At 34.5% G+C, this 118,190-nt stretch overlaps 2 protein-coding genes across 4 annotated transcripts; one reads left to right on the forward strand and one right to left on the reverse strand.

Moving 5' to 3' along the window:
- Window positions 1–2,272: 2,272 nt before the first annotated feature.
- LOC149422612 (alanine aminotransferase 1-like) lies at window positions 2,273–98,087 on the reverse strand. 2 transcript variants are annotated; one of them, XM_089633404.1, is made up of 10 exons: window positions 17,464–17,702; window positions 17,155–17,244; window positions 13,959–14,056; window positions 7,978–8,168; window positions 5,783–5,985; window positions 5,184–5,312; window positions 3,539–3,745; window positions 3,219–3,362; window positions 2,556–2,670; window positions 2,273–2,423 (listed from the first exon to the last, which is right to left on the reverse strand). In XM_089633404.1, the coding sequence occupies exons 1-10, from the start codon at window positions 17,590–17,592 to the stop codon at window positions 2,275–2,277; spliced, it is 1,455 nt and encodes a 484-aa protein (XP_089489530.1). In that variant the 5' UTR covers window positions 17,593–17,702; the 3' UTR covers window positions 2,273–2,274. The 2 variants fall into 2 exon arrangements, with proteins under 2 accessions (XP_089489530.1, XP_089489531.1); XM_089633405.1 differs by lacking the exons at window positions 17,155–17,244; window positions 17,464–17,702 and adding an exon at window positions 97,953–98,087.
- Window positions 20,291–48,105, forward strand: LOC149422613 (alanine aminotransferase 1-like). 2 transcript variants are annotated; one of them, XM_089633875.1, is made up of 10 exons: window positions 20,291–20,482; window positions 33,642–33,731; window positions 34,340–34,440; window positions 35,509–35,699; window positions 36,316–36,518; window positions 38,928–39,056; window positions 41,156–41,362; window positions 43,262–43,405; window positions 44,622–44,736; window positions 47,922–48,105. In XM_089633875.1, exons 1-10 carry the CDS (start codon window positions 20,351–20,353, stop codon window positions 48,068–48,070), a joined length of 1,461 nt encoding a protein of 486 aa, XP_089490001.1. In that variant the 5' UTR covers window positions 20,291–20,350; the 3' UTR covers window positions 48,071–48,105. The 2 variants fall into 2 exon arrangements, with proteins under 2 accessions (XP_089490001.1, XP_089490000.1); XM_089633874.1 differs by lacking the exon at window positions 20,291–20,482 and adding an exon at window positions 25,469–25,926.
- Window positions 98,088–118,190: the final 20,103 nt, after the last annotated feature.

The raw sequence follows: 118,190 nt of genomic DNA on the forward strand, positions 1-118,190 counted from the left end.
ATTATCACAATGAATATGAACTCACTTAATGTTGCAAATGTTATAACATTTTGAAACTTGCTTCGCATAAGAATAAGAATTTTCTGACTACGGAATTAATAAGAATTTGAATTTATTTTAGTGAGTTAATAATTGACAGTCTCAATATCAGTTCAATATTCTATGTTGTTAAGTTCCAGTGCTAAAATTATTTATGAGTAGACTAAAATGATTAAATGTATTCCTTCTGCAGCATTTCGGATTTGTGAAGAATTATGACATTTGTATTGAAGTATTGTTAAAAAATTTATTGATATTTGACAATTATTATTATAACTATGATGCATACTTATAAAGCGATTTGTGAATATATAACCAAGATCCTTGATATGGATGCTAACGATAGGCAAGCAAATAAAAAAAAACTATGTTTGAAATGATATTTTTTTGTTACAAGTTATTTATAAAATATTTTCTATTTTTGGGATTAAATAATGTTTTATTAAAGTTTTTTTCAGTGTTGTTGAGGCAAACAAAAGTTGAGATAAATATTTATTGTAAAATAGCATATAAACTATTAAATTTCACTTTTCTTCTCGTTCTAAAATCTCAATAGTGATTACAATATGTATTACAGTAGTTTGTGTCTTATTTTGATGTATTAGTTATATAAACGGCTTGAAATAGATTGCCATACGTCTATAGTTTTATTTAAATGTTATGTATCTAGTTTTAATAGAATTCGAAAATTGTTTTATAAGTGTAAATAAAAAAAATGTGATTGAATAAAAGTGTAGGATGTACGGATTATCAAAATAAATGAGAAGAAAACTATTATTATACAATATCATAAATGTTGGTAATTTTTTAAAAAGAGACAAATATTTTTTTATTGGGATTAAGGTGTAGGCTTAAATTGTAAATATGCTTATATGAAATATTTCTGCAAGACGAGTCTTTTAGAGTTTAGAATATAAAATTACATATTCAGTTTATTCTGATTCAAATTTAAGTAAATTTCATGTGATTACTACATTCCAAATTAGTCCTTTTTTAAATTTCTCAATTTTAAGCATTTGGACTTCGCCATTTGATTTATTTATTATAACATATATTTCCTTGTAGAGATAAACAGGGGAAATAACTTAGGTCATTCCATTTACTAAGATTCCAAACAATTATGTAAGTAAAGAAAATTCCAAGAATGCTAATAAATTACAACACAAGTTATACACATGTCGTTTATGTCAGTTTAAACTCTAGAAATGCACAGTTTATGGATAAAACATAACTTGAATACACAATGTTTTATTTTCATGTCTTTTAGCTTTTGATTGACAATGTGATTGATGCTAAATATGATTTCAACAAATATTTCTTATAATTGACACGAAATCAGAAGATGAAAATATAATTAGACGACTACCTGTAAAAATTGAAATTAAATAATATATCATGTGACACCGTCCAATTAAAATACCAATAATTCATAATGAAGTGTTTAGGTGTAGGAAATAATTTTAAATTGTCAATATTGCAGTTTGTTTAGATTCTATACTGGAGGATAAAAATGCTTGACAATGTATGAAGGTTATTGATTCAATTGTTCTGTAATTCCCCTTGTAAGATACAGCCGCAGCTAAATCTACGTTAGTTTTCTACATTTCAACATTCAAGCTAAAGCAAAATGTACTTATGGAGTTTACCAATGTTTTCAAAATAAGCATATCATTGGACTTTTTAATTGCGTAGCATGAGAACAATGATGAATAAGGTTTATTTTTGCACGCCTTTCTCAGGATTGTTTATTGAGTGTCAATTTTTGCCACATTATTTAGATGAACAAATTATATTAGAAAAAATTTAGTGGCTCTAATTGAAATTCAATGGCTTGAATATTCCAATTGCAGTAGTTTTGTATTCACTTGGATTGTATTAATTATTTAATTTAAAATATTGCTTTCTGCAGGGTTCAGGGTTGCAAATGTTGGTTTGATGTTTGCGATGTATTGTTTTGTAATAAAATACACATATTTATTAGAGACCATTATTTTATTGCTCAGGTTTCCGACCCCTGTAGAGAAATTACACAATCTTAGATTGATCAAAACTTGAGCATTTGTACAGTACAGGTAGAAATATACTTTACTAATATTTTATATGAATGAGGGAACAAATTGTCTATGTTTTCCATATATAAATAAAATTACCTACGATTTGTTTATTTATATGAAGTTTTTATTACGTCTCTTAAATTATAAAACACACATATTTTAAAAAGTACCTGCTATTAAATTATCTGTATTGTTTCATGAATTCATCGTTGAATTTGGAAAACTTTTGTACCATCTCCTTCAGTTTGTCAGCCTGCGGTAGAATAGTGGTGCGGAAGTGATATGTACCAGGCTTCTGACCAAACCCATTGCCCGGGATTACGCAAACACCTATAAAATATAATGTTTCATCTTATCAAAAACAAAAATAACATTATATTTCTGTTTTAAATTAGTTAATTATTGTGGTATTGTTTTCTAACCCTCAACTAGATTGAACAAAATATAATTTGGAATACAAACCAGCCTTCTCCAGCAACTCAAAGGCGTAAAAAGTATCAGCTGGCATCCCTTTCTTGCTGGCAGCTTCAATGGCCTTGGGGGGTAATCTTATTTGGGGAAAAGCATACAAAGCACCCTGGAAATTCATAAAATTGTTACGTGAATTTTAGTAGACAATATTTCACTGCCTTTTATTAACACTTATAACATTGGCTGTTTCAACTCAATGTATTCCACCCCCGGCATGTTATGACACAATGTCTGTGTTTCAATGAAACATAATTATATATATATAGCATATTTTATATATGCAACATGCATATACATATTTAACTTGATCTATGCCGCTGTCACATAAATGATACATCAGCGGCTATATATCGATGGCCTAGCGCACACGTGTTAATTGCAGTTTGAAGTAAAAACAATTACTTGTTTTGAAAAGCATTTATTGAGATTACTTATTTTGTACTTATTTCATCTAGAATGGACAAAAAGTGAAATTCAAATTAATTTATTTTTTTACGTGTTGTAATTTACTAGGAGTAAACTTATAAATTGAATTTTCAAAAAACATGTGCGCAGGGCTATCGATATATAGCCGTTGATGTATCACTTATGTAACTGTCGCATAGATCAAGTTAAATAGTTTCAAATTATTATTGCTTATTCATGCAAACACACCTGAACAGGGTTGCAGGTGATTCCGTCAAATTTATTAAAAGAATCAGCGATTAGTTTTGCCCGGAAACTCAAAGAACTGAGAAGATTGGATTTTTCACTGGCGTACAGGGCATAAGAAGGGTCTCCTTTCTTTGGTGGGTCAACCTATGGAAAACAAACAAAATGTGAGAACAATTTTAGGTTAATCTATCTTAACCTAACCTCAAAATCAAAAAACAAATAAGGTCCTGCTGCGGAGAGCTTTATAATATTAGATATAGTAATAACTTTATAATACGAGCTATGGTTAGATATTTTTATTATAGATATTTTAAACCTACCGCACAATCGATGACAGTTTGTCCGATGACATTAGGACACAGCATGATGGAGATGGCCTTCAGTAGGGTTTCTCTAACTTGAGGGCAGAAATTGACAAGCTCCACATAACCCCCTCGCAGTCCACATTCACCCATCATACCCTTGGAGGCAGACATGAAGCTAGCCAGCTCTAGAGTGTTGTAAGGTGCTCCAAGTTCCATCATAACCTGTATGTACAATTCATCAATAATGTTCAATCAAACAAAAAGTTGAGCTTTGCCAACTGTGCTAAAAACTCGGGCAAAAGTGGCAATGTCAGATAGGTACATCCATAGAAAATAGACACAAAGGGAGATATTATGGTACGGAAGAGTGCCGATTGTCGCCGAGCTACAACCAAACTGCATGGACTATCAAAGCGGCATAGCCAATAAAAAAATGAATTCAGTGTGTCCGTAGAAACAAATGCGGAATGTCGCTGTTCATAGACACAAGAATTGCAGTATAATGGGAGTAACAATCTTGGAGACAAACTTTTGAGTGCACCGTTTCATACCAATATGTAATGGTTTTTGGCCCATCTTCCTCGTTTCTATTATCTCTGGGGTAGGGCCTGTACGATACTGAGTGGAAAAGAGTAATGTTTGGAAGTACCTAACTATTAAGATCTGGTCACTAAACGTAGCTAAAGATATTTCAAGAAAAATTTCGATTGGTGCTCGATTATCGTAGCAATACTGAGAGAGTATCTTCCACACTTAATATTTGTTGCCATCCTGTGATTCCTCTGTTCTCTTCATTTAAAAATCAATATTGCTTGTATGGTTCTCTGACACCGAATTAAATTAAGTTCGTTGCTTTCCCATGGATCGCGGTTTGTTGCTCGAGGTTCGTTGAAAAAATAATTTCATCGAACGGTTTACAGATTCAGCTCAGATGTTTGACTCGCAATAGCATACAAGCAAAAGATTGAAAACATTAACGTAACCATAAATTTAATTCTAATTATTCTTTTAACCGCTGTTAACGCACACGTATGATATTTGGAATGTCAAGACATATGTGGCTGTCACATAGTGAGTGATTGACCGGCACTTAGGAAATATTTTTTTGCAGAATGGATAGGTAAATAATTCTTCTGCCAGTTATTCCACCTCCTACTTCTTTCTAATGATTGATTAAAAACATTTTGTAGGCCTCCGTGGTCACGACTAGCAAGCCGCAGGTCGCGGGTTAAAATCCTGGCAAGGTAAATTTTATTTGATTAATTTGTGTTATTTCACAAATCACTAATTAAAAAAAATAATATATTTGCAGCACATTCCAGAATGGAAGATACTCTCAGTATCGCCCTGGTGTAAGACAACCATTCAGAAATGAAATTTTGCTTGAAATAGCTTTGGCTGCGTTTGGTGACCAGCTCTTAATAGACAGGTACTTTAACACCTTCCTCCTCCCCATCTCCTTCCCTTCACCACCACCCCCAATCGGGATGCCATAGTTTCACTAGCTCTAGACGGTTGAGAGCAGTTAAGACTCTTGTGCGGTTTCTGGTAGATTTCTGACCAGATTAGTTTAGCGGTATTTGGGTTAAAAAGAACCCTTAAATTAGAAAGACAAAGTGTGTATAGATAAATTGTAATGTGTAATTAGCACTTTGCTTACCTTTTTGAAGGAATGGAAGTGAGATCCTTCAGCATAAATGTTTCCTTGGTATACTTCATCTGCTAGTATGAGAAGTTTCTCCTTATAGGCAAACTTAATCACATTTTCCACATTTTTTCTGGAGAGAACCTTAAAAAAGAACCCGTAAAAATTATTATTTTTTTTAATATCATTCATCTATTTTAAAACATCTTTAAAAATTAAAAAAATATATTATTGTGTTTTTCAATTTGATTCAAGATCTTCCTACAGAGGAAATGATGTCAAGAACCTAACCTAACCTAACCTAACCTAACCCAACCTCGACAACTGCCAAACGGGTAGGACCAATATTTATTTCATATAATAACTGCTGTAATGTCATCCGATTTCAGAGAAATGCATTTATACCCGCATGTGAGTATATAATTGCCACCAAAAGTTGATAGATTTCATTGTCATTGATAACGAGTCTATATGCCGAAGTTCGGCTCGATGGGATACTGGAAAGTGGATTAATTTCCGCTTCCAAGATTTGCATTAATTTAAAAAAGAGAGAAGAGAATGAACATTTTCTTTTCCAATACCTATTTAAATGTATATTTTTTTAGTTTAATTACCTGTCCTGTAGGATTGCCCGGGTTAATGACTACAAGAGCTCTGGGATTGCACTTCTTCCTAGCTTCACTGACAGCCCTTTCCATCTCTGAAATTTCTAAGCCCCAGTTGCTTGATTCATCCAGGTAATACCTTATCTGAACCAATCCAAATTCTGCTAATATTGAACCATATAATGGGTATTCCGGCACTGGTGAAAGAATACCTGAAAGAAAAATTTTGAGACATTGAGTAGATTAGCAGCAAAAAACTATTCGGCATCTTGTTTTAGACGCTCCGGGGTGTTTATCAAACTTTTTCTTTGGATTAGATAAAAATGCAAGGCAACGGGAAGTAATTATAAAATATTAAAACTTTGTTAAGGTTCGAAACGATTTCAGCACAAACGCGCCTTCGTCAGAACAGATTCTGATATAATATCTAATTGAGCATAAAACCATTGTAGATTTTATGAGTTCCAGAGACTGCAGTGGGCTGGACATGTTGAAAGAATGCCAGATGACAGGATACTAAAAATAAAATCCAAATAAATGGATAAAACTGTTTATGAAAGTTGATGATTTACGCTTTCAATTTTTGTAAGAAATGAACATATTTTTTTTATTTGTAAAATTTTTGAATGCAAACATTTAAAAAATGGCTAACCTTTCGTTTTTTATTCTTGCAAACACTTCATTATAATGGCTGATAACAAGAAACAAAACACACATACATTTTATTCATCAAATGTATCACAAACCCTGTGAAGTATGGTAATAAGTTGAATATTTAAGCGTTAGATGGCGCTAGTCATAAAGCTTACTCCAGAGTCCAACAGATGTCGCTAGAGTGTTGCAATTGCCTGTGGGATGTTATTAACAGGCAACAAGCTTCTCGAACCAGAGAATTACCAACCCTCGGGTAATGAACAGTGTAACTAAATCCAGACCTATTTATTGTAATGTAAATAAACACAATTATAAGTAGAACCTTTAACTTTTTAACAAAGAGTTCCCAACCCCTAAATCTGCTAAGTAAGACTAAGCTTAGAAAGGGTTTGCTCTTGGAGCAAGAATACCTTGTCGAATTTAAGGTTTCAAAGACCCAATTATGTCTAATTATGTTTAAAAGGGAACAAAATGACGACCTGGTCTTCAACATAAGTAATCTTCCAGACATGCTTTCCCTTTTTAGTGTAACTCTAAGTTACCAGCTCAGACACGGGGGCTTCATCGAAGACATAGTCAAGTTAGCCTCTTTGAGACTGGGCTTGCTGTACAGGACCTGCAGATTCTTTATTAGTACACAAATGCTGACCCTGTACAAATTGCAGTACGCCCCACTGTTGAATTTGGCAGCCACCTATGTCTGGATCCTCAGAATATCTGAAACACCCTTGATTTTGTGCTGAAACGAGTGATATGATAGATTCCCCTATCTTAACAAACGGATTGGAATCTTTAGAGTGCAGGCATCAGGTAGGTATGGTATCATTGTTATACCGGTATTACAATGAAAGATGCTCTGAGGAACTAGCATCATTGATTTTTTCGACACCGTTGCATAGTAAGGCATCATGCCAAACTCGCACCCAACATATGTACACGGTTGACATTTAAACGGGGCATTTCTATGACACCGTTGACAATAGAACAAGTTATTTCTACGAATCGTTCTTGAGTTCAACAGTTCGGCTGTGGAACGATTTGCCGTTCTCTGTGTTTCCTCCCTACCACATCATGGGTTTTATCGAGACCCATGTTCACTCTTTCCTTTCCTCAAAAAGACCAACCACACAGAATCCCCAAAGACCAATCAATAGGCCCTGAGGGAAATTATTTTCCTCAGCTCCGTCTGTGTGGAGTTAATGTGAAAAAAATAATAAAATACACATTTCTGTCACATCACTTTTTTTGTCATTTAATACACAAATAAATAAAAATTTCAAGAATTTTCCACAAATTGCTTTCAGAACCTTGGTTTGCATAGAGGTGTACATTTTAATTATTCTGTGGTGTGCTTTTAGATTTGAATATGAAGCGTGGTATTTTCTTTTTCTAACACAGTTTAGATTATATTTCTCACCATGACAGTAAGGGAGACAAAACGATTTCCATGAGACCATACAAGCTGTTACCATAAAGCGATAATGGGAATAAAGGAAGACAAAGGTGAGGGAATGGAGTATCACATGATCACATTTTGAATTTTACTCTACCTGGCTTCATCCCATCTACTTCGCAGACCAGCAGATTGAGAACGGCTTTGATAGCCTCGGACGCTCCGGAAGTTAATATGATGTTTTCCCATTGACAAGGAAATCCATCTCGGTTGGAGATGTATTCAGCCACATGTCTTCTTATGACCTCCATCCCGAAAGATTCTGAATATGCACCGATGGATCCACCACTAAAATAAAATTATAAAAATTCTTCATTTTGTATAAGTAACTACAGTGGTGTCTCACACAACGAACTTAATTCGTTCCAGGAGCAAGTTCGTTATGCGAAAAGTTCGTTATGTGAAACGCGTTTTCCCATAACAATACATGTTAAAAAAAATAATTCGTTCTGTAGCATAAAATATGGTAAGATGACATAAAAAAAAGATAAATTTTTTGTTATTATTTTTATTTAGATACATCTAAAAACATAATGAAAAAAACACACATTTTTTAATTTTAAGAAATAATCGAATCTTGCACATCTTCATCCATTTTCCGCCGATGGTGCGCAAAAGAGAAATCACCTTCCTGCTTTTTTTAGAACCCATCATATAAAAAAAATGTTGAGTTTATCTTAAAAGGACGACTGCCGTGATACGTGTGCGATTTAATTCGTAATGAAGAACGATTGCTGCGATACGTGCGTAAGTTCAGCGTACTACGCAGTGACTAACGAGTAGAGGTGTGCCTAATATAACGTTAACAGGTATGGATAACATAGTATCTTCAAATAATGGCATACCTGTTACTCTAGTACCGCATAACATAGTATTGAATAACTTCCCGTTATTTTATAAGTCGACTAGTCGACCGTTCTGACATGGAACGGTTGACTTGTAAAATAACTGAATAACTAAATAATTCGAATAACGAATAACGAACGGAACGGAATAACAAAATTATGAAATAATGTTAACTTCTTGGAACTTGGAAGTTCCAAGTTCTAAGAAGGTAAGAACGTAATTTGGGTAATTCCCGATCACCGAAGATATACGAAGTATTGTTTGATAATTATATGGTATATTTGCGGCAAGTTCAAGAATGGTAGATAGGTACTTTCAGTATCGCCATGTTACTTGAATAATGCAATATTTTAAATAACTACAAAATAGTTGTTCATTGTTTCGCCGTTGAGATTGAGATTACGATCCTTGGCTACGAATTCGGAAGTCGCGGGTTCAAATTACGGCGTGCGCAAGTAAATTTTATTTGATAAATTTGTATAATTTCACAATATTTATTAGTTTTAAATAATTCGTTAGTACCTATATGGTATATTTGCAGCACGTTCAAGAATAGAAGATAGGTACTTTCAGTATCGCCATGTTACGTGAAAAATGCAATATTTTAAATAACTACAAAAAGTTGTTAATTTTTTAATAGCTAAATCCTAAAAATATGTGATAAAAATATATGATTAAATATCGTTGGATTCATTGCCTAGATATCAATTTAATCAGTTTTGTGTGTCTCCATATTCAAATTCGGCGATAAGATATTTTTAATGTGGAATGAAATTTTTTCGCGCAGGAATGTCAAGCAATCAAAGAGAATATTTTTTATTTCTGTAATCGCTCCAGTGGTAAAAATATATATTTTCTATTTGAGGTATTTATTCAAAATTAATTCAACAATTTTATGTACTTCATAATGTATATGCAACCTAACTGTCACTAGAAAAGTGCAAAGCAATAAAAATCATCAAATTATAAACATTATTCATTTTATGCTCCTCTCCTGCCCTAATATGAATATAACATTTCATTATCGACTCAGCCGCTCGGCCCCAGCAACGAATAACGATGCCGTTCGTTATTACGTATCTACAAGCTTATCCAAATTCTTGGAATACTATGTTATTAAATAACAGGTATGATACTATGTTATTGGGTTGGGGTGTTATTTGTTATATTAGGTATCGGAAAAGAACCGTTATTCACACCTCTACTAACGAGTCTAACGACTGCCTGCGCGGGAGGATGCAATTAATCGGCAGTGATCGTAGAAGATCGGGCGACTTCGTTGTGTGAAGCGAAGTTCGTTGTGTGAAGCGAAGTTCGTTGTATGAATCGTGAAATGAACGAAAAGGAAGTTCGTTGTGTGCAGCATTCGCTGTGCGAGGCGTTCGTTGTGTGAGGCACCACTGTATATAACAATGAATACTTCTTTATTTGTCCTCTTTAGACTTGAAAGCAATTGGACCGATTTCGCTGAAAATTTCAAAAATTGTTCTTGTTGGTGTCAGGAGTATTTAGAAAGTGGTTTGAATAGTAGAAGAAGTCGGGGACGCCCGAGGAAGACATGCATAATCTCTGCACTGGAATGAGATATGGATTTGAATAAAAGTTGATATAATGTAGTTTTTTAATAGTAATAATGTGGTACACATAAGTGAATGGTAGACAGAAGTCCAGGACACCCAAGGAAGACATGGCACGATCAAATTAATCAAATACTTAGGATGGGTTGTTTCATAGAAATTGAATCATTCATCAAATTTTAACATTATTTTTCTGGTTTTGTGTAAGTCCTATTCAAGTTCTGTAATTATATAACTATACTGTTTGTATTACTTTCAATAATATTTATCTAAACTCTAAAATTGACATTTTTTCAGATTCACTGCCCAAATTCAAATGTGGCATCATGTCAATAATTTAAACTGTTCAATGCGCATACATATAGACACACACACACACACACACCCTTATACAATAGACACACACCTATATATTACACACGTCACCTGGTAATTAAGTAATAAAAATACCACCTAACAGACATTACACAGAAACATATCATAGGTACCCAACATGAAATATCTTATTCCTGTATATTGTTTCATCTCTATAAATCATGTACTGTTTGTTTCTATAATATAAAATAAAATAAAATAAGCCAGTAGTTATTAGATGACAGATGACAGAACTGAAATAAAAACAGAACTTGAAAAGATCTTTCAAAGAACTTGAAATATAACATTGAAATTTGAAGAATTGATCAAATTTTCTGAAACAACGCGTCTTTAAGTGTGGTAAAATGTGACGTATGTGATGAAGAAAGAAACGGTGTAAGGAGAATGTATAACATGAAAGTGGAAGTTAAAAGAAGTCGAGGACGCCCAATGCAGAAATGGCACCACCAAAGATATCTTTGGGCACCACCAAGTGCTACTTTTAAAAAGTAAGCTTTTACAATTGTTGTGATAACATTATTGTCACCTTAAAAATGCACTCAGTTTTCAGTTACTCTAGAATTCACAAACTCAAGCAACACCGGGTACAAGTCAGCTAGTGTCATATAATTGTAGGCATATACCAATAATAATGACTTTTATTATTCTCAATATTTACTTGTGTAGAAAAATAATAATGATCATTATTATTTATTTTCAAAAATCCATTGATTTTTTTTCTACACAAAAATATTTTTGTTAAATATATCCTTAGAATATTTATTTTTTCATACTAACAATTCAACTTTTTAACCTGTAAACTACCTTAAAACGTTATAATTTTGGAAAAAACATTTTTTCTTTTTTACTTCTACCACCATGTAGAATCAGCTCCCAAAGTTTGCGCACTTACCCCCGGACACCCTGTACAGAGCAATAAAATAACAAATATATATAAATGCACATTCTATAATGTGTTTTCTCATTCAAGATGTTTCAATATTTTTTTAATTGTAAATACCGCACAAGAGCATAAATACTCAACTGCTTTCTACCGCTTGGAGCCAGTGAGACTATAGCATCCCCAATTGAGGTATGTTGAGAGGCTGAAGAATGTGAGGAGGGGAAGGAGATGAGAAGGCGGAAGGTGTGGAAGTAGCTGGCTATTTAGATCTGGGCACTAAACACAGCTATAGCCGTTTAAGGCAACGTTTCAATTTTTAAAAGTGGTCCTGCACCAAGGCGATACTGATAGTATCTTCCACTCTGGAACGTGCTGCAAATACACCTTAAATAAGTGATTAAATGTGAAATAAATCGCAACCTCCTAATTGCTAGTCGAGAGCCTTGTCCCTCAAACACGGAGGCTGTCAAAAAAAATAAAGAAAGCGTAAAGTTTTATAAAGATAATCAATTTTAATATAAAATGACAATGTTTTTTTGTTGTTGTATTTCTTTGGCATTAACTATGTAACATTTTGTATTTCTACTTTCGTGGTACCAGAATACCGATGGAACGCAGAAAAACACTTTGTCTACAATACAATACAAATAAAAGGGTATAGATTCACTTAGTCCCTAGGTACGTAACTACCCATCAGCTCTAGCCGAAATGCACGATCACTGAGCTCAGAAAAACGGTTTAATTTCCATTAGTCTGTTGGTATAAACGTTCATACATATCAGCTACTGGAAATATCTAATATTCAAACTAAATATAAAAACCGTTACATTAGTGTGATGTTTGATAATAAGTTGGGTTTTCAAGCGATAGATGGCACCAGTCAGAAAGCTTACTCCAGAGTCCGACAGATGTCGGTAGAGTGTAGCAATTGCTTGTGGGATATTATTGCCAGACAACAAGCTTCTAAAAAGAGAGAATTACCAACCCTCGGGTAATGAACAGTGTAGCTAAAACCAGACTTATTTATTGTAACGTAAATAAACGCTATTATAGTAAAGAACCTTTTACTTTATCAAAGAGTTCCCTACACAGAAATCTGCAAGTAAGCAGAGATATAACACATTAGAAAATTAACCTTACTGGGAATATTAAAAAGTTTCCATGTTTTCACCTTCATTGCCATATGCAGTGTAAATTGTATATTTTTCTTAAATAGCTAACACTTAAAATTTAGAAAACATATTTACAATAGATGTTAGGATTGGATTTGGAGGTTGCAATTTTTATTTGGGATTTTATTTATGGTTCAGTAATGAGTCAATATTACCATTTCACTTGAAAGAGGATCCTTGCAAATATGGGCCCCGGTTAGATCATAAAAGCGTACACATTCTTCCTAAGAGCTGTATGTAAGTCCTTTTTGGGAGATTAAAAAATGGATAATAACTAAGGACTTTGGGAGGTAGGTAGGCAGTTGACATTGCTGGTCAATCTATACGAACCGAATACTTAAAGATATATATTAATTTTAATTATGAAATTATTTTTAATCCTAAAATTCACAACATATTTGTAAAACACCGTATTCTTAAAATACCAAGCCATTAGATAAATAATCTTATTTTAAGAATTGGAAATATTATGTTCTTATGATAATCTTAAAGTAAGAATTAGAAGTATTTTTTTTATTTTTTATTTAGGAGAAAAAACAGATACAGATATCAATTGACAAGAATATACAAAACATCAACTAGAGAATTCACCTGCATCCAAACTATTTCTCACGAATTGACAAATTACTTATTTTTATAATTCGCCACAGGCTTAGAGGGCAACACACGGACATCCGGCCATTCGAACGGCGAACATCTCATATTACAGTGATGGTATGTCGTGGAAAATTTCCTTAGATATAGGGAAAAAACTTTTAGTGAAAAGCACAAAATGTTGGGTACTATATATTAAAATCTGGGGAATTTTTTGGAAGAAATCTAGGAAAAAATGGATATATTATTACTGAATTACGTCATGCCCATCTTTTGCCATCGAGATCATGCTCGGTGAGCCGATCCGTTGCGTACATTCAAACACGTCTCGTACTGACAGCTGTTAAATAAAACTCTCCAAGAAAAACAAAATGATAATGTGTAAGTATTTCCCTCACCACCTAGGATTCTTGCTGAAGAGTCTCCATCTTCTATCTTCATGTCACCTGTTCCTGTTCTTCATTTTACTTTACTTAACTTCACTTTATTTTGGTAATATTTATATATTTTTTAATACCTGCATCAACTGTAAAGCGCCCCTGAGGTGATAACTCACAAAAACGGCGCTATAAAAATTGTCCAATATTTATTTATTATTTATTTATTTGTAGAAATATTGTAAAGCACTCACTTGCAGCCATCAAGGAGTATTCTAGCTTTTCTTTTCATGTCTTCTGGGAAATTGGGATCCTTGAGAAGTAGCTCAGGAAAAGCCACCAGCGCGATAACCTGACACAAAAATTGTTTAAACCCTTAAATTTTATCCAAAACCACAAGTTGACAAACATTGACAAACTTTGACCTTTTATTTTGAGGTTTAGAACGGCCCTCCCCAGTAGCGACTAAATTAATTTAAGAGTATTGCGCAATATTTGATTAATATCAAAGATTTTAGCTATATATCGTCAAATAATACCACCCTTCAGTTTCTGTGTTCAAATTGGACAATATTATGCAGAAACTATCCAACCCACACTTTACAAAAAAAATGACTTTTTGATTTATCCCATACATATATGTTTATCTTTAATCAGTAAAACATATAATAAATTGTAAGTCGTTAAGTCAGCAGCCAAACAAATGTACAAACTGCGCGTCATAACACCTTTCAAAATTCTGACAAGGAGCGAACTCTGAGCAATTCATTAACTACCGTAAAGCCGGAGATCATAAAAAAAGTACGGTTATATTCTAATATAGTTTCATTGTGCAAAAACATTCCTGCTCTAATAAAAAAAGATTTTTCGTTGTACCGAGAAATGAAGCTGATCCGATATTTATTTATTAAACGCCGTAAAAGGCTTTTACAATAATGTGATACATGAGATTATAAGTACACAGTGGTACATAGGCGAATATTAGTATTACATTTAAGAACACAACAATATGTATACAAAATGACATTGAATGTGATACAGCTGAAATTTCCTTAATGCATAGAATGCTACAATAATAGAAAGCACTTCATTTAAACAGGATAAAATATACAGAAAAGGTTACTTGCCAACAGATATAATCTAGCAAAATATTATAATAGCGCAAATAGTAGTGAGTTTATTGTTACAATCAAATTTATCTCCACTTGGCCACTAAGGCCGGCGGGTATGGCAAAGTAGCTTCAACAATTCAGGGCTGTCAGAGACTTGACAATTAAAAATAACATTTTTCATTAAAATAATACATCCGTTAGCCAACACTATAAGACATCTTAAGCAAGCAGTTTATATAGATGCTATACATATACATTTCACATATATGTATATATGCGGAATGTATATGTATAAGAACACCATACATATGTTACACATAAAGAAGAACATGTCAGTATGATGCAGTACAAACAGAATTTAACATTTCACAAACATATCAGTTACATTCACAACCAAGTATTTTTGCCTTGATGCAAGACGGTGAGGTTTTGAAAATATCAAAAAGGTCTGTATACGTGTTGGCAGTGCGGTGAAAACGCGCCAACGGTAAATGATACAAATAGTTAGTGCTATGATTGTCACTGTGGAAAAGGTGGTGGAGTCGAGTTGATTTAACAGGGACACGAAAATTTATAACACTTAACATTCTAGGGCAGTCTATGAGATTGTTCAGTAATTTAAAAAGTATAAGAATGTAATGTAAATAAGAAATATTGTAAAGTTGTTGATATATACTGACAACACTGTAGGTATTTGACATTACGAATAAAGGACCTAAAAATCCCTGGACCGTGCAATTCGAGAACAATTTGAAGCCGCGGTGTTGGTTGGAAGTTCTTTGAAAATGCCAAAAACTACATAAATTTTTTTAATTACGTATTCCATTCCCAGTCTCATCAAATCCAAACATCATTAGCTGTTATAACTGCACAAAACACACAAAAAGACAATAATAATAATTCATTATCCACTTTGCATACACATCTAGTTAAAAAGTTAGTCATACAAGATGGCTGCCAAGTAATCTACCTTCCCCCTAGATTTGGCTTCAATGCCATTCATACAAAATCGCACTAATGCTTTGTCCTGGGCTCTTTAGGTCCATGTTCCGAAACATCAAATGTCATACAGTTTCGTAAAAATATTCATAAATTGGTAATTTTTAAATACCAACCTAAATATGCATTGGCAGTCCGTATTTACTTTATGGTACTGGATTGGCTTATTGAGACTATGGAGGAATATGACGATAAAAGATTCTTCTTTTTTAAACTTCGGTTTTATAATACATATTGTTATTTTATGTTTATATTTTTCATATATCTTACGACTTAATTATTTTCCTATTTTCAGTCTTACTGGTTTGCAACAAACATGAATAATTGTATGCATATACGAATGTACAATGTACACACTTACTTGATATTTGAAACTTTGCTTTATTTACAATATCTGGTGTTATTATTTGGATTTGATGTTAATCTTAGTATAGGCATTTGTTTTTTTTTTTGTATTTAGTTATTATTATATTTTTATTTATCCATGTATTATGTTACACTTACATGCATACATTTGCAATTTCCTCTGTGAAATCCCGATAGGGAGTTGATGAATAGTAAATAAATAAAAGGGGAAAGTGCAATTTTAGAAAAAGTTTGACAAAAAATATGGTAGGAATTTGTTTGGAAAAGGACAACCAAAAAATATGTGATTTTAGGATAGGGACTTGACGAATGTACTGTATTTTTAACGAGAAAGAAAGAATCAAACGGTAGTGTTTATTTATCAAAAGGTAAATTAGGAATAGGGAAAAAGAAGCCTATAGGTAGGTACCTTGCAAATGATTTTTGTTTCATTTGGAAGTTCTGGTGGTTTCTGTAAAATCTAATGTACATCTAATAAGCACCGTTCCTCAACACGAACTGTTTTTTTTGACAATATTTCATGTATTTAACTTGGGGATGATAATTTACACTCGTTTACGGAATTTTCACGATATTAATTGTCATTAGAAGCGAAGATAACAAGCACTTTCAAAGAATATCCGAACATAAAACAAAATTTCAATTTCGTTGTTCTTCTTTTTTATAATTCTCTTTCTTGCTTTCTACCAAGTAAGACTTTTAGGAATGGAACCAAAACAAGTGAAATTCAATTTAGGTAGGAACTGGAGTGTGGAATAATCACCAAAATGTTTCAATATTAAACACCCCAAGGCCATAAAGCGTACCTACAAGATAATACCGGAAATACGACATTAAAGAAGAATCCAATATTCATTATAGATAATTCTTAAAAGTTTCCAATTTGTGGTTGGGTTGTATTAATAATTGAATTGAAGCATAGTTGTCTCATTTAAAAGGATTTATTTTAATATTATTATAATTTATAAAATACCTGTCTGATGAAAGTCATGGGCATTTGTCCCATCGCGTGACCGTCTCCAATTGATGTCTTAATCACTTCATTAAATGGCTTTATTTTTCCCTAAAAGTTAAAATATTTATATTTTTAATTAACCAAAATTTGTTTGACCTACAATATTAACTATGTAAGTGAAGTCTTCTGGTATGAATATTGCACGTTAATAAAATAAATATAGTTTTAGCATGAATTAAGAAAATTTGAAGATTTCAAAATTTTATACATATTAGGCAACAAGTTTTTTTTTTCACAAATTTATATAATATTTCACAGTTTACTAACATTACGCAATGATAATTCCTTCTCAATTTCTTTCGCCCTGATAGTCAACGGACCTAAAACTGCATATTCCATGCTTTTAAGGTTTGGATTCAAATTATCCATGGAAATACAACGTTTTTCTGAACTCATGGCTCTGAACAGGAATTTTGTAAATTTAAAAAAAGTTCCGTAGTTTTTCTACTCTGTACCACCCTCTTTGATCGAATGACGAATATCTCACGAGCGTTTAACAAGAGGCACTATAATACACATTCATGAGCCTATGCAACATACACATGATTTATAAGCTATTTGCTCCTTGAAATAACCGTCATCTTGGTTGGACAAGGTTCTAAGTTCTAATGTACATTTGACATCAAAATCACCTTTTTTTTTGCTCGATTGTGAACCAAAATATTTTTCATCGTCATCCCTTGTTGTATTTTCGGAGATGCTTGTATGACGAAGTTCTAACATCAAGCTTTAAAAATTTCCATTTATTTTATGAGTTTCTAACTTCACCTTGAACCCTTTGAAATCACCATTTGGAAATTGACAGATGATCAATGTTACGAGACGCATTTTAGTTTGTCACTTTGGTTGAATAGGTTTCAAACTTCGCCTTACCGTGTTCTGATATGTCAAAGTTCACAAAGAAGAATTCCCATAATCTATTAAAAGGTTTCTGATTTTGAGGTTCAATCTTTGGCAAACTATTTTAGTTTAACATAAAGGGAATTATTTTAATAAATATGTAGTAAGAACTATATTCTATATGGCGTTAGGGGAATGTAGTAAGAAATATATTCTATATGGCGTTATGGGGATGGAGTAAGAACTATATTATATATGGCGTTATGGGAATGCAGTAAGAACTATATTATATATGGCGTTAGAAAAATGTAGTAAGATCTATATTCTATATGGCGTTAGGGGAATGTAGTAAGAAATATATTATATATGGCGTTATGGGAATGGAGTAAGAAATATATTCTATATGGCGTTATGGGAATGCAGTAAGAACTATATTATATATTGCGTTAGGGGAATGTAGTAAGATCTATATTCTATATGGCGTTAGGGGAATGTAGTAAGAACTATATTCTATATGGCCTTGAGGGAATGTAGTAAGAACTATGCTCTATATGGCGTTAGGGGAATGTAGTAAGGACTATATTCTATATGGCGTTAGGGGAATGTAGTAAGAATTATATTCTATATAGCGTTAGGGGAATGTAGTAAGAACTATATTCTATATGGCGTTAGGGGAATGTAGTAATAACTTTATGGGTGAATGATTGTGCCCTAGTTGGGTGCATATGGTTGCGTATGTTATGCACGTTTAGGTGTGTTCTGAAATGGTAATACGTCCTATTTGAATATTTTCCTTTAAAATATGTTAATCTGAAATACTTTAGACAAGATTCAACCACAAAATCAGAAATCGGTTTATAGACAATGAGAAATCGTCCTTTCAAACTTTGATACCTTATGTCCCAGAACAAAATTGAAGTTAGAACCCTGTTCATCCTAAGTTACAGTATGTTTACTGCACATAGTAACAAAATAACAATATTATGCACAGGAAAACGAAAAAGATTATAATTTCTTAGTATAAATGTGAAGGTATATAATGTTTTAATCTTTGTGAAAGGACCAATAAATCACTTCGCCTTTGCACGACTAATGATTTAGTTTTATGACCTCCAGGTGGTTCCATTTATTATATTGTTTCATCTTATTATGCAGTTTACCAGAAGGGCAAATTGAGATAGTATTTCTTCAATATGAATCCAGGTAGCAACACAAGCAACTCTACATAAAAAATACTCTGTTCTTGTTTAATTTCAGCAGTGTCAGAGTGATGGATGCAATCACTATAATATTTGCAGTTACAATAAGTACAGTCAGTCAAAGGTTTTACACTTTTCAATGTAGTTTTCTAGCACATTTTGGAGGCTTATCACAGGGGCCTTACTAAAAACACTGGTGTTTTTAGTTAAGCTTGGTTTCGATAATGCCATAATCACAATTATTAGTGACACGAAGCTTTATTGCGTACAATACAGCCGTTTAAGAGATATTTGGGCAAATGAAAATTCCAATTTTTATTAGCGTTAATCTAAAAATTATGTTTTTTAGATACGCCCCTGTGATCCTAAACCCCCGATTTAAAAGTCACGGGTCGTCACTGTGTGCAATACTTGTCAGCAGCGTCGATGTGTTTTATGAACAGACAATTGATTTAATAATTAACAAGAAAACGCTTGTTAAGATATATAATGGAAAGGGGGAAAACGCTTGCAAATTACGGAAATAAGAAAATGTTTGTTAATTAAGGTAAATAACAATTTATTATCAATCCATTTCAATCCAAAACACACGGTTAATTCCCATTACCAATCACCCGTCCGCGCATTCGCCGGTCTGTCTTCCATCTCTCTCACATACATCGAAGGTATTAATAGGTCTATCAATGGTTGAATTCATTACAATACTCACACAGATGTAAAACTTAAATACAACGTGTTTCATTTAGACTTTAAAAAAATAAGGATTATTCCACAATTCTGTGATCGTGTTGAAGTCGGTTACACGATAACTCAATATATAAAGCGATGAAAAAAACTAACCTCTGTTACTTATTTAACCTGTTTTTTATTTCATCACTTTTCATGACTACCTATATCACCTTTTAAAAGAGCATTGAATTGCCACTTTGCTGAGTCACGTTGAAGTCGATAAAATAAAATATGTTTTGATATTTGTTATCTCAATGATAAGCCCGCGAGTAACATTTAACACTCCCGCCATGTCAATAGCGCGGGCATCAGATCGAATAATTCCCTTGTCTTAGGCAAACGCGGGAAAGTGTCCGAGAGCCATTGACGTAAAGAGATCGATCGCCATGACACCAAAAAAACAATGTATTTCCATTGACAACATAAATCCTAACCTCAGATGTGTGGCGAATCTTGGATCGGTCTGGAGCGGTCCCATCGCACTCAGAGCTGACGCAATTGGAAAAGAATTATCCGAAGTAAGTACCTAGTATTTTCTTTATATGAAAAAGTGGAATATAGGTATTATATGTTTGGAGGGAGTGAGATCAATTGGAGAGCTACCGCAGAATATCATTTCTTTGTATGGGATCTGTCACTTTGACAGATGACAGCCGCGTATTTACGGCGCTCCGTAAATTGTTCTGACCTCTTCTTGGAGGTCGCATAATTTTCGAATATAGCCTGGCTTGCAGATCACAGCTCATACCGTCGCCACGCCCACACTTATAAAAAATCATCTGTTTAGGTGTGACAGGTCTGTATGGGATTTTATGGCGAGCATTATGTAGCAATATAAAACGCTTTGAACTTATGGCGTAATCTGTCACCCCCTTAACTATCTTTTATGCTGCATTTAAATGAAGTTGATTGTAACTGTAAGAGACTCGTAACTCGGTTGCTAACATATATAATTTGTATTTATTTTGTGTGTTTTCAGATTTACTTGTATCTCTTAAAGAAAATCATTATATTTACATAATCTATTATACAATTACTATGTATAACTACACGGGACGTGTGGGATTGCACTAACTACCTAAAATCCTGAAACAAAAATTATTATTTTTATTATTAATATTTTATACTGAGTTAACATCTGATAATATATAATATATTACGTGGATCTATCTTTTTAGTATTGCTTGGTAATTTATAAATAACAACTATCACAAAGCACTCTTTTCAGGGTGAAATGCCTGAAACCAAAAAAAAATAACAACTATTTGGCTGTTATCAGCTTATATCATGCTTTATAATACTAGCGTCGATCCCGTGAAAAATAACGGATAGTCAGAAGTCTCGACAAATCAGTTCCAATTGTTAAAACTGTAAGTAATCAAAATAATCTTTTATTATATACAGGTAATTTATCGCTAGTCAGAATTCTCCAAACATACGAAGAATTGAGTTTTTATTTGAAAAAAAAACTATTTATTCGTATTCATGTATATCTACGTATTTACGGTAGCACACTTAAAAAAAATATTTTAATATTTTAAAGCATGAATAAAATAATTAAATTTGCGCTATTTATGAACGCATAGATTATGACTTATGTTCCTTTACCCTAAACGCATGTTTTCTGGCTGCTATCTTTATGTATACTTGCAAGATTATATCCGAATTAAATTGCAATCTAGATAGTGTCTAGGAATAAATATATGAATTTTAATTTAAATTTAAACGTGTTATTTAATGGTTTTGTTTGATTATAAGACACATTTATATGGTTACTCTTGTATCACTGTTATATTATGTTATAAAATATGTAATTTATTATTTATTTATTTATTGGATAATTTGTACAGCGCCGCTTTTGTGAGATATCACCTCAGGGGCGCTTTACAGTTGATGCAGGTATTACAAAAAATATAAATATTACAAAAATAAAGTGAAGTTAAGTTAAGTAAAATGAAGTACAGAAACAGATGACACGAAGATAGAAGATGGAGACTCTACAGCAAGAATCCTAGGTGGTGAGGAAACTGGTCCAGCTGCTGCAGCGAAAGAGTCCACCGCGTCCACCAACAGTGCCAGCACGAGGTTCGTCATCCGTCCAGGTATGTGTCAGATGCAGCACCGCTATGACTTTCGACGAATATAGAAAATGGAGAATCTGCAGCAAGAATCTTTGGTGGTGAAGAAACTGGACAAGCTGCTGCAGCGAGAGAGTCCACCGCATCCACCAACAGTGCCAGCACGAGGTTCGTCATCCGTGCAGGTGTGTGTCTGCTGCTAATAAAGCGCTGATACCTCACATAGATAAGAGACCCTGGCAGCACTGCTGTGACGTTCGGCAAGTCCATCATTCATCGATTCACTCTTCCTGTTCAATATCCCTGTTGGTATTGGCGTATATACCCTTGACCGGTCAGTGGCTAAGTTGTCATCGCGTCTGGTTCCCCATCCAGGCGTGTGTTTTGTCTTTTTTTTATAATAAAAAATAAGTAAGCTTAGTTACTACAAACTTAATGCTTTATAATAATTACCGAGTATTATTGCCATGGAAAGTATTATCTATGTTATTGTAAATAGTTAAGATAAGCAAAATACACACCTGCAGTATGAAATGGTGATGGTATTATTTTGACGCCAAGAAATGTTAATCTATACTTAAACAAGTAATAGGATGAGAGATAAATTGTTGATTATGTAAAAACGATAAGTACCTACTCACACACGTGTTTATAGATACAGCGAGCTTTATTTAGAATTTTATATAAAATCAATTTACAATTGGGTGTTCGAAGTGAAACCGTGTTGAAGTCGGTCTAATAAAATGTATATTGGTGTGCCGAAAATTGTTTTATTTCAATACTATTAAAAATACAGTATGTGAATATGATAATTCTCGGGACTAAAAGCCTCGTGGTAAGCGTTCAAAAGTAGATAATAAAAAATGCGAAAATGGTGAAAATATTTAATAAAACACGACTCCTTAGAATACGAATGCTTTAGTTACATTTAAATATACACTGTGTATTTTTTCATGCTTTTAACATGTTTAATAACTGAACAAAACATGTTTTTAATAATTTTCGGAGCTTACTTTGCGATTTTTTTCTATCAAAGGAATTTCATATAATTAACGTTTGGGCATAACATATGTATTATCTATCTTATTACCTTCACGTGATAAGGAATTTATTTTATTTAAAAACATCACTTTAAAACGCAATTAAAAAATAATATATTTAAAAAACCTTGCTTTTTCCGATAGCATGAAACTAAATTCACAAAATGGCATCATTAATGGATTAAAACTGTCAAAAATAATAGTAAATATGTGGAATTATACTAATATAACAGTAAATTGGACATTAGAATCGAAATTATGAGCAAAAATGTGATTTGAATCACAAATGAAAACTGTCACATTACTAATATTGCCGGAAATACGCGCCCGTCTGCCAAAATACAATATTGAAATTTTTTATTAGTAATAATTCACAATAAAAATTGTGCAGTCTTTATCCAATGTGTATCAAAATCATCTTTTAACGATTGTGAAGAGATTTTTTATTCATAAGCCTTGGATCTTCCAGAATGCGACTTTTACATATTGCTCAATAAAATTTAGCCTTCAGGCCAGTTCCCACAGTTCGTATTTTCAAAGTTAGCGTAGTTTCACACATTTGCACATTCGACCCTACAATAAAACAATTCCTTGGCCTGGTATTTTTATAAAGATATTGTCTTGTTTGTGTATAATTTATGATTTAAGAATTCGCGACATTTTACTTCAAGCGGCGGCAGCTTTCAAATAGAGTTGTTCGCTCTCTATTTTATGATGACCCTAGTTAAACCATTATGCCTAAAAATATTTTCCAATATCTTTCCCACCCCTGTCCCATAGTAATAAAAACCCCAAATAAAGTTTCATCTCCCTTAAAATAATTCCTTTAAAATATTTGTATTGTTTAAGTCACGTTTGTATCATTTAGGATAGTTAAGTGCATTATTTTTTATGTTTAAGAATGTTGTTTTCCGACGAGCGGGTGGAACATCTTTATTTTTGTAATATGTCCTTCAAGAATTTAGTTTAAATACAGATACCTCCCAGAAAAAGGACAGTATTCATATAACTGGTAGGTACAGGCGTACCTACACAGGAGAGTATTGCTATAACTGGTAGGTACAGGCGTACCTACGCAGGAGCTAGTGTTGAAATAACTGGTAGGTACATGCGTACCTACGCAGTCAGTCGTGAGATAATTACTAGGTTTATGTAAACCTAGGGAAAACTGAAGAATAAAGGAAACTAGACCTTCATTTCTTTCAGTTTAAGTTTGAGCAGAGGAAAATAAGATCCTCTGCAATTATATTGTGATTTAATAAATTTATTTGTCAAGAAGAAGAAGTGTTTTCCTGCATTCCATCTGACGGCGTGTTCTCGTACCACGATAGCAGAAACACGCCTATTGTTTATGTAAGTATATGTTTATCAGTGTTACCAACTGATACAATACTCATCTAATTGAAAATAGAAAATTAAGTAAGTACTTGGCGGCTCGTGACTTTTGGGTGTACTAGAGTGCTGATATTACAAAAATTGCATTATTGATGTTGTTGTAGCTAAAAACGATTTTTTTTTGAAAATTCCTTTTTTTGTATTAAGATTTTCAGGAAATTTTGATTTCCTGAATATCTTCATACAAAAGAATTTTCAACTGCAACAACATCAACCATGCCATTTTTGTAATATTAGCACTCATGTACACCTAAAAGTCACGAGCCGCCACCACAAATTTTCTGCGATAAATATATATATGTAGGCTACGTATACATAATATTTAACGCAGAAAATATGTCAAAAATATGAAACATTTTAAAGTTATTTAATTTTGAAACGTCAAACTTTATAAATAATTATAAAATATATATCTTGGAACGTCCAACTTTATAAATAATTTAAAAAATAAATATATATCTTGAAACGACGAAATGCACAAAATACTAGGCGGCGGCACAACACGCGGCGACCCTGTTTCCAAGAGGAGAAAGCAGGGGAACCACGTGTTTCTTTTGTGATTCTTTTCTTCAGCTGTTTTCAAAGTTGCTTGCTCAAAATACACATATGTGTTGTTAGGTACTCATAACCAGAATTAAAGAAAAATGATTTTTATTTATGTTTTAGGGTAGTGCATATTTCGTTGTTAAAAATATTATTGATACGTTTGTTAATTAAATAACTATTTATTGATTTACACTTCATTCCCTGGTCAGTATTATGAATTTTAACCTTGTCACACCACGAGAATGTTTCTAATTCAGGAAAAATGGCGCCACGCCAGAACAAAACATCAGCTAAAAGTTTGTTCTTTAGTTAACTACAAAGCAACATCAAGCTCAGAAGTGCTCCATTACTCTAATACTATATTCATATTATCATTATACTTGTGATTACATATCACAATGTAAACATGTTTTCTTAAAAAAAACATCACTCACTGTACAGTGACTCCCAGGAACGCATATAGGCCAACAGAAAAACTTGTAAATGTAAATCGTCTTCTGTAATCATTTAGTATATATTTAAATCTACGTCTACGATTTACTGTTTGTGATAGTGCTTACTACAAGGAGAATTTGAAACTTAAGTGGAGGTCACTTTTATTAATCTGTTTGTATATTCAATTGCTAAATTGGCGAACTTGTTATCTCAATGATAAGCCCGCGAGTGATATTCAACGCTCCCGCCATTTCTATGGCACGGGCATCTGATCGAATAATTCTCCTATCTTTGGCAAACGCGGGAAAGTGTTCGACAGCGATTGACGTGAAGAGATCAATCGCCATGACACCAAAAAGACAATGTATTACCATGGACAATATAAATCCTCACCTCAAAAGTGTGGAGTATATGGTTCGCGGTCCCATCACCCTCAGAGCAGATGCCATTGCAAAGGAATTATCCGAAGTAAGTACCTAGTACCTACCTTGTATTATAAATGAGTTTTAATTATAATAAATTGTCTCTTATGCTGTAGGTAGTGAAAAGAAGTAGGTTGTATCTTGTATCTTAATAATAATTATTGTATGTACGAGACTCGAAACTCGGTTGCTAACAAATATTATCACGATCAGCGATTCCCAACCTTTTTACATCTGCGGACCGGTTGACGACTAAGATTCGTACTGGTTTTACTAGTACAGTAATGATTTTTTTTTAAATATAGTAATTTGATAAAATAAAAATGAAATCCTGACCTTTCTCCTCCCCCAATTTCACACCCCCACTATCACTCCCCCCCCTCCACCACACGAACCGCCCTTAGACCCTCAATCTCTCTCAACTTTCCCTCAACACCCCCCCCCCCTTGGGACTGTTAATACTGATGATAATTTTTAATAAATCCCTCCCCTCCCCCCTCCCAACAACCCGCCCCCTCAATCACACTTGCCTTTTTTAGTGTTTATTTGCTAGTTGTGAATCGTTAACTATTTGAGTGGATCATTATCTCTAGCGCTCGAATCATCCGCAGACCGGCACCGGTCTGCGGAAAGGTGGTTGGGAAACACTGATCACGATAACCTCTACATTTTGTACTGAGATAACATCTGATAATACTTAAAATATTCTGTGGATGCGTCTTTTTATTCTTTCTTGCTAATTTACTAATAACAACTATTTAGTTGTTATCAGCTTATACATATTATGCTTCATAATAATCACAGATAGTCTGAATTCTCGACAAATCAGTTCCAATTTTAGAAATTATTTTATGTAGAAATCACACAATCAATTCCAATTTTGAAAATGACACTCAAATTCAAAGTAAATCCGAGCTCTAGATTTTTTTGAACAGGAGTTACAGACAGATATAATAGTCCCAAAGAGAGGTCGTACGTGACGTCAACGTTCTAGTATTTTCTATTTTTTTCGTTTTCCTACACAACTTGTGAGGAGAAAGAGGACGATCGTCGATGACGTGCGTACGAGTTCTCTCTGAGACTACTATTGACGTAGTGGCAGCCGAAATTAGTATTTTTTTAAATATTTTTATATTGAAATACGTAAAATTAATCGAAATTTGCTCGTTCATAGATGGCACTAATTAAATTATTTTAGGAAAAACCACTTTTTTTGCAAATTTTGCTTCAAACTATTTAGACGTTTTTTTGTTTGCCCCTTTATACACGGTTGAATGATAAATGTTTTTTCGGTATAAAAACTGAATAATTTCAAGAAAGGCTTAAAAATATAATATTGTACCAGTGATTCAATCCATTTTTTTATTTGTTTGCCTTTCTTCAATGAATTGAGTTTTTATAAGTACAACTCAATTTATTCATATTCCGTATGTACATGCGAAAACAAATAATTCATCTTAATATTTGGTTCTGTTGGCTGTATGCATATTTTCAAGAATTTAATCGAATTAAATTACATTCTAGATAGTGTCTTGGATAATTTTTTTTTACTTTTATTTTATGTTTTAAGTAATTTTTTTTAACTATTTTATTGACATCACCATACGCCATAGCATTACATCATTAAATATATAAAAGCCCTTGTGATCGTATTGGCATATAGTATAACCTTGACCGGTCAGTCGTCGAGGCGTCGTCGTGAGTTTTTCACTTTCTTTTTAAAAATAAAAATAGAAAAAGTGTAAGTATAACTAAGTAAGCAAGTTTACTATAAGCTTTTTAATAATTACCGAGCGTTATTGCCATAGTAACAATAACATACGTTACTGTAAACATTTACTGATAAGCAAAATATACACCTAAAGCATGCAATGAACAATTGTTTTGACGTCAAGAAATGTAGATCTATATTTAAACAAGTTTAATAAGATCAGAGATAATAGGATTATTTATGTAGAAACGATAAGATTTTAACAATTTAACTCTGTTCCTGATTGCAACAATAACATTTGGCTGTCATCAGTTGTTTTGTTTTGCTCTATCTAAAATTAATTTTTTACCATTCTTTTTTGTTTTCTGGCAAAAAAAAAGTGTAGTGTGTTGTGCCTTGAGGTTTCTTCTCCCTCCTGATCTTCCAGGAGTCACTTTTCGCTGCTGATTTCCAGATATTTATAAACTTTTTTACTTCTGTCATTTTTCATACTATTATTGTAGTTGTTTACTGTTGTGAATAATGGAGGAAGATTTCCCTCCTGGAGCCCCTACAAAGCCCCCAGATCCCTCTCCAGACCCCCCAGACGGGGAAAATGTAGAAATTTCTGACAGTGATTCTGTCATCTTGACTTCTACCAAAAAAAGGAAATTTACTCCTTCTTCCCCAATAAAACTTGACTTGCCTTCGACTTCACTGTCCCCACCAGCACTTTCTCAACTTCCTCCAACAAACTTTTATTCTCCTCATTCCCGTGGCCCATTCATAGCATACGCCCAAAAAACTGAGCAAGGAAAAACCATCCACCCTCTTGAATTTGGCCAATTCCTATCAAATAGCAAGAATCTTTCAATCAAACCTGGAGGTGTAAAAGCCGAGGGTCGCTTCCGAATCTCCGTCGAATTCCTCTCAGGGCCAGCTGCCAACAGTTTCATCAAAAATATCTTCATTTCATCTAATTCAAAGTTCAAGGCATATATCCCTACTTTTAATGTCACTCGCATGGGCCTGGTCAGAGGTATCTCGACCGATCTGTCCATCGAAGAAATTCTGTCTTCACTTTCAACCCCCCAACATATTGGCAATCCCATAAAAGCCAGGAGGCTAAATTACAAGGACTCCTCTGAGGGTATAATTACCTGGAAGCCCTCCCAATCTGTTGTTATCACCTTTGAAGGTCAATCTCTTCCCTCCCATATATATTTATTCTTCAACTCATTACCAGTTGAAATGTATACATATCCCACCACTCAATGTTTCAATTGCTGCCGTTTTGGTCATACCAAAGCTGCATGCAGATCTCAACCCAGATGTTTTAAATGTGGAGAAAACCACGCAGCTGACCAATGTCCTTCTTTCTCCTCACCTAAATGTTTTAACTGCTCAGGCTCACATACAGCTATCAACACATCTTGCCCAGAACAATCTCGCCAAAAAAATATTAAAATTTCAATGGCCTCTCAGAACTTGTCTTTTCTGCAGGCTTCTAAATTATTCCCGCCTGTCAAAAAATCATTTGCTGAGGCTTTATCCAGCAACTCCTCATCCAACCCTCTTCCCTCCACTACAACAACTTCTTCTCGTTCAACTAAATTCACATACAAAAACGCTATCTCTAAACCGGCTCCTGGATACGATCAGCAACAACACAACTCACTGCTCTTAAATCCCAATGGTTCACCTCTTTCAAATGCCACAAATGGGTGTGCAAATAATTATAATCCGTCCTCAATGAACTCTCTTAAACTTTCTGAAAAACTCTCCCAAGACAATTCTTCATTTATCCAAACTCTTATTATGCTTCTAATTGACCTTATTTCTTCTCAAACTAATCTACCGTCCAACGCTGCTACTATTATTTCCACATTAAAATCATTTATTCAAAATGGCTCTTCAGGATGTCAGAATACTTCAGTGGAATAGCCGAAGTGCTATTTCTAACAAATCTGATCTCCTTAACCTATTAAATTCCAACTTTATTTCTTTGGCTGCTATCTCGGAGACTTGGTTTACTCCATCCACCCACTTTAATGTGGGAGGGTATTCCTGTCTCCGCGACGATCGCCCGGAAGGTTCGGGCGGCGGTGCTGCCCTTTTTATTAAAAAATCCATATCATTTTCCCCAATAAATAATATCAAACCCCCCAATGCTGACTTCCAAATGGTTGCAGCTAAAATAAAGGACACATCCTTTATTTCAGTCTATCTTCCCCCAACAGCCCACTTCAATAAACAAACTTGGTTGCAAATTGTAAGTCAACTAAGCCCTCCTTTCTTTATATTAGGCGATTTTAATGCCCATTCCCCCGTCTGGGGTTCTGCTTTCTCCGACCAAGATGGTCGAAGTGTGATGGATTTCCTAGATCAATCCAACCTTTTCCTTTTGAATGACGGATCTCCTACTAGGATCTCACGCCCCAGCACAAACCCCAGTGCAGTGGATCTCTCGATATGTTCTACTAGTCTGGCTTCTCTCTCCTCGTGGGTGGTGTCCCCCGACCCTTGCTCCAGTGATCATTTCCCGATCATCATTACTTATCAAACTTCTTTCCAATCGGACAAGTCTCATATTTCGACAAAGATTAAAACGAAACACACCAAATGGGATGAATTTAACTCTCATATGGACAAGTTCCTACTAAATTCACCCGCCACCGATATATTTTCCGTCAAAGATGATTATAATAACTTCAAATCAATGCTCATAACTGCAATAAATAAATCAAATCCTCCCCCTAAAACTAAATCTCTCAAAAAACTCCCTCCAACTCCCTGGTGGGATGAGGAATGTTCCAAAGTAGTAAGAATTCGGAAAGCTAAATCTCTTTCCTATCGTTACAATATGACTATGGAGAACTATCTTATATACAAAAACGCTGAATCCAATGCCAAAAGGGTATTGAGGTCAAAAAAAAGATCCGGGTGGTACAACTTTTGCAGTTCAGTATCTCCGAACACTCCAATTTCGGAAGTTTGGTCTATGATCCGAAGATTTCGATCCTCCTTCAGTTCACCATCTCCTCGAGCGTCCCATTCTAAATGGATAGATGAATTCTTGGACAAAATTGCCCCCCCTTCTGTTCCTAACTTAGATGAAATAACGCCCATCTATAATACTCCCATGTCTAATCATTGGCTAGACTCTCCATTCACCTTAATTGAGCTAAAAAATTGTTTATCAACAGTCATGGACTCATCTCCAGGCAGAGATGGTATACCTCATAGCATAATCAAAAATAGTAATGATAATGTTCTAAACCACTTCTTAAGCATCTTAAATAAAATCTTCCAGACTGGTATAATGCCTGATGACTGGAGTTCTCAAATAATCATCCCTATTTTAAAAACAAACAAATCTCCAAATTTTGGATCCAACTACAGGCCAATCGCTCTTTCATCCACCCTCAGTAAACTTTATGAAAAATTAATTAAAAACCGATTAGAATTTTTTGTCGAGAGTAAACAGCTTCTCTCTCCATCTCAATTTGGATTTAGGAAAAAAAATCCACTCAGGATAACCTTGCCATCATCAGCACTGATATTAATTTATCAATTTCTAAACAGGAAGTTTGTCTTGCCGTCTTTATAGATATAGAAGGCGCCTTTGACAATGTTTCCATCCCAATCCTGAAAAAAAAACTTCTAGGCCTTGGCCTTCCCCCCATGTTTGTCCAATCAATTATTAATCTATTTCTAGATAGAAAAATTTTCATTGAACTTCCAGATATTTCTCCTCAAAGTAGGTCTATTTGGAAGGGTTTACCACAAGGCGATGTATTGTCCCCCTTACTGTATAATATATACACATATGATATGCATGTCACTATTCCCCCACAAATAAAAATTATCGAGTTCGCAGATGACATAGCTTTCTTCTTATCATCCAAAATCATCCCTCTCGCCGTCAAATATCTTAACGAAGCCATGAATGCCCTTTGCACATGGCTCACGTTACATGGTCTTGAACTTTCAATCCAAAAGACTCAGTGTGTCACCTTCTCAAACCGCCATAAAAACCCCCCCGTTCAAATTTTATTTAAAAATTCTCCAATCTCCAACGCTTCTGAAGTAAAATTTTTGGGAGTAACATTTGATAGGAAACTTAAACGGTCTTCCCATATTAATAATTTAGTTACTAAATGCGAAAAAAATTTAAATATCATCAGATCATTATCTGGCGTTTGGTGGGGAGCTCACCCTACTTGCATTAAGTTGCTTTACAATGCACTTATTCGAAGCCATCTCGACTATGCCTGCCCACTTTTTAGTACCGCCTCAAAAAATGTACTTAATAAATTAGACAAAATTCAATCTAAATCTTTGCGAATAATAACTGGAGCGATGCAATCGTCACCCATCAATTCCCTTCAAGTAGAATGTTCTGATCCTCCTCTTTATTTAAGGCGTCAACTATTTGCTGACAAATTTGTTCTTAAATGTTTAAATTCTAAATGTCATCAGGTTATCCCCAGCGTCTCGTTGTTCATTGACTCAAACCATTCATCTACAATCAGAGCTTCAACTAAACCTATTCCTGACATCTGTAAAAATTTTAAGTCTCTCTCAGAGCTCCACATCATCCAAAATGATCTACTTCCCTTATACAAACTAAAATATAGTCACGTCACCCTATCCCTTACAATATTAGAAGGGATCGGAATCTTTAAAAGTCATTCCAATCTCCCGGCCCGAACTGTCAATAATATGTTCAATGACATTATTTTATCTAAATGGCCCAACTTTTCTCTTTTATTTACTGATGGATCCAAATCTCCCGACTCTCCTAACTGTGGTATAGGTATTAACGTTTACCACAATAATTCTAATGATAGAATATTTCATTCAATTTCAAATCAATTTTCAATATTTTCAGCTGAGTGCATTGCAATAATAGAATCTCTCAAATATATAATCAAAAATAATTTTGAACATTCCCTCGTTCTCTCTGACTCTCTCAGTTCCCTCCAAAAACTTAAATCCAGTCCTCTTCTTCATCCTGATGATCATTTTGTATGCCTTATTCGAGAGATGATAGCATCCATTCAAAGCTCTGGTAAATCTGTAACTCTGATTTGGATTCCTGGACATGTTGGTATCATGGGTAATGATATTGCGGATGCCTTGGCAAAACAAGGAGCGTCCAACCCTGTTGTTACCCTCGTAAACCACATTCCCTTATCTGACATTTTTTCCATCATCAAAGAAAGATCCCGCAATGTTTGGTCAGAGTATTGGCACATTGCTAGTCAATCCAAGGGAGCCTGCTATGCCTCAATACAAAGGACTATTCCATCAAAACCGTGGTTTCAGCAATTCCCTCATTTTTCCAAAAAAGAAATTTCTTCACTCATTCGAATGAGGATCGGTCATTGTTCCGTTCCTTCCCATCTTTTTAAAATTCACGTCCTTGACTCCCCAGATTGTACATTCTGTGGTCTAGAAGTGGGAACTTTAGATCACATATTTTTTGGTTGTCCCTCTCTAAACAAATATCCTCTCTTCTATCAAGCCTTAACTAAAATTGCCTCCCCTCCATTCAACATTTCATCTCTTTTAAGTCTGAACTCGACTCCAATTTTCATTATAATTTTGAAATTTGCCTATTTAAATAAAATTAATATTTAAATTCAACTTTCAATACACCTTTCTCAATAATTTTAAATGATGGCCAAGAACACCCTTGAAGGGTGAAAGCCAGAAATAATGGAAAAAAAAAAACTCTGTTCCTAGGTGCTGTATGTACTGAGGAACGCTGGAAAACATAATCAATAATGCTGGAATGATCTTAATTTGTTGGTTGTAAAACCATAACGTTGTTAATTTGTGAAATATATAAAAAATATATGACAATAATGCTTATCGTCATATATTTTTACTGTCATGGTTTAGTTGTTTGATCACTCATCATCCAGTTGTTATCGAGAATGCGATGTTCGATCATATGACTAGGCCTAACAGGTGTGATTTGAAAATCAGGGGTGATAAAGTAAAAATTTTCAAATATTTCAAATGTTCCTTTTGAAAAGAAAACTTTATTTGTTTTTTTTCAGGGGCAGGCAAAGCCCTTCAATGAAGTGATCAGAGCCCACTTTGGAGACAGTCATGCCCTGGGACAGGTACCCATCACATTTGTACGACAGGTGAGATATTTTTTTTAACTTGAAATAATGTGGAATAAGCAATAATATCACTGACGTCTGAACTTATTTTTTGAAATTTACTGTAAAACTCCCTAGCTGAAAATGCAGAATGTAGGCAGAACACGCGTAGAAAATTATATTATTTTATTAATTAAATAAACAACTATGAACTACTAGTGCTTAGAATTTTTTTTGAATTATGTAGTATGTAGGTACTTAGTGCAAAAGAATCATAAGTGCGAAAAAATTAAAATATCCGCTTGATTCACATCTTTGCCACGTAAAAACATCACATCTACTTAAACTAATATATATTATTTTGTTATTTGGCTAAGTTTTAGCATTCACTAGAAATTCTAAATATTTTTAAATATATCCAAAACACTATTCTCAATTTTCAAATTTTTTTAATCACATCATCTAAAATTCACTGCCTACTTACCGGCTTGACCATTACCTCCGCCTTTTATCTCAATTTGATGGATTATTCGTTTAGAAATTATTTTCGTTTATTTATTGTTGAAGTTCAATATAAATTTGAATTACTTTGACCTTCCAGTAATAAAATGAATTTAATTGCCACATAATTGGATTTATCACCATTCCAGGTCCTCGCCTTGGTAACTTACCCAGAACTTCTTCTTGTGAAGGGTGATCACTTTCCAGAAGATGTGAAGCAAAAAGCACGTAGCATTCTCAGTAACTGCAAGTAGGTACCAAAAAGAATAAATGTTTAAATTAAATTAGGGTAGTTACGTACTCTTGTGTAACATTTCCCATCGTCTTTTGAAATTGAAAAATCTTGAACTATTATGGTCAGAAGTACAAATGTTTGCTATCGGCCCTCCGAGCTCAAGTGCAGAAATAGAGTTTGTGACAAATATCTGTATCAGCAAAAACATATTTTTATTGAACTTTTTAAAATTTTGAGCAGCAGTCATTGAAAATGAATCAGATATAAAGCTGTAGTTAAGGTCAACTTTAAAATTACCCACTGTTTTGCACCCTCCCCCTTTATCGAGATGAAAATATTAAAGGTTTCAACGATAATTTCAATTTTAAACAGTTATTCGCTATTTTGGGCAGTTTAAGGAGATTCTATTTTTTTGTTCTGGCAACGCTGCCTCCATGGTCGTATCGCTGATGATTTTATTTTGTTTTACTAATGTTTGCAACACACAAAAACTTAATATAAAATATACGAAGAAATTATAAATACTAAATTATTTTACAGCGCCTTTTTATTTTATTTTTGAGGTGAGATCTCACGAAAACGACGCTATATAAATTAGCAAATATTAAATACCACCCGTCCAACAACGGTGTAAGTACAAACATAAATGTAAATATTAAAAAACGTACGTAAAACAACAAAAATAAATAATAACAAGAACAAAAAACAAGAGACAATAAAGTTTGAGTCTTCAAGTCATTTTAAGTCAAATTTCTGAGGGATTCGCTAAATATGTCCGGGATCTTGCTACTACAGTGGATTTCATATATTCAAGAAATTTGCGAAAGAGATTACGAGAAGATTAAGTTGACTCTTTGGAAAGATATATGAAAAGTTTCGATGTTTCTAAGTAGATGGTTTTTGATATTGATTTTGATTGTGGCCATGAGGGAAGATATTTGTGCTTATGGTCTTGGCGTTCATTTGATGTTTCTAATTTTAAATATTATAGTCGGTAGTGTGTACAATCCGATTCTATAGGATACTGTCCGAGTTAATCCTTTTGATAAAAAATCATTTTAATATTACTATAAATCTTAACAGAGGAGGCTCCGTTGGGTCATACACGGAAATCCCCGGGATAGAGAGCATCAGACGCCACGTGGCGACATTTATCCAGGAGCGAGACGGCTTCCCGAGCCACTGGTCAAACATCATCCTGACTGCAGGAGCATCCAGTGCTATCAAATCCGTGCTGAAGCTGTTTGTCTGTGACGTTGATGGAAAAAGGCCAGGTATTGAATGAGAAATCTAATAAAATTCTTTGGAACCCTTCAACATTACCGATATAACATATTATATCTAATTTAGTTTTCAAGTACTCCCTTCGTCATGTATATCAATAGTTCCCAAATTGTTTTAAATTGCATAGATCATTCCATCATATTCTACCACTTTTTGATTTAATCCATCTTTTACCCTTCAAGGTGTTCTTGGTCATCAATTGATGGAGCACGGGAAGGCGAATTTTGCACCTGAGTTAAAACTGGCAGTGGTAGTATTTGATCTTTGACAACAATTGGTACAATTATTTGAAAATTTATATTGTTTTCTTTATCTTTTTTGTTCAATTATTAAGAAGTTATTGTTACTAAACAATAATTTGAAAGAACATTTAGGTCTCATATGACTTGTTTCACATAAAATGGAAAAAAAAGATTTCGATAAATAAAAAAAAACAAACATTATTAAAGATCAAACAATTGTACTGACAAAGAAACCATTTTTTTCGAAACATGTCGATTATTTTGATTAAATAGATGTGTATTCAAAGTTGATCAGTTTCATTAAGTTAAAATGACACCACAAATTAATTTGCGATTATTAAAGAAGTATTTAATTTGTTAACAGGTTGTATGATTCCTATTCCACAATACCCACTCTATTCGGCTACACTAGCGGAGTTCAACATTGCCCAAGTAGAATACTATCTCGATGAATCCAAGAACTGGGGACTTACTCTATCGGAGTTGGAAAGATCTCTAACAGAAGCAAGGAAGACTTGTAATCCCAGGGCACTCGCCATCATCAACCCTGGAAATCCCACTGGACAGGTACCAATTATTATACAGGATGTAATTGGACGCACCATGCATCCGACAAGCTTGAACCTGTCATAACATCTACACCAACACACATCCTGTCACAGTTGTTACACCCTCTATACAATTAACGTTCACTAATTGAAGGAATGTTTATTGTGAGATGGATGCATATTTAATATTTTTGTTCAGACCTTGTATTATAATATATTTGGTTGAGTCAGACTTTTGAATTTTGTTATATTGGCATAGAGGGCTCGGGGCCAAGAAGGCCCCTTTCTCGTTCTCAATGAATTTATATTAATGGTTGTTGAAAAATATGTATTTAAGATTTGTTTTAATAATTATTTGCAAGCCTGCAATATGGGAGATTAATCTTGAATGATCTGTTTGATTTTCTTATGTTTGGTATGTACTTTTTCATCGTACCTGTTTAGGCAATTTATAGACGCGTTTTCATGGGTGAGAATTCCCGCATAAAATGTTTCCGCGAAACTTAAGATATGTTTTTAAGGAAGAGGGATTTCAAAGTATCGGTGGAGGTGGAAAACCATTATCCATTTGGGGGCTCCCAGGGCTATGCGTATGACTTTATTTTGAAATGCTTGGAGTTTTTTTGCAGTGGACAGCTCGCGGCGTGCATAATAATATGAGTTAGAGTCTGCTAGAGAAGTGCGAACAAGTTAGCATAAAGACATATTTGAGGAATGTAAAAACCCGAATAAATATTGATACAAAACACTTTACTTTACCCTTTGGACTGCTTAATCATATTTTGATAAAATCTTGAATTGGAAACTGTCTCGTGCACGAAGAAAAATGAGTACGGCTTTTTTTATCAAGATACTGTTAAAAATGTGTAAGCATGACTATTTCTGAACACGTGTTCATTCAGGTGGCCATGTCCGAATAAATATACTGGACGAGCTTCGGAAATATGTCACCAGGTGACTGTTTGGCGGTTTTCTCTTTTATAGATTTTTTCAAATTTTACCAGAGCTTAGCGTTATCTCTTTCTAAATCTGTTCATATTTTGTCTGACCATCATAGACAAGGAGATATAGCGACTTTTACGAGGACGTGTAATTTTGTTACAGATATAGCACGAAGTGACCCAAGTGGTTAAAAAGACAATTCATACTGTTTTTTTTAGTCCTCTTCACTAGGTTTTCCTGAGATGTGGTGGACTAGGTTTGGATTAAATACTAAGTTTGATGTATTTTATATTGCGGATCAGGATATTGTCCATTAATTAGTACGATCGCATGTTGGGATCAAATTGCCCTTTTAAAAAGCTGTGCAAGCGACCCCCACATTTTTTTTCACTGACATGGACCCCCAGAAAGCCGATATCGACCCCTGGGGGGGACCATATAAACCACTTTGGGAATCTCTGGTCTAAACGCAGCATAAGATAGTGATCGGGAACAGAGACTCATGCGGTCCAAAATGGATGATTTCTTGATATAGCCCTCGGCGTTACCATCCTTTCTGCAGGGGGTGAAGTCTGAGTATTAGTGCAAGTACTAACGGCCACCAGGCCGCACTCCCTCATCTAGAGAAATCTCTCTGGACACGAGGGAGTACCCTTCCAGGTAAGGATTCCAGTTAGCCGAGCCAAATAGAAGTGAAAAATTCTCAGAGTACGGGTACAGGGAGAAAACTGACTGATAAAAATTATTGCTAATTTATAAAGAATCTTTTAAAATTATTCATAATCCTATTTTAAACGGGATCGCAAACCTATAACGAATTAATTGATAGGTTTCCTAAAAAACTTTTATAAAGCGCGAATGTGTTATCGCGATGTCGGAAAACATGTTCTAAAAAATCCTAATATTTTCGCATTTCGTCATTGCATATTTTCAGGACAAATGCAGGTCCATGAACACGTCTTCCGATATATTATGAATTTACTAAAAGTTTAAAAGGAAACGTCCTGTAGTCCCGATTTGGGTTTTAATCCATCAGCAATACTCATTTTTCTTCGTGTGACCCGGAAATTTTTTGAGGATTTGGCGAATAAACCCTGACATTTTTAAAGCCGACTGGCTCTCATCTTCGATATGAATACGAAGTAATTCATCTATACCCATCATAATATTTAAAATAAAATAATACATGACATCACACTATAATATAAACATGACTTCATACTATAATATATAATACATGACTTCACAATATAATATATAATACATGACTTCACACTATAATATATACATGACCTCACACTATAATATTTAATACATGACTTCACACTATAATATATACATGACTTCGTACTAAAATATATAATACATGACTTCACACTATAATATATACATTACTTCACACTATAATATATAAAACAGGACATCACAATATAATATATACAACTAATTTTTTTAAATTTTGTTGTTATGCTTACTCTTTCCCCAGGTACTTACCAAAGAGAATATCCAGGAAATAATCAAATTCGCCTATAAGGAGAATCTTTTTATTCTGGCTGACGAGGTGTACCAACATAATGTCTTTGCGGAAGGATCAGAGTTCCACTCTTTCAAAAAGGTTATGACATATTTTTGTACATCTTATTAGGTAAAAAATAAAATAAATAGTATTCATGATATCAAAGTATTTATGTATTTTAAGAAAAACATTTAATGTTTTATGGGTATAAAACTTTATACTTCACCTATCCATAAAATATTTTGATTTGCTATATATCTATAAGCAATATATAAAAATTGTTTCTATGGATATAGCATAATACCCATTAATGTACAACTAGCTTTTAAAGAGCTGGTTCATTTCTAATATCGCACTTTACAAAAAGGTCCCATTACAAGCGTAATTACATTAATATATTACTAATCAATAATTCGTTAAATAGCTTGTAGCCATAAAGAATGAAATAAAATAACGATATGTTCTTAGCTTACTGCAGAAATAATAAAAAATCTTTGATTAGAACCTTATTGGCTCAACTGAACCCTTTTTGCTGGGCAGTTTTTTCGCCGGTAGAACTTTTTTGTTAGGTCTACTTTTATGTTTTTACTCTCGTCCAGGCCGTTGCCCGGTGGAACAGCGCGCCACTAGATGGAGAGATTTCTCAATGATGTGCACGATACGTTGTTATTACTCTTATGTATTCCTTTTATATGGCAGACAGAATATAATGCTAAAATAAACAATATTTATTTATTATAAACAATAATCATTAGGCTGAAACAGCTACATAAATTGAGAAATCTTCAAAGAAAACTCGCAGCCTTCCGATTGCTGGTCGGTTGCACTGATTAGTGTAGGTTTTAGAATATATAATAATTTGTTACCCTTTGTGCTTTGCATAAAAACCTTGTTTTGTAAAAGTTTATTTTTTTTTCCTATTATTTCTGGCTTTCACCCTTCAAGGGTGTTCTTGGCCATCATTTAAAATTATGGAGAAATGAAAGGTGAATTAAAACATTAGTTTTATTTAAAAAGGCAAATTTTAAAATTATAATGAAAATTGGAGTCAAGTTCAGACTTAGAAGTGATGAGATTTTGAATGGAGGGGAGGCAATTTTAGATAAGGCTTGGTAGAAGAGAGGATATTTGTTTAGAGAGGGATAACCAAAAAAATATGTGATCTAAAGTTCCCACTTCTCGACCACAGAATGTACAAACTGGGGAGTCAAGGACGTGAATTTTAAAAAGGTGGGCAGGGACAGAACAATGTCCGATCCTCATTCGAATAAGTGAAGAAATTTATTTTTTGGAAAAATGGGGGAACTTTTGAAACCACGGTTTTGATGGGATAGTCTTTTGTATTGAGGCATAGCAGGCTCCCTTGTGCCAATACTCTGCCCAAACATTGCGGAATCTATCTTTGATGTTGGAAAAAATGTCAGAGATGGTAATGTGGTTTACGAGGGTAAAAACAGGGTTGGACGCTTCTTGTTTTGCCAAGGCATCCGCAATATCATTACCCATGATACCAACATGGTACGGTTCCAGGAATCCAAATCAGAGTTACAGTTTTTCCAGAGCTTTGAATGGAGGCTATCATCACTCGAATAAGGCATTCAAAGTGATCATCAGGATGAAGAAGGGGACTGGATTTAAGTCTTTGGAGGGAACTGAAAGGTGTCAGAGAGAACGAGGAAATGTTCAAAATTATTTTTTGTATTTTTTTTATTTCTATTTTTTTATTATTTTTATTTTTTATTATTTTTTTTTTTTTGTATTTATTAATTTTATTTTAGTAATTTGTACATTTAAGTTTACGAATTACTAATTTATTTGTTACATATAAATGTGCTATATTTTTTCTTTTTTGATGTGGCTCCTACACAACATGAACTTTCCAATTGGGGCAGACTTTAGGTTTTCCGGCAGCGCATTATAGTATTTCATCCCTTTATATAGTATACTGTTCTGAGTATTTGCCTTGTCCTTTTTCGGTAGCCTGATTTAATTGCACGTCCTTGTTTTATATTTGTGTATGTCCTTGTTGTATACAATTTTATTTGAAAAATATTTGGTTAGCAGGTTGTTTACTATTTTGTGTACAAATATCATCTTGTTCAAGGTTTTGATTATATATTTGAGAGATTCTATTATTGCAATGCACTCGGCTGAAAAGTTTATCTAAAAATATTTATATTTATTTATTTGTTTTGCAGGTCATGATGGAGTTAGGAGATCCTTACAATACCATGGAGCTTGCCAGCTTCATGTCCTGCTCCAAGGGCTACATGGGCGAGTGTGGCATTCGCGGGGGATATGTGGAGCTCATCAACCTCTGCCCCGAGGTGAAGGCCGTCTTCATGAAGGCCATCTCGGCGGCCCTGTGCCCCACTGCCCTGGGGCAGGCGGTCATGGACTGTATTGTAAGTTAATTACCTAAACTCAGTGGCGTACACAGATTTTTTTAAAATCAGGGTAGGCCGTCAGAAAAATATCGAATTAATCAATATTATAAAAAACTTACCACAGATGTGGTAAGTGTTCGATAAGAATGACTAAGCTGCTGGTTTTAGCGGATGTTTTGTAAACTGCTGGTTTATGTAAAATTTCCATGTTTTGTCAACCGCATTTTACGAGCATAAACGAAAACTAATATAATATATTGATTATGTCGTAGGTTAATAAGGTGAGGTATCAACAGATAGAATTGATTGCTACATTTGTGATTTGGACAGTAGCAAATGAGTCGTTCCTTGAATAAGCATCGCACACACATTTTTTTTTTTTTTTTTACATTAACTCCACACAGGAGGCCCTGAAGAAAATAATTTCCCTCAGGGCCTATGTCATCTTTGGGGATGCTGTGTGGAGGGTCTTTTTGTGGAGAGGAAGGAGTGAACATGGGTCTTGAAGAGTCCCATGTTGTAGGAGGGAGGAAACACAGAGGCCGGCAGTTCGTTCCACAGCCGAGCTGTTGAACTTAAGAACGAATCGTAGAAGCGACCCGTTCTCATGTGACAAATGTCAACCGTGTACAAATGTTGGGCGCGCGTTTGGCGTGTATCCCGACTACGCACCGGTGCCGAAGGGATCAATGACGCATGGACATTTCTTGATGTCAAACGAAGACGCGTAATAATATGTATATATAAGTATGTATATCTAAATAAACACTTTTAATTTTTCTAACCTGTAACAAAAAATGATCGTTTTTATATTATGATGACACCATGACCATGGTGTCCAGAAACAAGATCTAAATTTTCTACGCCTATTGAAAATCCATGCAACATGTCAAGTACTCCAGAATTTTAATAACTAAATTAATTTAAAAAATTAAAACTCAGATAATATTATACACTTTGAATATCCTACTCTAATCAAGTATCATTTTTAAGTAAAGCTCTATCTGAATTTCGTCTTACCTTATTTCAATGCAATTCAAATGAAATGGGTTGCTAAGAACAACTTTGAAGTTAGGGCCGCAGTAAGGGATGCTGCCGCCTGTGTGCGAAAACCAAAAATGCCACCGCATATACATATAATAATATGTAATATACATTCAAAGTTTTAAATATAAAAAAGGTGTTATATATAAAAAAAAATGTGCAAGAGTCATAGAAATAAAATCACAATGACACGATTCTGTTTTCCAAGGTGTTAAATATGGATTAAGATAAATGATATTCACAACCTACATGGAAAATAACAACAGCAGCAATTGAAGAGAAAAGTGACTGTTAATTTTAAAGATTAAAAACTAGCAATCTTTTTTCACGCATCTTCCAGAAGGCATATTGATATCTCGATGCAACTGTATTTTTCAAAATTTATTCTTTGAGTGATCACACACAATTTGCAGGTGCGATGTTGCTTACTGACTGTCCTGAATTATTACAGAATTGCATTGAAAGTACCTACGCGACACGTGCAATCTTTTTTTGGAAAATTTAAAAAAAAAAAAAATCGAATCAAAATGCTTACCTTTTAAGATTGTGTTCAACATATAATAACATTCTCTCTGAAGGAGATATAGTCAATTGTGAAACAAATAAAAACATAAAATCTCCATTAAAAATGTATTATAAATATAATATAATATGTAATGGTGACTTACGTGATAAGATATATTATGGAGTATCTCTAGATGTAATTATATGTATTTAATACCCGTATACTGTTTAATTGTTAATACATAACTGAAAATCTATAATTGGTTTCTCAGTTAAGTAAATTGCTCACGTGTAAACCAAACACCTTTTGAATTTTTGATTTACCGGAAAAAAATTAACAAATAATTGTTATTTTTTAATGTATTTCAGGCAGCACCACCAAAGAAGGGAGACCTTTCGTATGAGCTCTTTGCCAAAGAAAGAGATGGTGTCCTTCAGCCCCTCAAAGAGAAAGCGAGAATCATCTCAGAAACTTTCAACTCCATCCCTGGAATCTCTTGCAATCCTGTTCAAGTGAGTAGATATTTACAGATAAATTTATGTACAAGTTATTGAATCTACGGAAAACTTCAAATAACTACCTCACATACTCTCAATACCGAGAGAATAATCAGTAACTATATTTTTTTTACTAAAAAATATTCAAATATATACCTTGACGTCAGTAGTTTCTGTTTCAACCGCAGCCAATTTTTTCGTCATTTTGGACTATTTTTCATCTTTTTGCTCTGCAACAGGAATTGAACCGACAACCGTCCAAAGGTCATATACGTAAATAGTTAAGGTCTGTTAATATTGAAATATATTATATGTATTTTACACATATACATATGTATACAATATATTTGGAAACTCGTAGTACAAGCGGGAAATTGTGAATCTACGTCACTTCAGAAAATCTAAAAAATATAATAATCGATCTGAGCTTTTAGTTTTTTTTTTTAAATTTTTTTTTCAGTAATTAAGCGATAAAAATACATTTGAAGCCTGGTCTAGCTTCGGCGCTTTATAAAATACAGCTGATATCAGCCCCGTAGCAACCAATTTTGAGATCACTGAGGCGTATGCGTGGTAAAACCATGTAAGATCTTGTGAGAGATTTGGAGATCCGCAAAGAATGCAAGGCTGATGTGATCGTAATGAATAAGAATACGAAAGGAACGCTCAGATTGTTTGGGCATGCAGAGCGAATGATCGAAGAAAGGAGTGTAAGGAGAATATATTACGCAAATGTGAATGGTAGCAGAAGTCAGGGACGCCCGAGGAAGACATGGCATGATCAAGTGAATCAGATACCTGAGTCGGGCCATGCAAAGAGTCAGAATAATAGAAGAGTATGTATAAGACGAAGTATGAATGTGAATGAGGCAAGAAGTGTGTGCCAAGACCAAGTTATTTGGCGGTCCGTCCTCTCTGCCTACTCCTGCGGAGAGACGGCGTGATGATTTGTTAGTTAGTTAACGACCTTTTTTTTTCAAATTTGACCTAAAAAATCGAACTTGGATTTCAATTTACTCGAAAACGAAAGCTCAAATCAAAATAAGTTATACCACAAAATCGACTCCAAACGTGATGGGAATTGACCTGTTTCCCGTTTGTACTACAAATTTCCGGACTCCGCGAATAGAACAATATGTATTTTTTAAATACGAAAAACAATCACTAGAGTTCTACAAATTAAGCACAGTAACCATTAATATATATTTTTAAATGTGTGTGTTGTTTTCAGGGTGCCATGTATGCTTTCCCCCAATTGATTTTGCCCCCCAAGGCGGTCGCAGCAGCAGAGAAGAAAGGAATGCACCCCGATTCATTCTATGCTACTGAGCTGCTTGAGAAAACTGGTTGGTTTAATTCAAATTCTGTGTGTTTAGAACATATGTTCCGACTTCTAAACATTTGTTCAAGCGATTGTTATTTTCAGTTCTCACCTATCCGACGAACAATGATTAATCGCTTACTGGCTTTTCATTCAAGGGTTGCCCATTTACACTAACCACTATCGTCAACTTAATGGGTCCTGTTTTTTTATGATAATACTACATCAATTGAGTTGTGTGGGAGGCCAAAGCGAATGGAAAAGGGAAGATTGGAAGGTTGGAAAGTACCTGACTATTAAAATCTCGTCGCCAAACTAAGCATAAACCATTTAAAGAAACGTTTCGTGGTCTTTCATCGTGCTTTCGCTGGGAGAATCATAATTATTTATTTATTTCTTCACGTTCTCCATGAAACGGTTATGCAACAATATACTATGGACAAGATTACAAGTTTGAAGTACATGCAGGTATAAAAATGTTATAAAAGTTTTAAGTATTTCGTGACCTGCGTCAAAATATTGCTGCACTGACTGTAAGTGACGTTGAAAATGTCGATGATCAATACAGAATAATAATAATATTGAAGAACCGTTTTATGAAGAACATGAATAAATAAATAAATTACTATTTATCAGCAGTGGTAAGAGCCTGGTGAAAGACTATGAAATCTTGCTTGAAATGGCTTAAGCTGTGTTTGGTGACCGGATCTGAATATTCAGGTACTTCACAAATTAATTAAGTAGATATCTATAATGCCACTAAATAAAACTCAGGAAATGCTGCAAAAGATACTACAGGGTTTTCCAATAAGATGTGTTATTTTGATATTCAATCGTAAAAGATCAATGGTTTCATTGCTTGTGTGGCACGTAGCGCCGTCTTGTTGAAATTAAACGTTGTCCAAATCAATACCATCTAATTCCGGCTATAAAAAATCATTAATCATCTCTCGATAGCGCAATCCATTCACCGTAACTGTTGCTCCAGCCTCATTTTTGAAAAAGTAAGGTCCAATGACTCCGCCGGAACATAAACCGCACCAAACAGTCACACGTTGAGGAAAGAGAGGCTTTTCAACAATAACTCTTGGGTTTTCCGAGCCACAGATGCGACGATTTTGCTTGTTTACGAAGCCACCGAGGTGAAAATTGGCCTCATCAATCAAGATGATTTGCATTTGATTCACTCAAGTGAATTTTAATAATTTCAATGCGTTGTTGAAGCGTTTATCGTTCCATTTTTATTAATGGCGTAGTTTCTACTTGTCAAATGTCAAAAATGACAGCTTCAAAAGTAATATCTACCTAAATAGCGGGCTATTAAAAATAACACATTTTATTGGAAAACCCTGTGTACGGGACCAAGTTAGTGAAGCCCGCACAAATACAGAAAATTCAATAGGGCACCGGCACACATTGACACCTTGATCTGAGAGTTTTTGCAGGGGCAGTAGGAAAATATTAAATTAAACAAGTATTACTTTCCGAGTACTTTCAGATGAGAAGTGACTGTTTGTAACAGTTACTTCTCTATTTATTGGACAAAATTATACATTAAATTTCACACATGTTCAATGAGAGTAATTAGCGATCACCCTTATCTCTTCACTGTGTTGAAAAAAACAAAAACATTAGTTTTTAAATGTATGGTGGCGCCGAAAATCCATTAATATTAACTGTAGCAGTCGCACATTAAGGATGTGGGATAATATTATAGTATCATATTTATTTTGACGCAGATATCTAAATGGTTTTATCAAAAATATTAAGGACATCGTAAAAACTTGAGATCTTGTTATCTCATAATGACTTTGGCTCTGTACGTCCGATATACTCTGTATGTACTTAGATTGTTTGTGCACGTCGGGATTTGAACCCATAACCTCTGGATGAGTAGACGTGTATATTAACTGCTCGGGTCGTTAAACCATATAAGATAAACATTTGCGTTGGTAGAACGATTCATTATTTTTATAACGTTAGCATTACTGCTTCATTATGTTCAATTCCTGTAGTATAATTTTCTTTTCACTACATTATTATATCCTGTGTCAATATAATATTATGTAGCTTGACTCAAATTAATTGCTAATAACCTAATACACGCTACTTCCGCCATGTGTGGAACCACCGTGTTCTCCTTGAGAGTTTTAAAGAGGATACTGTGTTTTTACTTATGACTGCAGAATACCAATCTCAGCATAGGTTCTCCTAGTGAGTTGTTCTCAAAACACTACTACTGACCTATTTACATACAGATACTGATTATTAACATTTTCTGTAATACTGCATGAAGAATTTTTAATTTTTATGTGACACGTCACAAGAGCGCCCTTGTCTGTACTTTGTAAAGGCAGAGAAGGTCTGTCGCCACCCGGTTGGGCAGCGTTGTGAGGCGGCTTAAGGTAGGGGCTATAAGGATTTATTATTTATTGCCGGTAGCTCGTTCCATATAAAAGCTGTCTTACACAAAAACGAGTCGAAGAAGCGGCCCGATCTCATGAAGTCAACTTCATCTGTGACAAAGACTCGCGCACGTGCACCGGTGCACCGGGGATCAATGCTGCTAGCTCCCTAGAGCAGGCAATAAAAATCCCTTCAAAATATTCGTAATCCGGTTAAAAACGGGATTACAGGTCGTTACCTGATAAAACTAAACTTTTAGTAAATTCCTCATATATCGGAACACGTGTTCATGCACCTGCATTTGCCTTGATAATATATAATAACGAATATTACGATGTTTTTAGTCACGGGTTTCGACGTCGTGATTCCACTTTTACTAAATGTTTAATAGGGAACCTATCAACTCGTTAAAGGCCTGCAATCCCGTTTTTAATCTGATTACGAATAATTTTAAAAGATTCTTAATAAATTATTAATACTCATTTTTCTCCATGTGGAACTTATTATCAATGTAACAGTAATCACCTGTAAAACGTACGTAGGAGAAACAAATTATTATAAGCAAATTATTCGCATGAAATATCAACACAAACTGAAAAAATCTTCCGCGAAATAATAATTGCTTCCTACGCGCGACGGTTCCCTACAGTTCCCGTCAACGGCATTAAGAGTTTTTTTTCCATTTGTATGGTTATTTCATACGAATAATGATTGCTTATAATAATTTTTCATCCGTTGTGCTGTGCAAAAAACCTTGCAACATTAGTTCATCATTAAAAATGATTCAAAATAAATTTGTTTCAGGAATATGTGTGGTGCCGGGAAGCGGGTTTGGCCAGAAACCAGGGACTTACCATTTCCGCACCAATATTCTAATGAAGAATGAGATTATCGTGGATATGTTCAGAAAGTTTACCAAATACCATAAAGAATTTCTAGAAGAGTATAAATAAAAAAGTAGTCCAATAACTTTGTAATTTTTTTATTCATTTTTTTTTAAATATATTTATAAGCGTTCAAAATAAAAAGATTATTAAAAGATAGTGTTATTATATACATACATGATTACATTTAATGGGCGTAAGCGATAATTGTGAAAATATTTAATAAAGCAAGACTTACATAAAATAGAGCGAAAATCTTCCTTTATCTGTGATAGTTAGCATTTAAAGAAACACTGTAGTTTTTTCATACCTATAACAATGTTAACTAACAGAACCCGATATTGTTCTTAATAATTACTTTTTTAACTCGGCATCTAAATAGAAATTATCTTTTAAAAATATATTTTTGAGTTTTAAAGCTAAAAGTGCTAAAAGGGAATTATTGTATAAATTGTCGGTAGAATTTTTTTAATAAATTTAAAGGAAGATAAAATAAATTAAAAAATCTTTGTTAGTGTTTAAACAATAAAGTAGTAGCAGATAAAGCATTTATAAATATTTTTTTCCAAAAAAATAAACGGAAAATAGCATAGATTTTATGGGGGCACATCTTTAAATAAAGATATGGATACATAGTTATAAAAATGAAATGTTGCTACGTTTTATAGATAATTTGAATTATTACTCGGTTATCAAGTATGTTATTTTTTGTTGCGTTGCACAAAAAGTGTTGTTGCATTGGGATTAGGTGGTAACAATGTGTTAAGTTTTAGACAGGTAATAATATTGTTAAAACTAGCTTAAGTGTACCCGAAATTGCTCGAGGTTTTGAATGATTTGGAGTAAAGTTTTTAAGTTGTGAATTCTAGGATAAACATCGACTTTTCTCTTCTATCTACAAATATATTATGCATTTATTAAATAAAAAAATCTTCCGGAAGAAATTCTCTAAATGATAGTGAAAATCCTATTAAAATCCGTTTTGTAGTTTAGAAAAACTAAGCGCACAAACAGACAGACGCGGATAGCGACTATATTTTATACTACAGGTGGGGCAAATGTACAATGTTCTTTTGCTGCAAATTTTTTTATGATAAACTTTGGTACTGCTTGTGAAATTTGTTTTTTTTCCGGTAAACCGATTTATGTCTTGTTGATTTGTTTTCTGGGTTTGTTTACTTTGCAAATTTCAAAACCGAATTAATATTTGGCGCCATTTGCAAAAGTTATAGCGTTTTCCAATAGGGTGATTACTTTTGCTCCACCTTGTACTTAGATAAGAGATAATACGCTTCACAACAGCGTGGCAGTTTAAATAATTAAATGTTATGAATGAGATTTTCATCAATGTAAGATGGTTCTAAAATATGAATATGATGTCGGTTCATAATACATATTTTACAAGTGTATAATACACAACAAAGTGCATGATATAGAAAAGAAAAGAGAGGAACAAGTAGTATTTACATTGTGGTTAAATATAGAAAGAATACGAAAATATATACAATAGCTCCAATGTGATGCACCTAAATAATAATAATATTATGCTAGATAAAAATATCATAGGTTGAGCTTGTATTAAATATATCGATATTTGAGGTGAATTTGCTTCCAAGTGTATGAAGGCGAGAAATATGCGCTTGTATGTGGTAGTTAGTCCCGGAATGATTGCTGCAAAATTAAATTAATAATTAGTTGAAATACAAAAAAATGTTATTAAATATAACAAAAAAAATTATCGAAACAAAATATTAATATCATAGTTCTCCTACTGTCTGGCAAAAGGGAATGCTTTAAAAGAGAATGATGGTGCACAGAGAAAAAATGATCCTCTTAAAAAAGTGACAGCGTGCGAACTTCCTAATAAAATATTAGTCATTCAGAATATATTGTGAACACGTGTTGTTTTCCTAATATATATCATGACGGAATGCAACAACATTAGTATGGCAGCATCAATATCAGTATTTGTATGAAAACGTGTTCCGCCGTCCTCACAAAACATTTGCTTTTGATTGTTACTTTGTTGGGAACTCTTTTTATTGAGGTTTAATGGCGTGTTGTGCAGGAACCGCGTCCGGGACGGTTTCTCAAAAATATGGTCTCTCGTTAAGAGAGTGACTTTGTCAAAAAATAACTGCATGTCAAATGGCCAGTCCAGTTGCAGGGTCAGCAAATATCTTCCATAAACAAATCCTCCAAGGATCAAATTAAAATAATCGCGATGATTCGTCGTTCTTCAGAAAGTGCCCTGGCGTGCAAAGAATGGCAATCCCGAAAACGGAATATCCGAAAAACGGAAATAATTATAATGATTTAGGACGGAATAAGAATAAATTATTAGCCATCAAATGTTTTACATATATACTTTTGCTATAATATGTTTTTTTATCGTCATCATATATTATAGGCTAACCAACTAACCATCACGCCGTTTCCCGGCAGGGGTAGGCAGAGAGGATGGAAAGCCAAACAACTCGGTCTTGGCAGATGCTTCTTGTCTCATTCACATTCATACATCGTCGCATACATACTCTTCTATTATTCTAACTCTTGACATGGCCCGACTTGAGTATCTGATTCACTTGGTCGTGCCATGTCTTCCTCGGGACACTTCGTTCCCGACTTCTCCCACCAATCGCATTTGCATCATATATCCTCCTTACATTCCATTCTTTGCTCAATCGCTCTACATGTCCAAACCATCTACGCGTCCCTTTCTTAATCTTACACATTACGCTTATATCATCCTTGCACTCTTTCCGGATCACAACATTTCTCACACGATCATACATGGTTTTACCACACATACGCCTCATGGATCATTTCAACAGCATTCAATCTACTTTTATCCTTTCTTTGCCAGTTCCATTCCTAACGTCCATACATCAGGGTAGGTACCAGCACTCCATTGTGGACTGCTAACTTCGCTTCTTTGGACAATATTTTTGTTAGCGCCAACTTTAGTCATCTTTTAATGGAGTTACCTGCATTTACCCTTCTTTCAATATCTCTGTCAGCCTTCCCATCTCTCGTAAACATATTTCTTAAATACACAAACTCATCCACCTGCTCCAAGTATTCCTTATTCACAACTATATTGCACACTGTATTCGTACTCTCTCTTTCACACACCATTACTTTAAACTTACTTACATTCATCACTATAGGGAAATCGATAAAACATACTTAAATTGACCTTGTATTAAAATTATGGAAAATTATTGCTTTCTCTGTACCACTCAATCTTTCGCATCCTCATCTCCTTCCCTTCCCTACTCTCTTAATAGGGTATGACTTAATCCCACAGGCTCTGGACAGTTAAGAGTAGTTGGGACGCTTGTGCGGTATTCGAATAAAGAAGTTTTCCGATTGGTGCAACGTTTCCTCAAGAACGAATACACTGATTGGTGCAAATGCTGAACCATCAAGATACAAAATGTATCAAAGTATTTTTTTTCCATTTTTATGACTAAACATATGTTTAAGATAGTAACATTATCAAATTCCCCCCATCCCTAGAAAGTAATTACATAGCATCTCAAAGAGTTCTTTATGTGAAACTTTGTAGCGATTCGTGTTTCATTGTGGGGATTTTTAGTCCCGGCTCTTTGAGTAATACAACAGTAAACTTAATAAAGCTCCACAACATACAACATGCATTATTTTCAAGTAAGAACAAAAGAACAAAACGCCATTATTTTTCGCCCAACGTAATACGACATTATGAAAATTCGGCGTAATCCGAGTGACTGGGAAATGTTCCTAGCAGTTTCGTAATTTTTTTGAAAATGGCATATAATACCCGTTGACACCAGACGTGTTATGAAATAACATAACACTTTTTTCATTATTTATATAAGTAGAAAAATAGGATTGGATTTATTAAGAAATAGTATGACTTTTGTATTGTATTATGCACACCAACGACCATAATGATTTGTTTTTGGGGTGTTATGCCGTGTTGCGCTACCTCCTTCTTTAGATTACACATCTGCCCTGTTGATGGACACTGCAATGCTTTCCGAAACTTTGGCTAAAGAAGGAGCAGCACAGCATAATACCCCAAAAACAAATCACTACAATATGAATATCTCAAATCATACCACACTAACGACCAAAAGTCAACTCAAAGTTTGAATAATTAATCGAATTTCTAGTTAATTTTCAACTTACGTGAAAGTTCTACTTAATTTCTGTTATTATTTAGGTTCCGTGAAATAACTGATCTATAATGATATAATATAAGAACTCGAATGGAGCTTTCACAGAACTTGAATTTTAATTTTGAAATTCGATGAATTGTTCAAATTCTGTGAAACAACTGTCGAAACATTAACGCATACCTTATCTTTAATTTTAGATATACATATTCTGTTTATTGTTACGAATTGTAACGGACGTACTGCTCCGGGCTCGGCCGCGGTCGCCCCATATTAAAATTTGATATTTGCCCTGTTGTTAAATTGAAGAATGTAAAATGCTGATGTGTGAAAAGATAAATTGTTATAACCCTCTGTTTTTAAAATGATGTCAAATGTTTTTGTGATCTTATAATAAATGAACGTCGGAGCTTGGCTAGAGGTATACGGGCAGAGAAGTATTGTGAGAGCTGGTAAAATCATAATTTAATTCGGGCACGATTGTTAGAACCGTGCCAAAACGTAGTGGAAAGCCGTGCCGTGCGCCATGCGCCGTCATAGCGTCACAAATGACCGGTGGTACGCCGTCATTACGTCCCACGGGCACGGTTCCGAGGATCGTGCCCAAACAAAGGAAGGCCGTAGTCACGTTCGACCACGGCCCGAAACTACCGGCCGAGCGGCGGTAGACGGCTCGGCGGGGCGCCGCGTGAGCGTCGCAAACACGGCTCACGGATTCCAGGAATCAAAGAGAAAGTGGGCCCGTGTGCGCGTCGTGCACCCGCTGGCGGCTATAAAACGGGCAACAGGCCCTCAAAACTTCAGATCTCCAGAAACCACCACCAGCTCTACAACTCTCTGCTCTGCCCTCTACCTCGCTCCGACTTCTGCCTCTGCTCGCCTTCTTTCACTCTGACCCCCGCCTCACCCTGGACCACGGACTTGCCTACCCCTTCGGACCAGACTCGGAATCAGCTCAAGAACAAGCGACAAGCGATCGGACCAGCTCTACAGCGGCTACAGAGACGGCCCCGTTCTACCCCTCCACGCCACTGAAGGAAGACATCTCACGCCTCCACAGATTGGGATCACCGGCCCCCTTACAGTCTTATGTGTCACACAATTACGTCTGATACACGAATCATCAGAGCACTGATATGAGATACGGGTTTGAGTTTATGTCAATTCTTATATTTTAAGAGACATAATATGGTATTTTAAATATGACATGCAAAAAGTTAAATTTACATTAAACACAGGAGCAAAACTTACCGTAACAAAATGGAACACCACGTTTGTTGACGCAACTTTATCATTGTCCTTCAATTTTCCCATCCCACTTTTAACTACAAGTACTTATCATTATCTGGGTATACCCAAATGCTTGTGTGACATTTTACAACAATAGAAGTAAATGTTAAAGCAGTTTATTGATGGAGCCTGTTTGATGAACGTCTATTTGTAATCAGTGTTGTTATTGATATCAACTCAGGGTAGAAGGCCTGTCCAGTGAACATATTCGGTTCCCTCAGTGTCTTTCGTATCCAACCTGGATGTCATGGAAGATTGTGCTTGAAATAAATCATCTCCTTTGAGTGAAACCAACCATCAACATCTTTGAAGAACACCAAAGGGGTAAGTTAGATTTCTTCCTTACTCCATTTTCACTATCTATAACCATAGTTGTGTCAACTTCAAAGTTCACAATTAAGATTTTACAGTCCACTCTTGATTTGCCTATTGCGATCACAACGTTCGTTCGGCTTCATTTACAATATATTCAAAGATAATTCAGTCGCGATCTTTGGGCATCGTCATAAACATGTGCTACGACACTCCAAGCAATCCGTTTATGGTTTAATTTCCTAATAATTTTTGTAGACAATTTTGATTGTGTAATAATTGTTAAAAAATAAAATAAAAAACTATTAAATACTTGAAGGTAGGTAGGTAGGTACTAAGTAGATGAGTTTGTACATTTGGGAAGCATTTTTACAAGATATGGCAATGCTGATAAGCATAATGAACGGATAGAAAATGAACTCCATATGAAGGACTGAACGCGGCTGACCCCAGTAAAAAAATGTCCAAAGATGCGAAGATAGTGGTCCACAATGGAGTGGTGAATTTCTTATGTGGGGACCCTATAAGTGGGTATCACTGTTGTGCGTAATAATTTTACCTGAAATTCACGGCTAGTATGTGGGGCCGTTGATTTGATACTCGTAAATGCAAGACAAACATATCAGGGGAAAAGCTACAATATTTTACTCTCAAACCTCCAAAACGAATAAAATATTTACTTTAATTATTATATTTTTTATGTCGAAACAGCATACGAATCCCAACTGCTCCCTAATGTCTGGAACCATGAGACTATGACAACCCCGATTGGGGTATGTTGTGAGGCTGAACGAAATGTGGAAGGGAAGGAAATGAGGTAGAGGAAGGTGGGGAAGTATTTACCTAGATATGGTAACCAAGCATGGCTAATGCCATTTTATGCAATGATTCAATTTTGAATTGTGATGTTTCGTTCTGCCTCAAATACGGGTATCTAGATCTAAACAATACAAATTAATCAAATAAAATTTACTTGCAAACGCCGGGATTTCAGCCTTTTATTTCCAGATTCGCAGTCAAGAACCTAAACCCTTGACCGCAGAGGCCATCTTGTTCCGCCGTCTTTATAAATAACAAATAAATAAAACTCTTTTGGCTGTGAAACAAAGGGAACTCAGATAGAAGCATGATTAAAATCTTCCACAACAAAGTAAGAAAAGTATTATCTTTGGGAGCTGTAAGAAAAACATTTTCTTTGTTTTATATTGCTCATTTTGTATCGTGGGTGAAATAATGGCAACATTATTTAAAACTCATGGCATTCATTTTACTATACTAAATATTTAACTTCCAGAGGTTATTAATTTAAAATCAAAACAATGCGGCAAGTTTGTCGGAGGATCTGTAATGAAAGGAAAGGACAATTATTTATAAAGGGTCTAACAGGAAGTACTCGAAGAATTTTAAACAGCGATTTGCGAACATATTTGGAGTAAAAAAATACGTGTCATTCTTTTCAATTTTTTAAAACATTAAATACTAAAAAATATATACTATTCCATCACGTCACTACTGAGCAGTCGGGCTCATCCTAGCAGGTCACGTGATATGCACTCCGTCTCGTTCCAGCTCGCTAACAGAGGAGAAAGAACGCGTATCACTTGGTCCCGTCACGACGCATAAAAGTGTGATCAGTTTAGAGATTTTGTTTATTAAATTTTTTTATTATTCGAAACCGCGCAAGAGTCCTAAATGCTCCCAACCGCCTGTAACCAGTGAGGCAAAGGCATCCCCAATTTAGTTTGTTGTTAGGCTGAAAGTAGTAGGGGGGGGGGGAGGAGATGTGGAAGAGGAAGGTATCTTGCTATTCAGATCTGGTCACCAATCACGGTTAAAACCGTTTCAAGCAACATTTCAATTCTGAATAGCGGTCTTACACAAGGGCGATACTGAGAGTATATTCCATTCTGGAATGTGCCGAAAATATACTTTGTATTATTTTTAATTAATAATTTGTGAAATTACACAAATTTATCCAATAAAATTTACGCTGGGATTTGAACCCGCAACCTTCGGCTTGCTAGTAGAGAGCCTTACCTCTCACCAATGTTTTTAAATGAAAAAAATATATGTAAATCCTTCGTGTACAGTGTACATGCTGTTACACTCTGTGTACGTTCACAGGACACATGTTATATTATATTTTACATGTGGGCGTGGTCTAGATGATATACAGTGATCTGCTAGCCGAACGATATTTGAAAATGACGCGTCAGTGGTCACGCGGCTGTCAGCTGTCAATGTGACAGATCCCGTAAAAAAAATCCGTGCACTATCTCTCCCTCTCCACTTCCTCTCACCCCTTAGTTTAGTGAGAGAGAGGAATAGTACAGCTTCCGTGTGAGACTAGAACATATATAATCTATATAAGCCAGCCACCTCTTTATCCCGACTGATTGAGGTTATCCTACTACGAGCTTTCAAGTTGGGATAATCAATATTACGGTACCTACCAAAATAAAATTTGAAAAAAGAAATGTATAATTCTTTATGTAAAATTAAAAAAAAAATATTTAAGGTTTATAATTAAGTAGGTAAGTAATTAAGTTCCTACTTACAAATCTTATGATTTCTGTGGAAATTTTATTTCCAATTAATTAAATAAGAGAACTAATAGCATTTAATATTATAGAATAAAATTTTATAGGTATCAATACAACACTCATTTGTGTTCTCTGTGCGTAAGCATTATTATTTAATGTAAAACAGTTGAATCCCGAAAATAAATACTGCCTTTAATGTTTCGGCATTTGATGCCTTTTTTCAATAAGTCATCGCTGCCATAACGAATACTTCATTATTTTTCTACGTGAGGTTACTTAATGTTCCTTGCGAGCCTTTCAATTTTCCTCATAGCGAGTTGTGGTTTGGGCGGACGTAAAGCGTAAAAGCCCTCCCCACCGGAGATTTAGACCGATAGACGATAATAATATTATTATGTTATATTTTATTTCCAAAGTTGTGTCCATAGGGCGTTGATGATAAATCCAAAAAATGTCAATGCCATTATCGTTGATGTCAGTTAAAGGTTAACAAATAAGCGTTGGAAAATAACGACGGCGCGCGCGTCTCCTATAAAAAAAACTGATTTGTCAACTGTCAGTTAATAGTTAAACAAATCAATGTCATGTCACAGCTGACCATTCGCAACAAATGATAACTTTCGCTCATACGCAAAAATTCTGCAGTTTAATTTCGATCACCCTACTGCACGACGAGCTTCAAAAGTATAGAAATCCGAATAGGTCGCCAAAATGAATTAGATATGAGTTTAATGTTCAAACAATACACACAATATAACACTGCCTAACAGGAAAATTGTGTCAGACTTGGTTGTGTTACTCAGAGTCATTAACAACTTAATTGACAGTCCCGCCATCGTTGTCACTATTAAATTCCTTGTGCCGACTAAGAATACAAGACAAAATATAATATTCTTCTGCAATACATACACAACAAACTATCAAACACACTCACTGACCAATAGGATGCATGATCTGCGCAACAATTATGGGGGGTATTATTGATTGACTTCATTTATAGAACTAAACGGAATCTATAATACCAGCACTTTGTTGAATCCTACAATTTAGAATAGCGTTAGTGTTGTAGTTTTAGTGATTTGTCTTATATGTCTAGTCTCTATAATATTTTATTCTACTGTTACATCTAATAATATTAATTTATATTCGTTTGCTTTAATTTTTTTTTTGTATAATTTTCAATAACTTACTACATATATTCTGTATTTAAAATGCATGTAAAAGCTCAGCTGGGCGTAAAACCTATTAAAATAAAATTCCATAGACATATATGATATGTTCATATACCACAGTTGAAGATTCCTTAGTTACACTTGCTCCATGCAGTTTTTGTGTGGTATTTATATAAAATTACGAAAAGGCAGCTAGGTAGATTTTAAAGTAAAGACCTGCTTAGGCAAGACGCGTGCTCAGTAGAATGATTTAGTGGCTAATACGTATGTGGCCAAAACGGTAACTTACTACTTACCATTAAAACGTACTGTTCACATGCGGACAGGGTCTTCAAATTTACTAAACGGTTTAGTTGCCACCCCACTTAACACTGCCATCATGTGAACGCTATAAGTTAACAAAAACTACATACTAATATCATTCAACGTTAATTTAGCGGTTATTTTCAACGTCTAGTTATTTTTAGAGTCAGCACCAGATCTAACATCCTTTAATAACTCTATCGAGAGACTTCAAGATCGTAAATAAACCCATACATCTAAAAGCAGTACATCCCGTTTCATCATAGAATACTTTACTAGTTGGAATTATACCAACGATTTTTTTTTATTTCGTCAGAAAACATTTTGATCCACATTTTCTTTTATTCCTGTTTTCTTTTCAAGATTTCGCACAGGTCCCCTGTGATTCATATTATAGATACGTTTGAAGATTTTCAATCACTAAATACATCGTGCCTTTGAAAAATTAATTTTATTTTTGTAAAAGTAAAATAAAAGCACAGCATTAAACATTTGAAGACCTTCCAACATTCAACGTGCTTTTGATTTTTTTTTAAATACGCTTAATGCTTTTTGTTCATCTTCCGTTCATGATCAGAGAGTTAATATTTTGAAAATAACAAATAATTATTACTATCGAAACCTTTGACCTTAAATGTTGAAACGTAAAATTAATATTTTTAATGTACACTACTGTGCAGAAAAAAATCACAATGGCTGCGCCACAAACCGTAATGAACTTTACTTTTCTGCGCCGAGTTTCTGGTTTTTGTTGATTCGGTAGTGATACCGTCGCAGTGGGACGACGGGCTTAGTTTACGAGAGCCTTTTTAATATTAAGAGGGCGACTAGATACTTACTCCCTCAATCACGTTTTGTAAAGTTATAAGTACCTATTAACTCCTTCAATCACTTTGGGAAACGTGAAAGGTAAGTACCTATTTACTCCCTCCATCATTTTGTGAGACGTGAAAGGTACATAATAATTCCCTCAATCATTTTGTAAGATGTGAAAGGTACAAAATAATTCCCTCAATCATTTTGTGAGACGTGCAAGGTACATAATAATTCCCTCAATCATTTTGTGTGACATGAAAGTACATAACAATTCCCTCAAACATTTTGTCTGACATGAAAGGTATATAATAATTCTCTCAATCATTTCGTAAGATGTGAAAGGTACAAAATAATTCCCTCAATCATTTTGTGAGACGTGAAAGGTACATACCAATTCCCTCAATCACTTCGCGAGACGTGAAATTTATCATAAATTGACTAACGATCCTCTACCCATCAGTTTGACATTTTAACATTGCCGTTAAAGTTTAAAAGTGACAACATAGTTCACGAATAGCGTTTTTCATTCTTACATTTCGTTATTATCTCTCTTATTTGTGAATCCCCTTTTCTGTGCTGCATTCTGTAGATAAAATCATTTCCTAACGTCGGTGTTGGTGGTCTCCTTTACGGCTGAAAATAAATGAAAAATATAAAGCTGGAAGTTATTTGATGGTGAAACCGTTATTAGCCCCACGAGGCCAGTTTGTGCAAAGTGCTCCTAGCGACAGGGTAGAAAAGCACTTTTAACATCCAGATTATAACCACAGCGATCTCGGGAGCGACCCTGTTGTAGATGAAGTTGTTTTTAAAAGAAAAATCGTTTTACAAAAAAACCTTCAATTGCTTATCTTCGTCATTTACCCAAAAAGTGATTAGTAATATCCACGGTATAAATATGCCATACACAATAATTACATGTCACAGAATACAAGCATAATCAAACGGTAGTAATAATGTAAACAAAAACAACAATTAACTGTGGCATTAGATCACAAAATGACGACAGAAAGTATAAAATTTATACAAGCTCTAGAAGGAGATACAAGTACATATAAAATATTATAAACAGGAATGAGTACACAGACTTAGGTTTAATTAATATCGATTAAAAATATATGATTGTATAGTCTTTTTGTATTTATCTTCTGTGCAATTAAACAGCTCCGCTACATCTGCGTTCAGTCCAGGAATCGTTTAAACAAAATTTTAGAACGAGTAGCTTTTGTAGGTATATGAAAATCAATGTGGTTAATTAAATCAAGGCTGTCTACACTACCTTTTAAAATTTTGAACATAATTATATATGTGTATATAGGAATACTTAATTAATATTATAATAGGGAGAAAGAAGAAAACTTCCAGCTTAGACTCTTGCTTGTAGGTAAGTAGGCACCTAGTTTTTTAAGGGTTCTCTAACCTATAAGTAATGCTTGTAGAATAAAGCTATGCGATTAAAAATGTAAGCTTTGAACATTAAGCTTTTCGAACGATGAGCTTTGAGACTGAGCTTTGATATTTGAGTTTAAATTTATTAACACTAAGCTTTGACCTTTGAGCTTTGCTATCGGAAATTTATAATATTAAAAAAAAGTTCAACAATTGAAAGTATAGTTATATTAATCTCGGATTTGACATTGATATATTATATTGGCATATTTGACCTTTTGAAGGTTTTTTTAGACTACCAAACGAAGTACTTAACTCCAGCCTTACCAGATTTTCAATTAAATTAATTCAAGTCAATTTAGTCTTGCTTACATTTCCAGTAGAGAAGATAAGTGAAAGCTTATAGAGATATTGTTAATCATTAGTTATTTCAAGCTTAGAATACATTTATTTTAAAACATAGTTAGCATAATTATTCACACTTTATGTTTCATTATGTTATTACTGTTAATGAATCCATCTGGGAAATCTTAATTATTTAAGTGATTAACATAATTTTATGTATGAAACCACCGCCAAAAATAACTTACTATCTTTCTTATGAATTGTTAATGTAATTTCGACTCTATTGCAGACCTCACTACTAAAATTATCAGGCTTCAGATTTTAATCGTAAAAAAACCACATTTAATTAAATAATTTTGGTTGGTAACTGGCAACCTGAATTCATAGTTTTTCTGTTCTGAAGGGTGCCTACTGGTCACTTACCCGTCCCTTTAATAGTTAGGCATCTTTCTTTTAGAATTCTGGTTAAATTATTCGTTTTCTTGTTAAAAACGGGACTGGAAAATATTTAACAAATTACATAAGATGCTATCAGTAAAGCACGAATATGTTATGAGGAAGTCTGAAAACATGTTCTTAAAAATAATAATATTTTCGCATCTTGTCCATTATATTTACAGATATATTCTGAATGACTAATATTTTTACAGGAAACAGTCGTGCAGTCACATTTTTAAGAGTACCTTGATAAAAAAACGCCATATTCATTTTTTTCCGTGTACCACTACAGTAAGCAGAATTTTTTGTTATGTCGTGGTAGAGGACCTACACGTAATACCAACTCAGCCAGTCAAACAGTCCTTTCCATCTTTAACTGGACACATGCCACCGACTTAACTAAACGTACTTTTGCCGCTGTTTTAAGGTAAGGACATACTGGGCGCATGTATGTTACGTACGAAATGCTTTAAGGCGAAGCTTAATGCTAAATCACTATTTTGATTAATTTTTATAACGAATTTGTGTACATTATGAATACCAAAAAAATGCTTTAGTTAAATTGAAAGTTTTCCTATCGTTTCGCTTGAGTAGAATACAAATAAAATAATAAATTACTCAATAAAAAATATAAATGTAAACTTCTAATAAAAATTAACGAGTAAAGGAAACAACTTTAAAAAAATGCAGTATTATATCTAAGATTATCTGTGATAGTTTCAATTGATTAACTTTTTTGCTTTATTATAAAATTATTTACAAAATAATTTCAATTTGTGCTTGAAATCGAACGTTTCTAAACATCGTTTGTCAAGCGATTTTAATGCCTATTACCTACAATATAAGGTATACCAAGAATGTACACATTTTTGGTCCTCTTAATACATCTGGACAACTTCCAATCCATATATTTTCCATGAATAGATAACAAACTAGCTAACAACTATACTTCATTCAGACATCCTCTCATACATACTATTCCATTATTCTTGTCATGGCCCGACTCCGCCATGTTTAGATTGTAATGTTTTTAAACCGTCTACCCTCCCTTCCTAACGAACTAATCTTTTGTTACGTTTGATTTGCAACTTCTCGCGGTTTATCAACCCTTCAATCTTAACGAATTAATATGTCACGTTGTGTCATTTTTTGTTTCGACAGTGATTAATTCATTGAAGGATCTTTTTAATTGGTTGTGGTAACTTTGGTTCTTTTTAGATGAGGCGTGTTACATTCTGTATGGTTTGAAAATAAGACAATGACCGACTACCCTGATTTTAACTACCTTTTCCTACCTTGTTTGCTCGCCCAAACGTTTCCGGTTGCTGCAGTCGATAATGTGCTAATATAATGAGACAATTAATTACAAGTACATGAAATTCGCTATAGACAATTCAATTCAAGATGCACAAAATTCTAAGTTAATGATTTGACTATGGATTGTTAGTTTTGTGAGTTATTTCTATGAGTAGGTATTTTAGGGAATAGCTAGAGACAAAACATGTGTTGCTTTCGATTGGTCTCCGTCCAAATCCCATCCATCAACGTGACCAGCTCGAAAGCAGCCAAATTGATGGTCCAATCCCAACACCTCCAGAAATTAATTGAATATCGCTCAGCGACAGATGAAATAATGACATGTTTTGCCTCCTGCCGGAGGGTGATGAAGGTGGGATGTGGGTCCTTGTTGGTAAATGATGATGTTGATGATGATGATGATTGAAGAAGATTCGTCTTATACCGTTAGGTATAAGGAGCTGCTCCGGTCCGGTGGCATGATAGCCTGGTGTCAGGAACCATTTGGGTCACGTGGGTAGCGCGAGGTTTAGGTCGCGTCAACCTCCCCCAAATCGATGATGAGTTAAGCTTCGCCAGTATGCCGAAAGTTAGGAGTCCACTCTACTAACCTCAAACATAAACATATACTGAAGTGGTTTGCATCAGCAACGTCAGGAGTTCGGGAGTCCCGTGAACACCCCTCTGGTTTACGCTCGTAAGAATAATGATGAATTCAGCTTCAGTTTGTTCGACTTCGCCTCTGCAGTCACGCTACTCCAAATAGCTCCTGGCTCCAGTCTATACAGCTTCTCGTTCCAGTAGAGGTAATGACACATATTTATCATATGTACAATACAGAACATACTTCAAGTCTTTCGTCCACACTCAAAATAGTCATTTCAATATTTAATTTGAATGAGGGCGTCCATCCGACATAACGAATGTTTCCGAGACGGGAGATTTTACCCCACTTCAAAGTCATGGTCATTCGCTCTATCGTTTGTTACCCTCCGTTCGCTTCAAACATAAAAAAATGGTAGAAAATGATATCCTCGACTTCCGGCGCTAAGGATCAGGGATACTGGAATCATCAGGTCGTGAATCTGAAATCATCCGATCTCCGTCAGCTCAAACGGTTTCAGTCGGAGTCAATTTCCAACCTAATTCTGGATGACTTCTCCTCCTATAGTGGGGTAAGTGTTTATTGAATTTGACAGGAAGGACGTCAGAAATTGCCAAAACAACTTCATATTCGTCACGATCCCTTCGTTCTGTCAGCGAGAAAATCCTCCTCATACGCCAGACAAGAATAGCATAGCCCTTATCCGCTTTGTTCCTTCGTCCACCAAGCCAACTCAAGTAGGAAAGCCCATTAGCAATCTTCGTTCCCTTCGATTTGAACTCCGTGAAAGCATCCTCTCACCAGCTGAAAATACTCGAAACAGGGGTCTATTCAGGGTGACTATCTAAGGCTGGTCCCTCAACACCTTCGACCGAAACCGATGCTTTTACGGGAATAACTCAACCACACCTGAGCAGGGGAAAAGCCGGCGCTGCTCTACTGAAATAGACTTTATCTCGGTATCCAGGGTTATCGACTTTGCTAACACAAAAGTCCCTATTAGGCAAGCCAATCACAAATTTCGTTCCCTTCGCTTTTGTCGCTTTGATAGGACAGCCTGCGGAAAATTCGTACACTTCGTCCCCGCCAAACTTATGAAAAATGAAAATCTCACTTGATAGAATAGGAATGCCAGACAGATGCATTCTCTCGGCGGCTAGCTTCAATCCGCTGCGTTATCCCGATTCAAAAATGCATGAAAATTATATGCTAACAGAGAAACCCCTGTAATAACTACAATACACCGTAGCCTTCACAAAGTTCGTAAAACGGACTTGGAAGTAGGTATTAGTGGTACGTAGGTATACGCACGTGGCTCTAATAGTTGAAATAATGGTGCGCTCGCGGCACACGGCTAAGTGAGAGTGATGTTTGAATAAGTTATATTTAATTAAATATATTCTATGAATTCCGTGAAGAATAAGTTGAATTCCCAAGGAGGATACGATAACTCATTGTCAAATAACAGGCATTGAAGCATATAATTAACCGTTCCATTCGTTACCACTCCGCCTATAGGTATCTGATTGTTTCGACTAATAACCGTTCGCCGAATTATAAAAACATCGCATAATTACAATGGTTTATATTTTATAAATTTTGACGCTAAATATAACTACTGGAGAGTTATTAAATCATTTTAAATTGCAGAAAAAATTGTCTAACTTATAAATAATGTCTATTGTTGAATGATCTAAAGCGTTTTTTTTTGAATAACCACTCTTCGTCCCTTTTGTAATAGCCAAGACCCGGTCGGCTTCAATGCAATAGGTGATTTATGGCCTCCTTTGCTAACGGGTCCGGACTATTGTCGCAAGTTCTTCCGTTCAATATTTTAACATAATTACCTATAGTACTCAAGTTAAATACCCCTACTTCAAAATACAATTGAATTATTTGGTTTACATTATGGAAATAAGTGTTAATAATTAGATTATAATAGACTTACCGATACATCTTAGTGTCAACAATCCAAATAATTATAAATAAACAAACACAGTCACATGCAGTAAAATACTCATGCTGTTAGAAAACCACACCTTCTACACTAAATGACTTTAGCCGTGTTCGCGTCCCGACGATTAATTCTTGTTGACGCGCTTCCTAGTTTTTACTGACTCGACTATCTTAAAACGCTGACCGATCCTGATTATTCCTGACCGTCTCTCGGACCTTGAAACTCTGACCCCCTTGACTCTATTTGATCGTCTCCCAACGCTTTCAAACTGACTATCTTGAACCGCTTTTTTCACCCTCGACTATCGACTTCCTTCTCCCGTTCTTCAACGCTAACTGTCTCGACCGTCTCCCCGCGCTTTCAAATCCAGACCCCCTTCCCAAACCAACCCCGCCTTTCGCCATATGCGATTTCTAATTTATGTCTCCTGAATTCTCGAAATTTCGTGTATCCAAGGACAGAAACGCACTAAAAGACCCCATCAATTATGAGCTCTAGAACCCGTCACATTAATTTAAATCGTTTCAAAACCAATAAATTGTTACTTCTCAAGTAAACTGTCCAATTCTTTGTTCAAAGAATGAAACTTGACCCTTCCAGTCCAGTGGCGTGTTGGCCCACCAGCATTTTAGCTCGGCTTACAATTATCAACACGGTCTAGGATGTATTAAATAATTATGATGTAATAGTTTTATTTTTAAATCTTCTTGCGAGATTTTAATTTAACTAGGCAAATTCCAAACTCGTCCTGTTAAAATGTCATTTACCTCGCTATTCATAATTATAATTCATCCAAATCCTTAGAAAAGTTACGTAACTATATTTAACGGCGTATTTCATACTTAGAAAGTCACTTAGTAGCATTGCTCAACCTAGTTGAATTGTTTCTTATTGATCTTGTTAGGTTTTTTTTTCTATCCGCCCCCTATACTGGCAAATCTGCTACTGCACTGGACTAAATCTGAGAATTTTAGCACCACCCCGGAGGTCTCTGACGATACAGTGCATGTTCCTATTTTTTTCTCTAGTACCATAATAAATCTAAGCACTTGTTTTAAAATCAGTTGTCCAACATCTGGTAATTCCCTATGTCGTGAGACCAACTGAAAATTTCTTTCCCACCATAATAAATCAATAATAAAAAAAATTATCCCAGGGCGAGTCCATCACAAGATTTATACTGAAATATTATGTCGTATTAAAAAAAATACTCAATCGGTCACATAAGAATATCTGTATTTGAGGGCAATATCGGTATCGGCAGCGAACATTCGAATTTTCAGCGATTTTTTTTTCTTAATTTCGGATTTTGAAAAATAAAAATTTCCCTAATATTCCAAAAATAATTATAAATTCTCTGAAATTTGCCTGATAATTACCGGATCGGCAATATTCCAAATCCGTGGCCACCCTGTTTTACTATAGAAGGCGAAGAAATATTTAAATATAATACAATGCTCGGAAATTCATTATTAACTCCAATAAAAATATTTTACTGGAAGACTAATACTAAAAAAGAGAAAATGCACAATCCAATCATTCGATCGGGTATAAAATATATTTTCCACTTGAAGCTTAAAGGTATTTTTAATACTCGAGGCATCGCTAACTTTGTAATAACTTGTATTGAAACTTTAATGTTTGGAAAGCCAGCAGATTTTATCGTCCAGTAATAAATTCTTTCAGTTCCGCTAGTAATAATATATGAAACATTGTTGTTGAACATTGAATGTCTCTTATGAGACTAATAAACAGAGGAGCGTAACAACAAAAGCCACTTTGCCAATAAACAATATCGTAAAAATAATATGAAAATCATAAAAGGTGTTATGTTCAAATTGTCTTTCACCTTTAGAGAAGACTCGAGAAATTCAACAGAAAAGCAATTTTTTGATTGTCTTTCTGCAAACAAACACCGCGCAAACTTATTCTTATGATTACTTGGTTGAAAATTGTTTGACTTGTTCGACATGAGTTGTGCACAACGCAATTTGGTACTTAAAATAAAAATGCATTGGATTATAAAATCCCTCAAGTTTCCGAGCTTTTAATGCTACGAGAGCGAATAAAAATTGGTGGTTTTCATTTTCCAATTTCTTTTATGGAAACTACCATCCCAACATGTCATCCATAATTAAGCAGCCACCTCTGGTCTGGAGCCCCAAAATACTTAATACCCTTGACCAGAAACCCTTGTGCAGAAACGGGCGGTCCGTTTGATAGAATTCCCTATCTTAACCAAAGGGATTGCAATCTTGATAGCACAGGGGCAAGGTGTGAATGCTGTCCTTATTCTACCGGTATTTTAATTTAAGATGCTCCGAGGAACTAGCATCACTACGAGTCAGGCAACACGCCAAACGCGCGCCCAACATCTCAGCTATCAAATGAGAACGGATCGTTTCTACAACTCTTTCTTGAGATTAACAGCTCGGCTGTGAAACGATCTCCTTCCTCCCCCCTTCAATTCTTACACTCTCTGAAAAGACCCTCCACTCAGCATCCGCAGAGATGACATCTGAATCAGATTAGAAATGTTTCGCGTATTTCATATTTTCCAAAACAACTTTAATGTACATACCGTGTTTAATTCAGGGAACCATGAGAGCTATATTGCCCCCCGTTTGCGCGGTGTCGTGAAGGGAGGCAATTTATACATAGGGTTAAAGTTCACACCATTTAACATGAGCCCTCGACGTGATTTTACTACTAAACTGTGCTTTAATAAAGTTGTCCAGTGATAATCAGGTACTCCGTTACATTACATTGAGTATACAAGAAGCTAATAAGATATTTATAAGCACATAAGTTACAATTGGTGATTTAATATTATAAGGGTAACAAACTGTCTGTAGTCATATTACTTAATCCATTAAAATCCCTAGAATTTATGAAAAATTAATTGAATATTTCCTTTACCCAAAAAACACAAAATTTCCTAGAAGAAAAAATGCGATGCACTACGTAGTAATTTAAAATCATGTGTTTTTGGTTTGAAAATTTGGTCGCCTAGAAATGTTTCAGATGCTTTAATTAAATATTGCGAGTAGAATACATCCTGGCCTTTGAAATAATCGAGTATTTTTTAGATAAGTCTTTTTATAAGCCCAGAAAAAAATAATGTATAGGCCTATGAAAACTGATTTAAGGTTCAAAATCTCCTACTTACGAACCCATTTTCGGTTATGGTTTTATTGTATAAAGTGGCAAATTAAGTTATTTATAAAATTATCGAAAAACATTTAAATATTTGTGCCTGAACATCCACAAAATAAAATAAAAGGCAATTTTTGGCCATGTTTTTTTCTTGCATAAATCAAAACAGGCGGATGGTGTGAAGCGGGAATTTAAGCCTTATCGCCATCCACGTAAGGTGTGTTATTGATAGCGGCTCGATTCAACATATTACATGACGTAGTGCATCGCCTTAAATACTGAATGGTTTAAATGGAAACTGATGTCGCCACTGATTTAGTACCTTTTGGTTCTACCCTATTTATCACATGCCCCGTCTCTCTTACAATGCCTGAATATATTGGTTAATTCTGAAAAAAAAATTGACAGTATTTTTTACTATTTGGACAAGATTTAGTACATTTTTTAACATTATTTCGACTGTTTGAACAAATATTTTGCCAATTTTTTTTGTCATTTGTTGGTTTTTTGTTTGAGAAAAAGTTTATTTTCGTTCATGGATATTTATGGATTTTTGTTGATATTTCTGCATATTAGTGGATATTTGTGAACAATATTTTACCAATTTTTTTCAGTTACTTGTCGAATTTTTGCACGTTTTATGATATTTGTAGAGTTTCGTGGAGATTCGTGGATATTTGCGGATGTTTTTGGATCTTCACGGATATTTTTTATGCATTCGAAAAATATTTTGTCTATTTACTTTAGGATGGTTATTTTCCATAATTGTGATCAAATCGTCCAATACATAAGATATATTAGAGAAAGTATGTAAATATTTTTTTTTATAAAAAATGTTCCATTATCTAATAATAATATTTGACTAGTTATTTGTTTGTAAAAGATTTTTACAAAGACGTTTCTCTAGATATCATTCTTCTAAGATATAATTTCTTTTACATCTGAGCGGACCTGTCAGCCAAACGGTATAATACGTCTTGATCCATCGCAACATTCGTCAATTGCCAAGAAAAATATGCCTCAAAGGTTCACGTAACGAAATTCCCTAATGTACTCGTGAAATCAACACTTGAATGCTCGGAGAGCTGGAAGGGGGGCAGCCAGCGGCTAGGCGCACATAAGGACGGCCAAATTACGGCGCCAAAAACAGGTAAAAGCATCGTCTTTAAAATATTGTTCTATCATAAATACCTTTGAAACATTATCTATAAACCAGTTCAAAATGAACCACAAGAATTTATTTTGTAAACGCAACCCATTAGTTCTCGTTCCCAGTCCAAATATTGCTTAGTTGACCTGATTACGCTCGTCCTATTTTAAAATCAGAAAGTTTTCAACATGATATTGAAGCGTCAGGTATATACTTTAATCTGCATTTATTTAACATAATATGGATATAATATGTATTTTATGAATCACTATTTTTGTCAAAAATATATGTTGAAATGTTTATTTTTGCTATAGTTTTAAAAAAAGTTCCACCGAATTCCTCGACATTTACTTAATAGTTCGAAAAAAAATCTTGTAAGTAATATAAAAATGTTAAATTATACCCTCCTTTTCCCCTCTTTGTTAAATCAAGCGCATTCTTTTCAGGCAGTCTTGGAGACCTCATCGACTCTAAAGGAAATGAAGATTAAGAGAAAAAACGACATATTTATGATGTTAAAAAATGATCAATTTTAAAAGTTATCGTCGTTTAACAGTTGAATCATAATGTATGTTATGCATGTGTTCATCTCAATAATTCAAAATACAGAAATAATTAACTTTTCTTAGGTACTCCTCCTTACAAGTATTTCTGATCAGAATATCAAATAAAAATATTTTTGGCTTCGTAAATAAATCATTCGGCTTTGTGTGCGGCGTAAAGCGAGATAAAGGCGAGATTAAATGCACTGGAAAGAAGGTCAGCCAGATGAATGTCGGGCAGGACGATATAATATATTATGACGCCATGAGAAATGGGGAGTAAGAAAGGGCCGAAATGCCGAAGTGCCGGTAGACAATAGTAAAGTGGACAACTTAACGAAAGCATATCAAGACGTATGGTTTGTTTGTGAGCGGATTTTTTAACGAATTTAGCTACGTTCCTTGAGATGCCGGAAAAGAGTTGGTGAAGTGTCTCTCATAAATATAAAACTAAAGAAAATATGCCTTAATACAACCATACGTAGCGGTCCGTTTGATAGATTCTCTTATCACCAATGGATTGTAATATTTAGAGCACAGGCGTCCGGCGGGATTGTTGTCCTTGTTCTGCCGGTATTTCAATGGAATATGCTTCTAGGAATCAGTGCCTTTGATCCTCTTGGTACCGATGTACAGTCAGGAAACACGCCAATCAACATTTGTTCGCAGTTTAACAATTGTTCACTTGAGAACGGGCCATTTCTACTAATCGTTTTTGAGTTCAACAGCTTGGTTGTGGTATGATTTGCCGGTCTCTGTGTTCCTCCTTCATGTACACCATGTCACTTTAGGACCTAGGTTCACCAGCTTCTCCAAAGATGACATGGGCCCTTAGGTAACTTATTTTCCAGAGGGCCTCCTGTGAGGAGTTAAATCAAACAAATTGTAGTTTGTAGTTCGGATAAGTTAGCCGAGTTTTCTACTTATTTCGAATATTTATTAATTATAATGGATAGTTATCGAGAGGATGGTAAACTACCCCCCTAAGTAGAGTGGTAAGTGAAAGTATTTGTTCGTTCTCGCTTCTCCCTAAGTTCCCAAGAGGAGAAGTCAATCTTTAACCAATTTACGAAGAATTGGAATTTTCATAGCGGTTATTTCAATATGTTTATTACTTAAGTAAAAATATTTACCCCGTGGATCAGTCAGTCCGTATCCTAGCTATGTACGACATTCCTCGCTCAAATGTAAGCCAAATAAATCAGCCGCTCAATTATTGATAAGCCTCAGAACAGTTACAATTTAGATTCCGTAGCATTAGCAGTAATACATGTCACATTCCATATTCCACATTTACGTAAATAATTGCATACATCCAGCTCACTCAAATTTACGTTAATTGTCTCATTTTATCAGTATGAACAATCAAATGTAGAATGTTGTTGTTATTAATTGATAACCAATCTAAAATAGTCTGGTAAGTATTGAAGAACCACAAACAAAAAACTTCGTGCAAAATTGTAGAAATTGTTGATTTGTTTGTAGACTTTTTTTAAGGATGTATATGAAGCCGATGTTCCTAATAAAAAACATTCCAAATTTCGAGTCGGATATAAATTTACAATTATCTCAAATTCATATTGTGATTAAAGACATCGCAGTATGTGACTGGATCCTAAAACTTGCTCAGGGCCAGATAAAATTCTCCCATATTCCATAAAAACTGTGCAGATAGTGTCGTTGTGAAAAATCACCTTAACGGCTATAAAAACTGTGAAAAAAGAAGATAGGCTTTGCTGTTGTCGGTTGAAATTTCTAAAATTGAATGTAAAAAGATTACGACCACAATTTATTAATATTTAAAAAATGATCGTCTGTAATCAATTTAAAGTTTTTAGTGTTGTTTCGTACGTGAAGGTGAAGTATCAAGCTAAACCCTTCCTTCTCCAAAAACAAAAGATTAGGGTACTTAGAGTAGGTAATTGAAACATGTTTAACAATATTTAAAATGTGAAATTTCTAACGCCATTACTGATAGTGAATTCCCGTCCATATTGGTCATAACAAAAGAATTCATTAAAACTAATCAGCTATCTGTAAAATGGGAAAACTAAGTACGGTCCTTAACATTAAAAATAATTGTGATTTCTCCCGGGATTCTTATTTAGGGCGTTGGAAATAAATAATGAAAATTTTGCATGCTATATTAAGTAAATCACTCATCAATAGTGGACGAGAAAAAAAACATTTTTCATGAACTTGGAAGGGGTCTCATAGTGTCGGGAGGGTCGTGCCGTTTTTAGTCGTTACGGTGGTTTCGCCGTCCGCACCTTTCTTGAAAATGGCCGTTCTTTCGTCGCTACCCAGCGGGCCTTCCGGCTGCAATTTGTGACTGACGCTACCTCAAGGAAATTATTTTTAAACCTCGGCCTCACACTTTAGAAGAACTCAAGGATTGAATTCGGGAGGATATCGCGCGCGTCGCTGACTGGTGCCGAAATGCAGCGGAAAACTTCAGAAACCGCCTTCATCAATGTTTCGCTGCTGGGGGACATCATCTTTTTGATGTCATCTTCAGGACCTGATGCATAAAATTGATGTACCGAATAATATAAAATAAACCCCTTTTCTGTAAGTTACTACGTTTTTTTAATAGCCCTTCAAAACTGCACTGTCTAATTTGCATTAACCTGTATTTTTATCCATAGGTACTTATTTGTCTATTTTTATATATATTAATTATCGTTACGAGAAACCACTAGTTGAAACATGTCAATTATATTGAAAAAAAGGCGGTTATTGGTTTTAAAAAATGTTGATTATTTAAAAAAGGCGATTATTGTCTTTGAAACAAATCAATTAAATAGCACGCAAAGATTTTTTTGATTAAATAGTGGTGCATGCAATAGTATTTATATTATTAAAAGAAATATTTGTTTGTTCTATCCAAAATTACTTCCTTAATAAAAGAAGCCAATGTTTGAAAAAAACTAATTAAATGAAACATGTATTTTTTTCAAATAACCATTATTATTTTGGTAGGTATTGGACCGATCAGCTTACAAATCGTCCTGTCAGAATCCACAAATAAGTCCATATTGTATCCTAACCAGAGTTAGCAGCTTTCGCCCCAAATATCAAGAAACTTCGTCTTTCTTCCGACGTGTATTAATAATAATTGGACTTGATCAAGCGATTCATCTTTGTAACTGTATAAGTCAAGGAATTGTATTTTTTTCGCCAGCAAATACTGGGTCATCAAGGAAAATAACAGGCCCCAAAAATGATTTCTTTATTATTTTATTCTGACAATACAACTACTACAGTGAGTCCATGTGGGTCTTTTTGATTTCATATAATGACATGCTTAAAGATTTGAGTAATGAACGTAATAAAGATTTTTTCAACTAACTAACCATCACGCCGTTTCCTTGCAGGGGTAGGCAGAGAGGACGGACCACAATTACAATCGTTTTATGAATTTCTTGAAACAAATGGTGTAATTCCTAATTTTAAATTTTAAAAGAAATATTTCATTAAACATATAGTCTCTTTAAGTACCTACATACAAATCTTAAATTTCAGTTTTGATCTATTAAATAAGATAAAATAAGAAACACGCTTTTTAAGATGCGTGGTTTACTTTTCACCGAACAGCCTTTTCCCCGAATAAGCCACAGTACATTGGTAAAAATGAAAGCAAACCAAATATTAAAATATTTTTCAAAGAAATGTGAAATATACCGTAAAATATCAGCTTTGTAAAAAATTATTGTATTAATCGCGTTTTAAAACGGCAACTGAAAATGGTGAAGGTTTTTCCAAAGGGATGGATATGATTAAATCTCTCCATGAAATACTTAATAAGCATATCTGATAATCAAACCTTGGATTATTTTAAAGCCTCTGCTTTACTGTTGGGGAAATGAAAAAATTCCTAAAACTGCTGAATAAATCTTAATATTTATACGGGGATTATGCAAATTTATTTTAAAAGGTAAATTCAGATTCGTTTTATTAAAAAAGAAACGGAATGCAATCGTTTTGGCGTGCAGCTAACACTCGATTCGTGACGAAGCTCATAAAATTTAAGCTATCGTTAAAAAATAATTGAAATCTCTTCGGATTAATGTTTCAGAATGGAGAACGGTAAAAATAAATGATCACGAGCTGAAGAGAATTTTCCTTTTCTTGTAGCTAATTATTTACGTATTAGATTTCATCAACTTGTTTACTTAATATGTGACTGCCCTGTTAATGGACACAGTAGTGCTGTCCGGAAAGCAGGAGAAAGCAATAAGGCAACCAAAAGATGCACTAACTCAGAAATAATTCCTAGAGTTCTGTAAATCACAAACAATCGAATTATTTGAGGGCCTATATTTTTTAATTTAAGAAAAATAAAATAGCTACACTTTAATTAAAAAAAAAATCATTGAGGACAAGTTGGTTCACAAAATTTGAACAATTCACCAAATTTCAAGGTTAATTTTCAAGTTCTGTGAAAGTCCTATTCAAGTTCTGCTATTACACAAGTACTGTGAAACAACCGGCCTATGATTCAATAATAACAGAAATTGAATAGAACTTGAATTTTAACTTAGAAATTTGATGATTTGTTTAAATTTTGCGAAAAAAAAACTGATGCTTTTATTGGGTATTTTGGCCTCAAATCTAAAATTTCACGTTCTGTAAAACAGGCCGCGATTGCGTTTCACTTAATAAATTAAGTTACTCAGGTAGAAAAATAAATTATTAATGGTCGAAACGTCTATATAGCATAATTAAATGATATGGAATAAAACAAAATATTAATCAATTTCAAAGGCAGTGCGAGAGACAGAATATTCACTTTTTAATTAGACCCTAGTAGAAAATCAACAGAAAACAAATGGGACCATCAACCTAATATTTTTCTTTACTCGGGATTATACATTTTCTTTAAAAGTCGGCTTAAATCTGAATAATTTCACACTGTGGCTCTAGAAATTCAAAATGTTTTTATGGTGTTGATTGATTGGAATATTCTCAAAAATTTTTAGAAAAAAATCACAAGTGTCCGGAATTAATCTTAGGGACTGGAAAATCAAAATATACATATTTTTTATTACTTGAAAACGAAAATATATTTTAATCTTTGTTCAAGACCTGGAGAGGATAGATTTTAGGATGGGTAACTATATTTTAGCTATTGTGAAATAAAGGAAAAATTGGAGAAAACGATATTCAATATAATTCACATTATTTATATCGAAGGAGCGGGTTAAGTTGTCAGGGGGAGGGTGATATATCCAGCGGCGAGAAGTCATTTCGAAATTGATTCTGCCATTGAGAGAAAGAGGGAGAGTTTGTAATGAAACTATTAGAAATGTGTCTTACCACAGCTATAATAAGCATGACAAAATAAGCATGACGTCAAAAGAAATCTAATAAAATACAATGATATCATACCATTGAGATCGAACACATAATTCATAAAAGGTCATAACCAATAATTGGAATTGAAATGTTCATTGATATGGCTTAGTCCATGCCCACGCCCAGGCTGAGTTTCTGATTGAGTTTCATCTTGTTTTGAGTAGTAGTGCAGTAATTAAATTAGGGTATGTTTAAAAAAATTCTTAATGTGCGCTTTAAGGCGAAGCTTAATGCTAAATCACTATTTTGATTAATCTTTGTAACGAATTGGTGTACATTATGAATATCAAAAATATACTTTAGATAAATTGAAGGTTTTCGTATCGTTTCGCTTGAGTAGAATACAAATAAAAAAATAAATTACTCAAAAAAAAATTTCAATAGAAATGTGTGAACGCGTAAAGGAAACAACTTTAAAAAATACAGTCTTATAGCTAAGATTATCTGTGACAGTTTCACTTGAGTACTTTTTTTGCTTTCATATAAAATTACTTACAAAATAAAAACCAGTTTTGTGCTTGTTTGTTTGTTTTTCAATCTTTATTTAGATGTACGCAATTTTTTTCAGTAGAAAAATATAAAAAATACAAAAAATAACAATTACGTTTTAAGAGAAAAAGATAAATACACAAAATTATATTATATAAGATATCTAGGTGACTAAAATAATATTGGTGAGTATGTTCAACAATCAAAAATTATTTTTTACATATAAAGCACATGTCCTACGAAAAGTGCTAAGGCTTGAGGCTTCCTTTATGACATTTGGTAGGTTATTATAAAGTTTTTGCCCTTTATAAAACGCGCTGTTTTGTGTGCATGAAAGTTTAGTTTTGGGAAGCCTAAAATCTCTGCGTCTTCTCGTAGGATAATTGTGAACATTTTCATGGTACATAACATTTCTTTGCAGATAATTTGGGAGCATATTATTTTGAAGCTTATACATCATTGTTAACGTATTATATATTATACTAGCAGTTAAAAACCCGCTCCGCGGGTTTATTTCTGCTAGGCCCTTCGGGCGGCACTTGGTTGGGCTTCGCCCAGTTTAAGTGATACTAACAACAATTATATTTAATAGGTAGATATTAGGTCATTCACAGAGAGAGGGTGAGTATATATTGTTAAATCACGGAACAGGAAGGAGTTTAGGCATATAAGAATGACAGTTGTTCGGCTAAAACTTTACCTTTCCCGAATAATTGCCTAAATGGCTAAATGTAAATTAATTATTCGGAATCGCTGGACACGGAAAAATACGAAATATTTTTAAATAATACCTTCTGATTTACCTTAATTACTATAAAAGGAATCGAACAGCATTTGGGAAATTTTTAATTTTAGCTTTTTAATTTTTAATTACGTAAAATGAAAATTCGCTTTCGCTGTATGGGATGACAGCCTGAATAATTTATGTTGATAACATTTTCTTTTGTCGGTATTCCTGAAATGAACGGCTAGAGACAATTGAAAAACGTAAATTAAAAAGTTATAATGTAATACAATATTCCGGCAAAATAGTGCCTACTTAAAAAACACAAATGATTTATTTCGCTATTATTATCATTATTATTTTATTTAACCTCACCTATAATAACCTAACCTAACCTACAATAATCCAGCCTAACCTATAAAAATCCAACCTAACCTATAATAACCCAACCTAACCTAACCCGTAATAACCTAACAAACGTTACCTAACCTAACATAACCTGACTAATCCTAACCTATAATAATCCAACTTAATCTAACCTAACCTATAAACTAACTTGAACTATACTAATCCAACCTAACCTAACCTAACCTAGCATAACCCAACCTAACCTATCCTAACCTATAATAACCTTTTTTTTAATATTTCCTTACTTGTAAAAGAAACCAAAATACCTTTATTTTATTTTTCGAGCTTGGCTAAAATAGTACCACCTACCTAGTATTTGCATAGAGTAAATGGTAAAAATTCTAGCCACTCATATCAGGAATACCAAAAAAAGAAAATATCATCAATAGAAATTATTCCGGCTGTCATCCAATACAACGAAAGCGAATTTTAATTTTACGTAATTAAAAATTAAAATGCTAAAATTAAAAAATTCCCAAATGCATTCAGATTCCTTTTATATTAATTAAGGTAAATCCGAAGAATTATGTCCAGCGATTCCGAATAATACCTTAATATAATGTATATTATATACCTGGCAAAATGATTGTTTTATTTAACATATAAGTACATGTCAGATTAGAGATTTGTTGACTAATTTTACAATCAACGAAGCGTTTCTATCTTCCGATTGTCTTTCATGTTATTTTATTGAGTTGGCAGTGCCTATACTTCCGCGTATTGTTAACTTCATGTCGGTGTTCTGTCAAATAGTGCGAAATTATTATTTACGTAAATAATATTAAATATCAATATTTTTCAAAATCGTACATGCAAAGACTTGTTGTTTATTGTCATTAAGTTGAATCAAATGTTTGTTTTATTTGTAAATGCGTATTAAAACTGTAGTTTCACGTAAATAATTACCGTTGTTTGAATAAATGAAATTGTACGTATTTGTATATCGCTCTTATGCGCTCTGTCGGCCAATAGCAAAACTACTCCAGCGGCCGGTAAAGGAGGGATTGACATTTTTAAGGAACCCTGGAATGTCTGATTCTTGACAGACGTCAAATATATAAAACGTAATTGTGGATAATTTTTACTGTAATGTAATTAATCCAATGCATTGTGAACTTTCTAAAACATATTTTCTTCGATATTATCTAAAAATTATTTGAGCAGAAAAGATGCTTTTGAAGAAATCTGCGGATCCTATTTTAGTATTAAATCGGGTCATAATTTTGAAGTTAGCGGAATTTAACCGAAACAAACAATTTAAATTTGACCAATCAGAAAGCCTACATCGTCCAGACGCTAGGACAATAATACTATCAGATGTTGTTTGGTTGTCATCATATTTAAATTTTGTAACATAATTTTAACTCTAGTAAAAATGTTGCATTTTAAAATCATCCTCATCCCCCTATTTTGTATAACCTGGAGTTTATTATTTTGGGCTTCGTTACAAGAATAAAATACTAGAACAATAATTTAAATGCGGAGTAACAATAGAATTGTAAACAAGGCGCGTTGTCTTTAGATCCAAGTTATTTCTGATCCTTTTTAGGAATCCAACTTTTTTAGCAATTTTCTTTGTTATGTATTCTAAGTGTTCATCAAATTTTAATTTTTCATCTAATATTACACCCAGATATTTAATACTACTCACCCTTTCTATGTTTACATTATCAATTTTTAGTATTGCCTGCTCGTTTCCCCCTACACTATCCACAATTAAAAACTTGAATGAATTGAAGAAACTAAAATTGAATGTTTTCATAACATTCAATTTTAGTTTGTTTTGGTTTAACCAAAGTGTTACACAAAAATGAAATCGAATGTTTCAAGACTCCGTTTATCAAGCGATTTTAATGCCTATTACCTACAATGTAAGGTATACCAAGAATATACAAATTTTTGGCTTGTAGCTTCCTCTTAATAGATGGCGCTAATTTAATTATTTTAGGAAAACACATATTTTATATTATTTGTTTGCGCCCGTACATAAGGAATATGAATATGATAAATTGGTTTTACCAGTAAAAAAACTCAATTATTTCAAGAAACGCAAAATTGGAAAAATTTGAATCAAATCAAAAATCAAATCAAATCAAACATTGGATTGAATCACCGATAGTAATATTTAGTTGTGTATATGCTCTTGGAACGGTGGCATTTAAGCCCCCGCATTCCGAATTTCTACCGACTTATAACATATTTGTCTTTAACACTTTAAGCTTTGATGTTCTTTAAAAAATATATGTTATTTTTGAAATAATATCTATACATTTGTAAAGCGGAAACGGTAATTATATGAAACTAACTCGACAGAAAAAAATCGTAAAGTAAGCCCAAAAAAGAGAGTTTTTCTCTATTTCAAACTAGTCGTGTTACATTAAATTTTAACTGTTAATAAACACAAGTATACCCACGAACTGGCGATGCCTGTGTGAGATTTTTTAGGTTAATCTGCTAAATGTATTATTCTTTAATTTTTAACTGTTTTTATAAAAAAAGTGTTTCCTTTATTGTAAAATACCAGAAAAATTATTAATAAAAAAATTAAAAATATATATCTTTAATAATTTTCGGTTAATTATCATAGTTTTTTAATATTAGCGCGCTCCCTCTAACATTCGCATTTACATATCTTTCTTTCAGGCCATCTTTGAACGCTTACAAGGAGTCTTAATCTGTTGAATAAGCAACACCTTATACCAAAATTTCACAAAAAAACCTACCAAATTTGTTTTAACTCGATCGTTTTGCATTTCCGCTGTTTGTAACTTTTTGTGTACGTTCCGATTCCGTTTGAAAATGGTGGCGATTTAAATGGTTCAGTACAGATCCTTTCTCAAATGCAAAATCGTCGTCTTATTATTTGGACTTTCTTATTTGCATTTTTTTAATATTATGGTACCTACCTACCAGCCGAAGAAATTTTGAAATTTATTAGTGAGGTGTGTTTGAACAAATAACTAATTATTTAAAATTTAAAAAAATATAGATATGGTTGTTTATAAAGTATGAAGGTATTTTAGTGCCTAATTACAAATCTTATGTTTTCAGAGGAAAATTTCTTTTGATTCATTTAATTGAAATAGAGAGAATATTTAAAAAAAAAACTTTTTGAACGCGAACTACTGTTCGTAAAACTATTAGTTACGTAAATTTATAATCTCGAGTATACCAAATACCTAAATCCTGTGAGTGTACAAATACTTCCTACTACACCGCTTTAAATTCAAGCTATAGCGCACACTGTCTTATAATTGCTTACACCGCAACTACGTACTTTGGCTTCTTTACATATATAGACTGAAACCTGTACCATCCAGTATTTTAATCATATTATAAATGTGAAAAAAATAACGAGATGTGAAATATGCCAAAAAATGCCAGGACCTCAACCTTTCAGTTGCCTCTTATCCTTTTCCCCTCATAGCTGACAAATTATATCACTTCCCAAGCCCTGTCGGGTACTTAAATAATGACTACTTGGACCGATAGTCCTCGCACGCAGCGCGTGGCACTACAGTTCTTCATTAAAAATTCTAAGATTGTATGCACGTAAAACCGAGTCTAAACAGTAATTTTCGTAATGTAAGAAATCATTAATGCAATATTTTTTATCTTGGCTTAGATAAAATGGAAATGAGAAATAATATTATTTTATATGTAGAGAAGATTGAAAGGAGAACGCTTCAAGAACTTTGGAAATAACTCTCTTGAAAAGTTATTTTAAGGACTTACATAAAACTGTGCTTTGAAATGCTAAAAGATTCGGAAAGTTGGTGGTATTTTAACAAATGTGATTTGAGTGTAGCTTAAATAAGAGCGTCGAGCATGTCCTTAGGAAGTATTGTTTGGAAAAGAAGCGGAAAAACAAGTTTAAAATCTACTTAAAAAGTTAAATGTGAACTGGTGTTTTAAACATTGTATTATTATTTGTTCGTTCCTATTTTCGTAAGTTTGTGAAAAGTTTACCGAGTGACTGGCGTATATAATAAAATATTATCGATATTTTAAAATATTATGCGAGTTGACGTCTATTGATTCTGATGAAGGCGCCAGCACGCTTCCGAGAGTCGGATTATAACAACGTGTTTTAGTAGTGCATTCATATTTTTAAAAGATTTTTCCTTAGGACCATTATTTTAGAAGATATGAAATTGATAAAACAGATGAAATAGATTAAAAACATATCTAAGTGATACAATTATTGATCAAATAGGTCGAATAGACAAAAAATATCGAATAGTTCAAATGGATCAAGAGTTCAAATAAATCGAATACATCAAATAGATCAAATATATATAATATAGATTGTGCATCCTTGTCCTTTCTAAAATAATAAGATTTTATACAAGTCCCATTTGCTAAAAACTAAATGTCACCCTAGCTGTCTTTATTATGTACTTGTTTCTTGATGGGAATAATGATTAATAAGTAGTTATGGGAGGAAACCCTCGACCACGTTTTTTTTAACTATAAAAACCATTCATCTTTCAAGAACATATACCGCCGGCTTATTAAAACCACACACCAGTCCCCCCTTAACATTTCATACCTTTTATCTCTTAACAATTCTCGTGTTCATACAGCTTTATGTAAGTTTATTAACCTGAATGAATTCAACATTTATTTTGTTTTAGTGATCTAAATGAGTCCAATATTTAATTTGTTTTATTATTCTCCCAATAGATTAACCGAATTTTTTTATCCACTTTAACTGTTACCGGCACAAAGCACTCTTTTCAGGGTGAAATGCCTAAAACCAAAAAAAAAGTAGTTATGGTTCAAAATTTTGTTACAATATACAATCAAATTACCCATCGTAACTTTTTTCTCTTTCTTTTTGAAATATTTTGTTTTTGTTTGTAGTATTATTTTATGTATGTTTGTGGTTACTTTATTGGCTTAGTCCCAATGAGGTTGATTTTTATGAGAAAATACGTGATTTATGTATGGTGAGATAGTAATAAATACCAAACAGATCAAATTTAAAAAAAATAGATCAAATATGTCAAAAATTTCAAATAGATCAGATAGATCATAAAGATGAAATAGATCCCATAGTTCATATGGATCAATCTACTTAGGCATCAATAACTGAAAGGATTAGGTTAAAAATCTTCTTCATGTCGCAAATCATTTTTTTTTAATTCACCCACTTCTTTTCCGATAACTTCGGGTGTTGTCTGATAATTTTTATTTCATGTTGCGTTACTTTCAGTTTTGGACCTTTTTTGGAAAAAATTCTTCAGTTATTTTAAAAAAGCTGGACAAACAAAAAAATTATAATACATGAGGATATTTTTATAAATAATAAATGCAATTATTGAAAAAATTCTCTGATTATTAGATATATTCAATATATTGTTAATTTCTAAATAATTCTAACCACTTCATCAGATGTTTCAAACTCACCGGAGTTAGATTAATAATAGTGTTGAATTGTTTCCTCCATACAACACCTCGTAATTCCTAGATAATTCTTCAATAAATGTTCTTCGTTGGTTTCAACCTTCCAATCACCTCTCCCAGGATGTGCTCTTTCCAAGAGCTGACGTTTTGAGACCACCTTTGATAGAGTGACAAGGGAATTTCTATTTTTCCATTAAATCCTCTGCTATGTGAAACAAATAAAAAGAAAGAATGATTGAAAAGATAAACAATTTGTACGGTCAAACGTTGTGTTTAAGAAATAATAGAACTAAAATGTGACAAGTGGCAATAAAATTAAGTTAAAAATAAGAAAACGTATCAAGTTTTTTTTTTTTTTTATGTTGTTCTAGTGTGTGCTAATAGTTATGATGTAATGGAAAAATGCCATCACTAAATAGTATGAAATAGTGTGAGCCTGTTTGTGCGCTTAGTTCTTCTAAACTACGAAATGGATTTTGATAGGGTTGCAATATCATTCAGAGAATTTCTTCCGAAAAGTTTATTTATATATATAAATAAACTTTTTTATAAATATGATTTATTTTATATATATATATATAAAATAAATCATATTTATAAAAAAGTAGAGAAAAAGTCGAGCAACGCGGGGAACACGTCAGCTAGTCTTAATATATGAAAATCTGCCTGCGTATGTTTGTGCTTGCAAAACTCGAAAAGTGGTGTACCAATATCACTGAAATTCTCAAAATTTGTTCTTATTAGTGCCAAAAGTATTTAAAGATTTGAATAGTAGAAGAAGTTGGAGACGCCCAAGGATTACTTTACGCAATATTTCTGTATCAACTAGTATTTGATATAAATTAAACATTGAGGGTTTAGAGATAGCAGATTAATTCCCATTCGGTGCAATCACATAACGATAAAAAATCCCTTTTCCGTGAACTGTCAATTTAAAACCACCATAAATTCTATGCTGTCCAATCCACATTTGTCATTTCCAGGGCCGGCCCTATACGGGCGCAATTGGAGCAGTCCGCCCCGGGCGCCGATTTGCCAAGGCGCTGGAAATACCAAACACCCAACCTAACTTAAGGCGATGCCATACGTAGAAATGCAAAATCATGTGTTTTTGGTTTGAAAATATGGTCGCCTAGAAATTTTTCAGATGCTTTAATTAAATACTGCGAGTAGAATACATCTTGACCTTTGAAATAATCGAGTATTTTTTATATAAGTCTTTTTATAAGCCCAGAAAAAAATTATGTATAGGCCTATGAAAACTGCTTTAAAGTTCAAAATCTCCTAGTTACGAACCCATTTTCGGTTATGATTTTATTGTAAAATGTGGAAAATTAAGTTATTACTAAAATGATTGAAAAAATTTAAATATTTATTCCTGAACATCCACAAAATATAATATAAGGCACTTTTTGGCCATGTTTTTTTCTTGCATTAATCAAAACAGGCGGATGGTGTTAGGCGTGAATTTAAACCTTATCGCCATCTACGTAAGGGTTGTTATTGATAGCGGCTCAATTTAAAATATTACACAATATAGTGCATCGCCTTAACCTAACACATCGCCGTTGAGATTTATGAAATATCTCAAAGACGACGCTACACAAAAATACAAATCATCCGAATAATATTGATAACGATCAGCTACCAAGGTGTTTATGCCCTTGACAAGGGGCCGGCCCTTATCATATCGAATATCCTGAACACATATCACCCGATGAACCCGGGCACACCCGTTAAATCATCAAACATATGGACCCACTTTTATTGGGATGAAATGATTTTTTTCATGATAATGATGAAACGAATTTTTGTTTTATGAATTTAACTGGTGAGGCTTATTCTTCAAACTCACAACAAATTATTTGTCGCAAGTCTAAGAACGGGTTGTTTCAGAAAATTTTAATAATTCTTCAAATTTCTTTTCAAGTTCTCTTATTATTTCAATTCTGTCAAGTAACTGGCCTATAGTGATATAATAACAGAACTTGAATAGGACATTAACATAAAATTATTTTAATTGCCATTTTAAAAATTGGAACTGATTTGATGAGAATTAGACTATATAATATATCCCGTGATTTTTCACGGGTCTGCGCTAGTAAATAAATAATTTTAGCCCATATTGGCTGAATTGGCAGTGGTTGAAATCAGTTTCCACGTGAAACTACTTTTCGAATTGGATCGATGAGAAAATAGCACTTGAAGTTGGCATTTGCGGAAGTTCTTTATGCAGCCTTGTGTACCGTGTCCTCAACGGGGTAGTAAAACCTACTAGGGAGATGCGGCACACAGAACTACCCTCTGTAGAATTGGAGGAGGCTCTACTTGTCATTATATTTATTCTATTATGCTTTGGTAATAAACCAATTACTGACCCTTTGATTTCTTGTAAACATACTTTGAAAACTTCGGTTTTATAAAAAAATAAATTTTTAGTGGGTAATCTTTTTTTCATAACATAATTTGGCTTGAATATCAAATACGAGTGCCAACATAAGGTTGCTTTAAATCTTATCATAAATATACTAATTTTTAAATATGTTTAATTTAAACGGCGTAAAAACCGATGGAATGAATAACCCCAGGTTAATTTATGAAAAATGCTGTTAAAAATTATGAAACACAAAACTCTAAATTTTAAATAATACCAATATAGTTTTCAAATTCAATCAATTACAAATAAAACAAGAGAATACTTTTAAAAACTGACAACCAATTCAAAATATGACAGCTCGACGGAAATGCGGTCTATCCCCGGACTAAGGTAAGAGTACGGCTCTCGACTAGCAATCCGGAGGTCGCGATTAATTTTTGATATTTCATAATTTTTTGACCATATTTTTCACGTTCCAGAGTGGAGGATACTCTCAGTATCACTCTGGTTTAAGATCACCATTCAAAATTGAAACGTTGTTTGAAATGGATTCAGCTGTGTTAAGTGACCAGGTCTGAATAGCTAGATATTTCCTCACCTTCCTCTATCTCTCGTCTACTTCTCCTACTCACTATCTTCAGCCTCACGATGTACCCCAATTGTGGATTGAGAAGATTGGGAGCAGTTAGGACTCTAGCACCGGAAGACTACATTTCTAATATTTTTAAAGAAAAATGGTTTAAAATCTATGTAAATCCTTCATTGAAGTCCCATTTAATTTCGTATTCTGTAAAAATAGTTTTATTTTAACTGTACCTATATCTAATGTTGTCTTTCCCGAAATTAGTTGTTGCGCATCGGCAATAATGTATTATATACCGGTCAGTGGTTGAGTGGGCATAGCGCTTGGGTCTCACCCGAGCGTCGCGTGTTCGATTCCTCGGCTGGCTAAGTCCTCCATCACAACACAAGCAAAATTTTCGGCTTTCTGTGGTGGTAGTAGGAGATTTTCAAACATTGTTGGGTTATTCGTAACCTGGGAATGTTTGTCTTTCTTTTTAAAAATTAAAAAAAAAGAAAAAAAAAAAATATTTTTGTTATTAGTTTGCAATAAATTATCATTTAAATGAAATATGAAATTAAAAAAATAACGCTTAACTTAATTTTCCTGCCTTCGTTAAATGTTTTTTTGGTTCCATGATAACTCAACACAGTGACAATTCAACAGACTTTTAAAAAGTGATATAAAGTCATTAGACACGATTAAAAAAAAATTAAACCTAACCTAACCTACTTAACCCAATTAATAAAGGTTTTGTTTCATCACTTTCCATGACTTTATATAACTTTTTAAAGATGTGATGAATTATCATTGTGTTGATTTATCCGGTCACCGTTTTTTTTCAGCTATGACAAATATATAAGGCTGTATTTTTCAATCTTACCAAAAGGCACAGATCGCCACTGCGATGGCATATTTTTTGCTTGGGTTTTCAGACAAAATTTTAATTAAATATCACGTTATCATATTATTACGTTATAATCACCTTATAAATATGTAGCTACATACATTTTGTGAATACAATATTCAATAATGCAATGGATGTATACAAAACCCTTGAGCGCACTTCATTCATCGGCGGATCGTCTGATAAAAAGGTAGATATTATTGGTTTTCCTGCCAAAATAACTGATCGGGCGTCAAAGAATGTTAAAACTAAATGGTATTTTATAATTTATTTATTAGGGTTTTTACATTAGTATGTATGGTATAATTTTGAAATGATGCATAATTTAGAATATGAGAAAGAAATAATAAAAATAAAATTACAATAAAGAAAAAATACATACATATATGAAATAAAATGAAGAAACGTTTTTTTTAAAGATACAGTGTTCATATAGGTCAATCGAGACAACTAAAGGTTCAAGAATAGGGTTGGAAAATGTATTTAATATGATCCCCGAAATTCAGCAACTTATAATAATAATATTTGGATGATTTGTACAGACCCGCTTTTTGTGCAAAATTCTACAAATGTACATATGTTATTATTCTTATACAGGCAGATAATATACAGCACCAACATTAAACGAATCAATATCGCCTAATTATTGATTTCCCATATGTAGTTGCGATTCTGCACGCTGCGGTGGAAAATAATATTGTTTCTTGTTGTTCTTGTTGGTATGTTTAAGTTTATATGTTGCAGGAGTTCGGAACAGTCTAATTTAGAGTTAAGTATTGCAAAGAAGAAAGTTAAATAATTTATTTTGAGTCTGTCTTCTTATGTATGAATTTTACAAGAAAGGATTATTTTTATATTCTAGCGGGATATTTAATTAAAAATTTATGATTTTTTTTTTTGCCATTGCTCAATCTTATTAATATGAATTTTGAATTGATTATTGATACTATTTTTATTACATTTCCTTACCTTTCCAAAAGTTTCACGAGCTAGGTCTCTCTTCCGAATAAACTAACAGTATTATATTACACGCCCATACACATGTGGGTATTGTGTTTAGAATGAGTTTAAGTTTTTTTTTTCAACTTAATAGCCTATAACGAGTGGTTTGATAAATTTCATAACAAGTTATCAGTTAGGTAAGTTTTTAGATTCTCACATCTTCGGATCTACCGGATCTGCCCTGATGATGGACACTGCAACGCTGTCCGAAACGTCGGCTAAAGAAGGAGTTAGCGCAACACGGCATAACACCCCAAAAACAAACAGCAAAAAAGTTATCAGTTTATCAATAATTAATTTAAAAAAATAATCTGCTCGGAATTTAATAAACAGTAGGTAGGTTGATATATTAGAATACTTTAATTTTGAAGCAGTAATGTCAAGAACTAAGAAAACATCAAATTATTATATTAATGAAAAACATTTTTTAATTTTAGTTACAACAGGAGTCCCATCTGCTCCCAACCGTTTGAATCCAGTGAGACTATGGCATCTCCAATTGGGGTATGTTGTTAGGCTGAAAGTATTGGGTAGGGGAAGGAGGTGGGGAAGAGAAAACTAGGGAAGTACCTGGCTATTCAGAGATGGTCACCAAACACAGGCCATTTCAAGCAACGTTTCAATTCTGAATGGTGGTTTTACATCAGGGTAATACGGAGAGTATCTTCCATTCTAGAACGTGTCGCAAATATTTATTTATTTGATAAGTTATTACTCTGGCTTGCTAGTCAAGAGCCTTCACTCCGACTACGGAGACCATCGTACCATAATATTATATTTTTAGAATCTTTCCATAAACTTCTCTTTAAAAAAATTGATTTAAGCGATTACGAAGACAATGCAAAACGTAATATTTTCCTAACCTTTTATTCATGATAATACTGCTCTGCTTAGAACTACATAATATTCCCTAGACGTACTTTTAGCGAAATCGTTCGTCAAAGTGTATGTTAAGATTGCAAAGGTTAAATGGGTGAAAAAAAAGTTTGATAAAAAACTGAAACCTATTGTACCCATCTTACGAAAATAGATTAATACGGTTGTCAATCACATTTTTTTTGACATTTCGCTTAAAGAAAAAAAATTGGAGAAAGAATTATATATTATTATTACTGGCTCAGTCCTAGTGAGGTTGATTTTTATGAGAAAAAAAAGTGTTTTATGTATTGTGAGATGCAATAAATAAATAAATAAATCTCTAGCTTTTGAAAGCTTTAAAATGGAACAAAATCAAGCATTTAAAAAAATATTTATTTCAAAACAAAAGTGCCTAACTCAATTTCAATATTATGTTGGTATATAGGTATGTTATGTAGGAATAAACCCAAAATTTCTGTCTGGTCTGCTGGTGTGAACTGTGAACTAGAGTCACCCATATAAGAAAAAACAATGCCCCCAATATATTATAATGCATCGGAAATTGTTACGGAGGGTCTTGTACGTAATTATGCAAAAAAATGATAAAGACAAACGTACCATAAAGAAATGATTAGGACAAACATACCGTACATAAGTGAAAAATACAAACATACCACGAAAAGGACAAATATACCACGAAGCATAATAGTATGTACTAACCCAGACGGGATAGTTAGAGAGGCGCCATTGTATACTGATATCTCGTCGAAACTTGTTCTACTACATATTATCACGTGAGCAGAAATGCTCTTGGACCGTATCCGGCAGTCTTCGGTTGGCTGTTAAGAACGTTGGAGGTGAAATGGACTAATAGTTTGATTATAATGTTAACTAATAAGGTTGATTCTCGGATCAGCAGCTTGTTAATCCTATGACTAATCATACCTCATTTTGCGGTTTTCAGAAATATGGTTAATTTTAGCAAAAAATTAGAGTAAAGTTAAAAATTATATTAGTGTGATTATTTATAAAAACGAGGCAGTTAGCATTTAAACTTTCTTTTACAATACAAGTATGAATGTATCACAGAAAAAAAAAACGCAACAATGTTAATGATTTGAAGTAGGTACGTAATACGGCGAAATACGGGGTTAAAAAAAACAAACATTGTACATCTTTTCGGATTCACTGCTCACATTTAAAAGGAGCATCACGTCAATGATATAAACTGTTCCATGCGCATATATATTCCATCAATTCTCTCACCTACAAACACACCCACATACACGGCAAAAACTTACTGATATTAAATATGCTTAATTTGTTAAAAATGGGACTAGAGGCCTATAACGAGTGGTTTGATAAATTTCATAACAAGTTATCAGTTAAGCACGCGTATATTATAGAGAAGTCAGAAAACGTGTTCTTCTAAATAATAATAGTTTTGCATCTTGTCCATTATATTTATTCGGACAAGGGCACCTGCGTGAAAACGTGTTCAGATGAAATACCCGAAGTGGCCTCCCTCCTCTACTATTTAGGTACGTACATGTAGCGGTACGTAACGTTGTGTAATTTTTGTGTTTCGACCAAATGTTAATTCATTGAAGAGTTTTTTTGTGGTAACTTTGGTTATTTAAGATGAAGGCGCATTACATTCTGTAAGGTTTATAAAAGAGACAATGACTGATTCCCCTGAATTCAGCTTCTGAGAATTTTTTTTCTGTTGTTTGTTTTTGGGGTGTTATGCCGTGTTGCGCTAACTCCTTCTTGAGCCGACGTTTCGGACAGCGTTGCAGTGTCCATCATCAGGGCAGATCCGGTAGATCCGAAGATGTGATCTACCGGATCTGCCCTGATGATGGACACTGCAACGCTGTCCGAAACGTCGGCTAAAGAAGGAGTTAGCGCAACACGGCATAACACCCCAAAAACAAACAACAAAAATGCTTTTGGCCGTGAGAATCTAAAAACTTACCTTCTGAGAATCTGTTTCCTAACTCCCCCCCCCGATTGCAACAATAACATTTGGCTGTCATCAGTTGTTTTGTTTTGCTCTATCTAAAATTAATTTTTTTCCATTCTATTTTGTTTTCTGGCCAAAAAAAAAGTGTAGTGTGTTGTGCCTTGAGGGTTCTTCTCCCTTCTGATCTTCCAGGAGTCACTTTTCGCTGCTGATTTCCAGATATTTATAAACTTTTTTACTCCTGTCATTTTTCATACTATTATTGTAGTTGTTTACTGTTGTGAATAATGGAGGGAGATTTCCCTCCTGGACCCCCTACAAAGCCCCCAGATCCCTCTCCGGACCCCCCAGACGGGGAAAATGTAGAAATTTCTGACAGTGATTCTGTCATTTTGACTTCTACCAAAAAAAGGAAATTTACTCCTTCTTCCCCAATAAAACTTGACTCGCCTTCGACTTCACAGTCCCCACCAGCACTTTCTCAACTTCCTCCAACAAACTTTTATTCTCCTCATTCCCGTGGCCCATTCATAGTATACGCCCAAAAAACTGAGCAAGGAAAAACCATCCACCCTCTTGAATTTGGCAAATTCCTATCAAATAGCAAGAATCTTTCAATCAAGCCTGGAGGTGTAAAAGCCGAGGGTCGCTTCCGAATCTCCGTCGAATTCCTCTCAGGGTCAGCTGCCAACAGTTTCATCAAAAATATCTTCATTTCATCTAATTCAAAGTTCAAGGCATATATCCCTACTTTCAATGTCACTCGCATGGGCTTGGTCAGAGGTATCTCGACCGATCTGTCCATCGAAGAAATTCTGTCTTCACTTTCAACCCCCCAACACATTGGCAATCCCATAAAAGCCAGGAGGCTAAATTACAAGGACTCCTCTGAGGGTATAATTTCTTGGAAGCCCTCCCAATCTGTCGTTATCACCTTTGAAGGTCAATCTCTTCCCTCCCATATATATTTATTCTTCAACTCATTACCAGTTGAAATGTATACTTATCCCACCACTCAATGTTTCAACTGCTGCCGTTTTGGTCATACCAAAGCTGCATGCAGATCTCAACCCAGATGTTTTAAATGTGGAGAAAACCACGCAGCTGACCAATGTCCTTCTTCATCCTCACCTAAATGTTTTAACTGCTCAGGCTCACATACAGCTATCAACACATCTTGCCCAGAACAATCTCGCCAAAAAAATATTAAAATTTCTATGGCCTCTCAGAACTTGTCTTTTCTGCAGGCTTCTAAACTATTCCCGCCTGTCAAAAAATCATTTGCTGAGGCTTTATCCAGCAACTCCTCATCCAACTCTCTTCCCTCCACTACAACAACTTCTTCTCGTTCAACTAAATTCACATACAAAAACGCTATCTCTAAACCGGCTCCTGGATACGATCAGCAACAACATAACTCACTGCTCTTAAATCCCAATGGTTCACCTCTTTCAAATGCCACAAATGGGTGTGCAAATAATTATAATCCGTCCTCAATGAACTCTCTTAAACTTTCTGAAAAACTCTCCCAAGACAATTCTTCATTTATCCAAACTCTTATTATGCTTCTAATTGACCTTATTTCTTCTCAAACTAATCTACCGTCCAACGCTGCTACTATTATTTCCACATTAAAATCATTTATTCAAAATGACTCTTCAGGATGTCAGAATACTTCAGTGGAATAGCCGAAGTGCTATTTCTAACAAATCTGATCTCCTTAACCTATTAAATTCCAACATTATTTCTTTGGCTGCTATCTCGGAGACTTGGTTTACTCCATCCACCCACTTTAATGTGGGAGGGTATTCCTGTCTCCGCGACGACCGCCCGGAAGGTTCGGGCGGCGGTGCTGCCCTTTTTATTAAAAAATCCATATCATTTTCCCCAATAAATAATATCAAACCCCCCAATGCTGACTTTCAAATGGTTGCAGCTAAAATAAAGGACACATTCTTTATTTCAGTCTATCTTCCCCCAACAGCCCACTTCAATAAACAAACTTGGTTGCAAATTGTAAGTCAACTAAGCCCTCCTTTCTTTATATTAGGCGATTTTAATGCCCATTCCCCCGTCTGGGGTTCTGCTTTCTCCGACCGAGATGGTCGAAGTGTGATGGATTTCCTAGATCAATCCAACCTTTTCCTTTTGAATGACGGATCTCCTACTAGGATCTCACGCCCCAGCACAAACCCCAGTGCAGTGGATCTATCGATATGTTCTACTAGTCTGGCTTCTCTCTCCTCGTGGGTGGTGTCCCCCGACCCTTGCTCCAGTGATCATTTCCCGATCACCATTACTTATCAAACTTCTTTCCAATCAGACAAGTCTCATATTTCGACAAAAATTAAAACGAAACACACCAAATGGGATGAATTTAACTCTCATATGGACAAGTTCCTATTAAATTCACCCGCCACCGATATATTTTCCGTCAAAGATGATTATAATAACTTCAAATCAATGCTCATAACTGCAATAAATAAATCAAATCCTCCCCCTAAAACTAAATCTCTCAAAAAACTCCCTCCAACTCCCTGGTGGGATGAGGAATGTTCCAAAGTAGTAAGAATTCGGAAAGCTAAATCTCTTTCCTATCGTTACAATATGACTATGGAGAACTATCTTATATACAAAAATGCTGAATCCAATGCCAAAAGGGTATTGAGGTCAAAAAAAAGATCTGGGTGGTACAACTTCTGCAGTTCAGTATCTCCGAACACTCCAATTTCGGAAGTTTGGTCTATGATCCGAAGATTTAGATCCTCCTTCAGTTCACCATCTCCTCGAGCGTCTCATTCTAAATGGATCGATGAATTTTTGGACAAAATTGCCCCCCCTTCTGTACCTAACTTAGATGAAATAACGCCCATCTATAATACTCCTATGTCTAATCATTGGCTAGACTCTCCGTTCACCTTAATTGAGCTAAAAAATTGTTTATCAACAGTCAAGGACTCATCTCCAGGCAGAGATGGTATACCTTACAGCATAATCAAAAATAGTAATGATAATGTTCTAAACCACTTCTTAAGCATCTTAAATAAAATCTTCCAGACTGGTATAATGCCTGATGACTGGAGTTGTCAAATAATCATCCCTATTTTAAAAACAAACAAATCACCAAATTCTGGATCCAACTACAGGCCAATCGCTCTTTCATCCACCCTCAGTAAACTTTATGAAAAATTAATTAAAAACCGATTAGAATTTTTTGTCGAGAGTAAACAGCTTCTCTCTCCATCTCAATTTGGATTTAGGAAAAAAAAATCCACTCAAGATAACCTTGCCATCATCAGTACTGATATTAATTTATCAATTTCTAAACAGGAAGTTTGTCTTGCCGTCTTTATAGATATAGAAGGCGCCTTTGACAATGTTTCCATCCCAATCTTGAAAAAAAAACTTCTAGGCCTTGGCCTTCCCCCCATGTTTGTTCAATCTATTATTAATCTATTTCTAGATAGAAAAATTTTCATTGAACTTCCAGATATTTTTCCTCAAAGTAGGTCTATTTGGAAGGGTTTACCACAGGGCGATGTATTGTCCCCCTTACTGTATAGTATATACACATATGATATGCATGTCGCTATTCCCCCACAAGTAAAAGTTATTGAGTTCGCAGATGACATAGCTTTCTTCTTATCATCCAAAATCATCCCTCTCGCCGTCAAATATCTTAACGAAGCCATGAATGCCCTTTGCACATGGCTCACGTTAAATGGTCTTGAACTTTCAATCCAAAAGACTCAGTGTGTCACCTTCTCAAACCGCCATAAAAACCCCCCCGTTCAAATTTTATTTAAAAATTCTCCAATCCCCAACGCTTCTGAAGTAAAATTTTTGGGAGTAACATTTGATAGGAAACTTAAATGGTCTTCCCATATTAATAATTTAGTTACTAAATGCGAAAAAAATTTAAATGTCATCAGATCATTATCTGGCGTTTGGTGGGGTGCTCACCCTACTTGCATTAAGTTGCTTTACAACGCACTTATTCGAAGCCATCTTGACTATGCCTGCCCACTTTTTAGTACTGCCTCAAAAAATGTACTTGATAAATTAGACAAAATTCAATCTAAATCTTTGCGAATTATAACTGGAGCGATGCAATCGTCACCCATCAATTCCCTTCAAGTAGAATGTTCTGATCCTCCTCTTTATTTAAGGCGTCAACTATTTGCTGACAAATTTGTTCTTAAATGTTTAAATTCTAAATGTCATCAGGTTATCCCCAGCGTCTCGTTGTTCATTCACTCAACTCATTCATCTACAATCAGAGCTTCAACTAAACCTCTTCCTGGCATCTGTAAAAATTTTAAGTCTCTCTCAGAGCTTCACATTATCCAAAATGATCTACTTCCCTTATACAAATTAAAATATAGTCTCGTCACCCTATCCCCAACAATAATAGAAGGGATCGGAATCCTTAAAAGCCATTCCAATCTCCCGGCCCGAACTGTCAATAATATGTTCAATGACATTATTTCATCTAAATGGCCCAACTTTTCTCTTTTATTTACTGATGGATCCAAATCTCCCGACTCTCCTAACTGTGGTATAGGTATTAACGTTTACCACAATAATTCTAATGACAGAATATTTCATTCAATTTCAAATCAATTTTCAATATTTTCAGCCGAGTGCATTGCAATAATAGAATCTCTCAAATATATAATCAAAAATAATTTTGAACATTCCCTCGTTCTCTCTGACTCCCTCAGTTCCCTCCAAAAACTTAAATCCAGTCCTCTTCTTCATCCTGATGATCACTTTGTATGCCTTATTCGAGAGATGATAGCCTCCATTCAAAGCTCTGGTAAAACTGTAACTCTGATTTGGATTCCTGGACATGTTGGTATCATGGGTAATGATATTGCGGATGCCTTGGCAAAACAAGGAGCGTCCAACCCTGTTGTTACCCTCGTAAACCACATTCCCCTATCTGACATTTTTTCCATCATCAAAGATAGATCCCGCAATGTTTGGTCGGAGTATTGGCACATTGCTAGTCAATCCAAGGGAGCCTGCTATGCCTCAATACAAAGGACTATTCCATCAAAACCGTGGTTTCAGCAATTCCCTCATTTTTCCAAAAAAGAAATTTCTTCACTCATTCGAATGAGGATCGGACATTGTTCCGTTCCTTCCCATCTTTTTAAAATTCACGTTGTTGACTCCCCAGATTGTACATTCTGTGGTCTAGAAGTGGGAACTTTAGATCACATATTTTTTGGTTGTCCCTCTCTAAACAAATATCCTCTCTTCTATCAAGCCTTATCTAAAATTGCCTCCCCTCCATTCAACATCTCATCTCTTCTAAGTCTGAACTCGACTCCAATTTTCATTATAATTTTGAAATTCGCCAATTTAAATAAAATTAATATTTAAATTCACCTTTCATTTCTCAATAATTTTAAATGATGGCCAAGAACACCCTTGAAGGGTGAAAGCCAGAAATAATAAGAAAAAAAAAAAAAAAACTCCCCCCCCCCTCTCCTGACTTGACTCTCATCGGTTCTAGTGTTCGTCGACAATATATATTATTGCGATATTACACCTAGTACCTAAGACAGGAATTGGTTATACATAACACAGTACTATTGAGAAAACACTACCTTGTTTATTCGCCGTTACATGACTGAGTGCTGCAATCTACGAAGTGCTTATACGATGGGACATTTTACATACAGATTATATGAAAATCACTCTATAGCACTCAATACAGGATGCACCAATTCTAGATTACTAATTTAACTACGGTTAATTTTGTAATGTACTTTCTATGAGTAGGTATGATCATGCAATCAAATTTTTAACAGTATCTTCATTAAAAAAACCGTAATTATTTTTCTCTGTAAATGCACGTAAACACGCACTAAACACGTCACACTTAATTACCCAATATACCTACCACAAATGAGACATTTCAAGGAAACTTTTTGTAGGTACCCACTAATAGTAAATATTTAATATGTGTTATATTGTTTCGTAGCTGTAACCGATCTCCTTTTTAGTCTCCTTATAAAATATAAATTAAAAATAAATATTTTTTATAATTATGAGTATATTACGAATAAATGGCGTTTTTTAGAGCAGTTGTGTGGTTTCGGTTTAAGTCTGCATTTGATATCAGTACCTATATTTTGAATTTCTGGTATTCCTATTTTGTGTACCCAGCATTTTATTTGAGATTTAAATGTTATAATATTGTTGTGGGTTTTTAATGAGAGTGGGATTTTGCTTATCACTATAGTATATGAAGCTTTTCTGCTCAAATGTCGTATTTTTGGTTGCTTGTTGGATATGTTTTTGACCCGAGTGTTTCTGATATACGTGTTGGTTGTTTTTTTATGTGTTTTGTATTTATGAATGTAAAGAAGTATTGTTTTAAAACAGAGTTTAAGTCATCAAATTAACTAATAAAGCACCGGTGTAAGTATGACAACCTGCATAAATAAAGGGAATTTTTATATTTCGTTAAAGTAATTTTTTTTGAAATCTCAGCCAACAGAATGTGATTACAAAATTTTGCATTTACAAAAAATAATTACTCATTCTATCCAAGAAAACAACGCGAAAACAGTTCATTGTTAAATAAAACACCGTTTGTAATAAAAATAATTCATTTTCAACGGTCGCACTTGCCGGAAATAATGGTGGATAGGCATCAAAACGTTTCCGGTTTTACCAGGAAGTGCGGAGAACGGCGCAGAACGGAAATAGCTCGGGATAACAGGAATTAATGTTCGGCAGAAGGGCAGAGTGAAAAAAAAAGAAAACTTAACGCCTAGAACTTGCAATAGTTAATCATTTAGTTAGGGGAAAGTTATACTGGGCGCTAAGCGTTTGGTGTTTTTGTGTCCTTCAGAATATGATGGAAAACCTAACGGTTTTACAGGGTGTCCTAAAACTCATAATATAGGCGAAAAACTGGAGAATCTACATCATATAGGTCATAGAGACAGAATTTTATCCTAAAAACTAGAAATTTCGACTTGATTTACTTGAAAACGAAGGCTCAACACAAAAAGGCTATTCTACAAAATCAATTCCAAATGTGATGTAGATTCATCAATTTTCCGCTTGAACTGCGAGTATCCGGACACCGTGTGTACCCGAACATGGTTTTTACAGCTGAATTAGATGTTTAGGCTGCTAAATCATTCGAAAATTGATTTAGGACTTAAGACTTAGTCCAGTTCTGGTGGAAATATATAATCTCTATTTGGGGAAAGTTAAGATGAATGCAAGGTAGTAAGTGAAGTTGAAGTGTTTACCTAGATATTCAAATCTGGTCGGGCCCTCGAGGTAAATCCCCAAGTTTGAGATCGCATTGAAGCATTAACGTCAATTGATTTAGTTTCTTTTTGGACAATGCCAAAGTGAGCCCACAGAAATAAAAAATAAATAAAAAATCGCTCAATCGTGAAAAATCACAGTTTTTTGGATTTAAGAAATCATTTCATATTCAAACGTATACTTTTATACATTTCTATTCATAATGAAGGGTAAGATTACTTTTTTTCAAATACTTTGATTTTAAAAGAATTTGACCGTTAAATTAAATCAAGGTAAATAATGGAAAAGGTCAACGAATGTCCTTGTACACTAAAAGTTTTTTGATTCCATGAATCTCGATTGCCCTACAGTTGATCCCCCGACATTTGATCCCCCGATAATAGATCCCTAGAGCAGTTGATCCCTCGAATACTTAACCCCCCAAAGAAATATTTCTGTTGTACTTCCTACCTGGTAACGTTTGCAAAGAGAGATGTACGGCCTGAAATCAATATATTTGTTTGCAGCCATATTGAGTGGAAATTGCACAAATGTTTTAACTAATAATAATTGAGAGTATGCAGAGAGGATCATTTTATCATTTTCACATTGTCATTTAATGTAATGAAATCTTATATGTATCAAATAATATGTAAACACTAATTTATGTATCCAATATGTCTGTCTCATTCATTCATCATTTTAGAGAGGATCATTTTATCATTTTCACATTGTCATTTAATGTAATGAAATCTTATATGTTGTAAAAAAGGTGCCTTTGTACGGAGTCTTACCAGTGTACATTTCGGCGTTAGTTCAGGTGGTAGAGAATAGAGTTCCATATCTTCAGGTTTTAGGTCAGCCAACGGGCTTTTACACGGGGAAAAAATGCCAAGTCGACCACTCCATATTCGTCAAAAGAAACACAAAATGGGAGTATGAAAATATATTCACAAATCACAATCACATTACAGATACAAAAATGAGAAGGGTTATTAACATCCTAAATATTTCTAGCTGTTTGTTAGGAACAATCTCTCTCTATATTTAAGAGTTCTGGCTGGCAAGCATGGATGTTGACACGATTCTAATCATAAAAGGCACATAAGGAGAAATGGTAATTAATCAGCTTACATGAATTTGCAGGAGGAACAACACGTACATGTTGAATCACTAATATGGCGGGATATCTTCTGTACTGTACGCGCCATTGCGCGTGCAGTTCTCCATCGTAAATTGGTACAAAATTAGATACCGGTTTTTAAAGTACTTGCACAAAAATAGCCGTTAATTTAGGCGCGCTACGGGAGCGTCTTTGTTAATTGCAAAGCACACATGTTGCCAAGGCCGAGGTTAGATTTTAAGTGTGGGGGCCGTTGATGATTTTGTCAGCCAGCGTGCGCGAGCATTGTGCAGTTTGCCAACTTAACCCGTGCGCAATGCGAACGCATGCGCACAGCGAACAATGGTGACAACTGATAGCTAACTAATTTGAATTCGCGGGAGTTTTTAAACGTGTTGATTTGTTACGTGACACATCCCCGCCCGCCCGAGAAAAAGTGACGTGGCAATGAAACAATACGCTTGAAGAATCCTCTTTTACTTAAAACATGCCACTGGCTTTTCAGAGAGATGGCTTGCGAGAGAGAGAGAGAGAGAGAGAGAGAGAGAGAGAGAGAGACTGGGTGTGCTAGCTAAGTGATGACAAACATAAAACACATAGTGACACAATAAGACAGTGCATAGTAACATATGACATGACAAGACAAGACAAAACATAGTAACATATGGCATGACAAGACAAGACAAAACATAGTGACATATGACATGACAAGAGGAGACAAAACATATTGACATATGACATGACAAGACAAGACAAAACATAGTAACATATGACATGACAAGACAAGACAAAACATAGTAACATATGACATGACAAGGCAAAACATAACATAGAACATGACATTATGAAAAAAAAAAAATGACTCTAAGTTTATCATTGGTCCGGGAAGCTAAGATTTGCGAAGCGTAGTTTGTTTGTTTGCGTAGTGGTCGGAGTTTAAATTGCGTTGCACTTGTTATTTTCACTAACACATGACCCATTGAGATTACACTCAAATGAACACTAAGGTCTTGGAAAAAGAACACGGAGTGGAACTTTGTTGTTGCGGAGGGGTTCTACTATCACAGAGGTCAAAATAGGTGCTTCAGGTTTGTAGAAATGCCAGAGTGGATCCATGCTGGCAGTAAGCAAGGTTGTACTGGTTATTAAAGCGTGCAGGGCTGCGAATAACATGGGTTGGTGCAAAGTGGAGATTGGTGGTGAGTATGCACAAACGGCAATTGGTGAGTCTGCACGAACGGCATTTGGTGAGTCTGCACGAACGGCATTTGGTGAGTCTGCACGGACGGCGACCGGTTGGTCTGCGTGTTTTAGTATTTGCAAGACAATGCGTGTGTCAGTGCGTAATGGAGCAAAAGACAACAGTTGATTTGGCAGGAACGGACAACTAACCTGGAGCTGACATGCTCGGAGGTTGTTGTTTGGAAAGTGTCATTATATTGTGAGACAACTTTGTTCGCAACTGCACAAACGGCTCACACTTAATTGAGTTGGGTGTGGTCGGGTGCTTTTTATATAACGAGGTTGAAGAGAGGGGACCTCCGTGACGGTAGTGTAGGCGGCAATGAAGAGGGCTCAGCTGGTGATGAGAGAGGCTGCTGGGCTTCTTTTTAGTCCAGGAGTAAATTATTATTAGAAAAAAATTCTTGAAGTTTACCTGCCTAGTAGACCAATGATGAAAAAATGGTTGGAGAGAAACAAATGTGCCTTGGGGAGAAGAAAGAGATTTGCTTGCCAGAAACCAGAGAAAGAGAAAGATAGAGATGTTCCTAACTAGTTGAGATTTTACCAATGTAAAAATGTTTTCGTATCAAGAGGTGACTCTGTATAGTCCATTCAGTGCAATAGTACTGAATACAAATCCACTGATACAAGAACATGTTTGTGCAATGAGACAGAAAATAACTTAGACACGTCAATTCTGAAAATAGTTGTTGTAAAGAAAAACAAGTTCCGGTTTGTCTTCCTCATCAATAACAATGTACCATGTATAACACCTTTCGGTCACATTGAGTATGTAAAATCATAGGATCTCAACTTCCTGACCCAAATCTGTTATATTGTTGCACTTTATTTTGTCTTGAATGACATTAATTTGCCTTGTCAAATACACCAAGCCAGGTCACTCATATTAAGTTATCCTGTGTCTCTAGGTGCCCCCCCTTTGTATATAAAAATGTATAACATGTATAGTTCACAACATTCGTGTTTGTGGCAATTGTGGTAACACCAAGTGTGTTTCCTTGCTCATTTTGTTTGATCATTTTAAGTAGGTAAAACCCAATCAGGTCTTAAATAAACCATTACAAACCTTTATATTGTAAGCAAAGAGTAAGTAAAACCAAATAGGTCTCTTTTGCTTTATTCATATTTTTTGTCTTGTATAAAACATCCTTGTTGGCATATGTCTTGTATTATTGCTAACCTTCCGTGTAAACTCAGCATAAGTTTGTGTCATCACACATCGTGTAAACTCAACTTATGTTTGTGTCATCACATACCGTGTAAACTCAACTTATGGTTGTGTCATCACAGTATATTGTAAGCAAAGAGTAAGTAAAACCAAATAGGTCTCTTTTGCTATATTCATATTTTTTTGTCTTGTGTAAAACATCCTTGTTGGCATATGTCTTGTATTATTGCCAACCTTCCGTGTAAACTCAGCATAAGTTTGTGTCATCACACAACGTGTAAACTCAACTTATGTTTGTGTCATCACATACCGTGTAAACTCAACTTAGGGTTGTGTCATCACAGTATATTGTAAGCAAAGAGTAAGTAAAACCAATAGGTCTCTTTCGCTATATTTGTGCGCTGTGTAAGTAATTACTACTATCACATCACATGTCTTGTACAATTGTATCTGCTTGTCATGTTACTTTTGTATTATGCTGGTACCAATAACTATCGACATCACCGTGTATGTTTATTGTGTATTTTGTGCATATGCCGTCTGTATTGAAATGGAAACTTCTTTATCAACTTGAACGTAAATTTGTCTTCCACCATGATACGAGAGATCGTTATAAAATCCACCATGATACGTGCGAACGTTATAAAATCCAATGCTATACGAGAAGTTCGTCATAATCACTTATTTTTCTTCGCCAACCCAGCGAATAGGTAATTTGTCTCAATGTTTTGTTATAAATACATACTGTCTTACATCCTTTCAATACTGGGCTCGTCTTTTTTTCAAATCGTTCAAATTTTTACATGATACGTGAAGACGTCACAATAATACTTACCGTGATTCGTGTGAACGATATAATATCAATTGGTTTTTCTTAAATAAGATTGCCACCTGTTTATACTTGAACTACCTGACGTAGATCATTTTACCCGGATATGTCTTGTCATTTTTTAAACATTTGACACCTTTTTTAAACTTGCCAAATAGCAGGAAATTTCCCTCTTGGAAGAGAAGTTTTTTTTTTTTTTAAATAACATTGAAACTGTGCATTCAGCAAATTTTGGTTGAACTGATGCCTGTGGACTTCTTGTAACTAAACCCAAGAACTATCTACTATCCATTGACCATGGACTAATCATCGGCTTCACTTTTGATTATGAGGTATCGTGTCGTAGGAGGTCAATCGGGACATGACACAAAAACACCTAACTCGTCGACTGGGAAACGAATAAGAAAACTCCCAGGTTTGTGAAATTTGAGCAAGGGTCTGTCATTTTCTCACAAACTTGTAGAAGATTAAAACGACCCCTAGTCTTTCGTCCAATACACATGAAAGACTAGAATTGTATTATGTTGTATGTTATGTTTCATCACACTTTCTTGTAAATGTAATGAGTCGGGAAACCTGCTGTCAAATATATTTCGCTCTCTCCTGAAGATCGAATCCGGACTCTAGCCAGTTTTCAGCAGATTTCTGTACTCAAACGTCTTTTTTCTTCATCACTTTCACCATGTACATATTGTAGAAAATTATTCTCGAATTTGGAAATAGTACGATAGGCATTAGCTTATCGTCTGTCAAATAGGACAAACCTCATCCACGAATTATTTTTTTTTCTCACCCCTTCTTCCATCATCCCTTCACCCTTCAATGAAATATCTTCACTATGTTTTCTTCTTTGAAAGCCTTACGTTTTTACCGCTTTAGCGATGATATTGACCATGAAAGGTCAATTGCTTTCAAAGAAGTTATTTTCTGTCTCATTGCACAAACATGTTCTTGTATCAGTGGATTTGTATTCAGTACTATTGCACTGAATGGACTATACAAAGTCACCTCTTGATACGAAAACATTTTTACATTGGTAAAATCTCAACTAGTTAGGAACATCTCTATCTTTCTCTTTCTCTGGTTTCTGGCAAGCAAATCTCTTTCTTCTCCCCAAGGCACATTTGTTTCTCTCCAACCATTTTTTCATCATTGGTCTACTAGGCAGGTAAACTTCAAGAATTTTTTTCTAATAATAATTTACTCCTGGACTAAAAAGAAGCCCAGCAGCCTCTCTCATCACCAGCTGAGCCCTCTTCATTGCCGCCTACACTACCGTCACGGAGGTCCCCTCTCTTCAACCTCGTTATATAAAAAGCACCCGACCACACCCAACTCAATTAAGTGTGAGCCGTTTGTGCAGTTGCGAACAAAGTTGTCTCACAATATAATGACACTTTCCAAACAACAACCTCCGAGCATGTCAGCTCCAGGTTAGTTGTCCGTTCCTGCCAAATCAACTGTTGTCTTTTGCTCCATTACGCACTGACACACGCATTGTCTTGCAAATACTAAAACACGCAGACCAACCGGTCGCCGTCCGTGCAGACTCACCAAATGCCGTTCGTGCAGACTCACCAAATGCCGTTCGTGCAGACTCACCACCAATCTCCACTTTGCACCAACCCATGTTATTCGCAGCCCTGTACGCTTTAATAACCAGTACAACCTTGCTTACTGCCAGCATGGATCCACTCTGGCATTTCTACAAACCTGAAGCACCTATTTTGACCTCTGTGATAGTAGAACCCCTCCGCAACAACAAAGTTCCACTCCGTGTTCTTTTTCCAAGACCTTAGTGTTCATTTGAGTGTAATCTCAATGGGTCATGTGTTAGTGAAAATAACAAGTGCAACGCAATTTAAATTTAAGTATTTAATAGTAAATTCCTGATGTATTTCTTGTTGAAGTACAAGGCGTAATTTATTAGCGACTTCCTTGATTTGTCAGTTAGAGACAGGTCCCTTTTACGAAGAGCTTGGAGTAATATTTCTCTTTTTGATTGGAAAATGTTGGTGATTACACCAAATGTAACTCCTGTAGGTACAGTGGGCGAGTCCATTTTGAAGGTTTGCTTGATGTTTGAAAAGAAAGAAGACGATTGTGTTCCGGAATTTTTGAAGTGTTTGAATTTTTTGAAAATTTGGCCAGGACTTTGCTTTGTAAAACTGTGTTTTTTAGTTTTACTAGTCACTATTCACTTGTTGAGAAAAAATTGGCCAGGACTTTGCTTTGTAAAACTGTGTTTTTTAGTTTCACTAAGTCACTATTCACTTGTTGAGAAAAAATTGACCACAGATTTACTGATTTGAAATTGAGAATTTTGAAGAAAAGGAATGAATTTAATTTCACTTTTTCACTTAACTTGTTGTAAGGTTAACACTTGTTGTAAGGTGAACACTGTTGTAAGGTTAACACTTGGATTTGCACACTAGAGGAAAAAAACAGTTTTACCTATAATTTATTAGGAATAAATGTATAATTAGTGTTAAGAAAAACCCGTGTTTTATTTAAACTCGTTGAAGGGAGGTGATTTGTTTGTTGGTAATGTTCACTATACGAGAGGAGACATTACATTACGATTTTGAAATGAGCTTTGAAAAAATAAACAAACACGAATTCGTGATGTTTATGTTTGTTGAGAAACAAAAACAACTCTGTTGTGTTCGTTTGCGGTTGTCGTGTCTGTTCATGTGACGCGGCAAAGTGTGAACATGCGTGGCCACCTGTTGGCACCTAGCATCGTACTACCTACCTTTATATCCTTTGTAAAATTATTGTGGCCTATCTACCCAACTCCCCTCTCCTCTCCTCTCCTATGCCGACTTAGTTGAGTTAAAATATTCGTCCTGTCAACATCGTTTGATTACGGAGCCCCCTTTATCGACCGTGTCGAAAATCAAAGCCATCGTGAGCTCGCGCATGGTGAAATTTGTGAATTGTTGTGAACCAGCGCAAAGAAGGATTGAAAACCGTGGAAGAATAGAAAAGGGTAAGTCGGCATTCCGAACTTTTCCAATCCTATGATTCCGCGTTGCGATGGTGCGTTTCCGTCCCCAACATTGATCCTTCGAGCCGGATAATTTATATTAATTGAAAAAATTGTGGTTAATTTAATTATTTCAAGGTTAAATTGTTCATAAAAGTTGATCTATGTGTAAAAGTCGCGTCAGCCGTGCTGTTAGCGAAAATTGCCTGTAGGTAGTAAAAAATACTTAACTGGTGACAAATTTGTTAATATTTAAAATAAATTGTTGTTTTCACTCGGCATTTTTGTGCAGATTAATTTCTCAATACAATGGCTGAGAAAAAAGTACTTTTGTTGCAATCCCGACGTGAGCGAATAGTATCTCGTATTCGTATTACGCAAGAGCTCATAGCGAGCACTTATGATGATAGTAAGAAAAAAGATACGTTTCTTGCTAGATGTGAAAAGTTAAAAGATTGGTTACAAGAATTTGAATCAGTTCAAAACGAGATTGAGGAACAATTACTGTCATTAGACAAGATTACAGAAATGTCAGAACTAGGAAACATTGCGAATAATGTTGATTCAATGTATTTCGAGATCATGCAAATGAAAAGCGTTATCACTAGTAATAATGAAAATTCAATTCCTAAAACAGCAAGTAATTCGGTGATTCGTGCACCAGTGATAAGGCTGCCCACTTTTGATAGTAACATTAAAAGTTGGTGCTCATTTCATTCATTATTTAAAAGTCTTATACATGACAGCAATGCATATACTAATGTAGAAAAATACCATTATCTTTTATCAGTAATTACAGGGCCGGCACTGGCACTTATACAATCATTGCCTCTTATCGAAGAGAATTATGACATTGCCTGGAATATTCTGGTAAATCAATACCAAAATTCTAGAATTCTTTTCACGCATTACGTTGATGAAATTCTTAATTTCAAAATATTACAAAACGAGTCTGCGTCAGGTATAGCGCGGTTACTCAGTACGTTTCAAGAGAATTGCGCCGCTATAAAGGCGATGAAGATAGAAAATATCTTTGATAAATTTGTTGGTCATATTATGATACGATCGATGGATCTGACAACTAAACGTCAATTTGAATCCAAATTGCCCGGTGAAGAGATTCCAGAATTGGATTCAATTTTCGAGTTTCTGAGAAATCAAACGCGAATTTTAGAAATGTTATCTCCACATACTACAAAAGAGAAAAATGGTTCGTTTAAAACGTTGTTATCTGCCAATAAGAATGATAATAACCTTCATTGTCCATTATGTAAAGGTGCACATTTTCTTTACAAATGTGCATCTTTTACATCTTTAAGTCCCCATCAAAGGAGGGACAAAATTAAAACTTTAAACCGTTGTTTCAATTGTTTGAAACAGCACCATGTAAAAGATTGTGTATGAAAATTTACATGCCAGGTTTGTAATAAAAAACACCATTCAATGTTGCACATTGCCGCCAAACCATCGGGCGAAAATGAACTTAATAATTCAAGTGCAACCCTGGCCGCAACAGCGATTCCGAGCGTTTCTACCGTTTTGTTAGGAACTGTACAACTTGAGGTCCGAAATCAATATAATGATTATATACCTATCCGCGCCGTCGTGGATTGTGGGAGTCAAGTCTCTCTGATTACGGAAAGATGTGCCCAGCTCTTGGGTTTGTCAATTAAAAAACATCGTATTTCACTGAACGGTTTAGGAAATTCTAGTATAAATTCTTGTCATGGAAAAACAAAATGTTTTATAAAACCTCGAAATAAAAAAGGGCCTATTCTTCAATGTCAAACTGTCGTGATTACAGAAATCACTTCTAATCATCCGTCATATGATTTACCATCGAGTGGAACGTCACAATTTAAAAATTTAAAATTAGCTGATGAATCATATTACATGTCGGGCAAAATAGACCTTTTGTTAGGAGCTGACGTATACTTGGATATATTTAATAGTAGCCATGAAATAATTCACGGCTCTCCATGTGCTGTAAACAGTGTATTCGGTTACATTATAATGGGGAAGATGGAAAATTCGTCATTTCAAACGCCTTCGTCTTTATTTGTTGAAACAAATTCGTTAAACAATACTCTTAGAAAATTTTGGGAAATTGAAGAAACGCCTTCAATTGTGACGAGTAATCCGGACGACGAATTAGCCGAAACAATCTACGCTTCGAATCACTATCGAGAATGTGATGGTAGATATGTTGTACCATTATTAACAAAATCTGAAATTATGCCTTCTCAAAATTCCTTAAAACTTGCGGAATCGCGATTGAACAAACTAGAAATTCGTTTTAAAAGGGATCCCATGTTAGAAATTAATTACGGAAATTTTTTACAAGAATATGAGGGTCTGGGACACATGACACGGGTACCTCGGAATTTAGATGCATTCTATTTACCTCATCATTGTGTTTTGAATCCTGACAGTAAAACTACAAAACTACGTGTGGTTTTTGATGGGTCGGCAAAAACCCAACCAAATAACTTATCTCTAAATGACTTAATATTGAACGGTCCAAAATTGCAAACTGAAATTCCACGTATGATTTTAAATTTTCGTTTTCATAAGTATGTATTTACAGCTGATATTTGTAAGATGTATAGGCAAATATTAATTATTCCATCTCAGCGTAAATTCCAAAATATTTTGTGGAGAGAATCTCAGAATGAACCGGTTATTGATTTCGAGTTACAAACTGTAACGTACGGGTTGTCTAGTTCACCATTCTTGGCCATTCGTACCCTTCGCCAACTAGCACAAGATGAAGGATCAAAGTATCCTGACGCTGCCAAGGTTCTATGCGATGATTTTTATGTAGATGATTTGGTAACAGGGACAGAAACGATTAGCACAGCCCTCAGACTAAAACAAGATATCATTGGATTGTTAAATCTTGGGAAAATAGAACTTAGTAAATGGCAATCTAATACACCGTCACTTTTGGATCACGTTTCGCAGGAGCACCAGCAAGATGGTCATTCTTTTGATAACGCCGGAACTGATCAAATTGTTAAAATATTAGGCATTCAGTGGAGTCCAACGACTGATAATTTTACCTACAAGGTCGATCTACCTTCTAATAAGATATGCACAAAAAGAACAATTTTATCAACGGTAGCTCGTTTATTCGACCCACTTGGGATCATCACCCCAGTAACATTTTTCGCAAAATGTCTATTACAGCAACTATGGAAGTTAGGTGTCGATTGGGACGATCGTGATGTTCCACCACATATTCATAATACGTGGAGTAAATTTGTAAGTCAACTTTCATTACTTCGAACATTGAATATTCCTAGATATTACAACACTGTGATGACAAGTCGTCTTTTCCTCGTAGGGTTCTGTGACGCTTCACAATTGGGTTATTCTGCAGTGGTATATTTATTAGAGCGTAGTAGCAATACCACTCACATCTTCATGGGAAAATCGAAGGTCGCTCCTTTGAAAACCCTGTCAATTCCACGACTAGAATTATGTGGGGCCGTTCTTCTCACGAAACTTGTAAAGTATATTATGTCATCTGTAAAGTTTGCCGAACAAATAGAAAACGTTTTTCTATTTACAGATTCGACTATTGTACTAGCGTGGCTAAAAACGCCGTCATATTTATTGAAAACATTTGTCGCTAATAGGGTTGTACAAATACTGGAAAATACACCAAATGCTGTTTGGAAGCATGTTGTCTCGGAGGAAAATTGTGCCGATTCTGGTTCAAGAGGGCTTTTCCCAGCAGACATTATATCACACCCTTTGTGGTTTACGGGACCAAAATGGCTTCACCAACCAATAGCACTCTGGCCTTGTTCAGCTGTGTACAATCAATCTGACGGAGAAATACCAGAACTCAAAACATGCAACCTTAAAACGTTTGTATCATCTCAAATAGTACCTAATTCGATTATTAGTAAATATTCTTCATTTTATAAATTGCAACGCGTCGTCGCTTGGATAATGCGTTTCGTAAATAATTGTCAGAAACGTCCTGGTAGTGGAAATTCAAACTCGACTTATCTAAGTTCTCGCGAATTAAATGATTCGCTTATGAAAATCGTACGCATTGAACAGGAAACGTATTTTTCTGTTGATATACGTAATATGCGAAATGGCAGTCCATGTTCAACGCAAATTCAAAACTTGAAACCGTTTCTTGATAGCCACGGTATTATCAGGGTGGGCGGTCGACTCAAGTATTCAAATTTGTCATATGAAAGTAAATTTCCGATCTTACTTCCGAAAATCTGTCATTTAGCTTATTTAATTATAGATTATTATCATAAACTATATCTTCATGTTGGGCCACGAAGCCTTCAATTCACTATTCAGCGTAAATTTTGGATAGTGGCTGCACGGAATAAAATTCGCTCACAACTGTCGAAATGCATTGTCTGCTATAAAATGAAATCTTCGGTGCTACCTCCCCTAATGGGTGATTTACCTCCTTCTCGAGTGCAACAAAGCCGTGTTTTTTCTCGAGTTGGTGTAGATTTCGGAGGACCTTTCACCTTGAAAGATCACAAACGTAGGGGAGCAAAAACGTCAAAGGGTTATTTATGTCTATTTGTATGTATGGCAACGAAAGCAGTTCATTTAGAGATCGTGTCTGATTTATCTTCTGAAGCATTTATTGCAGACCTTAGCCGGTTTACAGATCGTCGAGGGTTATGTTCTGAAATCATAAGCGATAACGGAACCAATTTCGTCGGTGCAAATCGGTACCTACTCGGTATAAATAAATTTTTGGCATCACAGCGTGATGTTATATCTAATCATCTAATTCAGAGCGGCATTATTTGGTCTTTTAACCCTCCAGCAAGTCCTCATTTCGGAGGCTTATTTGAGGCAGGGATAAAATCTGTAAAATACCATTTAAAACGGGTGATAGGTGAGACCGTTCTAACTTATGAAGAATTTGCGACAGTCCTCACTAGAATTGAGGCCATCCTCAACTCCCGCCCTTTGTGTTCAATGAGCTCAGACCCCGAGGATGTGAATGGACTCACCCCGGGCCACTTTTTAATCGGTGGATTCCTACTAGGTTTGCCTGAATATGACTTTCTTGACACCACGTCTAATCGTTTAAGTAGGTGGCAACATCTCCAAAAGAGGTCGCAACATTTCTGGAAACGTCGGCATTTAGAATATTTAAATACGCTTCAACAACGATCAAAGTGGTGCAAAATCAATCCAAACATTAAATTAGGTCAATGAGTGTTAATAAAGGAAGATCGTCTTCCACCGATGAAGTGGGTATTAGGACGAATTATCCACGTTCATCCCGGTAAGGATGGAATAGTTAGGGTAGCTACTGTTAAAACTCAATCTGGTTCGTTGGTTCGACCAGTGATAAAGCTTTGCCCGTTACCGGAAGAATAAAATTATTATTAGTGATAAATCTTAAGATATACATCTAAAATAAAAATACGTTTTCATTTTCCATATTTTTGTTGTGTTTTATTTTTATTTTATTTACCATTGGGATATATATATATTTTTTTTTTGTTGTTTAGATGTCTATACTCTAATTCTCGTTTTGTTTCTCACTCAGATTCTAGACCAAAGGAATATTACCAATTTTAAATATTTTTCAAAACCAAAATTTTTTGTTATGGTCCTGGAACCATTTTTTGAAAATTTATACTTAATTTAGTAAAAATTCATTTTTTTTTATTGTTTTCTGCGAGGCATTACGGATACAACTTGAATGAACAATTTACCTATGTATATATTTAAATTTACCTTTTATTAAATTTTGTATCATAATTATTAATTCGTTCAAATTAGGTGGGCGGAAATGTTGGCACCTAGCATCGTGCTACCTACCTTTATATCCTTTGTAAAATTATTGTGGCCTATCTACCCAACTCCCCTCTCCCCTCCTCTCATATGCCGACTTAGACTAGTTAAAATATTTGTCCTGTCAACATCGTTTGATTACGGAGCCCCCTTTATCGACCGTGTCGAAAATAAAAGCCATCGTGAGCTCGCGCATGGTGAAATTTGTGAATTGTTGTGAACCAGCGCAAAGAAGGATTGAAAACCGTGGAAGAATAGAAAAGGGTAAGTCGGCATTCCGAACTTTTCCAATCCTATGATTCCGCGTTGCGATGGTGCGTTTCCGTCCCCAACACCACCATTTTGTGAAGCAAGTTTTTGCGAGCGCGCCAAAAAAACGGTTTGTGTAACAGTTTGTGGACATTTGCTGAGATGGAAATCACATGTTGTTATATGAATAATGTACATCAATAGAATTTCATTTGACGAACACGAGGTAGTCTATTGTTGGCTTATGAAGGGATGACAAGAAAAATAAAATTTTAGCCCCATGTTGCGCGACAGTGTAAAAAAGGTGCCTTTGTACGGAGTCTTACCAGTGTACATTTCGGCGTTAGTTCAGGTGGTAGAGAATAGAGTTCCATATCTTCAGGTTTTAGGTCAGCCAACGGGCTTTTACACGGGGAAAAAATGCCAAGTCGACCACTCCATATTCGTCAAAAGAAACACAAAATGGGAGTATGAAAATATATTCACAAAGCACAATCACATTACAGATACACAAATGAGAAGGGTTATTAACATCCTAAATATTTCTAGCTGTTTGTTAGGAACAATCTCTCTCTATATTTAAGAGTTCTGGCTGGCAAGCCTGGATGTTGACACGATTCTAATCATAAAAGGCACATAAGGAGAAATGGTAATTAATCAGCTTAAATGAATGTGCAGGAGGAACAACACGTACATGTTGAATCACTAATATGGCGGGATATCTTCTGTACTGTACGCGCCATTGCGCGTGCAGTTCTCTATCGTAAATTGGTACAAAATTAGATACCGGTTTTTAAAGTACTTGCACAAAAATAGCCGTTAATTTAGGCGCGTTACGGGAGCGTCTTTGTTAATTGCAAAGCACACATGTTGCCAAGGCCGAGGTTAGATTTTAAGTGTGGGGGCCGTTGATGATTTCGTCAGCCAGCGTGCGCGAGCATTGTGCAGTTTGCCAACTTAACCCGTGCGCAATGCGAACGCATGCGCACAGCGAACAATGGTGACAACTGATAGCTAACTAATTTGAATTCGCGGGAGTTTTTAAACGTGTTGATTTGTTACGTGACACATCCCCGCCCGCCCGAGAAAAAGTGACGTGGCAATGAAACAATACGCTTGAAGAATCCTCTTTTACTTAAAACATGCCACTGGCTTTTCAGAGAGATGGCTTGCGAGAGAGAGAGAGCGTGAGAGAGAGAGAGAGACTGGGTGTGCTAGCTAAGTGATGACAAACATAAAACACATAGTGACACAATAAGACAGTGCATAGTAACATATGACATGACAAGACAAGACAAAACATAGTAACATATGGCATGACAAGACAAGACAAAACATAGTGACATATGACATGACAATAGGAGACAAAACATATTGACATATGACATGACAAGACAAGACAAAACATAGTAACATATGACATGACAAGACAAGACAAAACATAGTAACATATGACATGACAAGGCAAAACATAACATAGAACATCATCTCGGCTGTGCGGAAATTGTGGAATCCTCCCGTCGAAGTGCAAGAAATACACAATGGAAGTGTAAAAAATGCATTCAACATCCAAAAAATAAACTGAAGCAGATGACAAAAAATGATTTTTTATTATTAAATGATGAAGAGCCATCTATCGTCAAACAAGGTAAACAGATGAGTGAATCACCAAAAACTGCACCCGTCCAGCCAAAAGGGACAGATAGTTTATCAATTACAACCACAGATGGCAATGGGCTTCTTACTTCAGGATTATTTATTAATGAACTATCAAATTTTATAACTGATATAATGGAATTTGTTGAAAAAAAACTAGACTCATATGCCCAAAAATATGAATCGATCATCTTACAAAATCAAGAAATTATTAAATCAATACAATTTATATCAGAACAACAGGATGATTTAAAAAAGCGCATAATTGACATTGAACAATCACAAAAAACAGTCAATACTGATATGATGGAATTAAATAAGCGTAATTCTATCCTACAAAATACCATATCCCAACAAGAAGACAAAATTGACCGACTGGAGTACCTAAACCAAATATGCAATATCGATATAAGAGGTATTCCAGAATCAAACACTGAAAATCATATTGAAACACTAAAAAAAATATCCAAAATTATTAACTATGGAGATACCGCACTACCCTTACAATCTGAAATTACGAAGATACATAGGCTAGGACCGAAACTGTCCGAGAAGAATCCCAGATCATTAATAGTGTCTTTCAATAATATTAAATCACGTGATGATTTTCTTAACAAAATTAAAGCATATAAAAAATCCACTGCGACCACCACAAATAAACTAAACACAGCGGACCTAGGACTGTCACAAGAAGCCAAACGTATTTATGTGTCCGAACACCTGACACAAAAAGGAAAATATCTACTTTCGCAAACAAAAAAATTTTCAAAAGAAAACGATTATAAACACTCCTGGACGGCTTCGGGGCGTATTCTGCTGAGAAAAACGGACACCTCCAAAATCATCACAATAAAAAATGTCCTTGATCTCGATCGACAAAAACGTCAATCACTGTGACGGTTGATAAAAGGTATTTCATTCTTTACTGTGCTACATAATAATAATAATCATTCGGCTGATATCTTTTTTTTCGCAAGTTTTTATATGTGCCGGATCTCTAGTAACAAAGTATATACAAAAAATAATGCATCTTTACTGTCTTTAGTATTTTTATCTTGTAACCGAACGATTATTGTAATAATTGCTAATCTTACTACTTACTATTCTTACTATATTTTATCTCCTTTGTTTGAAACTCGAGTTTTTTCAGTACCCTTTAAGGAAAAATTTGTTCATTCCGTAAATATTATTTTCCTTGCAAGTTTCTCTTTGTCTCGTATCACTCTTAACAATTTAAATACTCTAAATAATGTATTCTTACCTTCTTTAGTAGATTTCTCTTTTATGAACATAATTTTTGTAATCACTGCTAATATTGTTGTTAAACATTTTCACCATATTTTACTTCTTATCATCCAAACACATTATTTTTTAACATTATTCAAGAAAAAAATAGATCATTCTGTAAATATTTTTTTCCTAACATGTTTTTGTATGATCCATACAACTATTTTCCATTTATTAACCATTCAAATTAACATATTCGTACTTTCTTGTAACAGCATAACTATTGCAAAAATTGCTAATCTATCTTGTAATTACTCTTACCATAGTTTATTAATTTTGATAAAAACTAAAGACTCTTTAATATTCTATAAGAAAACAGTAGATCATTCCATACGTATTGTCCTACTCACATGTTTTTATATGATTTACACCATCATCAATAATGTATTTACCCAAAATAATGTGTTCATACCTTCCTTAACAGATTCCTCTAGTTTTGACATAACTACTGTCACAAATTCTAATGTTTTACCCTATCTTTCGACATTCTCACCATATAAACAAATAATACCACTTTTATTAACACGAATATTTCTCACCAGTATTAATATTTGCGGTTGTTTCTTGACAACACTTAATACATTTACCTCAATACTATTTAAATCTTGGAAAGAAAGTTACTGGAAATGCTCTAACTCTGTTTTAATTACATCTTTGTTCACTAACCTTGTTCTTATCTATTCATCACACTAACCCATACTCTTCATACATGCTCGTGATACAATTAGCTGGTACTAGTCAAACGAAATGATTGATATTAATCTACAAATAGAAAACCACGGTAACGTGATTTCTCCTGAAACCAATGATGCCTCAAAGTGCATAAATATTCTAAAACCCTATAAACGATTAAAAATATTCTCAACAAACATTCGAAGCATTGATAAGAACTATAATGACCTTCTTGTAACACTTGCCGATTTGAATAATATTTTTGACATAATAATTTTAACTGAATGTTGGATCAAATCAAATTACACTCACAAAAACATTACAGGATTTACAGTTTTCAATACACAAAATAATAAGACTCAGTCAGATGGAGTAATTGTCTATGTAAAATCTGAGCTGGACCCGATTATCTCTGAATTAATCATTGATAATGCCAACTGCCTTAAAATAAAAACCATCCAAACCACAATTCTTGCACTATACAGGTCACCTAAACACCAAAATATTTCATCCTTCCTTAAATCCTTAGACTTGGCCTTATTTAACTGTACACCAAATGAAGAGCTAATGGTGATCGGTGACATTAACATAGATTTACTTAAACCAAAAGCATCACAAACTCTCGACTATAAAAATCTCATGACTCAACACGGGCTTATTTCTTATATTAATGCTCCTACTAGAGTAACTGATACTAGTAACTCGTGTATTGATCACATATTTCTACGAACAAAAAAAAATGCAAAGGGAATTATATATCAATCAACCATAACGGACCATTTCTCAATAGCAATTGGTCTTATGCATAATAAACCCACTACCGGAACGTCACGTAGTAATATAAAAAAGAAACACATTAATCTCGAGAAACTAACTTCTAAAATTATTTTAGAAAATTGGCTCTCCACTCTAAACTCCACAGACGTAGACATTGCTTTTAATACCTTCTCTGAAACTCTCTTGCAACATATTGAGGATGTCACTGAAGAATCCCATGTGAATAATTCAAAAAATAAAAAACTGAAACCATGGATAACAGATGGCCTAATTTTTTGTATTAAAAAACGGGACAAGCTTCACAAAAACTTACTCAATAATCCAGACATTCAAGCCCAAATATTTTATAAAAAGTACAGAAATATATGTAATAATATCATTAAAACCACAAAAGAAAACTACTACAAAGAAAAACTGTCCAGAGTCGGTAATAATAACAAACAAATTTGGAATATCGTCAAAGAAATATCTAACACTGATCACCCAGTACAACCAATCAATAAATTAAACATCAACGGCCAAGACACCTCCCTAAATGACCATCCAGACACTGTGACCAATCACATAAATGAATACTTTTGCAATATCGGTAAAAATCTAGCATCAAAGATTTTAAATAAGACATCAACCGATGAAAATGTCCTTGCCGACATTATCAATCAATGTGCCAGTGAAACAGATAATATACTCACCTTAAACCCGACCAACTACGATGAAATTTCTCAAACCATTAGACAGTTAAAGCCCTCTCATTCGTGCAATCATGACAAAATTTCCTCAATTATACTAAAAAAAGTTGAACCCTTTATAATCCATCCATTAGTACATATCATAAACCTCAGTCTCACTAAAGGTGAATTCCCAAACAAACTCAAACTTGCCCTAGTTCAACCAATTTTTAAGTCCGGAAATCCTACTGACATAACAAACTACAGACCAATTTCTTTATTATCATCACTATCAAAAATTATTGAAAAAATAGTAAAAAAAAGACTTATCGACCATCTTACAAAATATAACATACTCTCGTCAAACCAGTATGGCTTTAGAGAAGGACTCAATACAGATTCAGCTATTTTAGAACTAACATCACATATAACACAAGCCTTAGACAAAGGTGATAAATGTCTGGCAATATTTCTGGATTTAGCTAAGGCATTTGATACAGTATCTCATCCAATCCTTCTAGCCAAGCTCAAAAAAATCGGAATAAAGAATAAGGCATTTGATTGGTTCAAATCGTACCTCACAGACAGAAAGCAATGTGTTAAGCTACCATCGCATAAACCATCCCATTCAACTAGCATTAACTTTGGTGTACCACAGGGCAGTGTACTCGGTCCCACACTTTTTCTCATTTATATCAATGACTTATGTAAACTATCTATTATTGATGGCAATATAATCACTTTCGCCGATGACACTGCCCTAGTACTAAAAAGTAAGACATGGGAAGAAACATTTCACAGAGCGGATCTAACATTGCAAATTATTAAACAGTGGTTGGATGATAATCTACTCACCTTAAACATAACTAAAACGAAATATATAACGTTTAGTCTTAATATTCCGAGTCAGCCTTCAATCAATCATACACTAAAATACATTCTTGTAGAGATAACTCTAGTTGTCTGTGCAATCCACTAGAACGAGTAGATTCCATTAAATATTTGGGTGTAATAATTGACAATAAACTACGATGGGAAGATCACGTAATAAATGTTACAAACCGTATACGGAAACTGGCATATATCTTCAGGTCATTACGAAATATTCTTAATAAAAATACACTAAAAACGGTATACTTTTCTTTATGCCAATCAATTATATCTTACGGTATAATAGTCTGGGGAGGATGCTCTAACACGATATTAGATCCATTAATTAAAGCTCAAAAATTGATAATGCGGACTATTTACAAAGTACACTATATTCACCCCACGAAGGACTTATTTAACGACTTCAAAGTACTCAACATAAAATCCTTATACGTCAAAAACATATCCTCCTACTATAAATTCAAACATACGAAAAAAAATATTTTTGAATCGACCCATAATACAAGATATTCCAACAAATCGAATTATACTATTCCCCCAATAAAAACCTCAATGGCACAAAGACAATTTAACTTTCTTGCTCCAAAAATATTCAATAATTTAACGTTAGAAATAAAATCAATAGCCAAATACGACAGTTTCAGGAAAGCGCTCGGGGATTTTTTGATGTGTGATTGTTATAGTGTTAGTAGCCTATTCCAAGTACTCAGATAGAGGTGTATATATTGTTTATATGCGTGAGGATGCGTCATATGGGTGTATGTATACATGTGCTGTTATATGTATATAGGTATGTCTGCTGCTATATACACATGTGTGCTTGCATGCACACATATTAAAAATTATATATATAATTATGTATATTTTTACAATCTAATGCTAATTTACTTCTTTCTCCTTTCTAATTTCTATCTTCTACTTTATATTACAATTTTTCCAAAATTTTAGCTTCATCTATAGTTACTAATTTCATATGTTTACACTAGATTTCATATTTCATACAAATTAATTACACTCAATTGGTCACCATGAAACAGGCAGCCGCCTAGTATGGTGATTCATTATATCTACTTTATGTAAATTTCATAATAATGTAACATGTATTAAATAAATAAATAAATAAAAAAAATAAAACATGACATTATGAAAAAAAAAAAAAATGACTCTAAGTTTATCATTGGTCCGGGAAGCTAAGATTTGCGAAGCGTAGTTTGTTTGTTTGCGTAGTGGTCGGAGTTTAAATTGCGTTGCACTTGTTATTTTCACTAACACATGACCCATTGAGATTACACTCAAATGAACACTAAGGTCTTGGAAAAAGAACACGGAGTGGAACTTTGTTGTTGCGGAGGGGTTCTACTATCACAGAGGTCAAAATAGGTGCTTCAGGTTTGTAGAAATGCCAGAGTGGATCCATGCTGGCAGTAAGCAAGGTTGTACTGGTTATTAAAGCGTGCAGGGCTGCGAATAACATGGGTTGGTGCAAAGTGGAGATTGGTGGTGAGTATGCACAAACGGCAATTGGTGAGTCTGCACGAACGGTGCACGAAGTGTGGGGGCCGTTGATGATTTCGTCAGCCAGCGTGCGCGAGCATTGTGCAGTTTGCCAACTTAACCCGTGCGCAATGCAAACGCATGCGCACAGCGAACAATGGTGACAACTGATAGCTAACTAATTTGAATTCGCGGGAGTTTTTAAACGTGTTGATTTGTTACGTGACAACGTATCAAATAATATGTAAACACAATTTATGTATCCAATATGTCTGTCTCATTCATTCATCATTTTATCATTTAATGTAATGAAATCTTATATGTATCAAATAATCTGTAAACACCAATTTATTTATCCAATATGTCTGTCTCAACAAAGGTACCCTAGTGAGACAGACATCGGAAACACCTGTAAAATAAACTTTATATTGATAATAAAAATTAAAAAATACTGTCCAGTAACAAAAGACAACATCCTTTTATATAAAGTCGTCTTAGGGAAAAAACTATTTTCTAAATATA

The sequence above is a fragment of the Hesperophylax consimilis genome, chromosome 7, assembly GCF_061612785.1.
Source record: "Hesperophylax consimilis isolate HC1 chromosome 7, BYU_Hcon_1.0, whole genome shotgun sequence".
Lineage (NCBI taxonomy): Eukaryota > Metazoa > Arthropoda > Insecta > Trichoptera > Limnephilidae > Hesperophylax > Hesperophylax consimilis.

Excerpts from the sequence above, each read along its gene's own strand:
- LOC149422612 (XM_089633404.1), bottom strand. The coding sequence starts at position 17,592 with ATGAGTTCAGAAAAACGTTGTATTTCCATGGATAATTTGAATCCAAAC. Across the intron at positions 8,169-13,958 it reads ATACTCCTTGATGGCTGCAA|TGGTGGATCCATCGGTGCAT; the intron begins GTGAGTGCTTTA and ends ATTTTATTTTAG. Across the intron at positions 2,671-3,218 it reads TCACCTGCAACCCTGTTCAG|GGTGCTTTGTATGCTTTTCC; the intron begins GTGTGTTTGCAT and ends ATGAATTTCCAG.
- LOC149422613 (XM_089633874.1), top strand. The coding sequence starts at position 25,672 with ATGATAAGCCCGCGAGTGATATTCAACGCTCCCGCCATTTCTATGGCA. Across the intron at positions 36,519-38,927 it reads CTGGAAATCCCACTGGACAG|GTACTTACCAAAGAGAATAT; the intron begins GTACCAATTATT and ends CTCTTTCCCCAG. Across the intron at positions 44,737-47,921 it reads TGAGCTGCTTGAGAAAACTG|GAATATGTGTGGTGCCGGGA; the intron begins GTTGGTTTAATT and ends AATTTGTTTCAG.